Source organism: Onychostoma macrolepis, chromosome 19, assembly GCF_012432095.1.
Source record: "Onychostoma macrolepis isolate SWU-2019 chromosome 19, ASM1243209v1, whole genome shotgun sequence".
Lineage (NCBI taxonomy): Eukaryota > Metazoa > Chordata > Actinopteri > Cypriniformes > Cyprinidae > Onychostoma > Onychostoma macrolepis.
Genome location: NC_081173.1, coordinates 22270887 through 22383581, shown reverse-complemented (window position 1 = coordinate 22383581; position 112695 = coordinate 22270887). Strand labels below are relative to the sequence as shown.

General features: G+C 37.2%; 9 protein-coding genes and 1 long non-coding RNA gene across 20 annotated transcripts; 6 read left to right on the top strand and 4 right to left on the bottom strand.

Moving 5' to 3' along the window:
- The first annotated feature begins 30028 nt into the window (after positions 1–30028).
- On the top strand, positions 30029–37856 carry lipea (lipase, hormone-sensitive a). The gene is made up of 11 exons (XM_058754572.1): positions 30029–30253; positions 31676–31928; positions 32632–32916; positions 33075–33165; positions 33344–33489; positions 34104–34289; positions 34438–34590; positions 34699–34843; positions 35685–35912; positions 36037–36407; positions 36483–37856. Exons 2-11 carry the CDS (start codon positions 31686–31688, stop codon positions 36714–36716), a joined length of 2082 nt encoding a protein of 693 aa, XP_058610555.1. The 5' UTR covers positions 30029–30253; positions 31676–31685; the 3' UTR covers positions 36717–37856.
- A 578-nt stretch (positions 37857–38434) lies between these two features.
- LOC131526393 (probable ATP-dependent RNA helicase ddx6) lies at positions 38435–46802 on the top strand. Of its 3 annotated transcripts, none has more exons than XM_058754679.1 (14): positions 38435–38559; positions 39423–40267; positions 40410–40473; positions 40709–40813; positions 41736–41865; positions 41959–42102; positions 42199–42293; positions 42476–42598; positions 42693–42821; positions 43604–43720; positions 43852–43915; positions 44053–44154; positions 44283–44511; positions 44678–46802. In XM_058754679.1, exons 2-13 carry the CDS (start codon positions 40083–40085, stop codon positions 44489–44491), a joined length of 1467 nt encoding a protein of 488 aa, XP_058610662.1. In that variant the 5' UTR covers positions 38435–38559; positions 39423–40082; the 3' UTR covers positions 44492–44511; positions 44678–46802. The 3 variants fall into 3 exon arrangements, with proteins under 3 accessions (XP_058610662.1, XP_058610663.1, XP_058610661.1); XM_058754680.1 differs by having other exon boundaries at positions 38452–38609; positions 44683–46802; XM_058754678.1 differs by having other exon boundaries at positions 38452–38609.
- Positions 46803–46951: 149 nt separating this feature from the next.
- Positions 46952–55972, top strand: tomm40l (translocase of outer mitochondrial membrane 40 homolog, like). Its single transcript, XM_058754684.1, has 10 exons — positions 46952–47641; positions 48042–48247; positions 49086–49153; positions 49249–49341; positions 49471–49572; positions 49665–49770; positions 49895–50017; positions 52027–52103; positions 52198–52300; positions 54429–55972. Exons 2-10 carry the CDS (start codon positions 48043–48045, stop codon positions 54566–54568), a joined length of 1017 nt encoding a protein of 338 aa, XP_058610667.1. The 5' UTR covers positions 46952–47641; position 48042; the 3' UTR covers positions 54569–55972.
- A 146-nt stretch (positions 55973–56118) lies between these two features.
- Positions 56119–62906, top strand: LOC131525148 (myosin-2 heavy chain-like). Its single transcript, XM_058752518.1, has 7 exons — positions 56119–57762; positions 57874–58024; positions 58116–58676; positions 60647–60777; positions 60962–61112; positions 61258–61545; positions 62415–62906. Exons 1-7 carry the CDS (start codon positions 57723–57725, stop codon positions 62740–62742), a joined length of 1650 nt encoding a protein of 549 aa, XP_058608501.1. The 5' UTR covers positions 56119–57722; the 3' UTR covers positions 62743–62906.
- A 684-nt stretch (positions 62907–63590) lies between these two features.
- si:ch73-347e22.4 (uncharacterized) lies at positions 63591–74939 on the top strand. Its single transcript, XM_058754676.1, has 5 exons — positions 63591–63822; positions 64985–65113; positions 65320–65634; positions 65710–66012; positions 66124–74939. The coding sequence occupies exons 2-5, from the start codon at positions 65030–65032 to the stop codon at positions 74320–74322; spliced, it is 8901 nt and encodes a 2966-aa protein (XP_058610659.1). The 5' UTR covers positions 63591–63822; positions 64985–65029; the 3' UTR covers positions 74323–74939.
- A 147-nt stretch (positions 74940–75086) lies between these two features.
- psmd4a (proteasome 26S subunit ubiquitin receptor, non-ATPase 4a) lies at positions 75087–78783 on the bottom strand. 3 transcript variants are annotated; one of them, XM_058754681.1, is made up of 10 exons: positions 78626–78783; positions 77880–78020; positions 77671–77785; positions 77404–77490; positions 77200–77268; positions 76888–77103; positions 76493–76601; positions 75934–76065; positions 75789–75841; positions 75087–75548 (listed from the first exon to the last, which is right to left on the bottom strand). In XM_058754681.1, exons 1-10 carry the CDS (start codon positions 78649–78651, stop codon positions 75378–75380), a joined length of 1119 nt encoding a protein of 372 aa, XP_058610664.1. In that variant the 5' UTR covers positions 78652–78783; the 3' UTR covers positions 75087–75377. The 3 variants fall into 3 exon arrangements, with proteins under 3 accessions (XP_058610664.1, XP_058610666.1, XP_058610665.1); XM_058754683.1 differs by lacking the exon at positions 78626–78783 and adding an exon at positions 78496–78620; XM_058754682.1 differs by lacking the exon at positions 78626–78783 and adding an exon at positions 78132–78457.
- Positions 78784–80633: 1850 nt separating this feature from the next.
- pip5k1aa (phosphatidylinositol-4-phosphate 5-kinase, type I, alpha, a) lies at positions 80634–91551 on the bottom strand. Its single transcript, XM_058754169.1, has 16 exons — positions 91207–91551; positions 90827–90930; positions 88765–88799; positions 87348–87437; positions 86725–86855; positions 86512–86629; positions 86063–86215; positions 85652–85951; positions 85152–85348; positions 84531–84614; positions 84418–84466; positions 84220–84304; positions 83942–84136; positions 82426–82558; positions 82161–82254; positions 80634–81638 (listed from the first exon to the last, which is right to left on the bottom strand). The coding sequence occupies exons 2-16, from the start codon at positions 90867–90869 to the stop codon at positions 81636–81638; spliced, it is 1710 nt and encodes a 569-aa protein (XP_058610152.1). The 5' UTR covers positions 90870–90930; positions 91207–91551; the 3' UTR covers positions 80634–81635.
- A 2186-nt stretch (positions 91552–93737) lies between these two features.
- ecm1a (extracellular matrix protein 1a) lies at positions 93738–95074 on the bottom strand. Its single transcript, XM_058754385.1, has 3 exons — positions 94896–95074; positions 94322–94581; positions 93738–94229 (listed from the first exon to the last, which is right to left on the bottom strand). The coding sequence occupies exons 1-3, from the start codon at positions 94951–94953 to the stop codon at positions 94026–94028; spliced, it is 522 nt and encodes a 173-aa protein (XP_058610368.1). The 5' UTR covers positions 94954–95074; the 3' UTR covers positions 93738–94025.
- An 8988-nt stretch (positions 95075–104062) lies between these two features.
- On the top strand, positions 104063–107076 carry si:ch73-347e22.8 (uncharacterized). 7 transcript variants are annotated; one of them, XM_058753900.1, is made up of 7 exons: positions 104066–104604; positions 104727–105079; positions 105250–105334; positions 105434–105744; positions 106123–106177; positions 106307–106439; positions 106584–107076. In XM_058753900.1, the coding sequence occupies exons 4-7, from the start codon at positions 105439–105441 to the stop codon at positions 106627–106629; spliced, it is 540 nt and encodes a 179-aa protein (XP_058609883.1). In that variant the 5' UTR covers positions 104066–104604; positions 104727–105079; positions 105250–105334; positions 105434–105438; the 3' UTR covers positions 106630–107076. The 7 variants fall into 7 exon arrangements, 5 of the variants coding, with proteins under 5 accessions (XP_058609883.1, XP_058609884.1, XP_058609880.1 ...); XR_009267312.1 differs by lacking the exon at positions 104066–104604 and having other exon boundaries at positions 104611–105079; positions 105434–105531; positions 105617–105744; XR_009267311.1 differs by lacking the exons at positions 104727–105079; positions 105250–105334 and having other exon boundaries at positions 104063–104604; positions 105434–105531; positions 105617–105744.
- A 1118-nt stretch (positions 107077–108194) lies between these two features.
- On the bottom strand, positions 108195–110022 carry LOC131526203 (uncharacterized). The gene is made up of 3 exons (XR_009267403.1): positions 109566–110022; positions 108591–108760; positions 108195–108481 (listed from the first exon to the last, which is right to left on the bottom strand). It is a non-coding gene; the product is annotated as an uncharacterized LOC131526203 (long non-coding RNA).
- Between the last annotated feature and the right edge of the window lie 2673 nt (positions 110023–112695).

Below are 112695 nucleotides of genomic sequence, written 5' to 3'. Positions count from 1 at the left end.
AAAACTGGGTAAAAAAAGATCGACTGAATTGAAACTTTTTCAATATAACTAAATATAAAAATGTGCGGAGGGTTAAGCTTTGCTGTTATTGGCACCCATGGTAACGGCAATAAGCTGTATTCCTTTAAAGTAGCCTACTTTTGGTACCAGAAAATCTGTCATGTCTGGCGCTGTAAGCATGGCTTGCAGCGCTTAAGTTAAATACTGAGTGTGAAATAATAAAATAATATGTTAAAACATGTGCTCTTATCATTCTGTGGACACAATCCCGTGAACTTCTCCCCAATTGGCAGCTGTTTATGCACATGTGCGCTCATCTGTTTTCAATGCAGCCATAACCTCGCATCGCTTCGAATTCATGTCAACTTCCCACTCCGTAAACTATGACAGGTCCTTAACTGCAAAAAGACGGTCACTGCAACACTCTAAAGTGCTGAAATGCTGCCATGCCAAATCATGCACCTGCTTGCTTTTCTGTTTAATTTAAGTGTTTTTGTGAACGTATATATGCTTTAATAACATAATAATTGTAACATTTTACAATAAGGTTCTATTAGTTAATGTTAGTTAATGTAGCTATTAAAGTGTTGAATTATTGGATTATTGTTGTGAATTATTGTAAAGTGTTACCCAAATAATGGATTTTGAGCGTTTACTTGTAACCAACCGCACCCCAACCATATGATACGTAGGCTATATCTTATCACGTCCGACGGTTGTTCTATTCGACCAAGTCATAATAGTCATAGTCCAAACAAAGGGCATTAAAGTGTGCGAGACGTGAATTTCATTAATTTATAGAGGTATAGTATGTCACAGTTCTCTTGTAAGTTTCGTCTGTGTGAAGACGCTGCGCATCGCAATCCATGAATGAATGTTCCAAAGTGAAATAAACTTCAACGGATTTCTCCTGCTCAGGGAGTAGAGAGCAATGAACTGTACACTGTGTAGGGAGCATGTCAATCGAAACACAGTTCATGCACGTAGCTCTCTTCTAACGAGCTGGTTATCTGATTCAGGTGTGTTACCTAAGCAAAACATGCAAAATATGCAGAGCGGGCATAAAATACTGTACTGACGATGAACATAGAACAGTTTCATCAAAATGTTGAATTCAATATATTCAATTTAAAGGACAAGTTCACTTCCAGAATGAATATTTCCTGATAATCTACTCACCCCCATGTAATCCAATGTTCATGTGTTTCTTTACTCAGTCAAAAAGAAATTAAAAGTTTTGAGGGAAACATTCAGCATTCCAGGACTTCAGTGGGAGTCAACTGGAATGTTTTCCTCATAAACCTTAATTTCTTTTCGACAAAAAAAAAGAAAGACGTCAACATCTTGGATGATATGGGGGTGAATAAATTCTCAGCAAATTTTAATTCTGGAATTGAACTAGTCCTTTAAAACTGAAGAAATACAAAACCGATATATCTACAAGATTGTCAAGATTGATTCTAAAGCAATTTTATTATTCAGATGTAAATTTACGTTATCAATGAATTCTTTATAAACATTTCTTCAGAGCCCCGAGGAGGAATTGAATAACTAAAAATTGCATCTCTTATCAGTTCGGCTTACTCTCATGATAAGGACATAATTTTACCTTTGAGATGGGTGGAGAAAGAAACAATTTGTGCTGTTTGCTGATAGCTTTGTACCGTTTGCTGATAGCTTTGTACCGTTTGCTGATAGCTTTGTATCTTGTATTTTCTACATAAATCTGGAATGACATGAAGAAACAGACTAAATCCAGAGGAACTGTGTCTCCAAGATGCTTCAAGAAAACTACCTGCAAAGCTCCCAGAAAAACTCTGCTCAAGTGCACAGAGGACAAAAGCTGCTTTAAACACAAAGGATGCTCACACCAAAGGTTGATTTTAATTTAGTTAACACAAGTTAATTGATAAAGAAAATCTATTCATCACATTATTTTTGACAGCATCCTCATTTTACAGAATTTTTACACAAGTGCCTAAAACTTTTAGCTTTGCAGGTAGGTTTCTTGAAGCATCTTGGAGACGTTGCATCAGTTCTTCTAGATTTAGATGATGAGATCAGATCTCTGTGTGGAGCACTGACTGTTTTCAGACTCCTTGTGCAAACAAAAATCTCACTGGATTATCACAATTAATGGCAAAATGAATGCTTGGAAATGTAAACTTATGTTTCCTACTGACACACTACAGCAAACGATAGAAATAACTGACTTAAAACCATTTTTTAACTGGTGAAAATACTAGTGTTCTAGTAATTTTGGGCACCACTGTATTAGTGTAATAATAAGTAAAACCAAAACATACAACAAAAGGCCCATGTCTCTGCACCAGAAGCGAGACACAGCAGATAAAGAGCAGTCCTCCTCCAAATTGCCAGTAATCAGCTGGATCAGCTGGGGGTAAAAAAAAAGAAAAAAAGAAAAGAAAAAAGATTATGTCAGAAGACACCTGTTTTGTCTGGTATTAAAACTAATTTAAAACATGGAAGAAAAATACTGTGAACATTCCTTTAAAAATAAATTAATGTTAGACATGAATACTCACTTCCTCTGAAGATCATGTGGTAGAAGATTTTCATTCCCAAAACTTCTGGATCATGAGGGGGAAGCATACACACACAAATGATTATTAATTTGTTTAATAAAACACTATCTACTTACTGACAGAGACATGGGCTTGCAAAAAATCCCCAGCTCCATACAAAATCTTCACAGCTGATCCAAAATCCTGGTTTACATACAGTATTCTTCTCCAAGGAGTCCAAGGATCATTCTTGCAGGTCCTCTCTGTCAAATGAGTTTACATGACAGTGTTCTCAGATTAATTATTTCAAAGTTCTGTCACTTTTTATGAGTTTGATCTTAAAACTAGCTGACAGTATGGGTGGGCGGTAGCAAAGTAGCAAATTACAAACAATAGGACTAATGCAATAGAACAAAGATAAGTTAAATATTTTGTGGGGGTTTTTTTTTAGTATTTTGTTATTTGATTAAAATTATGACTGACTGCAGGTAACGTTAGGCTCAATTATACTGCTGTCACTTTAAGAACAAAAAAGATCCAGTATACTGACACGTCACCTGGTTTCAAACTAAATGTTCATCTTGACACCAGACATTAGCGAGTCTGTGTTTAGGTCAAGTGAATTTTGAGATGACTGTCTGTATTTGACCATTAAAGTGAGGCGTGGCTTTCTGTGTCTATCTTCACTCATTTCATAACCATGCATGTCCTGCTCTTTATTCCTTTCATGCACGCTTCTTTATCAAAGTGTCAATAACTTTAAGTAGTACTGTGCTATGTTCAATGTTCAATGTTCACTTTATTTATAAAGCACATGTTAATACAACAAATGCTGACCACAGTGCTGTAGGCCCTACATGAAACAATATCATAACAGCACACAAACTCAAATAAAACCAAATTTAGTGAGGCAACTGGTAAAACCCAATGTCACCACTAACTCATGTATGCTCAAACGCCACAGTAAAATAATACGTTTTTAAAAGTTGTTTAAACTCTCCAAGAGTGGAGCACTGCCGGATATAAAGTGGTAGACCATTCCAAAGCCTAGGAGCAGAGGCCGCAAAGGAGCGGTCTCCTCTCATCTTCCGGTACGTCTGCAGAACCTCTAGAGACTCAATTGGCTGTTTCTCAATTCCAAGAACGCAAAGAACGGACTTGCGTTCTCGTGGAGACCAGCCTTGCAGGCTTCCTTGGAAGAACGAACTCGGAAGGACACGAGAACACAGAACGCATCCTTGTGAGAATTGAGATGTACTGCGTTCTTGCTTAACTGACCGCATAGTCACAGCATAAGTAGCGGCCAATGAACAATAAATATAACTTAACATTACAAACAAATGTCATAACTTATTAAAACATTTCATACTATTATAGATATATAATCACTCCACAAGCAGTTAAGCAAGTTCGCGCCACTTTTTCCATCGGTGGATGACTTAGATGCACACATGTCAGGTATTTGGATTTATTTGTTATTAGAAATTGTCAAATGTTTTTTATTATTGTTATTTTTTTCGACGGTCAAATGTGCGTTTAGCTAGCGACCTCTCGTGCTTCTGGATAACGTATTTTCCGTAGAGAGGTCAGCAGGACAGCAACCGCGTTTGATAGTTAACGTTAGTGCTTCACAAATAACTTTTATTTCTCCTCATACACTTTGCTGAGTTTGTCCCTCACTTTCTGGAGAGAACATTTTTGTTTTTCTTTGTTTGATATGTTGAAAATGACATGACATCTGGTGAAACGCTGCAGCTAGGCAGGATTCTCATTAATGAGTTTGACAATGCGTTACCACTTGCTTTGCTATCTGTCGCCTCTCTTTCATTAAACAACAGAATGTATTGATATTTTGTTAAATGCCGTTAAATAATCACGGTAACGTTTAAAATTTGATTGACTTCGACATAACGTCTAACGTAACGTCTCCAGCTCAAAAAGGATGTGTTAATTTGACTTTTTTGAATTTGATTTTAACATGGTTTGTGTCATTTTGTGTACGTAATTGACACAAATTGTGTAACTATAACACATTGGTGTGTAGAAAATTAGCAGGAATAACACAAGGTTGAGTTAAAAGTAACACAAAATGTGTTGTCCTTAACACAGAGGTGTGTTAAGAAACAACACGGGATGTGTTGTTTTCAGTGTCCTTTTAAGACTAGGTTCACACTGCAGGCTAAAGTGGGCCAAATCCGACTTTTTGCCCAAATGTGACCCATATCTGATTTTCTTATGACAGTCTGAACACCACAAATTTTTTCAAATCAGGCCCAGGCCACTTTCATATGTGGTCCTAAATCGGATACATATCTGATGTTTTGCAATGCGACTTCTGTCTGAACGGCCATGTCCCATTTCATGCAATTTTTACGTCATTGAAATGCGACAGACATCACAATTCTGCGCTGGAGGAAATCATGCGCTCCTTCTTCTTAATATTCTTCTTCTTATCACTTCGTTATTTAGGCTCCGATTGCACATTCAAAATTGCTAAACGCGCTAACACGAGCAGCATCCATTTTTATTTCTGCAAACACAGTGCGCTGCGTCTGACGTCACGTCTTCTTCTGCACATGCGGGTCACTTCAGGGCCGTATGCGGTTCACACATGAGACTGATGGCAGTCGCATTTAAATGACAATGTGAACAACAGCGCAAAAAAATAGGATTTCAGCAAAAAAATCCGATTTGAGCATTAAGACCTGCAGTGTGAACTAAGCCTAAGAGAAGTGCCGATCCCAGGGATGCAGGGTCTCGAGCACCCACGGAAAAACACGAGATAGTCTCCGTTCATTTTAACCAATAAGAAATGGATTGTAGCTTTTACGACTTTATTCTCGTTTTATAGTTCATTTGAGGCAGTTTTGGCGTTATTTTAATGGCAGATTTCGAGAGTGCATTATTGTGATACAAGACAAACCGATTCTGAATTCGGAACCGCGTACTAGCACACTACTTTTACGATTTTTACCATAACATATGGCAGAAATCGTAGAAGTAGTATGAGATACCAAATTCAGCAAGACATTGGAAATGGACGACCGATATGTCAGAGATCAAAAGATTGCTTTAGGTTTATCTCGGAAGTTTATCTAGCTTATGCTAGCTTGATGTTTTCGTAAATAAATATTGTTCATTCTAACACTGTTTGTTAACTACTCTTTTATGTTATGAATGTGAACACTATGCTTAATCAGTATATGTATATACTGTATATAAAACAGACTGGTGTTTTTGTTTGCCTTTTTGCAGCTTCAAATGGAGGGCACTCCAAAAACACTAGTGGCTGTACTAATTGATGAAAAGGAGATATGCAAAAAAACTGCAGCATCTCAAGAGTGCAGTAGAAATAATTGATGCTTCCAAATATCTCTTCCCCTGTGCTGCAGAGTACCAACGAATTTTGAAATTTAATGCGGATTTTAATGAATTTATTGACACCGACCTAACTGAGAAAGTGGAAACCTTGGACAAGTTTCAAGTTTTGTTTAAGTCGATTAAGACAAGTGGATCACAGGCATTGGTAATTTCCCTTTTAATATGACTAATAATAAATGACCTGTGTGTCATGCATACAGATTCCAGTATTATTGTACTTTCCTTAAGCATTAAATATTAGGCAAGGCAAGGCAAGTTTATTTATATAGCACATTTCATACACAGTGGTAATTCAAAGTGCTTTACATAAAAGGAAGTGAAATAGTCATTAAAAATAATCATAATAACAAGAAATTAAAAATAATAATAATCACAACAATAAAAACAAAGTGATTTAAAAATTGATTTAAAAAGAATTTAAAACATTTAAGAATAGAAAGTGATTATATATAGTGTAATCAGTTTGGACGTAGCACAGTGCTCATTCAACAAATGCACAGCTAAACAGATGAGTTTTGAGTCTGGATTTAAAAGTGGCTAATGTTTTAGCACATCTGATCTCTTCTGGAAGCTGGTTCCATAATTCTGCGGGCGGCATAATAGTTAAAAGCAGACTCCCCTTGTTTTGTGTGAACCCTTGGTAATTCTAACTGACTCGATCCTAATGATCTGAGTGGTCTGTTAGGTTTATATTCAGTGAGCATATCTCCAATGTATTTAGGTCCTAGGCCATTTAGAGATTTAAAAACAAGTAAAAGTACTTTAAAATCAATCTTAAATGTAACTGGAAGCCAGTGTAAGGACCTGAGGACTGGTGTAATATGCTCAAATTTTCTGGTTCTAGTCAGAATCCTGGCAGCAGCGTTCTGGATGAGCTGCAGCTGTCTAATGGTCTTCTTTGGAAGGCCGATGAGGAGACCATTACAATAATCCACCCTGCTGGTGATAAAGGCATGAACAATTTCTCCAAGTCTTGACTGGAAACAAAATATCTAATTCTTGCAATGTTTTTGAGATGATAGTATGCTGATTTAGTTACTGCTTTGACATGACTACTAAAACTAAGGTCTGTCTCCAGAAACACCCCAAGATTTTTGACTAGGTTTTTAGTTGATTGACCCCTAGAGTCAAGGTATGCATTCACCTTGAGAACTTCATCTTTGTTTCCAAATGCAATGACTTCAGTTTTCTCCTTGTTTAACTGAAGAAAGTTCTGGCACATCCAACAGTTTATTTCATCAATGCATTGGCAGAGGAAGTCAATGGGGCTGTAGTCATTTGGAGATAAGGCTAGGTAAATCTGGGTATCATCAGCATAGCTGTGATAGGCAATTTGGTTCTTTCTCATTATTTGACTTAGTGGGAGCATATACAGGCTAAACAAGAGTGGTGCAAGAATTGAGCCTTGTGGGACTCCGCATGTCATGGACTTCCACTTAGACTTATGCTCTCCTATACTCACATAATAACCTCTCCCTTCTAAGTATGACCTGAACCATTTGAGTACCATCCCAGAAAGCCCGACCCAGTTTTCCAGTCTCTCTAGAAGTATGTTATGATCAACTGTGTCAAACGCAGCACTAAGATCTAGTAGTACCAGAACTGATATTTTGCCTGAATCAGAATTGAAGCGAATATCATTTATTATCTTAATAAGCACGGTCTCTGTGCTATGATGTGCTCGGAAACCAGATTGAAAATTGTCCAGGTATCCATTTGAGTTTAAGTAGTTGTTCAGCTGATTAAAAACTACCTTTTCAATAATCTTGCCTATGAAAGGAAGATTTGATATTGGTCTATAGTTGTTCAACATGGTGTTATCAAGATTGCGCTTTTTCAGAAGGGGCTTAACAACTGCAGTTTTCAGGAAGTTTGGAAAAGTCCCAGAAAGAAGTGAAGCGTTCACCACTTCTAAGAGATCTGCTTCTAAACAGTTAAGCACACTTTTGAAAAAAGATGTGGAAAGTGTGTCAAGATAGCATGTTGACGATGTAAGGTGCTGTACTATTTCTTTCAAAACTTTGCTATCAATTGCTTCAAAACAGACATAGTCACTTCTTTTTGAAATTGCGGTCGAATCTGTGTGACCTCTGCAAAAGTAGATATGCCAATCTCCTTTCTGATATTATTGATCTTCTCAGAAAAGAAGGAAGCAAACTCATTGCATTTACTGTCAGAGAGCATTTCACTGGGAATCTGACTTGGGGGGTTTGTCAGTCTCTCCACAGTAGCAAAAAAAGTGCAAGAGTTGTTTAAGTTACTGTTTATAAGGTTTGAGAAGAAGGTCTGTATAGCTGTGGCTAGTTCCACATTGAAAGCATGAAGGCTGTCTTCATAGATGCTATAGTGAATTTCAAGTTTTGTCTTCCGCCACATCCGCTCAGCTTTTCTGCATTGTCTTTTCATACTCTGAACTGCTGTTGATTTTCTCCATGGTGATTTTTGTCTGCCATTCTTCTTGCAGACCCTTGTCGGAGCAATATCATCAATAACATTCTTAACTTTTGAGTTAAAAGAATCCAGGAGAAGATCAACAGAGTCTGCAGAAATGCTTGGTGTTAAAGATATACAGTGGGTACGGAAAGTATTCAGACCCCCTTAATTTTTTCACTCTTTGTTATATTGCAGCCATTTGCTAAAATCATTTAAGTTCATTTTTTTTCCTCATTAATGTACACACAGCACCCCATACTGACAGAAAAACACAGAATTGTTGACATTTTTGCAGATTTATTAAAAAAGAAAAACTGAAATATCACATGGTCCTAAGTATTCAGACCTTTTGCTGTGACACTCATATGTTTAACTCAGGTGCTGTCCATTTCCTCTGATCATCCTTGAGATGATTCTACACCTTCATTTGAGTCCAGCTGTGTTTGATTATACTGATTGGACTTGATTAGGAAAGCCACACACCTGTCTATATAAGACCTTACAGCTCACAGTGCATGTCAGAGCAAATGAGAATCATGAAGTCAAAGGAACTGCCTGAAGAGCTCAGAGACAGAATTGTGGCAAGGCACAGATCTGGCCAAGGCTACAAAAAAATTTCTGCTGCACTTAAGGTTCCTAAGAGCACAGTGGCCTCCATAATCCTTAAATGGAAGATGTTTGGGACGACCAGAACCCTTCCTAGAGCTGGCCGTCTGGCTAAACTGAGCTATCGGGCGAGAAGAGCTTTGGTGAGAGAGGTAAAGAACCCAAAGATCACTGTGGCTGAGCTCCAGAGATGCAGTCGGGAGATGGGAGAAAGTTGTAGAAAGTCAACCATCACTGCAGCCCTTCACCAGTCTGGGCTTTATGGCAGAGTGGCCCGACGGAAGCCTCTCCTCAGTGCAAGACACATGAAAACCTGCATGGAGTTTGCTAAAAAACACCTGAATAAGATTCTCTGGTCTGATGAGACCAAGATAGAATGTTTTGGCCTTAATTCTAAGCGGTATGTGTGGAGACAACCAGGCACTGCTCATCACCTGTCCAATACAGTCCCAACAGTGAAGCATGGTGGTGGCAGCATCATGCTGTGGGGGTGATTTTCAGCTGCAGGGACAGGACGACTGGTTGCAATCGAGGGAAAGATGAATGCGGCCAAGTACAGGGATATCCTGGACGAAAACCTTCTCGAGAGTGCTCAGGACCTCAGACTGGGCCGAAGGTTTACCTTCCAACAAGACAATGACCCTAAGCACACAGCTAAAATAACGAAGGAGTGGCTTCACAACAACTCCGTGACTGACTTAAACCCAATTGAGCATCTCTGGAGAGACCTAAAAATGGCTGTCCACCCCATGTTTACCATCCAACCTGACAGAACTGGAGAGGATCTGCAAGGAGGAATGGCAGAGGATCCCCAAATCCAGGTGTGAAAAACTTATTGCATCTTTCCCAAAAAGACTCCTGGCTGTATTAGATCAAAAGGGTGTTTCTACTAAATACTGAGCAAAGGGTCTGAATACTTAGGACCATGTGATTTCTATTTTTCTTTTTTAATAAATCTGCAAAAATGTCAACAATTCTGTGTTTTTCTGTCAATATGGGGTGCTGTGTGTACATTAATGAGGAAAAAAATGAACTTAAATGATTTTAGCAAATGGCTGCAATATAACAGTGAAATTTAAGGGGATCTGAATACTTTCCGTACCCACTGTAGCCTTCATAAATAACGCACTAGTGTTCTCGTTAATGCATCTCTTTCTGACAGAGACAGATCTAGATTCAGTGGTAACGGAGATCAATATATCAAAGAAAATACAGAAGTGATCAGATAGTGCTACATCCTTAATAACAATGGATGAAATGTTTAGACCTTTACTGATGAGTAAATCTAGAGTGTCCACGATTGTGTGTGGGTCCATGCACACGCTGGGTCAGATCAAAAGTGTTTAAAACCGTTATAATTTCTTTTGCAGTTTTGATTTCTGCATTATCTATGTGAATATTAAAATCCCCTGCAATAGTAAAACCGTTAAACTCTGAGGAAATCATTGATAACAGTTCTGTGAACTCTTCAACAAAGGCTGGAGAGTATTTTGGAGGCCTGTAAATAATGATAAACAGAATGCGTGGAGCACCTTTCAGCACAATACCTAGGTATTCAAAGGACAAATACTGACCAAATGACACTTGCTTGCATTGATAAACATCTTTAAATAGAGCAGCTACACCTCCACCTCTCCTAACAGTCCTGCAGACACTTGTAAAGTTAGGAGGGGCTGTTTCATTGAGGACTGTTGCACTGCAACTGTCTTCTAGCCATGTTTCATCTAGAAACATAAAATCCAGGTTGTTTGTGGTTATAAAATATTGATCAGAAATGATTTATTTTTTTAGTGAGCAAATGTTTAAAAATGCTAACTTGATGGAATTACATTTGGTCTCTACAGCAATCTCAGATTGACGCATTATAGGCCGCAGATTAGATGGGTCAGCCGTATGGCTTGAGAAGGCCTTAGACTGTCTATCACGTGATAAAACAGAAATATAGAAGCTACAGGCACACTGAGTTCCCGCTTGTTCTGTGAACATTTGTGAGTGTTGCTGCTAATATAGCGGGGACCCGACACATATCACTGAGAGCTGTTATCAGTTGTTTTTGGTTCACCTACAGCCGATGGAGGAGGGTTTGGTCCCTGGCGTTGTGGCAGCGGTCGGAGAGCTCTCACAGGAGGAGGGAGAGAGAGCTGGGCCTGCTGTCTTTGGTGGTTGTGGGGCCCGCCGTTTTTTAGTTGATATCTGGGGGCTTGCAGCGAACGAGTGGGAGAGTTTGGTCCCAGCATACACCAGTTCCTCCATTTTCTGTGAGAAGCTTAGAAGTGGAGATTTTGGAGAGAGGGATAGTGTGTCTGGCGAGCAGGGCTCTGGCTCTGGTGTTTCCGGTGGCTGTGATATGTTGTCCTGGCTTCCCTGGCTGTTTTCCAGATAGTTGTCCTTGGGTGCTGAGTCTTGGAGCTGTTGTAGTACGTCACAGTCTGTCTGTGAAGAGCTCGTTGGGCAGGGCTCAGCCGGGATAGTTTCCATGAGGAAAGTTTGTTTTGGCTGCGTGGTGTTATCAGTGTCCTTGTGGGATGTGTCAACCACAAGATGACTCTGAGGCTGACATGAAGTCCTGTGGTCACTCATATTCTGTCCAGGTGTGTGTGTACCATTGAGGCTGAGTGGATTGGCACACACCACTGAAGGATGACGGAGGGAGAAATAGATATTGTCCTTTAGGACTCTTGCACCAAGTTTGTTTGGGTGGAAGCTGTCCAGTTTAGACAGTTGTCTATGGCCCCAGAAAATTTTGTCGATGAAGTTGACTCCTTTTGTACTGCAGGTTCTTTATAGCCATGTATTCAGCCCTAGCAGCCGTGAAAACATGTTAGTTCCCCTTGCTGGGAGTGGTCCACTGATGAAAGACTGAACTTCAAGTCTTTGAAGTGTTGAAAAATTTTTTTCATGTTAATCAGGTTCATTTTGATCAAGAAAAATGCACTGTGGCTTTAATTCAGCGTGAGCGGCGCAGCAAAAATAGACTCGGCGCCGAAACGATCGCGGCACTGCTGCTCACGCGACGCTCCTGCTTGACGTTCACACTACAAGCGACATGCAGCGACAAAGCGACGCGATTCCATTCATATCAATGGAGAGCTGGCGCTTTCCGGCGACACGAGCGATAGCGACCGTTGGCGACCGGATGGGGCGTGTCCAGCGACGCGACAAAGTTCAGAATCCTTCAACTTTATGCAAATGAAGAGCGACTTTCGGGAGCGACAGCCAATAGCAAAGAAGACGGTAGCGCTCATGTAATCATTCTCCTTTCAGCTCCAGCAATGACGGAAAAGATGGAGAAGTTGATTCTTGCCGTTAGCAATTGTCCTGTTTTATACGACATGTCCCTGCCTACATACAGGGACATAAATTTAAAAAATCAGGCATGGAAAGGGGTGTCTGAGATCGTGGGGATTCCAAGTAGGTTTTTAATCAACTAATAGGATGTAAAATTAGATTACCTTTTTTAAAAAACAAAAATAAAATGTGTTAAATGTATGACAACAGACAAAATCATAAATGATCAGATGGCAAATAAACATACCATATTAAAAATAATATTAACTGTATTAAAATTAATTGTAACCTGCTTCTATTGTCTTTATTTGTAAAGTCGCTTTGGATAAAAACGTCTGCTAAATGACTATATATGTATACATTGTGTGTGTATGTGAATAATTTTTTAACCCTTTTTTTTTTTTTAGTTGAATGCAAAAAAAAATGGAAAAACCTCTGTGATATATATATATATATATATATATATATTAAATTAAATTAAATAAAGAAAATGTGGTTCAGCTGCTGATCCAATAAAACCTTGGAGGTACAGTGCCATCATGGGCTTCCTCAACCCCTTTATGGAGTACAAAAGCATGAGTGGAAACATGTCCCAAGGGGTTGGGGAGCCCACTGTGGTAACTGAACTCCAAAGCCAGGTAGTGCCAGTCAGACAACCAGCAGATCAGGAAGAGCCAGCCAGCCAGCCACAGTCACCAGTCAGCCAGATCCCACAAGCAGCCAGCCGAATGCAACCAGCAGCCAGCCGAGTGAAACCAGCAGCCAGCTAGATCCAGGCAGACAGGGAAATTAAGACAGGAGGAAGAAAAGTCTCCCCAGGGCATCTCAAAAATGTACCGTGGGGGTGGGACTTTAACTTTTTTTGAGAAGCATCTTCTCTCTGCTCTAAATAGGGCAGAGGCATCACCATTTCATCCCCCATCTCATCCCCCATCAGCATCTGATGATCCAGATGAACTTTTCCTCCTGAGGAATTTGGATTTGAGCCTGTTGCCACAAATTAAAAATCTTAATTCGAGAAGGAGGGAAAAGGTTAAATTTGAAATACACAGAATCATCTTTGAGGCGCAGTGCAGCCAGGACCAGGAGCAGAGTATGGTACAGCTGACACAGCCATGAGGGATTCCATTGTAGTCCTGTACCCTGCAGCTAGAGTTATATTATGTGTTTAGTGTTCATATTGTTGGTGTTTTTTGTTGTTTATGAGAGCGATGTACAGCTGACATGGTCTAACTTTCTATGTTTAGTATTCATATTGTTTCATATTGTTGGTGTTTTTTGTTGTTCATGAGAGCGAGGTACAGCTGCTCTACTCCTGCTCCCGGTATGAATGCACTTGTTAACATGCACGCCAAAAAAGATATGCGCTGCTCACGTGCCGCTCGCACTTGCGGTGTGAAACGGGTGTAAGTGTGGTATGTTAATTGGTTAACAGGATACAAATCAATTGAAAATTTAGTGACTTTTTTTTTTTAATTTTAATTACCAGTTACAATAACACCAAAAGTACATCCACTCTGCTAGTTTGCTCGTCACACATCATGGGTTCTTGTAAAAGTTACAATTGTTATCCTTCCCCTCTCATCCAGGAACATTTCTATGACCCAGTCTCCCACAGTGGATTTATTGAGATGAGACTTAGAAATCTACGGAGGAAACTTCATGATGATCAGCGTTGCTACCAGCGCAAACATAGTCGAATCAGTGATAACTCTGGAGTGTCTATCACTTTGGAAATGACTGCTGAAGGGAGGTCCTCTTAGTAGTGGACGACTGTGATCAAAAGAATGAAACCATCTCCAGAAAACCGCAATACCATCAGATTGGGCATGGAGAAAACATACAATAATCGCAGGTTATGGATCGCAAACAAGTCCCCAACAGTGAAAGAGATCTATGAACAATATCCTCAATTTGTAGACATGCCATACTTGGTAAGGACTTCTTGTGTTTTGTATGGCTTTTCCTTCTAGCTAGGTATTGTGATGAGCGTTCCGACATATCATCAGCGTTGCCCTGGAGACGAACACAGATCACCTGCACCTGCTCATCACGTCGGGATCGGCCACACCTGAAGCTCGTCAGCCCACGCCCAGATAAGCCGTGTGAGGCTGCGAGAGACAGAGTTCGCTCAGGCCGAGGACTAATGTGCTATCTTTTTCTTCCTCCCAGAACCGACCCACCCACCGACCGACCGACCCACCGACCGACGAGAGCCGCACGACGTACACATCGCACCGGGAGAGAACGCACCGAGAGCACCATTCCACGCCAGCCTGCCACCTCTCACTTTACACTGCCACAGTTTGTGAATAAATCCACCCTCCGGGGTCTTTATTTGAGCACTCCTTGTCGCGTGATTCTTCCGCCCCGTCACAGTATGAATAGACTTGTCAGCAAAGGGACATGGCTGGTAGATATTAACAGTTAAAGTCCACATGAATTCAAAATGTTGTTGTTGTTTTTTTGTTAGTACACATTGCTAGTCTTGTGGTGAAAATTCATTATGCAATTTATATATATATAAGTTTGTCTTTGTGATCTTTAGTCATAATCTGGATTTTTTTTGCTTTTCCTCTGAAATGCTGTTCCTACTCTTATGTTATCCTTTAAACATCCTTTAACCACTCCCCTCAAACCATCAGTCTGCTGCAACTAGAGATTAAGGTGCAGTAAAATCATGCCCCACCACTTATTTTTCTTCATTCAGTTTAATTCAAATCATAATACTGAAGTATAGTTTTTTTGTTTGTTTGTTTTACTGTTATTTATAACCTGGAATGGCCCACAATGCCTCTTTGAAGTTAAGATTGCATAAACTTTACTCAAAGACTCGATAATTTGTTAACATACCGAGGAAATACAGTAGTGTTGTAATTGTGTATTCTATCCTGTGTTGGAAAAATGTTTCCTGGGAAGGCTGACCTCTTTCTCCGAAAATGGGAAGGAAATATTGTTTCAAAGTTGCAAAAGATGTCCACAGGGAAAGATCCTCTGGTCATGCCGACTGATAACGAGAGTGAAGGTAGGCTAATTTGCTCGTTCTGTCAAAATGTTGTTTTTCTTTCAGTGAACACCATTAGTTTTAGTAGTTCTCTGAAGGCAAGGTTGGAATTTAAAGTCAGCCATTATACCAGTCATTTAAAAATGCCATTTTGTGTTTTTCTGTCATACTACAGATTCATGTCACAGAGCTCTTCAAATTCTTACTACATTGCTGCCCCCCACTGCGTCAGGAAGGAGCAAAGGGTGGGCCAAATGCAGTACAAAGCCGGCCCTTGCTCATCTCTTGGACATTAAACCAGTAAGCAACTTGATTGCCCTTATATGTTAGCTTTATTTTTTGTTTGTTAGTTTTCTGTGCAAGCACTTCATGATGTTACTTAATTACATGACTCTCTGATTTGCATTAAACTATACTGTTTTCATTTTGTTTTCTTTTAGGGATGCATGATTTTAGATTTTTGCAGATATTTTTCAGCTCATTTTGGCCAAGTGTCTTAAGGTTATTTGTGTATTTTCATTTCATTACAAATAAGCCAACAGCACTAGCCTGACTACGTCAGACTTTGTACTTCCGCTCAATTTCATTTCGCTTCTGTACACAGTCTGATATAGCAGACCATCTCTCAGTTTATCTCCGGCTCCGCAGCAGCCAGGCCAATCAACGAACAGAGGGCGGGCTGAGAGCCGTGACGTAGACGCTAAGCGCCGAATTTAAGATTGTAGTTTAGGTTAGGGAAATCTAAAACGACAGCGGACATGGAGACACGGGATGCTATTCGCTCTGTTGTGGAGAATATTCCCGGCATTTGCCAACTGAAGCCCGAACAAGAAGAGTGTTTGGTTCACGTTTTGAATGGAGATGATGTTGTGGCCCTACTCCCGACAGGTTTTGGGAAAAGTTTTATTTATCTTGCACACAAAGTATTCTCATAGCTTTGTGAAATTACAGTTGAACCTCTGATGTCACATGGACTATTTTACTGATGTTCTTGCTACGTTTCTGTGCCTAGGAACATTTCAGTTGTGTTGCTGTCTATGGAGGATCAGAGAGCTCTCGGATTTCATCCAAAAATATCTTAATTTGTGTTCCAAAGATGAACGAAGGTCTTACGGGTTTGGAACGACATGAGGGCGAGTAATTAATGACAGAATTTTCATTTTTGGGTGAACTATCCCTTTAAGAGAACCTCCAGTCACTTGAACTGTGTTGATTATGGATTTTATAAAATGTACTTTTATTTTTACAGGCTGGAACCAGCATCTCCAGCCTCCTGGATAATTCCCTGACAATGGTGGAAACCATCAACCCCACATTGTCTGTTTAGGAGCGCCCAGTTCTACAGTGCAATACATCATTGTGGCCGAGAATGACAAAGTCACCATTGCACTTGAGCACAACAGTCTGACGTGTGCCATCGACAAATTTTTCAAAATGTATTGGGTTTGCAATGTAGCATATCCTGTCCAGCTCACATCTGTCTTCAATTTCTTTGAAAATGTGTAGGACGTTCCTTTCTCTGGTGGGAAGAGATCTAAAGTTGTGGAGCTTATTTCAAAGCTTCAAGCACTTTCCTAAATTGTACCACCATGTACATATGTCCGAAGTGCAAAAAATAAACTTCAAAAGACATCCGGAAACTTATAAGTCGTCTTAGGCATGTCCATGCACTTTCTGATGGACAGGATTATACAATTGTTCGTAGTCAAAACAACTGTCAACGAACATACCATAACTTCAATTCTTATGCTAAACATCTCAATAGAGAGCATGCTCCAGCTGCAAACCCAGTACATTTAGAACAAGACCCTGACACCAGCATGAGTGAGGACTTCTCAGCTGCATCTTGCTCTGCTGCTGTTGATATTCTAGAGACTAATTTTGATGGCTCTAGTAATTGTGGCACTTCTGACTACCTAGGCAGGAGCATTTGTTGCAAAAATGTACTCTTCTTCAAATTGTACCCTGACTGATGTGCAAAGAAGCATCACATGCACAAAAGAACTACTCTGCAAAATCCTGGACTGTTTGCAAGAGAGAACCACATTTCTGCTTAATCGTTACTCTATACCCAATGATGAATTGCAGACTTTGATGGAAGATTTTGAAAGAGGACGAAATATGTTTGAGGAAGTTGATACTCCCTACAAAATGACCAAATATTTATCAAACCAACAGAAATTTTCCTTGGAAACAGAGGTGACACTGCAAGAAAGCAAGGTAAATTAACTCAAGTATTAATAGCAGATACATGTCAATACATATCTATTATTGATACTCTAAAGTTTCTTTTTGACAATGAACAAATGCAAAAGCTCTGTGGATTCAACCGAAAGTGATGATAAATTGCGTGACTACTGTGATGGCTCACATTTTAAAAATCACAAGTTGTACAGCAGATTTCTTCAAGCTTTACAAATTCGACTTTATTTTGATGATTTTGAAACAACTAATCCTTTAGGCTCTAAAACCAAAGTTCACAAAATGGGAGCAGTTTATTTTTGTTTGAGGAATTTACCTGCTAGATTTAACTCGTCTCTTGAAAACATCCACCTATGTTTGCTTTTTAATTAAATTGACAAAAGTTTATGGTTTCAACAAAATATTTGAGCCATTGTTGGATGATAATAAATTTCTTGAAACCAGAGGGATAGAAGTTCAGATAAATGGCCAAAGTACAGTGTTATTCGGCACAATATGCTTATTCACTGCTGATAATCTGGCCTGTCATTCACTTGGAGGATATTTTGAGTTTCGCAGCCAACAAATTCTGTCATTTCTGTCTGATTGACAAACATGAGATGCAGTGTATATTTGATGACGATTGTTTGGAGTTGCGCAATGAAGTAAATTACAATGAACATGTCATGCTTAAAAATCCTGGTTTAACAGGCATAAAAGCAGACTCTTGCCTAAACTCTCCAGAGTACTTTCATATTACTGATAATGTCTGCGTTGACATTATGCATGACATTTCAGAGATCAAATTAATGCTGCAACGTTTCATCTATGAACAAAAACTTTTCACTTTAGACCAGTTGAATGACCGAATGATTAGCTTTGACTATGGTGTGGCAAATGAGAAAAACAAGCCTGGTACCATTCATAATTTAAGAACATCAGAGAACCCCATGAAGCAAAATGCCAGTCAAATGTGGTGTCTCATCCTTTTTTTGCATTTCCTGATTGGAAATTTTATAAGTGAAGGTGATAGTCACTGGAAATTGTTTCTTCTCCTTAGATAAATTTGTAGCATAATTTTTGCACCAGTTGTTACCAAAGGATTAGCTGTATTTTTAAAGCAGCTAGTTATTGATCACCATAACTTGTTTAAGACTCTATATCCAAACAAATCACTAATACCAAAGCATCATTTTATGACTCATTACTGGCGATTGATGATAAAATTTGGCCCACTGTCTAAATTTTGGTGCATGAGATTTGAGGGAAAGCATGGTCCTCTAAAAAGACAAGCGCAAGTTGTATGTAATTTGTAAATATAAGTAAGACATTAGCCTACAAGAGTCAGGTTCAGACTATGTTTCATTGGAAATTGGGCAGTCCATTAACAGAAAAAATTACTGTCCCAAATGTTTTTCCAGTCATGGTTGGATCTTTGGAAAAAAGTGTTCTGTTTGTTGAAAGCATGAAAGACTTTGGCTATGAACTTGACACATGTAGCACTGTTCATGTTTCTCACTCTGTTAGTGTGTTCAGTCTGACATTTCAAACTGGTTGTGTACTTGCTTTAAACTGTGACTTAAAGGTCCCATGACATGCTGCTTTTTGGATGCTTTTATATAGGCCTAAGTGGTCCCTAGTACTGTATCTGAAGTCTCTTTCCCGAAATTCAGCCTTAGTGCAGAATTTCAGCCACTACGAGCCAGTCCCCCAATGAGCTTTCCTTAGGACGTGCCATTCTGTGTCTGTAGCTTTAAATGCTAATGAGGAGGAGAGAGGCGGGGCAAGGTGGAGGGTGGGTGTGTGGCCTTAACCAGTTTTTCAAAATCGAAACAGTGCGGGTGTTTTTATATCACTGTATTTCTGAAGGAAACCAACTGTTTTCAGAAAATTTGGGATGTCATTTTCATTTCATTTTGCATGCAATGTCTGATAAAGCAGCGTTTGTGAGCGGAGCTCTGCTTTGTTTACAGCGTTACCGTGGAAACCGCTATCTCCTCGCTCTAAAAGCGCCTCCCGCTGGCAGAGAATGAATTTGCATATAAGCCGCCGCAAATAGAATCCAAGTCTGTGGGAAACACTGTACACATACTTCAGTGTTCATTTGTACATCCAAACACTGAGCAACTATCATGCTTCGCTCATTTGCAAGCCATGATGTCTCTCGAGAAAAAAAATATTGCACTCGCCTCGCACGGTAGTAGCTCATTTTCTCATGGGCGGGCAAAGCAGAGAAAGGGCAGGTAACCTTTCCCCGTATGACGACATAAAGGGAAGATTCCAGATTGGGCCATCTGAGCTTTCATTTTCTCAAAGGCGAAGCAGGATACCCAGGGTTCGGTTTACACCTATCGCCATTTCTAGCCACTGGGGGACCATAGTCAGGCTAGGGGAACTCATATTAATGTTAAAAAACCTCATAAAGTGAAATTTTCATGCCATGGGACCTTTAAGAGAAGAGCGTCTCTTTGGTGAAGTTTTACACACAGTTCCACAATGTGAAAAAGGAATGGTTTTAGTTTTTCTTAGAGTTTTATCACAAATGTATTTTCACCCACACTTACAGGTGCATCTCAATAAATTAGAATGTCGTGCAAAAGTTCATTTCAGTAATTCAACTCAAATTGTGAAACTCGTGTATTAAATACATTCAATGCACACAGACTGAAGTAGTTTAAGTCTTTGGTTCTTTTAATTGTGATGATTTTGGCTCACATTTAACAAAAACCCACTAATTCACTATCTCAATAAATTATAATATGGTGACATGCAAATCAGCTGATCAAATCAAAACACCTGCAAAGGTTTCCTGAGCCTTCAAAATGGTCTCTCAGTTTGGTTCACTAGGCTACACAATCATGGGGAAGACTGCTGATCTGACAGTTGTCCAGAAGACAATCATCGACACCCTTCACAAGAAGGGTAAGCCACAAACATTCATTGCCAAAGAAGCTGGCTGTTCACAGAGTGCTGTATCCAAGCATGTTAACAGAAAGTTGAGTGAAAGGAAAAAGTGTGGAAGAAAAAGATGCACAACCAACCGAGAGAACCACAGCCTTATGAGGATTGTCAAGCAAAATCGATTCAAGAATTTGGGTGAACTTCACAAGGAATGGACTGAGGCTGGGGTCAAGGCATCAAGAGCCACCACACACAGACGTGTCAAGGAATTTGACTACAGTTGTCGTATTCCTCTTGTTAAGCCACTCCTGATCCACAAACAACGTCAGACTACAGCGTCTTACCTGGGCTAAGGAGAAGAAGAACTGGACTGTTGCCCAGTGGTCCAAAGTCCTCTTTTCAGATGAGATCAAGTTTTGTATTTCATTTGGAAACCAAGGTCCTAGAGTCTGGAGGAAGGGTGGAGAAGCTCATAGCACAAGTTGCTTGAAGTCCAGTTTTTTGAAAACCAACGTCACTGCACCTGTTTACCAAGAAATTTTGGAGCACTTCATGCTTCCTTCTGCTGAGCAGCTTTTTAAAGATGCTGATTTCATTTTCCAGCAGGATTTGGCAGGAGTGTGCTTGACTGGCCAGCAAACTCACCAGACCTGAACCCCATTGAGAATGTATGGGGTATTGTTAAGAGGAAAATGAGAAACGAGACCAAAAAATGCAGATGAGCTGAAAAATGCAGATCACCTCCATGCCACGCTGAATTGAGACAGTAATTAAAGCAAAAGGAGTATTGAGTACATATACAGTAAATGAACATACTTTCCAGAAGGCCAACAATTCACTAAAAATGTTTTTTCTATTGGTCTAATGAAGTATTCTAATTTGTTCAGATAGTGAATTGGTGGGTTTTTGTTAAATGTGAGCCAAAATCATGGCAATTAAAAGAACCAAAGACTTAAACTACTTCAGTCTGTGTGCACTGAATTTATTTAATACACGAGTTTCACAATTTGAGTTGAATTACTGAAATAAATGAACTTTTCCACGACATTCTAATTTATTGAGATGCACCTGTACATGCTTATGCAGTCCAAAGAACAAATGAATACAAAGTGATTAATTTGAGCAATGCTGCTGATGTAAAACCACTTCACATGATTTCTTACAAAGAAAACCTTTTTGTAAATCCAAGATATAAAATTGTTTAAAAATGTCTTTATGAAATTCAAATGACATGTGAATATTGACTTTGTGAAAATGTAGCAGTCAAGTTTTAATAAACTTATATATTTAAAAAAATAGATTTTGTATTGCATTCATTTTAACTGGTCATAAATAGCACATCTTTGACACAAATTGTGTGATTTGTGACACATTAGTGTGTTAAATATTTTAACACACTCCCTGTGTTAAGAAGAATAACACATTGACTGAGTTAAAAGTAACACAAAATGTGTTGTCCTTAACTAGACACACAGGTGTGTTAAGATATAACACAGGTTGTGTTTTTAACACATCCGTTTTGAGAATTTCAGTGCACACTATCACACACTATACCTAAGCTATGAGGATATATATTGTGCTTCATATCATCGGCACAACATGGTCATATATCGCTCAGCCATTGCTAACAGTATTGGCTCATACTAACAAAACACAGTAACGTTAACTGGTTGGACCTTGAGATATGATATGTAATCGCAATTAACGTCTCGCGTCAGTACGCTGTATCTTGATATAACTATAAAACATTAGGCTATATATTAATAAAAGGTACTTGCCTTTTGCAGTTTGCATGTCTGTTATGCATGGCTGCACACTAGACGATTTTCAAATCTTAAACGATTAAAAAATCCGTGGGAGACCACAGACATAAAGACAGTTCAACCGATTTTTTGCCTTATAATCCTCTGAACGAACACACTAGATTTTTAGACCAGACCACACATTTGTAGAATTGTAGGAACGATTTCACAGTGACACGAGATCTCACTGACACTGGCGAGATCAAACGTGACTAGAGAAGAAAAACAAATAGAGGACAATCAACGTTGTCAGCTGGCTCTCCTGGCGCGCGTTCTGTTTCACAGTGAAAAACAAAGTATAGAAAAGAATATGGGTGATATTCTCTTCTTTCATGTCATGTTTGTGGCTGCCAAGTTTCAGCTATAGAAGCATGCAACATCGCTTGCTTGGTCAGTGTTTCGGGGTGGAAAGCAGATAGTGTTATGACCTGCGCTTTAAATGGAGTTGAAAGCACTTTAGGCACATAACCTTTTCTAGGCTTCAAGGTGAGCCTGCAATCATCTGGCCTGAATTCAATACACGAGTCGTCAATTGAAAGCGCCTGTAGGTCTCCAATTCGTTTAACAGAGGCCAGCGCGAGCAGGAGCACCGTCTTGAGAGAGACCGCTCGTAAGCTCGCTGATTGTATGGGCTCGAACGGGGGTCCTGTGAGAGCGTCAAGCACAAGCGCCAAGTCCCAAGTGGGTAGAGTAGAAGGGCGAGGAGGGTTCAGCCTTCTTGCTCCTTTTAAAAATCGTATGATCAGGTCATTTCTGCCGATCGGGCGATTTTCGATGTGTGCGTGAAAGGCTGTTATAGCAGCCACATACACTTTCAATGTGGATGGCATACGACCACTATCAAATCGCTCTTGAAGGAAGACAAGGATTATTGGTATTGGGCAGCTGATTGGGCCTTCGCTTCGCGATACACACCAACTTGATCTAGCACCACAAGGTTTCCCATATTGCGGCCGATCGCTCGAGCCGTCACCTTCGTCGCTCTGAGGGCCAGATCCGTGGCGCGTCAGAGCTCTTTGAACACTTCAGGGTCCGGCCCATCCTCATCCAGAGACTTGAGTAGCTTGGCTTGATACACCTGGAGTATCGCCATCACGTGCAGTGCTGAAGCTGCCTGGCCCGACGCGGAGAAAGCCTTGCCGGCGAGGTTTGCAGTGGCGCGGCAAGGTTTAGAGGGGAGAGACGCGTTGTTTCTCACTCTCCAGTTCGCCGCGGCTGAAGGACAGAAATGGGCAGCGACGGCTTCTTCCACAGGGGGAAGTTTGACATACCCCACTTGGTCAGCTCCGTCCACAGAAGAAAGGAGGGAGGATCCTGGATTATGCACCCGACTGGTGAGAGGTGCGTTCCACGACTTCTTTATCTCGCCGTGCACCCCGGGGAAAAAGGGGCCGGGTGTCCACGGGGCGTCTTTTCGGCCGTGATCCGAGGTACCACTGGAGGTACAACTCATCCAGACGGCTTCTGACCGGCTCGGCAGGAGGCGCCCACTCCAAACCGAGCTTATCCACTGCCTTGGACAGGACGCTTAGGAGCTCAATATCACTGTGATGGAGGTCCCCCGCATCGCTGCCATGGGGCGCAGTGTAATCCAGCGGGCTGTTAGACCACTCCTCTCTCGCAGACGCTGCCACCGAAATGGCATCATCCTCCTCTTCAGTGCCCTCCATGGCCCCGAAAGACACCACATCCTGAGCGTCAGGGGAGGGGCGGAGATCAGCAGTCATGAAGCGCCAAAACACTCTCCACCGACTGCAGAAGCATGATGGGAAACGACTGACTGACGACACAGCTTAATGCTCATTGGTTCAGACAACCGTGATGCTGCGTTCTCTTTTTTATTTTTTTAATCTGATTGCATGCTATTATGTATTTAAATTGTGCATGAATATTCCCAAACACTATGACAATGCGATCTCTGTGTGAGATATGTGATTGTCATATTTTCTATAAAAATCTAAAATACATGTTTGAATTAAAATAAAAATGGAGGATAAATACGCCTTTCGTATGGAATTAAATAGCAAGCACTTTGAGTGTCTTGTTCATCATATTTATATTCATATAAAAGCAACAGAACTGAAATTATATCATGTTTATCAGCAGCACAGCACATGAGTGAGAATAACGCGATATCTGCCTTTGATCTCATAGGTATCTGCTTGACTTCGAGAGGGCAGAGCTGTCCGTCTTGACTGCGCTTATTTCACTCCTCCCCTCACTGCAGCCGCCTACTCTCCTCTACATTTCAGGTGAGGCGAGACTCATCTCAAACAAGCCTATTGTCCTTGTGGGATGTGTCAACCACATGATGACTCTGAAGCTGATATGAAGTCCTGTGGTCACTCATACTCTGTCCAGGTGTGTGTGTGCCATTCAGGCCGAGTGGATTGGCACACACCACTGAAGGATGACGGAGGGAGAAATAGACATTGTCCTTTAGCAACTAATATTTTATTGAATAAAATATTAGTTAATTATCAAAGAAAGAAAAAAATAATAATAATAGCCATAATATGGACTTTTGTAAATGCTGTGATGCTCAGATACTGTGATTTCCATCTCATATTGCTAATTTCACCATTAACTCTTCACCTGAACAGTTTGTTTTTGTATGGTATCATTGTATTCCTTGACCATCAAAACATAGGGGTAGACATCACCTTTTCTGTGTTATCATGTTTGGTTCAGGAGATATGACACCAAATATATAATTTGGTTATGGCGGAAAGTAAAATGGTCGCCATGGCAACCTCAAGATGTTTTTGCCATGGCTCCATTTCTGAAAATGTTTAGGGCCGCAAACTACACAAGTGTGTGCTTTTATGAAAAAGTGAACATTGTTTTCACATATCACCTGGACTATGGCATGTTGAAGGAAATTACCCCGTGGTTGGCATTTGGCTGAGGTTGCCCCGCTGCAGGTAAGGGAGTCAGTCAGGATGTGCCCTTTTATTTAATAATTTGTTTGTGTTGTAGTGGTGTCTTTTTGTTGTATTAATTTATAGTCAGAGTGTTGAGCGCAATCGATTCAGCGCAACGGGGATGGGGTTCACCTAACATTACGGACGCGTTCTGTCCCTCAGTCGAACCCATCGTCTCCCAGATAGATTGAATGAGCTCTCAGCTTCCCAGCACATTGTTTGTTGGCCTGACTGATTGGATTTCAGAATTTACTTATATGGTATGTGTTTTTAAATTTATTATAGTTGATATTCTGATTTTTAATATTATTTTGTATTTGCTGAGAGTTTGTCTGATCTGTAAACTGTAAATTCATTGCAGACAGATTAGTGGCATCGCTAAATGTGATTTAGCTTCCCTGTTGTCGGTGCTTTGTGGGAACTATCATCTGGAGACGCTGTTGCTTTGTTTTGGTTAAATTTGTTTTGTAATTTTATTTTTGTTGTGGTTGTTGAAGCCTGTGACTGTGTCTGTTCAAGTGTATAACCTGATTTCTGCTTGTTACAGGAGCTGAGTGCCTAAAGCAGGGGCGGATTCCTGGTGTTGGTGTTTCTTTCACCAACTGGTTGGAGTGGTCGTGTGTGTGTCACAGGTATAAGTGAAGGGTGTTTTGCTGTGTAGGCCGATTGTGCCCTTATGCCCTGCTGCCAAGCCTCGGTTCCTGTATTGATCCTTGGATGTCCTTGATGAAGCAGGTCGTCCATCGTTGTATTTTGTGAAGTGTGGAATTGAGTCTGTTATATGTGAACTGTTGTGCTCAGCGATTACTCTTCTTCCCTCCGTTTTGTAACAAACCCCTTTTTTTATTGAAATAAAAACTATTTTTTGTATATCTACGTCTCCTGCCAATTTATCGTGAGCTGACCTACGTTGCCTAAAAAGAAATGATATTCATTATAGGCCCTGTGCTAAACCCAGGGTGGCGTGGTCGTGCTAAATCTCTAATCCCTCAGCGTTCTGCCACATTTAGAAGCACCAGTTGTGCAGCTATGGCATTTTCTGTATTTGGCCCTTCAGTGTTACACAGCCTGTTATCCTCTGTCCACCATAACACTGCCATAATTGCATGCAAGTTACAAAATTTGTCTACATACTTTTATTTAATAGCATAGATATTGCAAACTATTGACTATTGTAGGATTTTATAGCATTTGTGATATGAGACAAGTAAACTGAAAATATTGAACTCCTCACCATAGAAAGTGACAGTCTGTTTTTTAGTTATTCAAAAGTAAAGACAATATATAGGTTGGCCCAAAGAGCGATGTTCCATCATGAAGATTGTAATCCTTCCCACATAGCAAGCGATCTTGGCCCAAATGTGGCCTCAAGCTGGCACTGCTGGCCACCTGTCGGCAATGGCATGTACCCTTTCAGCCAGAGCTGGGCCATGTGTGGCAATGATGGCACAGTGTAGATCACGGCAAATAATATGAGGGCCGATTGTTAGTGGGAGGAGTTTGGCCCAGATCAGTCCAGTGATCATGTGGCCCAGATCAGGCTTGTGACCTGACAGCATTATGTGACCCATGATAAACAAGATAAATAAAATATTGCAATAAAAATATTACAGAAATTTTAATGAAGTGTAGAATTGTTTAAATTTAATCTTTAGTCTTTAGTGTCGAATGATCCTTCAGAAATCATTTTAATATGCTTTCAGGATACTTATAAATATGCTGATTATCAAATCATTTTCTTTCAGGATACTTATAAACTTACCCCTAACCTAACCCAAGTTTCTTTTTTAAATTTATTTATTTTTTTAATGTTACAAATGGTTTTACTGTTTTTAATTTGTATATAGATATTTTCATTTATTTTTAAAATAGATATTTTTAAGAACGAGATACTGTTCAGATAATTTTGCTGGAAAAGGCAAAATGCTGATTATGAAAATGTCTGTTTTTATTTTTATTTTTTGTGCATTTTTTAAAAACAGAATAAGAAGGAGATGGAGGAGAAGAAAAGTCACAAAAACTTGATTGGTTCTGGTTTGAAAGTGCATGAACACAAGCAAGATTTCAGATAGGAAGGCAAGGTTTTTAGTGAATAACATCTTAGTGCTTTGTAGATCAGTGAAAGGATGTCTGTAAGAAGGTGAGGAGGCTTTTGTAATGTTTCAAGTGTAAACATTATATAAAACTGAGGCTACTAGCTAATAAATGGTTACCCCTTGTTTGGGATTTGCTTGTGCCAAATCAACATGATTTTCCTGCTCTAGAGTCATTAGTCACATGGTGTTTTGGCTTGTTTGGTGACTGGCTCAAAAAAAAAAAGAAAAAGCCTGAAATCGTCCTCATTCATCCCACAGACGCTAGGAAACAAACTGTAGATACATGGAATAACCACCTCACTTTGCAACAGTCAATACCTTTCAAGCAATACTAAACATTGGTAAACCGCAGGCCTTTCTGACTCGCATCGCAGAACATCAGTGCATTGCCTCATATAATCTAAATGAGAAGTTACTGACAAGCCTGGGCAACTTGAAGAGAACCTGTTTAAGTTAAACAGTTGTGTTAAAAACAAATCAAAGGCTTTCATTTTAAACAATGAATAAATTCCAAAAATAGAAACTGTATAGAGGTCCTAAAAAATAGGCACTTTAAAAGCTGTCCCTTAAAGATAAGACCGATAAGAGTTCATAAATCCCCAGGAGAAAGGCTTATGAGAAATAATAAATGATAAGAAATGAATAAATATAAAGTGCAAATAGTTATAAAGATACAATCCTAAAAAAAAAAATACTTTATACACCAATAAAGGAACAAAAGCTGTCCCTGGGGCAGTACCTTTTCAAAAGCTACACGTTTGTTCCTAAAGGGTCCGTTTTTGGTACCTTAAAGGTATATTAATACTTAAAGTGTACATATTTGAACCTAATAGGTACAAAAGTGTACCTTTTGAAAAGGTACTGCCCCAGTGACAGCTTTTGTTCCTTTATTTCTGAGAGTGTAGATGCATGTATTATATAATAATAGTAAGAAAAAGGTAATTTTAGTAAATACATTTCTTATTTTATACACAATATATATTTTGCACAGCAAGAAGGACCTATGAAAATGTCAGCCACTGACTGATTATTTATGTTATTTTTTCAGTTTGTATTTGATTGCTTTTTTATTCCAATTCTGCTTTATTCCAGCTATTTTAAAACAGGACCGCATAAAAACACTTCATTTGAAGTTAGTTTTTGGACAACATTGCACTGCTAATTTAGGTAGCATGCCCTCTTTTGCAGTGTGGGTGATGCCAGGCCAGAGCGTGCTAAATACAAAAACTGCAGTTGTCATCTGTAACGTGAGAACCAAAGAAACAACAAGAGCCTGAGCTGGTGACAGCTGGTGAACAGCACTATAGGTGTAAAGAGTGTAACATCAAGGCATCACACAAAGCTGAACAAGCTTTAAAGTCAGAGATTCTATTCACTTCTTTCAGGAAGTTATAAGCAAATATGACTAATCAAAAACAATTTATTTTGAGTTTGTTCTGTCTCTGCTCTAAAGGTATAGTTCACCCAAATATTTGCTGCCCTCAGCCTAGCCAAGATATAGATGAGTTTGTTTCTTCATCGGAACATCATATTTGGAGAAATTAAGCATTACATCACTTGCTCACCAATGGATTCTCTGCAGTGAATGGGTGCCGTCAGAATGAGTCCAAAAAGCTGATAAAAACAACACAATAATCTTACTGCTAAATTTCTCCAATTCTGTTCTGATGAAGAAACAAATATACAGCTTGGATGGCCTGAGAAGGGTGAGTAAGTTTTTAAAAGAACTATTTTAACTGAAAGTATAACTGCAAGGTAAGGTCACAGACCTTTCTGTCTGTTAAAGAAGCTGTTAAAAAAGTGAAGAATTACAGCCCTTAAAGTCATTAAGGACTGTAAGTTGTGAAAGTATTATAGGAAGCCCTAAAAATAGACTAACTGGAAGCTGCTTCTTTAAAGATAAGAAAGATAAGATAAAACGTATTGATCCCCATGGAAAGTCTTAACAGCAAAATACACAGGGACCTCTAACGTTTGGTATGTGATATTTCAAACAGCAGTCAAAAATGCATGTGACCACATTGCATTTGTAATGAAAATACATTTATTAGTAATGAAAATTTGCAATTTATAATAATAAAAATAAAAGACAGACATAAATACATGTTCATTTTAAACTCCAATCAACCACTGTCATTTTCTGTGACTCAGATAACTTCTCAAGTATTTGTCTGCAAGTTGATTCTTTCACAGCACACAGGCTATGCTCACTTAAAATGAGTTTAGGATCTCTGTCAGTATATCCAGAGCTGAGCCAGTTTCCTCTTTGACCAGCAGAGGGTATCATCAGGTGATAATGAGGCAAATTCACCATGCTGGACAAAAATCAAATGTCTTGGTAATGACTGCCACTCTGTGTTCACTGTGACCATTTCACTGTGAAAGAACGGAAGAAAGAAATTTAAAGTTGTTGTTATTATTATTTATTTATTCATATTTTATAAATTGTTTATAATTCTTAATTTATTTAACATGCTGTATTAGTGAACCATAAGTGAACCTACATAGGAAATATGTAAATACAGATGATATAACAATAAAAAATAGGCTATTGTTTTTTACAACAAATATTGCAATTAATAAGCGGTACACATTTATAACATTTTAAAAAATAATAGTAAGTAGGCTACCACTTCTGAAAAAATGCCAGCTGATATTTATTTTTTAAAAATCCCCTTGTGCTGAAAGCATTAACTTTCAGTTTATGTCATGTTCATTCAGTTTATCAATTTAAATATTTATGTTGTTGTATATTAAAGCATTATGTAGCCTATTTATAAGGTCTAGTATTTTTAGATATTACTGGATTTCTTTATACGACCCCATCTATACTAGGCTACTGACTTAAAACTAGTACACTACATAGTAGGCGTTGATTGCAGTGGAAGGTCGCTAGGACTCTGCACTGAACTCGTGTACCCATGATGCTGCGGGTGTCGAAACTTTGACAGGCACGGAAGAGGACACAAGCAAGTTAAAGCGAAAACACAAGACATCCTCTACCGCGCTGTGTTTAGATATGAAAATGCCCGAGTGTCGATAGTTTTGCCGTGACATTATGCGGTGCTGCTGTCAGCGAACGCTCGCGGTTCAGGCGCAACTTGAGTGACAGGTAAGCGCCGGTTAACAAAACGCAACCTTTCAGTCTGCATGGGTAAAACTTTTCTGTGGGCTAACTAGCGTCTTGGCCGTTGTCTCCTAAATTTGTGAGTGGTGGGCCACCATTCCCAAACGTTTCATGATATCTGTTTCATCCCATTGAAAGTTAATGAGCAACCTATCGCACCCTGGAGCTATTTGGCAAGCGCTGTGTCGCGCAAATTGGGTTGCCAGATCCTTTTATATTGCATGCTGTTTTAGGCTACTGTTCTTGGCTACTACAATAACGAGGCTGCTAGCCTCTATACTGTTAAACACAGCTGATGAATATTTTTATATTCTTTTTATATTTGTGTGAAACCACCTTCGTAGCTAGGTTTTCTCTTAAAATGTCTTTTACGTTACCTGTAAAACCCTTCAATATGAAAATGTAAAATATAAGAAAAATAAAAAACCGTTCATGTTTTATTAATTATTTAATATTCTATTTCATATTAGATTTACTATATTTTATTTTTTCCCGATCAATATTTTATAACTCATGTTTTGCACATCACACATCTGTTCATCAAAGCAGTCATGTTGTTTTTCTGGTGTTGCCATCTACTAATAAGGCATACATAATATTTTTTTTATCAAGTTTGATTGTTGTCTTTCAGCACACAATCTAATCATGAAAAACAGTGAAAGTGAATTGGAGTCTCAGCACATTTAAGTGTTTGTTGAGTAAATTGCTGAATAGGGATCAGTTCAACTGTAACAGTTGCTGCAGCGTGTGAGTGAATAATTCATTTCTAAGCTATGATCCGTAGCCGGGTTTGAATTTGGTTTCCTTTACAAATTATGCATTTCCTGGAGCAAAGAGTTTAAATTTATATATTACCAGTCACAACTAATTAGTCTACTGTATCTAATCATGAAGCAAGTCTTTTATTTGTCTACTGAGATCCAGTGTCATGACTAACACGGTCCATTTGCACTGCATTTTCTCCTCATGGTCTGGAACTCCTCTTCCAGTAATTATAGCAGAGGATAATCAAATCCTTTTAAAAGATTTTTCTTGAAATCTGTGTCACACATCATACCACTAAATATAATTATAGAATTTGGTTCCTTCCAGCACATGTTCTCAGAAAGTAGATGGTTTTATGCATTCTTTTGGACTTTGATGACGCAAGGGTTAGATGCTGCAGGAATGTACCGTGATCCTACATTCAGTCTTTGTGTCCTTTGACACAGGCTGGTATCTGTCAGTCTCTGCTCTCTCTAGAATACAATAGTTTATATTCATGACATTGTTTGGCCATTGCCAGACTGGGTTTTGTTTTGTTTGTGTTTTGGTTCTTTGTGCTTTGTTACCTTCAGAGTGATGTTGTATATCTTTGAAGGTTTTTTGGGGGTTTCACCTTTTTATTGTTGATATCTCTGTCCTCAGTTTGTCAGACATGGATCATAAGGATGTATTTGCAGCATTGCAGATGGTATGTTCGGATGTCATCTTGGCTCTTAATGGATCCCGCAGCAATTCTTCAAATGCCGACGCCACTGATCGTCTGTTGGGGGTCATGAGGCAGATTCAGGAACATGGTCGTGCTGTTGAACCCTTGATCACTGGCTTTACTGCTATCTATCACCATTTTGATTTGGATGCACAGACTCCCGGCAACGGATATCGGACCTTAGTCAAGGTAACTACTGGTTCATTAAAAAAAATAGTTGAATGCATAAAAAAGGGTATTTTTATAGGTTGAATAACTTTTGTTTTATATTTGCAAATAAGATGCAAATAAAGGCATGTCATGAAAAACCTTTTCAGCTGTGAATATATATGATCTTCACTGTAATCTAGTGGTTTAGTGGTATATACTGTATATATATATATATATATATATATAGCCTTTTTTTTTTTTTTTTTCGGATCAGAACAGAATGCACATGAACACATGAGGCGGGATTTATCGCTTGAACCAGTAATAGTCGAACATAACCAGTCATATCCAATAATATCCCAGTGGAGGCATTGCCACCTCTCACGTGATATTCCCCCATTCATTCTTAATTACCCCCCACCAAACTCAATGCATGCTATGTAGGGGGTCTGTTAAAACTCAGTGGGCTCGGGAGGCAATTGAGACACGGCCTCCTGCTGTAACTTTACTTGCTGGTGTCGCAGTTGAACAATGTTTCTTTAGAATTTTTTTTCTCATCCAATATTTTGAGGAGGAAAATATTGCCTCCCTTGCCTCCTCAGAGGAAACGGCTCTATATGTACAGTATAAATAAACAGTGTATTTTTATAAATAATTGTACAAATATTCAGAGAAAATTATTTAATTTTATTTAGCCTAATATCCACAATAACAGTCCATTGATGTTTTCTGTTTTCCATAGGTGGTCTATTCCTGCATCACTCACATCCTTCAGAAGGCCTGTTATATCGCATCGAACTGCAGTGGAGCATTTTTTAGGATGGACCATAATATGGCGGAAATGGAAGCATACTGTAGTGCCCTTTGCCAGCTGCGGGCATTGCTTTATCTGGCACAGATATTACTCAATGACAATGCCCGTGGTCAGCTCTATTCACAGGAGGAAGGGGGTTTAAGTGAGCGGTTTGTGCAAGAGTACATCTCCATGCACAAAGCTTGTTTTTATGGTCGCTGCTTGGGCTTCCAGGTGAGAATATTAAAGAGCATAAAGAGTTTTTTCTTTAACAGTACTAGGAACCTCCCATGAATAAAAGTGTTTATCGTTTCACTGGTGCATGCCGTTTATGACGTATGCAAATTGGTTCCAGAAACACAAAGTCTCTATTTATTTGTTTCTGCTCCAAGTTTTCCCCCTCTCTCAGGCCTTTTCTACAGACAGTGGTCATCAGTATGGTGTCCTTTGGTGAAAACTACAAGAAACAGCAGACTGGTTTAGGTAAGTGCATATACTCAGATAGGGTACATCATAATATTAGATGATTCATTCATGATTCATTCTTTGATGTGTTTGTGTCTGTTATTCCCATAAAACACTGCTGTTGGTGGGGAAATTAGTCTCTTACAATTCTCACACAATTTACATATCCCTTTCACCAATGAACTTTGATTTACAGGCATTGCTGCTCTTTCTTTCTTCACATCGGGCAAATACGTGGTAGATCCTGAGTTGAGGGGGACAGAGTTTGAGCGCATCACTCAAAATCTAGATATGCAGTTTTGGAAAACCTTTTGGAATCTTACTGAGACTGAGCTATTGTCAGTAAGTACAAGTATGTTGTGTGCATCTATGAGAACAGATAAAACAGCATCAGTACCTTTAAACTGTAGGTTTGCAATGATATTTACAGTACTGTTCAAAAGTTTATGGACAGTAAGATTGTTTAAAAAGCTTTGACCGAGGCTGCATTTATTTGAACAAGTTAAAGGTATTGTGAAATATTATAACAGTTTTAAATAACTGTTTTCTATTCAAATATATTTAAAATGTCATTTATTCCTGTGATGCAAAGCTAAAGTTTCAGCATCATTACTCCAGTCTTCAGTGTCACATGATCCTTCAGAAATCATTCTATTATGCCGATTTGCTGCTCAAGAAACAAATCTTATTATTAGCACTGTTAAAAACAGTTGTGCAGCTTAATACTTTTGTGGATACTTTGATGAATAGAAAGTTCAAATAACAGCCTTTATTTGAAATAGTCTTTTGTAACATAAATATTTTACTGTCATTTTTGATCAATGAGTTGCATTCTTTCTGAATAAATATACTAATTTCTTTTAAAAAATCTGACTGACCCCAAACTTTTGAATGGTAAGTTTCCATAAGACAGAAGAGTTTCAATTATCTTTTTTCTCTTCTGTGTTTTTCTAAAGAGTTTGACAAGGATTGCTTCCACTGTGGTGCAGTTGAATGTAATATTAACCATACCAGCTGTAAGTCTGAGTTTGCCACTGGCCTCTGACCCCAGTCTCTCAGTCTCTGTGAATCCTCCAGTTGCACACTGGGGCCCTGGGCCAGTCAAAGTGCGCTTGATCTCACACACACTCCGAAAAGGACAGGTTCGTGTTTTTCATGAAAAAGAAAGAATTAATTCCATATTTTTAAGTCAAACAGTTAGACTTTGAATGATGTTGAATGACTTTGAATGATTTTCTTTCAAACAGTCAATTCTGCCAATTGTCTTCCATTTTCAAACTTTTCCTACAGGACAGTGCAGAACTGTTGACCCTTTCTCGTCCCGAGGGGCCTCAGCTCTCTCTGCCAGGGGGTTTCAGTCGTCAGACAGCTCCTCTTTCTCCATGCCTGCTCATACACTTCCACGGTGGAGGCTTTGTTGCACAAACTTCAAAATCACATGAGGTATGGCTGTGGCCGTTTTACCTCCCTATATATGGTTTCTCACCTAAATGATTTCTTTGTAAGGATTTTTTTGCTGAGGCCCTTTGTGTCTTTTTCTCTTTATTGTAGAATTACTTGAAGAGCTGGTCAAAGGATCTGAATGTGCCTATTCTCTCTGTGGATTACTCTTTGGCTCCAGAGGCCCCGTTCCCCCGGGCTCTAGAAGAGTGTTTCTACGCCTACTGTTGGGCCTTAAAGAATTGCCACTTGCTGGGTTTGTAAAGCACACTCCTCTCCAAATGGAATAACTAGTATGCAGACACTAATTGTTTAATGGGGATATGATGTAATTTTAATATTTACATGCGCTAGTCAATGATTTTATTGCTGGCTAAATAAAAAATGTCATACGCTGCAACAAATTAAATTGCAAATACAAATATTCTAGATATCAAGAAGTGTTTTTTGAGCAGCAAATTAGCATATTAATGATTTCTGAAGGATGATGTGACACTGAAGACTGGAGTAATGACTAAAAACTACATTATAAAATGAATAGAAATAGAAAACAGTTATTTAAAATTGTAATTATATTATACAATATTACTGTACAGTGCTGTACAGTATAATACTGTACAATTGCAATAAAATGCAGCCTTTATGAGACTTCTTTTAAAAACATTAAAAAATCTGACCCCAAACTTTTTAACAGTAGTGTATTATAATTCTAAAATAATTTGTAAACTTAATTTAGAGGAAGTATAACGTCAAACTACAAAACTTCCCAAAAGTATTTGGTCAAATTCCCATAATCTGATGGCTGAATCAGTTTAATTTTTAAATGTAATGACATTGAAATTTTAAATATTAAGGTTACAAAAATTCAATGGGAGAAAATTACTTTCTAGTGAAATAAATGTTGATGTGAAGAAGTACAACTTTTATTTAACCTCCGTAGAACCATATAGCCAGTCACAAATCCTATGAAAAGGGAAAGAATCATTTGAACTTTTTTTTTACCTTTAGGTGTGTGAGCATAATAATAGGTGTGGACATGACAAGCAATCCATGCAACCATGCCTCAGGACTCTCTAAATGTTGATCTTGCTTCACAGGCTCGACTGCAGAACGTGTTTGTTTGGTGGGAGACAGTGCAGGCGGTAACTTGTGCATAACCGTTTCTATGAGGGCAATGTCTCACGGTGTACGTGTTCCTGATGGGATTGTGGCAGCCTACCCAGCAACTCTGCTAACAACAGACGCTTCACCATCCAGACTGCTCACTTTAATCGACCCTCTGCTGCCTTTGAGTGTGCTCTACAAGTGTATTGATGCCTATGCTGGTGAGCTTTTGAGTCAAGTCATGTTACATACAGCACTTATACAGTACAGATTTTTTCAAAACAGCTTTATCTACCGCACCTTTATGATTGTACTGTTTCTTGGTCACTCTCTCTATCTCTCTAGGTTCGAGTTGTCAGTCAGTGCAGCCAGCTCAGCAGATAGACACCTTGGCTGCTTTGGGACAGGACACAGTAAAATTGTTGTCTAACTTCGCCCAAGGAGCGACAAATTGGTTTCAGACTTTATTAGAACCAAAATCAGCAGCAGCAGCATCCTCTTCAACCATACCATCAAACGGTCCTTCACCTTCCAAGTCACATTCTGTAGAGAAACCACAGGAAGTCCAAGACTACCCAGAAAACTTTGAGCCACTCCGGTCTAGGAGTCTGGTGGATATATACACACCTTGCACACCAATAATGAAGAACCCATTTGTTTCTCCTCTACTTGCTCCGGACAGTCTTCTCAAGGGGCTTCCACCAGTATATATAGTGGTAAGACATGATGAAAATGCATTTCCTGGAACAATGTTGAAACTATTATTTTAACGCTTTGATTGTTCTTCTCAGGCCTCTGCTTTGGATGCCCTGTTAGATGATTCAGTGATGTTTGCCAAAAAGCTTAGGAATATGAACCAGCCTGTGACACTCACTGTGGTTGAAGACCTTCCTCATGGCTTCCTGAGCCTATTTCAGCTCTCCAAAGAAACCCAGGAAGCATCTGATATATGTGTGAAACGAATCAGAGAAGTCTTCCAGCTGGAGGAACTACCTGCTGATCAGAGGCAGCCAGGGCTCAGTTAGACAGTTTAGGCTTGGGAAGTCCTGATGGACCACCAAGATCCAAGAAGTTCCAGGGATCTAAATAACAATAAAGTGAAACTAGTTTTGACAGGTTCGAAACCAGAATTTATTCTTATTTATTCAGAGAGTCAATCCACCAGCTTAACTCATGGAAGTGATTGTATATATCCAGCTTACAGTACTAAAGTTACAGGCTTAATGTGCAGTTTTTTCATCAGAGTGACTCATTTTTAGGTATTCACAATAACTATTCACTGTTGTGTTCTGAGCAAACTGAATGTCTCAGCATCCACCAAAATTCCACCATTGTGCCTGTGATGCAATAAGATGAATCCTAGTTGCTTTTGCACTGCAAACTAAATTTTTTTTAAAGCAACTGCACTGTGGATTTTGAGTCACCATTTCTGACCTCTTATTTTTATCTGAAATGAAAATGGTTTGAATGTTTAAACAGAAGGGTGTTAAACGCACAGCTTTAGTTTTTCTCTCTTGTTTAATTTAAAAATGTAACCTTTTTAAATTTAGTAAATCTCTCTTTGTATCTCATCATTGGTTATTGAAGCAGCATAAAGTTTATTCTACAGTTGTGGGCCTGTTTTGCGCATGCACTCTGTGTGTTATTAAAAAAAAAAACTAAAATTGTCCCACATAAAGTGGCATTTAGTCCAGTTCGGCCCATGAACTGAAATTACACCCCTGCTTGTATTACAATGTCAGCTATAGCATTATTTGAAAATGTATAATTAATTTGACAAGGATATTTGTGTTATGCACCAGACAAAACTTTGAGGCCCTTGAGCATGCGATTGTAAGCTTTACAGCATTGTGTCTTTTCATAGAGTACTGTTGTCTACACTTGTTGTCTATAACCTTTATATTAATAGGTTACCTCACCATTTCATGAAGAAAAACTGGCCAGATGCACCAGAAATTGTCACTGTGACTTGTTACCAGTTCACATTATTAAGCAGTAAACTAAGCGGCTGAAGGGTGCTCATAACTATAACCAAATTAGATTCAGACCTGTACTTTTTTCTTATAACCCTAAAGATGTTTGTTCTATACTGTACATTTCTGAGAGGATTTTGATGAACTGAATGTCAAATGCAATAAATAAATAATCCACTATTTTTAAAGCAAGTTTGTTTGCAGTGCTGTTTTACATTTTGGTCTTTATTTTGCCACAAGAAAAATATGGTAACTTGATAAGTACTAGTCACTTATTTATAAGAAGAATTTCAAGTAACAGAAAGAGTCTGAAATCATTAACTGTTAATTTTATAATATTTTTGTATTATTTCAATATATTATTTTTACGTTTCCCTTACGAAAGTTAACCATGGTTTTAGGCTACTACAAATTAAACCAAAAAAAAAAAAAACATGGTAACTACAAATTAACCATGGTTTTGCTGCATTAACCATAGTTTAACCATGGTATTTGTATTAAAACTGTGGTTATACAAATGGTAATCAATAGCCTATGCCAAAAAAAAAAAAAAACATGGTTACTACACTTTTACTACAATAAAACCATGGTTAATTTTCGTAAGGTTATTATGACTAAGGCTGCCTAAAATACACTATGGATACCACAGTAATTAAGGGAATAAAGGCACCCATTCAAAGAAAGAAATGCAGTAAATAAACCTGTTTTTTGCAGTCTATGAAATAAACGCATGTTTGATAGTCCTGTGGTAATAAGAGCCTCCGTACGGTTGATGGCAGCACCTCATATGAACCTCACTGAGTGCCGTTCAATTCATGTCGACCGTGTTGACAAGAAATACAACAAAGAGACGAGCTGCTTGTAGCGACATGATACATACCACGTTGATAACCAAGTAATTTTTTCTCACACATATGGAAACATAGGATACTGACATAAGTAAAGGTAAATGTTTGGTTTTAACGGTCGGATATTATGCAGTAATGTTATACGTTTAGCCTAGCTTAGCACAATTCGCCTGCTAACTAAACTGTTTAATGTCGAACTGTTTGGGATTATGTTTTGCCTGCCTAAAGTAACTTAACTAACAAGTGAAACGATGTTTATATTATTTATGAACTGGTAACGATTATTAGTCTCAATGTTTGTAAGTCTGAAATGCTTGTGTTTAAAAAGTTCAAGTCAGACTTTTATTTCATGTAACGTTAGAGTTGTGAAGGGACTGACTGTCGGTGTTTGTATTTGCTCGTTTACAGTTTATAAAATAAAACATTTGGTTAGAACTAAAATTTGATTTGTAAACAAGCGAAAGTAAATATGGATGCAGTTAACTCTATTTACCACCTGTCAGAAAGTAAGGCTTTATTTATTTCTTTTCTTTTCTTTTTATTTTACAGCGATAAAGTTGTAGTGTCAATGACACTCGCAGTAAAAGTGCCATGGTATTTCAATGTTATTACTTTAAGGACCTTAAAGTACAACATAAATACAATGGATTTTTAATATGGGAAACATTCAGTATCATGACAACAATGTGCTTTTTCTGACAGGGGGATATTTAAATAAGCAATGACCCATTATCACATCAGCATTAGACAGTTATAAAATAAATTATGACAATAACCAAAGGCATACCAATATAACATAGATGATATAGTTACTACTGTAAAATGGTAATACATTTATACTGGATATATTTCATGTAATTTTCAGTTTGTATAGTGAATTATCTTTGATTTTCACATTGTTCCTCTGCAGGTGGCACAGCTGTGGGCGCAACTGAATGTCAGCACAGAGAAAAGGACAAACACCTAACTTATTATTTAAAGGACTGACTTGTATTCAGCCCCGTTGGACATTTAAACTGAAGTGTTCTTTTGTCTATTAATGTGCTGGAGTGAATCCTTCCTACCAGACAAATGTATAAATTAAATGAATGATCTCTGTGATCAGGACATTTGAGAGTTAAACTGCATTTGATGAAGAAAAAGTGAGAACTGGCAGCCAGAATACTACAAAGCTCTGTTTGCATACTGGAAATATTACAGAAGCATAGACTCAAAAAGAAAGTTCTGGTCTAGGTCTTTCTGTAGTTCACGTTGCCTTAGCAGACTAGTTCTTTATTACACCCGTCCAGGTATAATTTTCTATACTGTGTGCAGGTTTGCAATATTTATACACATAAATATATATTTCTCTTCTTTTAGAAGAGACCTTGTAATATATCTTGTGTGGCAGCATTGCTCTTGTTTATAGAGCCTAAGCTGTATGTAGAATTTGTAAATATCACGTAAGATTCTTTAGTGACACTTTTTATTGAGACCTTGTGGACACTGTGAATGGTTTACTAGGTCTTATTAGACCTTAGGAGGGCATTTAAAAAAGTGAAGAAGAAGTGAAAAAGCTTAAGAAACTTAAATGGCAACAAAGATGGAGAACACTGGCCCAGCTGTTATGGGATTGAACACACACAACAGACAGCTTATAGGACAGCCTAAAGCCCCCACTCAATTAGGACCCCAAACTGTGAGTGCTCAGCCTGGAAAGGAGCCCATGGGGACCCAGAAACCAGCCAATGCATCTCAGGAAGGACCTGGTATCAGGTGAGTTGTCTTTACTCTCACTTTAATATTACGGTCGTTTTAATAAGTCCTTACTGAATAAAAATATTAATTTCTTTCTTAAAAATATTACTGACCCCAAACATTTGAACAGTAGTATATATATTAATATATTGACACACAGGTTTGGTGATGACTGGAAAAAAAGCCTACAGCTCCCTGATAAGGACAATAGAGTCAAAACTTCTGTAAGTCTTTCAGTGAAATGTTTTAAACCTTCACTTTTTTTAAAATAGCACAAACTGCATCCCCAACTAATGTAATGTCATTATAAGGATGTCATGATTTTTCACCATAACACAATGTAGAATTCATATATAAACATGCATCTGATTAATATTTTATGGTTGTTTTTCATTTTGTAAAGTATAAGTACAGATCTCCTTATGATCCATCAATTTCATACTCTTTCTTTATCACAAGGATGTGACTGCAACCAAAGGGAATGAGTTTGAGGACTACTGTCTAAAAAGAGAGCTGCTGATGGGAATTTTTGAGATGGGCTGGGAAAAGCCCTCCCCCATTCAGGTAATAGATGCAAGAAATTCAAAACATAGACAAGTTACAAGTCTTTCTGAGCAACATGGGTATCCTCAGTGTTTATGCTTAAAGGAATAGTTCACCCAAAAATGAACATTTGAAGAAAATGTACTCGCCCTCAGACCATCAAAGATTTAGATGAGTTTATTTCTTCATCAGAACAGATTTGGAGAAATTTAGCATTACATCACCTGCTCACCAATGGATCCTCTGCAGTGAATGGGTGCCATCAGAATAAGAGTTCAAACAGCTGATTAAAAACATAACAGTAATCCACATGACTCCAGTCAATCAGTTAATGTGTTGTGAAGTGAAAAGCTGAATGTTTGTAATAAACTGTCCCTTCAAGATGTTTTTAACTTCAAACTGTTGCTTCCTATAGTGGCATAAAAGCCACATTATAGTAATAGAGCCGTATTGTTGCTACAGTGGTGGAAAAGTCATCTTGTATGAATCAGTAGAGAAATATGCACAAATCAAGCACCTGATACAAGCGCAAACAGTCCAAAATGGTTCTAAACAAATATGTCAGTGGAGTTTGATGCGAGAGGACAACGGGATGAATTTTTTTGTATTGTGTACTCGTATTTTGGCCAGAAGCGACAATTTAAAGTTAAAATGCCTCAATGAAATTTGTTACTTGCAAACATGCAGCTTTTCTCCTCACAAGATGTTAATTAATGAACTGGAGTCATGTGGATTATTTGTGGATTATTGTGATGTGATTTAATCTCATTTTGATGGCACCCATTCACTGCATATGATGTAATGCTAAATTTCCCCAAATCTGTTCTGATGAAGTTAACAAATTCATCTTTATCTCGGATGACCTGAGGATGAGTACATTTTCAGCAAATTTTTGTTTTTGGGTAAACTATTCCTTAGATTTTATTTTTTATTTTAATTTTAGGAGGAGAGTATTCCTATTGCCCTTTCTGGCCGCGATATACTGGCTCGTGCCAAAAACGGGACCGGAAAGAGTGGTGCATACCTGATCCCCCTTCTGGAGAGAATTGACATAAAAAAGGATCATATCCAAGGTATCTCTCTCCCAAAACAGTTTACACAAGATGTACCTCTTATGCCCCACCCCTTTTTTTTTTGCTGTACTATCTTTCTGTGTTTACCTGCAGCCATTGTGATAGTTCCCACTCGTGAACTGGCTCTGCAGGTCAGTCAGATCAGTATTCAGATCAGCAAGCACCTGGGTGTCAAGGTCATGGCAACCACAGGTGGGACCAACCTACGAGATGATATCATGCGCCTGGATGAGGAGGGTAATGTTCAGTGATCACCTACTCATAAAGAGATTACAGTGTGATCATCTTCTGCAGTAAAAGCATGTTGTTCAAAACGTTTTTTATTTTTTGCAGTTCATGTTGTTATAGCAACACCTGGCAGAATTTTGGACTTGATAAAAAAGGGCATAGCCAAAGTGGATAAAGTTCAAATGATGGTTATGGATGAAGTGAGTATTGCACATGCTAACTGTTCATACCTGTCAGAATATGAATACAATTATAATTAATAAAATGATTATACCCTGTTGCACTCTGTCACAACTGAACATCTTGACAGAGTTATTTAGGTGTTTATATGTTATCAATACCACTGTTTTAAGTTTAAACTTCATTGCTTGTTTTAATATAGGCTGATAAGCTGCTCTCTCAGGACTTCGTGGTTATTATTGAGGAGATCATTGGTTTCCTTTCAAAGAACAGACAGATTCTGCTTTATTCAGCCACATTCCCCATCAGCGTACAGAAGTTTATGGTTAGATTTTGAACACATTTATGCTTTCATTGTGCTCATCTGTCTCTTTCTACATCTGCAGATTTGACATTTATAACACTTTGTATCTCTTCAGGCAAAGCACCTGCAGAAGCCCTATGAGATTAATCTGATGGAGGAACTGACCCTAAAAGGCATTACGCAGTACTATGCTTATGTCACAGAAAGACAGAAAGTCCACTGCCTTAACACACTGTTCTCCAGGGTAAAGAGTCAATTTCTGTTTAGGACATTTAAAAAAAAGTTATATTTAGGGCAGGTAAAATTTCGTGTCACAACAATGATGAATTCCTCAGGCTAGCCAAGACCTAGATGAGTTTGTTTCTTCATCAGAAAAGATTTGTAGAAATTTAGCATTACATTTAGCACTTTCTCACCAAATTGATCCTCTGCAGTGAATGAGAGTTTAAACAGCTGATAAACGCATCAAAATAATCCAGTAATAATTAAGCGATATGACTCCAGTCCATTTATTAATGTCTTGAGAAGTGAAAAGCTGTATGTTTGTAAAAAAAAAAAAAACCTTCATTCAGCTGTTTTCAGTCTTGTAAATTAAGTTATATACAACATATCTCATATCTCTCCTAAGTTTGGGGGGGGGTTTTTTCGCTGGAGGATGCAAAGTTATAAATAGAGGACTTCAGCCAAAATCTTTTCACTTCACAAGACATCACAATAATCCACGCGACTCCAGTCCATCAATTAATGATGTTTTTATCAGCTGTTTGGACTCTCATTCTGACGGCACCCATTCACTGCAGAGGATCCATTGGTAAACAAGTGATGTAATATTAAATTTCTCAAAATCTGTTCAAGTGAAAGAAATTATCTGCATCTTGGATGGACTGAGGGAGAGTCAATTTTCAGCAAATTTTCATTTTTGGGTGAACTAGTCCTTTTATGCATTAGATTCGGCTCTTTTGTGAATTATAAAAAATGGCATTGTTTCTACAGTTGACATGACCCAAGCACTTTTTCTCTCCACAGCTGCAGATAAATCAGTCCATCATCTTTTGTAACTCTACTCAGCGAGTGGAGCTTTTGGCCAAGAAGATCACACAGCTGGGCTACTCCTGCTTCTACATTCATGCAAAGATGATGCAGGTACTGTATGTATTTTGCTGTTGTCAGTTGCAGTGCAGTTAAAATCTGTTCAGTATGATTTACTAATTTCAGTCAAATATTTGAAACTTGTGACTGCAAACATGTTGTGCGTCATTTCATTCATATGGCAGGAATACAGAAACCGTGTTTTCCACGACTTCAGAAACGGGCTTTGCAGGAACCTTGTTTGCACAGGTGAGTGTAGTACATAATATGGTATCTTACCTCTTTTTTTTGTGTAATTGCATAATAACCTCAACTGTAAAAAAAAAAAAAAATGTATGTTTTTGTCAAGGTGTTTCTAACTAAGTGAGTTTATGCTCTTGAAACAGATTTATTCACTAGAGGCATCGATATCCAGGCAGTAAATGTGGTCATCAACTTTGACTTTCCCAGGAATGCGGAAACATACCTGCATCGCATCGGACGCTCAGGTGAAGTTAACAAACAACACGGATGTGGTGGATTACATTATTTAGACTTTACACTTTTATATTAAATAGTTTACACTTTTATAATATGTATAATGTATCATTATATGGTCCCTGTGTTTAATTTGTAGGCAGGTTTGGACATTTGGGTTTGGCAATCAATCTCATTACCGCTGAGGACCGCTTTAACCTGAAGACCATTGAGGACCAGCTGATGACGGACATAAAGCCCATTCCCGGCAGCATTGATAAGAGCTTGTATGTGGCAGAGTTTCACTCTTTGAACCCTGACTGTGAGGCAGAGGCGCCTCAGCCCGGCGAAGGCTCTGAAGCCCATTAGGAAGCACCATTAGAGAGCAGGTAAAGGCATACAGTTGGCAGACTTTATGGACTTATGTCATGTAATGGGGAAAATTCATTTAACGTTTGTTTATTGATCTGAGAATACCTAATATTGCAATGTCTGTTAATATTTCCATGTTGATTCAGTGATAATTGGACTGACTTTTCCATTTGCTTTTTCTAGGGCAGTTGGAGAAACTGAACCAGACTTTTGCATCTGCTTTTGCACAAACCAGTAACCTTTTCTGCTCATAACTTTCCTCATCTTGTCCACCTCCACAGTATTTTTTGTTTTTAGTCGCTGTCAGTATTTTGCTCTCTTTTTTGCATTCATTGTTCATTTTTGGGGTGGTTATACCCTCTTTATAAATGACCATACACATTCCAGTTGAGACATGCAAGAATAAAAACAAAACATTCAGAGAAAAGTTCCTGTTTGATAGAAAACAATAAACAAAGTTAATGGTGAAACTAGAGTGAAAATGAAGCATACTTGTATCATTAGTTGAGAATTTACACACAAACCCTAGAACAAAACCTGTTGAACCCAAGTGCCTTAATATATATCGTCTCTGTCTTAGATTAATATGTCATTGCTATGTTAAAGTATTCCCAAAGACTAAACACAGGATTTTGAATCCACAGCATATTGGTGCTACTGGATTCTGTGAAAGAATCATTGGTATGGATTTATTGATGAGAAGCATTTCAAATTCTCTTCATATTCAGTCTGAGGCAGCTAGAGAAACCAGCATCCATGGAAATATTGCAGAGCTCAGGATTCAGGTGTCAACATGAACCATTGCACTAAACTACCTGAGAAAAAAAATCTGCATTAATATTGGTGCTTTTTGTAGTTTCATTAGTAGTCACAGATAAATGTAAATTTGGAATTCATAAAGAAATTTACATGTAAATTATGGTTTCAAACAGAGACTAAATTTGTGAAATTTTTTTATATATAATTCTGAAACTATATTATATTAGACATTGCTAACTTAAACAGGCATGCCAAAACTGGCATAATGTGAAAGATGTCAGACTACTACGTGAAAGCTGATACAAAAATTCACCACAACGCAGTCATTATACATTAGCAGATCCTCACATTTATATGTACAACTATGTTAAATGATTTGTCAAAAGAATCTGTTTGGTTTCTTTTTTTTCTTCTTCATTTAAAGGTTGGTGAGAAGGCTTTTTTTTTTTTTTCAAAATAGCATCTTGCAGTTCTTTTGAAATTAATGAATGTATAAAGTTGGTAATGAATGGATTTATTAGATTATTTCCAGATGTGTGTGTGTGTAACTTTGGCAGAAAGGAGGCAAAATTTTCTTTTTATTCCCTTTTGGTTGTTTGCAAGAGGCTTTTCATAACCTCATCTTGCATTTATGAGATATTTTGATTAAGAGAGTATTTTCATACAGCAGAATTGTAGCATCTTCTCAGTGGCAGCTGTGTTTTTTTTTTTTGTTTTTTTTTTCTCCAAAAGATGTTCTATTGTGGATTTTTTTTTTATGCTATGCAGGGATATGTGGCATGTAGCTCAAAGCTTTAGCGTAGAAACCTCCATTTGCATGTTTATTTAGCTATTAAAACAGCGCAGTTCAGGCCAATATGCACTGAGCAGTTAAATTAGGAAACCTTGAGCCAGATTGCAAATTTCTGCTGGTGATGCTGTGCTACTCAAAAGGTTTTTGTTTAGGTCTATTAGCATATTTCAAAATCATATTGTAGTGGACAAAATTTAATTCTTTATCCATTCTGTCATGCAGTGATGAGCTGTGAATTTTTCCTTATGTTTTATATGGTTTATCACAGCTAATGGAAGTGAGGAGCAGATGTTATGGGGACAATTGTTTAATGTACATTTTGTATAGGATTTCTGGAGAGAGAAAAATTTTGATGCGTGATATCGTTTCTAATTGATGCAAGAATGGTTTAATGCTCGTGAGCGATTTTTGTTATGTCTCTATTGTTTATTTGAATAGCTCGAGGTTATAGTATGTATTATAGCTTGAAATAGAATGAATGTGCCATCTGTCCCAAACTTTATTACATTCATATGAGAGATAACGGTACAGTTTTTCTTTATGTGAATGTGGAAAAGTATCTGTATCAGGGGATGTATTTTTTTGAAATTTTCCAAAGGAAACACTTTAACATTTAAATTGGTAAACTGTTTCTTATTGAATTGACTGTAGTAAATAATTTTTGTGAATCTACTTTTCTTTTTTTCTTTTTCTGACTTGTTCAATTTGAACACAAATTTGTCACTCGAATGTGTCCATAAATCTTATTAAATTGTGTCCTATATTGTTGTTATTATCATTAATAATATTTATTATATACCTAATTCCTATTTCATTGTTATAAATATTATTTACTAATTGGAAACATTTGCTGTTTATTAGAGGAGAGTTTTAAAATGACTAGTTGTTACAGTACTTAGTCCGGGGTTTTCAATATTTATTTCATTAAGGATCCATTGCATAAATCGAATGACTAAACTCTAGTTCTGTTTGTTTTTTTAATTCTATGTACATCTTACAGTTCAGGTTATGGGAACCCATGCGACCTCCAAAACCCATTCGTTGACCTTCACGCAAATGCCCTTTTACTTTGTGTTCGCTCTCTCAAACCCGCTTCATTTTTACGTAGTGATTGTCAGGTTAACAGACCAATAGCCATTTAGCTTTGGTTTTCTCGAGCTGAAAGTAGGAGGGCTACCGGGCGGAGGCGTAAAGGTAGTCTGACTCGTTTCCACGAATCGGTTCTTTTGAACAGTGAATAAACTCACTGAGGAATTATTTTACGTCGTGACGTAATTGCGTCATCGCTGCGCAGAAACTTTTTTTCTATCACATTTTATGATGAGGGTGTTTTAGTTTTAAGTTTGTTGAAGACATAATGCAACTTAACGGCAAAATATATGCATATAATTGACACGAGAACCGCTCGGACTGTTCGTTACATGAACCATTCTGTCCGACTCGTAAACGAGTAATGACACTGGGGTTTTGTGAAGCGATTCAACAGACTCGTTGAGAAGATCCGACTCTGACAGAATGAATCATTCACAAAACGAACATCGTTAGAAGAACACGTGGTTTTGTAATCTGGAGAACCGTCCTCTGTGAAGCTCAACGTGAGTTGTCATTGAGTTTATTTTCTAAAAAAATCTACAGCACCCTTTAGGGGTTCTCAGCTAGAAATATTGCTACTTGTTAAATCTAAACGGCGTTTATATTTCCAGTGTCTGTAGTGTCTCACGAATAGCAAAAATCATGTGGCTTTTAGCTTTCAAGCTAATTTGTGAGAGGATTATGCGTTGAATTTTAACCTGAATGCTTAACGAAACAACTGCAGCTTCTAATCGTACAAATCCAATTGTTAAGTAATTTCCTTTATGCAAAAGACCTTCAGGGACTTACTGCCTAAACATGACATGCATGCTTATCGTATCGTTATCGTTCACAAATGAAAACTACTGATTTTAGAGCCAACCACTACTGATTACATTACATTATTTCTCTGTCCTGTTTAAGAATGGGCAGTGTGTTGGCTGCCAGTGCCCCCAGCCCTCCTGCACCTGGGCCAGGTGGACCAGGTTTGGTGTCAGTCCCACCAGGATTCACGATGCCCTCCGTGTCCCCCGTCTCTGTGCCTGGCAGCTCTTCATCTGGGCACCAGGAGACTGAGCCTCCCCTTTCAAACCCCGGTGGCTTTGAAGAGTGCCACCGCAAATGCAAAGGTATGAAAATAATTCTTTTTTTAAGAGATTATGATATTGAAGTCATTACAAAACTATTAACAAAGTTTTAATTTAAATGTTATGTTATCATATATATATAAATATTTGAATTTTGAGATTTTGTTTTCAAGAAATTAATACTGATTAATACTATTATTATAATATAATAATAAGGATGAACAACATTGATCAAAAGTGACTGTAAAGACATAATGTTACAAAAGATTTGTATTTGTACTCCTGAAAAATCCTTAAATGTATCACAGTTTCTACACTGATAATAAGAAATGTTTCTTGAGCACCTAATCATCATATTAGAATAATTTCTGAAGGATCGTGCGACACTGATGTTTGGAGTAATGGCTGCTGAAAATTAAGCTTTGCCTTCACGGGAATAAACTACTTTTTAAATTGTAAATTGTTTTTATTGTATTTTAGACCATTTAAATGCAGCCTTGGTGAGAAAAAGATTTGTAAAAGTTCTTACAGACCACAAAACTTTTGAACAGTAAAGTATTTTTGGACAGCATTTTTTAAAATTCCTCATTTTTATGATAACATTTACATTTACAGGTGATTCATACTAAAATTGTGTTCAGCAGATTAATATAAAGCAGTTATATAAAAAAAATTTTCAACTACATTCCATTTTAATCTTTCTTATATTTAAATTTGAATTTTATATCCTGCTTCCTCAGTTAAAATTCAATTCAAATTCAGGAATTTCTTTGGAACTTAAAGGCCATTCCCAATTCAGCTGTATCTTGTATGACTTTACTTTGAATTTTCATAATTACAAATTCAAATGTTTTTACACTAATGTCTGTTTGTCCCTCAGAGGTGTTTCCTATGCAGATGGAGGGTGTTAGACTAACAGTGAACAAGGGCTTGAGCAACCACTTCCAGGTCAGTCCAGTGTGTCCACTGGTGGATTTTCTTGGGCCATGTTGTTAAAGGAAGTATTCTTGATCATCAACATCATCTCTTGTTTTATTTCATAGGTCAACCACACGGTGTTGTTAAGCACTCTAGGAGATTCCAGTTACAGGTTTGGAGCTACTTATGTGGGGACCAAACAAACAGGACCAGCAGAGGTACACAAATTTAGCTTGCAATATAAATAAATATAAATATATTTTCCAGAACAAAGGCTGTTTAATTTGAAAAAAGGGATTTGTGCCGTTTATCCAAATATTTATAGTTTACCTAAATATTTTTATCAGGCCTTTCCTGTCATGGTTGGTGACATGGACAACACGGGGAGCCTAAATGCACAGATTATTCATCAGATCACAGACAGAGTGCGCTCGAAATTTGTATTCCAGGTGTGTATTTGTGAAAAGAGCCTATATATGGTGATTTTATGATTAGTTATGCTGTAATATTAATGCATTACTGGACATACAATCTCAATCAGACTCAGCAGCAGAAGTTTGTGAACTGGCAAGGAGATGCTGAATTCAAAGGAGAAGATTTCACTGCTGCTGTGACCTTTGGCAACCCAGATGTCTTGGTTGGGTCAGGTAATTGTCTTCGGTTTCATCCATGTTTATTTGTGCCTCAATTTGAGGTTTAACTCATCTTGTTAACTCATCCAACGTGTTTCCTCTCTGTTTCTCTCTCCTCCTGTCCCTCCATCTCTCTCAGGAATAGTTGTAGCTCATTATCTCCAGTCTGTGACTCCATCGCTGGCATTAGGGGGTGAGCTGATGTACCACCGACGGCCCGGAGAGGAGGTAACAGTCATGTCTCTGGCAGGTCGATATACAGGTAAGCACAGAAAGAAACAATAGTAGATAGGTATGTGATTTATCACATTTTCATCATAGTGATGAATTACATTACAAAGTTGAAAAGGTACTCAAGTGTATCCTCCTAGGCTACATCCACATTAATCTGAATAAACGCATCTCTTTTTTTTTCTATGCTTTGGCCTTTTGTCCAGTGAAAACAGCTTTTTGAAGTCACTCTCCAAAGTGGATACATTTGAAAATGAAATGCATATTGTATCCATATATACAGGTGCTGGTCATATAATTAGAATATCATCAAAAATTTGATTTATTTCACTAATTCCATTCAAAAAGTGAAACTTGTATATTATATTCATTACACACAGACTGATATATTTCAAATGTTTATTTCTTTTAATTTTGATGATTAGAGCTTACAGCTCATGAAAGTCAAAAATCAGTATCTCAAAATATTAGAATATTACTTAAGACCAATACAAAGAAAGGATTTTTTGAAATCTTGGCCAACTGAAAAGTATGAAAATGAAAAGTATGAGCGTGTACAGCACTCAATACTTAGCTGGGGCTCCTTTTGCCTGAATTACTGCAGCAATGTGGCGTGGCATGGAGTCGATCAGTCTGTGGCACTGCTCAGGTGTTATGAAAACCACAGGTTGCTCTGATAGTGGCCTTCAGCTCATCTGCATTGTTGGGTCTGGTGTCTCTCATCTTCCTCTTGACAATACCCCATAGATTCTCTATGGGGTTCAGGTCAGGCGAGTTTGCTGGCCAATCAAGCACAGTAACACTATGGTCATTGAACCAGCTTTTGGTACCTTTGGCAGTGTGGGAAGGTGCCAAGTCCTGCTGGAAAATGAAATCAGCATCTCCATAAAGCTTGTCAACAGAAGGAAGCATGAAGTGCTCTAAAATTTCCTGGTAGATGGCTGCGTTGACTGTGGACTTCAGAAAACACAGTGGACCAACACCAGCAGATGACATGGCAGCCCAAATCATCACAGACTGTGGAAACTTCACACTGGACTTCAAGCAACATGGATTCTGTGCCTCTCCACTCTTCCTTCAGACTCTGGGACCTTGATTTCCAAATGAAATGTAAAATTTACTTTCATCTGAAAAGAGGACTTTGGACCACTGAGCAACAGTCCAGTTCTTTTTCTCCACAGCCCAGGTAAGATGCTTCTGACGTTGTCTCTGGTTCAGAAGTGGCTTGGTAGCCCTTTTCCTGAAGATGTCTGAGCGTGGTGACTCTTGATGCACTGACTCCAGCTTCAGTTCTCTCCTTGTGAAGCTCTCACAAGTGTTTGAATCGGCTTTGCTTGACTGTATTCTCAAGCTTGCGGTCATCACTGTTGCTTGTGCACCTTTTACTACCCAAATTCTTCCTTCCAGTCAACTTTGCATTTAATATGCTTTGATACAGCACTCTGTAAACAGCCACACCTTTCAGTAATGACCTTCTGTGACTTACCCTCTTTGTGGAGGGTGTCAATGTTCATCTTCTGGCTCATTGCCAAGTCAGCAGTCTTCCCCATTATTGTGGTTTCAAAGAACAAGAGATACCCAGAATTTATACTGTAGGGATGGTCATTTATTCAAACTCAAATGTAAATATTCTAATATTTTGAGATACTGATTTTTGACTTTCATGAGCTGTAAGCTCTAATCATCAAAATTAAAAGAAATAAACATTTGAAATATATCAGTCTGTGTGTAATGAATGAATATAATATACAAGTTTCACTTTTTGAATGGAATTAGTGAAATAAATCAACTTTTTGATTATATTCTAATTATATGACCAGCACCTGTATCTATGTACTTATCCACATATTGATTTCAAAAATATGGAGATTAATACAGATGTAGCCTTAATAAAATGTAATACAATATGCAATAAAAATGTGCAAAGTAAACAGATATTTTAAACAGATGATTAAAGTGCAATATTTATTTGAAAACAAATATTCAGTCTGTAAGTTTTATTACGGCATTTTAAAAATCTGAATGGGCATTTGCAAACAGGCAGCAACTTCATCGCCACACTGACACTAGGAGGAGCTGGAGCTCATGGGTCGTATTACCACAAAGCCAATGATCAGGTAAATGTTCATCAGCAGAGCGAGTCATGTCTGTATTTGTTAATTTCATGTTGTTTTATTGCTTTATAATGACATTTTTGTTGTTTGGTATTAGTTGCAGGTCGGTGTGGAGTTTGAAGCAAGCACCCGTACGCAGGACACTAGTGTATCATTTGGATACCAACTGGATGTCCCCAAAGCTGATCTGGTCTTTAAAGGTTGGTAAATATGCATGCATTTGTACATACAGACAGCATTCATCAACATCTCATCATTTTGTAGGGTTATGACGAATTCAGCAATTGCACATGTGCTCCTAAGTTTAAAAAATTAAAATAAAAATGCAAGAGTGCATAAAGAACTTAATAAAAATGGCTCAGTATAAATGTATTAAGTAATTACTTTTACCTTAAACAAAGGGATATTAGGAGGAATTTACAAGCAAATTGATTTAATTTATTTGAATACTAAGAGTACACTGGGTTTTTAAATATTTCTGCTTCAAACTGTATTTAATAATTATGGAATAATGTGTTTTTTAAACATTGAATTAAATGCCAGATACAGTTTATGTAACCAAAAAAAAAACAAAGGAAAAGAATAAGAATAAGGTAACACTTTACAATAAGGTTCATTAGTTAACTACATTAGTTAACATGAACTAATAATAAACTGCACTTATACAGCGTTTATTAATCTTTGTTAATGTTAATTTCAACATTTACTAATACATTATTAAAATCTTGTTAACATTAGTTAATGCACTGTGAACTAACATGAACTAACAATGAACATCTGTATTTTTATTAACTAACGTTAGCGAAGATTAGTAAATACAGTAACAAATGTATTGCTCATGGTTAGTTCATGTTAGTTAATACATTAACTAATGTTTAACTAATGAACCTTATTGTAAAGTGTTACCAAGAATAATAACCAGAAAAGAATGTTCTGCATAATGCAGGACTTTTAAGAACCCTGCAGTGCTCAAATAGTTATTTAATTAATTATATCAAAGCCTTTTTGAAGTTTAATAATTGCATTAATCCTTGTCACAGTTCCTGTTCTCTTGTTAAACTCATAAAATGATAATTACAACTTTTGTTATATCATCTAAAATATTTTTAAAAATGTATAGCCTTTTTATTCACACACATACTCTTAAATACATTTTTTACATTTTTACATTTTAACATTATTTTTAGTCACATGTGTAATTGTGTCATCATTTTTTGAGCAGCATTCCAGTTCAGTCTTATTTAAAACATTTGTGTCATTCCAAAGAGTATTGCCTGATATTCCAATGAAAATCCACCCCAGATACCTTACTTTTTACAAAATCTTTATCCTGTCTTTGCAGTCTGCATGAGATAGGGTTCCTACAGGGTTTGGAAAAGTATGGAATTTGGATTAAATACTTTCCAGGTCTGGAAATGTATGGAAAAATATTTGTGTTTCCAGACTTTGCAAAAATAAAAAAAATACAGACTTTTATGTGCGCACAAGAAACCATTAAATTTAACATATAGGACAATGCACACTGAGCCACCTGTTGTGCCATCAGCCCATTTCGCGGTGTGGTTTCTTGGCCGCCACAGACTATGCATTAAAGAGACCTAAGGCCTTGAAATATGGCATACTGCCCCAATAAAAGCCAAATCTTGAACACTTTTTTTTTTTTTACAGTAACAGTCTTTTTTTATAGACCTTTGAACTTTTCATGAAATTTTATGCCTTCAGTCCATTTCGTGTCATGGTTTCTCCACCACCACAGAGGATGTGTTAAATTGGACATTAGGCCTTGATATTAGTGGTACTAACGTAAGAAAAGCAAGATTTTGAGCAGGTAGATCTCTGTTAATTCATGTGCATTCATGCTATCGTTGTATTCATAGTAAGATGGTAGTGATACACAAAGGAGACAGGTTATATAAAACTAGAAATTGTAATGCATAAGCATGCAAAACATTCCCATGCACATGTGAATAGTTTCTCGATGGCACAAAAAAGTTTCTTGTGTACATGTAAAAGTCTGTATTTTTTTTATTGATTTATTATCTTTTATTTTAGGCATTCTGTATGTTGTCACTTAGAGAAAATCAATGGAAAAAAAAAACCCCTGAGAAAATAAAAAATATTTACAGATGACTGTATTATATACCAAATATAAAGCTGAAAATAATGCTCTATGAACCATTTATGTTAACTATGTTCTGAATCTACCAAGAGGTTTGGAAATTTGAGTCTGGAAATGTATGGAATTTTGAAATGGAAAATGTGTAGGAACCCTGATGAGATTTCTTTGGTTAAAATGTATGGGATATAAATTTTTCACTCTCTCTGTAGGTTCTATAGACAGTAACTGGGTGGTTGGAGCCACGCTTGAAAAAAAGCTGCTGCCTCTGCCTCTGTCACTGGCCCTCTGCGCTTTCCTTAATCACAGAAAAAGCAAGTTCCAGTGTGGGTTTGGCATCACCATTGGTTAATCCTACCATCTTTCTTGGTTAATGCTGCAGTTTACACACCAGTGCTGTGGCTGGTGAAACAGTAAAGATTGGACACACTTGCATATTTATCCACAACTGTACAAAATCAGTCAGTAAACATGAAGCAAAATAAAGTAATATTTGTTGTTAGTTCCATGTATTAGACCAACCTTTGCAGTGATAATTCCAATATCCAAAAAAGTACATTTAAAAACATCACTACTGCTCGATGCATTATAAGAGAAACCAAGAACAAATACAAACATACAATTTGCCTTTCATTTTCTTGTTTACGTTCATTTTTTTTAAATATAAATTATTTCCTTGTTTATTTTTTGTTTTGTGTTGCATAGTTTATTTTCCCTATGCAATGAGCAGGGATTTTTTTTCACAATGATTTTAATCAAGTTGCTGGATCTCTGTACTCGTATAGGTACCTATATAAATAAAATATATGCATTGCAAGTATTGTGAAACATGGATAAATTCTTAAAACATATATCTGTCCATCAAACTGAGATGCATGTAAATGAATGTATTTTTGTTGGTGTAAAATTTTTCATTTGGAGGTAGAATTGTTTTTCTAATGAATTTGTCTGATACACTGTTGCATAACTGAGAAACATAAACAAAAAAAGCCTAAAAAAGGAGATTAAAGGGTGGATATTTTATTACCAAATCCTAAATTTATGACATTTGCCACAGTTATAGTTTTTTTTCCCCCACCACATACAGTGCCTTCATAAACACTTTATAAATATGTATATTGTGTATTGCCTAATAATGTCTCCACACCAAGTATAGTGTGTGTATGATTAAGTATAAAACTTATAAATGACTAAGTAAGGGATAATCAACGGCTAGCTGTGCATTAAACGATTTGAATGCACGACGTGGAGGCGAAGAACCGCCGGACGCGCAGCGAAGTGCATTCAAATCGTTTAATGCACAGCTAGCCGTTGATTATCCCGTTTATGCCATGGTCATTTCCCAGCATTCACATATTAAAGATGTTAATAATATATGCGCTGCAATATTTGACCGGAACGATAAAAATGACGGTTATTTTCGTCTGTATTACTATTCAACTGTAACTGTATGTTACTATGGCTACCAATGTTTATAGGAAGTGCATTAATATAGAACGTGATTAAACTGACCTGGAACTACCTGCAGTTCAACGAATTTAATCAACACCTACCAGCCAATCAGAATCGAGTATTCAGACAGACCATGGCATAATAATAGATAATATTGTGTCTGTAGCTGATATGATTGCTTACGTTAACAGTAATTTTATTTTATTTGTTTACCAAGCACATTGACTCTGTCCGGTTTTTAATTTTTTTTTTAGGTGAATACATGCCAGAACATAATATAGTAAAATAAAAAATACAAAACACATTAGTTGTCCCATGTCCCTTGCTTCCTTTTTCTTAGTGATTGCATGTTCAGCAGATATCAGACTCTTTTTAAATGCAGATAAGTGTTGTGATGAAGAGGGCAATGTCCAAAACGATCCTCTTTAATACCTGACTCATCAATCATCATTAAAACAACCTTACGTTAATACGTGCAGACCAACATGCAAAGACAGATGTACCTCTGCACTTGAATGATTGTGAGATAGTACTGCTAGTTTATACTTTTTGTCCATATGAAATGTTATTTCATTGGGACTATAGCAATGCTCAATTTTCTTTTACCGAACCATACTTTTATTGAAGAATATTAAAATGTAATAATATTACCATTTAGTATGCATAACATGAAAACTACAAAGATTTCCCTTTGAGTTCTACCTTAAATTAATTTCATTATTATCAAAAATAATGTGACTGTTTTAGAACAGATGATTTGAACAATAGTGATGTTAAATGCACTGCATTGGATTGCAGTCATAATAAGATATGTTCACTGGAATGGAACTGAATCAATATGACAGAAGCTCAGGGGTCAGTTCTCTATGTTCTCCTTGACCTGATTGATAAGCGCAGATGCAAACGGTCTTGATGGCGGTTTTGTGTAACTGGATGAATGCCTAGACAAGATGGTGACAGGTTTACAATACTGCTTAAAGTAACCTTTTACCTCACTGACGTACCACTGATTTCTTCAAGACTGTGTATCAAACCAATAAACATCAAGTCTGCAGATCCCGTATTAACCTTATGCTGTGTTCTCATTAATCATTTACTTAATTAGTCTTTCCTTAATTGCTTAAGGAAAAAAATCTAACTGTAAATACTCAGTTACAAATCTTCAGTAGTTGATTGTGTACTTCATTTTGAAAAGTATATATGATAACTCAGCATGCACAGGGAAACCTCCTATTGCTAAATGTGGCTTGTGAGAATGTTACCTTGAATTCATGCCTAAAACATTATGTAAAGTAAACAGAATTATGGTGTAGATGTAGAATATATGGGCTAAAAACATTGCATTATTTTATATCAGGGATTTTTTTATTCGCTTAATACTCTGGATTAATTTTTTTAAGTTAAACCAATTATAATTTTACAGATTTTTGTAAAAATGCATTTCAATTTAAAATATTTAACAGTAAAATTGTCCTTCCATTAAAATAGCCATGGGAGCTGGCATGGTGTTAAAAAAACACTTTTTCAATAATGAAGACAATTTTCCTCAAAACTACGTTCCAAAACAAAACTTCAAACTAAACCAAAACTAATAATACAGGAATTGTTTAAAATTTGATAGTATTATTTTTCCTGTTTTCCCTTTTCCTTCGTTTGGAGGTTTTTAAGTTTTGTAGGACATTAATGTTAGACTTACTTGTTATACAGTACTTATATCTGACTCTGTATGAATAATTGTGAGTCACAGGTCTGAGTTCAGTTCAGTTCGGTTGATTTCATGATGTGGAATAAGTGACATGGCATGTACAGCTGACAGCAGGGCACTACCTTCTGGACTTAACTGCCTTTATCAGAGCTCAGCAACCCATTTAAATACAGTGCTGATAGCTTCTCAACACTTACAGAAGAGGACAAGAGAAAGGTAAGGAACTGGACAAAACACAAATGAATGCATACTTATGTTCTTTTCAGTTAAATGCAAGCCAGTCAAAAATATTTATAGTGGTCTTGCCTGACAATTTTCTTTTTTTTTCTTGTAGAGTCTGCGCATAATCATGAAGGTCCTTGCAGTGTTTGTTATTGCAGTTTTCTCTGGTAAGTGTTTGTTTTAGTGTTTTAATCAAAATTGGAGGCACTCTCAAAACTGGTCAGAAAATGGTATGTTTTAAATCAGTTAATATATTTGAATTATGATGAATCCTTTAGGTTGTCATGCCAGTATGTTGTGGCAGGACCAGCCAGCACCCAGTATGGATCTGGTGAAAAACGCATTCTGGAATTACGTGTCTCAGGCAACCCTCACAGCTGAGGACACCCTGCAGATGATCCGAAACTCAGAACTGGGTCAAGAAATCAAGTAAGCATACAAGATGATGAACTGATAAACCGGCTATAAAACGAATCGTAAAACTTTGAAAATACAAACATCTATCTCCACTTCTCCTCAGTGACAGGATCTCTCAAAGTGCAGATGCCATCAACAAATACACCCTGGCCGTTCAAAGTCAAGTAACTCCTCTGACTCAAGACCTGATGGCCAAAATTTCCCAAGAGGCAGATCAGCTGAAACGGCGCCTGGAACAGGAAATGACATCTGTGCAGTCCCAGCTCAAGCCTTACATTGAGGAGATCAGAGGTGATATTGAGGAGCAGGTTGAGCGGCTGAAGAAGGATGTGGCTCCGTATGCAGAGGCCCTGAACTCTGAGGCCCTGAGATCTACTCTGGTCCAGAGGGCCGAGGAGCTGAAGGCCAAACTGGAGAGAAGTTTGATGGAGATGGGTCCTCAAACCGAGGAGCTGAAGCAGAAACTGGAACAGCACTTTTTGGAGTTTCAGATGAGCATGTCACCATTAGCCCAAACCTTTCAGAGTCAGCTGGCCCAGAGAAGTCAGGAGCTTCAGAAGAATCTGGCTCCCTATTCAGAGGAGCTCAGCAAACTGGATCCATACGCCCAGGACCTGAAGGCCCAGTTAACAGCACTCTGGGAGTCCTTTGCCAAGAACAAGCAGTCTTGAGAGACTTTTGGGAAATGCAAAAGGACACTTCTTTTACCATTGGGGGTTTCACTTAATATATTTCTTTGTTGCTCATGTATTGTTTTTCAAAAAAAAAAAAAGTAAATAAAATAGCACAAACACTAATTCATAATGCTGTGGTCACTCCAATTGTGTAACGCTATGTCTAATATACTACACTATGTATAATACATTTGTAATGCTGTGGTCCATATGCAAGATTTTAATTGCAGAAATATGTGTGAGGCTTTTAAACTTTTATTTAATTCTGGCAACCCAAATATGATTACTTAAATCTGAAATAAACATTAGGCATCTTACACTTAAGAATCACACACTACCAGTGTCATTCAAGTCATTCTGAGCAAACCAAAATCACACAGAAACATGAGCCTTTTTGCTAGGACATGATAAATAAAAACAAGTGAGTCTGTGGCCATCACTCACTATGCAAATTTCTGTGAACTCTGTCGACTGCCCAAAATCTGCAGACTGGCTCTGACTTTCAGCAACTATAGCATCTACTTGTCCAGAGTGCAAATATCTGTATAAAAATCATGTATTCCAGTCTTTAGAGCCACAAAGGTAGCGGACTAGGGGTGATACTTGGATAAGCACCCAAAAAAAAAAGTGAATTGCTTTATCTTTATTTGTTAGTCAGAAAACAAAAACAAGGGTTCAAATCCTGTTCATTTTGACAACACCCTGTCACCAAGCACCCAACCATTTTACTTCACACTTCAGTTTTAAGGTCATGTGGCCTTTGAACCCTATGAGGAATGTTTTACCTACTTTTTTGTAACATTTCAATTAAGATAAATAGCCTGGATAAAAGTGCGTTGACCCACTGAATATATAGGGCTTGACATCAGTTATTGATTGTCTGTGATCAAAAACCTACTGAAACATTAAAAGAGCAAATACAGTTGTGAAAATGTATAATGTATCCATTTCTCATGGTTGCAACTTTACATGTTAAATAATAAGCATAACATCTTAGGTAATAATAACAATATGAAACTAAATGTGATAACACTGATGCATTGTCAATTATGCATTTGATATATATATTTATATTTCAACTGAGGCCTATTAAACAGATGTTTTTTACAAAATAACCTATTATTTAATCTATTTATTATGGACATGAGCCAAAATGAGTTTATCACAGTCCTCTTGCACAAAGTCTTCATGCAAGAAATGCTCAAGATAATAGACTGATTCTGATTTGCTGACATGATATCTTACCCTGTTTTATTTTAAAACACAATGACATTTTCCCATAATTGATTGGTAACTGACTAACTGTAAAACAGACGTACTGTAGAAAATAAAATCATCTATAAAAAGAAGCCAACAATACATAGGCACAGGAAAACATGGCTACATGAGTCAAGTGTTCTTAGCTTGCTGAGCTTGTAGTTACAGCTCCATTTTAAGTATTACAATGCTCCTTCCAAATGGGTGAATGTGAAGTACAGTGATAAAATCGCAACTAGACGAGAGATAAATGATAAGCTTTGATCCTTGAATCATGCAAGCCAAGATGTTTCTTAGTAGCAAATGTCTTGTTGCATAACAATGAAATATTATTGTCTTTTTTTTTACATTAACATCAATGTCCCACTTTTTATGACTTGATCCATCTCTTTTCTGCTGTTTTATGATTATTTTGGTATTAACAATTCAATTGTGTTCAATAAAAACACATTGATGTTCAAATATGTGACTTTGTTCTGTGCTTTCACTGAGATACCTCCCGCTAGAACACCTAACCCAATGAGCCACATTTATCTTTAATAAACCAATTTTTAAATTATAACACATCTTGTCCTTTTGGAACCTTAATCATGCAACGTGGAATAGAAGACTGCGATAAACAAGTATCTGAAGAGAAGAACTTTGGACACAAGCTGCCAATTCACCTGTTCATAGTCACATTATGGCTATCAACATGACTGTGATCCAAGTCATATAAATACCAGCTGCTTCCAAACTCCCATTACAGAACACATTGGAAAATCTGTCTGGTATACTGTCCAAAAGCAATCATGAAGTTTGTGGCTGTAATCCTCGCTCTCGCTGTTATTTCAGGTAAGAGATCACCAACAAACACAAATCTTCACAAATTCAAAATGTGAATAGAACTTGGATTACTTCGGCAGATCATTTGAACGGATTATGTGATGGTTTTCTTTGAAAGCTTGATGGTACAGATGAGGTGCCTACAACAACGGACTACATTAAAGAATATTTGTGCTCCGTTCTGACTTTGCAGGCTGCCAGGGGCGCTTCCTGTTGCAGGATGAGCCAAAAAGCCGCTGGGAAGAGGCAGTGGATCAGTTCTGGAACCGTGTGTCCGAGCTGACCTCTAAGGCTGAGGAGATGAGGGACAACATCAAGGCCACCGAGCTCGGCAGAGAATTAGAGTGAGTAAATGCTACAAAACATTGTAGCAGAGCAAATATTTGAGAATTTGAATCTGTAAAGATGCAGAAAAGGCAAGACTCAGTGGAAATTGAAGTCCAGAGTCAAGAAAGCTGATGTATGATATTGAAATCCATTGCTTTGCAGCACACTGATCAGTGACAGCATGATGGAGCTGCAAATGTACAAAGATGACTTGCACTCCAAACTGGGCCCTTATGCACAGGAGACTGCCAAAAGATTCAATGAAGATGTTCAGCTGCTGGCCAATAAGCTCCGCACACATATGGAGGACGCTAAGGATCGTGCCAATGAATACACACAGGAGCTCCAAACCATTGTGGAACAGAACGCTGATGAGGTCAAGAACAAGGTCAACAGCTACGCCAAGAAACTAAGGAAACGTTTTAACAAGGACATCCAAGAGATCAACAAGTGAGTAACATAATTGATCTCAATTACATGACCTTTTGCATATCTTTTGCTCCACCTCAATAAAAGGTACACTACCGTTTGTTTTAAAGACATTTCAAACGTGACAGTACAGACATTTATAATGTTACAAAAGATTTCTATTTCAAATACATGCTGTTCTTTTGAACTTTCTATTCATCAAAGAATCACAGTTTCCACAACAATATTAAACAGCTATAATAATAAATGTTGTTGAGCAGCAAATCAGTATTTTAGAATGATTTCTGAAGATATATGTGACACTGACAATATGAATAATGTTTGCTGAAATTTAAGCAAATTTTGTCATGACAGGAATAAATTACATTTTAAAATGTATTAAAATAGAAAACAGTTATTTTGAACTGTAATAATATTTTATAATGTTCCTCATTTACAGTATTTTTGATCAAATAAATGCAGCCTTGGTGAACATAAGAGATTTCTTTCAAAACCATTAAAAATATAACCAGCCCCATGTTTTTGAATGGTAGTGTACTGGGCAAACTTCATAACTTAGTGTTCTTGTATATATCACTGTTTAATATTCCTTATTGACACTGACAGTTTAGGATGTACATTAAATAAATAAAAAGTTTCACATTTTGATTTTGATATTTCCATTACCATAGAAGGGGAAATAGATATGATAATCAAAAGATAATTAATAAAATAGATATGCACTTTCACAATTTTTAGATCAAATAAAATAATTTGTTTATACATTCTATATAATTTTTTATAAAATTTGCAAATATATATTTTTGTAAATATAGTTACAAGTAAACAACTAATCAATGAAAATCTCCATTTTTAACTATTTCTGTGATTGTTTCTTCTCTGGTCTAAAGGAAAATGGCAACATACTTTGAGGAGGTTCGCTCTCGTGCTACTCAGGGTATGGAGGATGTGAAAGATCGTCTCGAGCCTTACTTCACCTCAGTACATCAGCGTGCTGAAGAGAAGCTGACAACTCTGGCAGATCTGCTGAGAAGCCAGGGAGAAGGAATAAAAGAGAAACTGGAATCACAAATGGAGGACCTCAAGGAGAAAGTTGAGAAGAGCACAGAGAATATGCGTAACACAATTCAGGAAAAGGCAGAGGAGATAAAAAATTGGTTTGAGCCCTATGTGTCTCAGGCCCAGAAGCAACTAGAGACAGTCATGGAGGGCTTGTAATACCAGTGTATAAGAATGAGGTCTCATAGGAAAATTAACGGATTAACTTTTTCACTAAATGTTGCTTGCAGAAATGAAGGTATTGGAAATGTCAAAGTAATGAGTGAAATATACCATTAGTACTACATGGATGTAACTACAGAAGTAAGCTATGTAAAATAAAGCTCAATAAAACCAGCATGCACCAATGAGTATAAGTATCCTGGTTAAATGAACTCTCTGTGTATAACGTGTATATGGGTCACTGATATCACTTATTTTTGTCTGAATCTCTTATTAAAAAATACATAAGAAATTACATGATAAACATGTATTCATTTCTGAATTTAAGTTATCCTATCTTAAAGTTAAAAATGTATAGGTCTTGTAAATGTCTGTATAGGCTACTGTCTGGATATGAAAAGAAAAAGGGGAAAAATTAAAATGATTTGACTTTTTTGGAAAATAAATAAATAAAACAGGCCTATATTAGTCAGCTCTTTTATAATTAAACTTAAAAATAAACGTTTTTTTTTTTTGGTTTTGTTTAATTATTTTTATACAAATTAACATTTTACTAGTAACGTTTTTCAAACCAGCATAATAGAACATTCCTTTTAAAATCTAAATTCTAACTATTTAACATTTAGAACGTTTTTGAACTAGATTTTAAAACGATTCCTCTTTTTATTTTATCATTATTAATTTATCACTATTACAAATAATTATCATTATTTGTCATTGACCCATATAATATATTACGATATATTTTTGTGGGTGTTTCCAATTCTATAACAATATTTAACTTTTATGCACTCACAGTACAACACACAGTAATAACATCCCGAGAAGTGTCCCACACGGTCCCACACCACACAGACCTCTCGGTCTTCCGGTCTACTACGGATGTTGTGTTTGGATATACCAGGACCCCACAACAGACCACCACGAGGAGCATAAGCAGATGTATTAAATAGGAAAATAATTACACGACACGGATATTCATAAAGCAGCAACGCTCTGAGATAAATGGACATACTCGTAAAAACCAATAACAAATGACCGTGCGCGAGCCAGGGATTAAGCGCGCCGACCACATCGGTGAGTGCACGAGCCCACTGTTTTCTCACAGTGGCTTGAAGTAAATTTTTTACATTTTCAAAACTGGCCTACGCGAACTGCTTTATACTGTTCATCGAGCAGATGACTACTGGGGCTTTCACTTAACATTAAAGTCGTGTTTCATGTAAATTTATATAAATGCAGTAATGTTTAGTTATTGTAGCGAATTAGCACAAAGCTAAGGTTCAGGCGCGACCAACAAACAAACTCCGTCAATCAAAACCTTCGAATTACTATTTGAATACTATTTGTGCATTAGTAGTAAACGCTTTTGAGGAATATTTAACGGTCGACTGCACAAGAAGCTCGGACTGAATCCTTCCCCCCTCCTTGGTTTGCAAATTATTTAGTAGCGTTCATAAACACTCCCCCTCCCCCTGTGCTTTTAAAATGTACATGAAAAAAATCATTATTATAATGATAATTTCTGTCACTATCAAAATAATCGCCAAGGGATTAGTCTGAGTTGTTTGTCTCAGTGTTTGTTCATCTTGAATCTATAAATTTAAGTAAGGATAGGGAAACATAAAACCAAAACAAGTAACTATGAGTGTATACAAGTTGTAGCCTATTTACAAGAAAATATACATTTACAAGTATTTATTTACAAGAATGTATATTTACACGAATCATAATTGCATTAGCCTAATCAAGAATTAATCAAGAACTAATTTATCAGTTTGCACACTGTAGAAATTTTTTTCAAATTTTATTGAAACTTGTAAAACTGAGTAGAAATGAATATTAAATGGATGAATACAAAGATGTGACAAAGATTTTGCATACAGTTATTTCCTTACTCTATGCCATAGAGGTATGACAGATATGTTTGGGTAGTTTCAGACTTGAGAATGTTGCCATACAAGACAGAGAAGGTGCAGGTATGGAGATTTAAAATAAATAATTTAAAAGAGAGCGTTATATCTTATGCGGCCATCAAAATCGTCATCAGGTCTTGATCATGCAGTCTTCTATTTTCTGACACAAATATGTAGCTAAAATAAATTAGAATTAGATTTTTTGTTTGTTTTTTTAAATATTAAAAATTCATTTTGGTAGTAAACATTTTTGATCTATAAGAAATGTTCAAATCTTGAGTTTAAACTTAGAACTAAATCTAAACAATTTTACCCCCTCACAGGCATTTCATAATAGCATTTTGTTTCCAATAAACTATTTGGGTACCATGGATGACGAGTTACCACCATGGAATAAACATGGAAGCCATAACAGCAGGGTTCCCTATAATACAGCAGGGGAGCGTCAGGAGGTAGGTTACAGTCATTTTATTAAATCTTTATACATTATGATAAAGTAATGACTGAGGAGAATTATTGTGAAAGAGCAGAAGAGTTCTCTCACGGTGCCTGGCTCCAAACAAAGCCAAAGGTAGGTAACATATCAATTGTAAGGTTGAAGAGCAACAATATTAGGTTGCATCCAGTTCCTCACTTCTAAACTCAAATATCTCTTTAGGAGCATGACGTGATGGGAGACAGCTTTCCTGCTGGAGAACCAATGACACCGCTGTCATCTTGTATGAGTGGTGCATTTAAGGCTTTGCTACCAGATTACCATGGAACTTCTTCGGCAATGTTAACAAACTCTGATAAATATTCCTATTCTCCTGATGATCATTGTCTCATTAAACCTGGCACTGCAGTGGAAGAAAAGATAGCAGTGGAGAGAAGGGAAGAAAGTGATTTTTTGACAGACACTTTGGGTGAAGCATTACCTAGTGCCACACATATGCTTCCTCTCAGGTGTGCCCAATATGTGACACATGAAAAGGTATGTAACCTCTACACTGCATAACCAAAATAACTGTTATTTCTCCATTGCCACTTAATATCTGTCTTTTCACAGAACCGAGAAGCAGACCAGGGAAATGGTAATTGGACATCAGTGATCAAAGATGCTTTAGAGATGAGTAATGGAATGGAAATGGAACAGACTTTATCCATGGATGAACGTGGCCCCCTAATGGACTATAATCCTATATATAAAGAACCTGAAACTGAGACAAATTTTAGATTGAAGGACCACTATCAGATTGCAGGATCCAAACTAAACGAGAACATGGATGAGCAAGGAGTAAAAGAAGAATCGGATTCCTTTATTTCAATGTTATCAGATGACATAAGTAAAAATAAAGATGTTCTGGAAATGGTAGGTGCTGATATAAAAAATCTTTTGAATGTATATTTTATAAAACAATGTAAAATAAGCCCTCAAAGAACAAATTATTAATTTATTGTCATATATTTCATCTGTTCTCAGGGGAAACATGTGGAGCCTAGCATATTAGATGTTGGATCATCTCTAGGAAAAGAGGAACTTGGAATTACTGGAATCAGAGAACACGAGCCAGGGTTATTACAAGGATTTAACAGGAGTTCATACACTCCTTTTTCTTCATCAGAAAGTCTTATGAAAAGCGAACAGTTTCCAGGTATTCCTTTGGACAACCAGTCTGTTGATCACACCCTCCAGGGAACAACACAACAATGTGGGCTGTCGCGCAAAGATGTCAGTCCAAGAGAAACTGCCAGCACAAAAACTGGCTTCAAACAGGCAGAAGTAAACAATGAAACTGTTCCTGAAAGTTCTACTGTATATGGTCTTCATCATCTCGATCTTCAAAAGGGCTGTCACCAAGCAGAGGTTACAGATGGAAAAACTTCAGTTAATTCTCAGGATTATTCCTCACAGCATGATGTGCAAGATGAGAGAGTAAAGACAAGCAATCCGCATGTCTCTGAGACTACAGTAATAAAACAAAGTGCTGCATATCTGCCCAACAGTCAATACTTTGGAAGTAAGCTAGAAAAGCATGTTTTTGATCTTGTACCCACTCCAGCCTCAGTGGGCAGTCAAAACACAGCTGTAGTTGAACGTGAAAACTTAAAACTGCGGATCCCAACAGAAGAAAGGATCTTTGAGAACAGTCTACCTGTGCCAGGAAAAATTGAAACTAATGATTTTCAAGAGACGTCTATTAACACAAAAACTGATCTCAGTCTAAAGGTAGAAACAAAATTTGCCCCTGAAATTCAGAACTCTTCTTCAGTATCAGAGACAGTTCCAGATCTACCTGTTGTGTCCAACAGAATTCACACTGATTATAAATGCAAAGATTCTTATTTTGAACCAGTCGAAAGTGACAAATTAAATGAGCTTTGTTTTCAAGAGAGCAATTCAAAAAATGTGACACTGACCCTTACCTCAACTTCTGTGTTTACTCAAAGAACTACAGATGAATGTGATATTCATGTCCAAGATAAACAAACCCCAATAAGTCTAAGTACGGTTCTTCTGCCTTTTAACGAGAATGTAAAAAACTCTGAAAGAAGTGAAAATGTACTTCTCAACATTACTTCAGAAAGCAGTGTTCCTCCTTCTACTGAGAATGTTCAGGAAGCTCCACCATCTCCCACATCAAGGATGGACTGCTCCTCTCAGCATAACCTACAGAAAGCATTGCAAAGGCATAAGAAAGCAAGAAAAAGAAAAATATCTGAGCTTGAAGCATTAAAAGGACCTATATACAAATCTAATAAAAGAGATGACTGTTATATGTATGGATCAGAAATATTAGACAGTGCTGTCAAACTAGACACGACAGGATGTGAGAAAGCTAATCAAAACGTTTTCTTGGCCGATCATGACAGCACTGCACCAAAAGAGAAGGACTTAATTACAAATGGTGATGTAAACCCACCCGAACCTAGGAAAAAATGTCGGACGTCACAACTTGAGCTACTGGCAGATACAGCAGAGACCTCACAAAAGCCAGATCACAGCTGCTCTGAAGCCTCACAGGAAGAAGTACCATCAAATGCTAGGATCAACAGGAAGGCTGTTTCTAGAAAGAAACTGAAGAAAAAAACAAAGTTACGTTTAAAGGCAAAAAACTCTGCTACACTTGGCAATCAGTGTTCGTCTCAAAGCACCGTCTTGTCCCCAGAAAAGGACTGTACATCACATTTTCAGGTCAGTGACACAACTCCAATGAAAGGAGTCAGTAATCCAGCAGTAATGGAACATGCCATCTCTAGTCTTGAGTCCATTCCAGAAAAATTACAAAAGTCCAGAAAAAAGACTACAAAGCAAACACTACAAAGCAAAGATGATCCACATAAAAATGTTCCCACAACATTTTCAGAAGTTGAGGCAGACGTGGACATCAAAGGGCATCAGAAGGTGAAAAGATTTCCTTTAAAGGCTTCTAAAGGAAAAAATAAGAATGCAACTAGTCTGCTGAAGAGACAGTGTTCACAAGACTCTGAGGGTCAAACAGATTCTGTTTCAACCTCAGTGACTGAATCTTTAAAGATTCTAAGCCCTCAGAATAACCCAAAAAAATCAAAGCAGAAGAAAAGAGCACAAATCAACAAATCAGCAAAAACACCCAATGTGTGCCCACAAGAGGATATGGAAAAAACAATGACTCCCAAAACAAAAACTGTGAAAGCAAAAAGTCCCCTAAAAAAGGCAATTAGAACAGATGACAATGAAACTACTCTTTTGGACACACAGCCTTCCACAGCCACTGCTGAGCAACCAGATTCTGTTTCAAATGTAGGAAATGTATTTGAGTCTCCTGTTATTATCAGCACACCAAGAAAGTCACCGAAAAAGAAATTATCACAGATTAAATGTGAAGCAATACATGCACCTGCAGTTGACCAAACAGCTCAACAAAGTGTTTTGAATGCACTCTCAGAATCTGATGTCAGCATTGTGCAAACAACTACAAAAAGATTCAGAACAAGAAAAAAACTTGACAGAAAAGTTTCTCATAACACAGTCGGTGAGAACTGTGAACCCGCTCATATGACTCTTTCTTCAGTTGATTCTGTGTATGCTACAGAAACTGACTATTCAGGTGTCAGCCAACAGAACACAGAAAAGACATCAAGTAAGAGGAGAAAGACAGACATCAAGTTTATAGAAGCACAATCATCCACTATTAGCCAACAGGACGACGTCACTTTACCACCCTCAAAAGATTTTTCATCTATTGTGGTTTCAAATCCAGAAAAGATTGTGAAAGCCAAAGGATTTTCTAGAAAGAAAACAAATGACAACCACTTAAATGGTAATTTGGTTGAAGAAACATCTTTATTAGGAACTGTGACACAAGAAGGTTCTATTTTACATACAAAGATTGACTCTTCAAGCACTTGTAGACTAAGCAGCACACTGAAAAAGCCAAGAAAAAAGACTGTAACCAAAATCAAAAATGAGGCAGCAGAAATACTGAGTGTAAACCAACAAGAAGATCTGGCTGCAGTACCCTCAAAATCTGGTGCAAACATAGTAGCCTCCAGTTCACAAATGACTTTCAAAGAAAAAAGAATTGTGGAAAAGGAAATTAGGCAGGAAATTAAGGATGACCATTCAGTTGCTCTTTTCAAAATGCAGGCGTCTACACCCACTCTGAAGCAAACAGAATGTTTTACAACTTCAGTTCACAGCACAGCAAAAAAATCAAAGAAAATGTCTGACATTAAACGTGAAGCAGTACATACACCCGCAGCTGACCAAACAATGCAACAAGAAATCCATCCATTTGATTCTGCATCAGCCACAGAAATGGATAATTCAGATGTTCTCAAACAAAAGAAGACAAAAGTGAAGATGAAAAAACAGCCTAAAAAGGCCACTAAATGCAAAACACACATTACCCAAGCAGTCAGTGATATTAGAGAACAGTCTACTGTGCGGCAAAAAAATTCAGTTTCAAACAGAAAGACAAATTCAAGGTCAGAAGACACAAAGAAATATAAGAAAAAGAGAACTTCGGCACTGAAAGTCAGAAATGATCAACCAGAGGACGTGGTTCTGCCTCCACCAGTATCTCAGAGTAAGGATGCAACACAAGACCCGTGCATAAAGACAGACAATATGAATGAAACAGCTGAAAGTCATGTTGAAAACCAGGTTTCCTTCACTACTGAAGATGTTGCCAGCCCTCAGAGCTCACTGAAGAAGGCAAAGAAAACACAAAAGAAACAATTGCTAGAGCAAAAAGAAGAGAATGAACAAAGCAATATCCTAGAACTGGCTCACAGAGAGGACAAAATGTCAGATTTACCATCTGTTGTGAGAGGGGTAGCCTCTGAGAATTTTGAAACAGACAGCCGTGACCAGCATTTAAAGGTTGCCAAGAAGAAATCAAAAAAACCCATGGAAATTGCAGAAGCACATGGATTTACTAGTGTTTCTTTGTCTCAAGAGAAAAGTACTGGATCAGATGAGGCAGGTGTCATGGTCACTTTTACACAGGTTGCAGATTTATGTAAACTGTCTGATAGTCAGACCGTAGGATCACAGCAGCCTGAAAAAGATGATGCTGTGGTTGATCAGAAAGACCTCAAGGCCACAAAACCCCCTAAGAAAAGGGGTAGAAAACCTGGACGAAAGAAGAGGAAGATGGCTTGCCTGTTGACTCAAACCATTAAAAAAGAGGAACATAAAGATATATGTTATGACAACAGAATTGCCTCTGATTTTCAAAACAACACACAAATTCAAATGTCTGAAATTTCACAGAGGATAACAGATATTCCAGAAGAACCAGTACTGAGATCAAGAAAATCAACTAGGACACAAAAAATAAACTCAGGTCCAGTTGTTGAGAATTTGTTAACACAGGGCAAGAGCACAGTCTCTTTAGACATCGCTGGGTGTCACACAACACTTGGAGAGACTCTTTCAAGTTCCACGCAAACTGCTGATTGTGAAGACAAATACACTGTTGAGAAAAAGCCACCAAGACGAGGAAGACCCCCTTCAAAAAAAAGCAAGAAACAGAAATTATCTGTAGCACATTTAGAAGAAAACAGCTCTCCATCTGTCCAGATCTCAGATCTCTCTCCATGTCAAGACAGCACAGAAAATACTGTCAAAGCAGCTGCAAGTCCAATAAAGCAAAAAGATATGGATAAAAATGATCCCTCGGAATCCCTTCAGAGTGCTAATGATCTCTTGTTACACAGCATCCCTACATCTGGGCTTAAAAAAGGGAAGAACCTTAAAAGACCAATAAGCGACCCAAAGTTAACAAGCTTGAGAGTATCCAGCAGAACATCTGTAACATCAGTCAAAGGTTTTCAAAAAGCAGACATAACCTCCCTCTCACAAAACTCCACAAATGTGTTTAATGAGGAAGGGAAAACATCCTTGCCTATGTCTGAGACAGTGAAGAAACAGAAACTCTGTGAAAAAACTGCTATACAAGATGGCAGTGTGTTGGCAGATATAAAGGTAGAGAATAAGGCAACAATTAAAGTACTGAGAGGAAGAAAACGTGGTCGGAAGAGACGAAAAATTAAAGATGGACAGCTTCAAAGATTAAAAACACAAGATTGTTGTGAACCAGCCAAAGGTTTACTGACAAAGTTTAGTATGACCAGTAAATGTGCCACCGAGGACCAAAATAATATAGTCACACCAGAGAAAAATGATATTGAGAAAACCAAGTCAGACAATGTTGAAACGATCCCACCAATAACTGCAGGGACCTGCAAGATAACACCAAAAACAAACATCCTATGCAGTTCTCCCAGTGACCTGTCCTCCAATTTAATGAAAGAAGTCGAGTGCAAAGTGGAAGAACACAGTGATGAGCCGAACAGAAAAGATTCATTTGAGGTTTCTGTGCAATCCTATACTGATAATACAGGAGTCTCAAGAGGAATTTGTAATTTAATTTCTAGTAATGTGGTCAAGGAGGAGTCAGAACATATTTCTCTGGATACAAAAATCAAGCCCAGCATTGAGCTGAAATGTACTCCGGAAGCAGATGGACTAAGCATGGAAACATCAGGGAAAAAAGTACTTAACCCACCAGAGCCAGAAAATGCACTCCAGCCTTCTACAGAATGGAAGGAGGATAGTTTCACACAGGATAGTGAAGACTGTGTTGCAATGCCAAACAAAGTGACTAATAACAGGACAATAAGATCCAAGCCTAAAGAAATAGTGAAGAAACCTCTCACCTGCAAATACTGTGGAGTTTCCTTTCGGCACATTACAGCATATACCATTCATCAACGTCTTCATACAGGGGACAAACCCTACAAATGCAAGATCTGTGGAAAAACCTTTTCTCAACTGTCTAAACTAAAGTCCCACCATAACGTACATAAACAGGATACCTCTTTTCCTTGTCCTTGCTGTAGCCAAAGGTTTTTACAGAAAGATGATTTGCTATGTCATTTTAAAGTTCACCTGCAGGAATCAAAAGCAAACAGTGAACCACAGAAGCACATAAAGAGCAAGAGAAATACTTCATCAAATGTGTCTTCGGAGACCCCAAACAATTATGGGTGCCTTATTCGCAAGAAAAACTTTGTAAAAAGCGTCAAATTGCAGGATCACATGCAAGTGCATGAAGTGGAGAAGCCCTTGACTTGTAAAGACTGTGGGAAGACATTTTATAAACAGTCAAGCCTCATAGCTCATGAAAAAACCCACTGGCCTGTTAAACCATATGCTTGCTCAATTTGTGGAAAAGGCTTTAACCAACTAAAAGCCCTAAAAAAGCATTCTCAAGACCATGCTGGTGAGACACCTTTCTCCTGCTTTCACTGCGGTCATGGATTCAGTGCCCTGTCTGCACTTAGGATGCACCAAGCATCCAAAACATGCATCGCAAGGAGAAATGATGAGGCGAGCAGTAACATTGAGGGCTTCATTGTAAGTCAAGGAGTTGATGGTCAAGTGAACACGCCAGTATTCTTCAAGTGTCAAATATGTAAGCAGCTTTTCAGGAAATGGTGCCAATACACTCTTCACCTTCAAACACACACCAGCTCTCCCCCATATATTTGTTTTTCTTGTGGACAGTGTTATGAGAAGGATTCAGAGATGAATGTGCACTGTGAGGTTTGTTGCCAGTCAAGTGGGGAGGAGAAGATTTGTGGTGCATCACTCGCCGAAATCTTGCAAAGTGTTACCCAAATCTACCCTCTTAAGTGTACCTCATCTCAGAGTCTACCAAGTACAGGATTTCAGCCGAATTCCCAAACACCAACCAGCTCAGAACAGCTCCCGCAGCTGCCTCGATTGATGGATGTGGAACCTACACAAACAAGAGATACAGATCTTTCAAAACTTCCTAAAACATATTCTGCTCATTCACCCATCAAGCTCCCAAATGCCCAATCACCCGCTCGTTCTGATGTTAACTGTACTTCCCCAAGTAGCTCTCTCGAATGCATTGAAATCACTCAAAGTATTTGGAAATTTAAATGTTCACGTTGTGGTCAGCCATTCGAGAGGTACAGGGATTTGAGTGCTCATCTGCAAACGCATGCTCCTGGTTTCAGATATACTTGTGCACATTGTGGACAATTCTTTGAAAGGTGGAGTAAACTATGGCTACATCAGCAGCGTCATCGCCTAAAAAGCCGTTGTTACTCCTGTACACAGTGCAATCTGCAGTTTCGTTTCTTTAGCTCTTTTAGAGAGCATATGATTGACCATGCTGGGCAGAGACCATATGCTTGTCCGCTCTGTCCCAAAACCTTCATTCAGGAGGCAAGCTTACATGCTCACCAATGTGAGTCTCATAAACTTTGTAAAAGTCTGAAATGTGATGTCTGTTCTAAGACTTTCAGTAGTTTAACAAACCTAATCAAGCACAGTTATCTGCACAATGGTTCTACCTCTCACATTTGTCTCCTTTGCAATCTATCATTCACAAATACAAGAGTCTTAAAGGAACACTTGAAAACGCACACCACACACCATGGACCAGCCCTCCCTGATATTCCATCAAAGCCACTTGATTTTCCTCACAAATGCAAAAGGTGTAAAGCGAGCTTTTCAACTGGAGATTTGCTCTACGCTCATCAGATACGCCATTCCCGAGATGCAAAGGCTCACATCCGTCCAGCAGTATTACCTACCTCAAAATTGTCCGATTCTTGTTGTAATGACACACCATCTACCCCACCTTCCACTCACAGGAATCATATATCAAACCTCAAACTTGATGGCATACCCAATGATGAAAGCCTGTATGTTTATTCCCACCCCGACAAGCTCTATGTGTCCCCTAGTCACAGAATACAGCTTCCTGTCATTAATTTGGACCCTGACGAACCAGAGGAGGTCTCAGACTCTCAGAATCCTGGTCCCGAACTTCCAAACAGTGAAATCACTTCTCAATCTGACAGCACACACCTACCTCAGGCCATTTCAGATCAGGAAACCACCAACCTAAATTCAAGTGAAAGCATAAAGATGATAGGAAATGGTCAACATAATTACAGCCTCAACTGTCAGAGAAGCCCTACATTTGTGGAGACAAGTGTTGACATGGAAGTAGAACAACCTACTCAAGAAGAAGAGTCAGAGGAGAGTTTTGAATGTGCAGACTGTACTGAAAAACTAACCAGCGTTTTGGGCCTTTATGAACATTACATACTTCATGCAATGGGAGATGCATATGTACAAGTACACTGATCATTGATAATGTTAGAAGGTAGACATTTTCCCACAGATATTATGCTTTAAATGAATGTTTTGACAAATGTGTTGATGACACTGTTATCTGTTTAACTATTCCAATGTTTCAGCAAATATTGGCAGAAATACAGGCTGCAACTTGTGTTTTTTACATCTTGAACAGTGTGAAAAATTAGCATTACGACTCTTCATTCTAACATGCTTTTTCAACCCTCAGGTTCATTCAGTTTAAAAGTTGTTGCCCACTAGTCACATTTAGATACTGTATTACTGGGGTCATGTCACTATGCCTTATATCAGTTATCTCTGTACTGCCATTTATCATCTCCTTTTGTGCCTTCGGTGACAGTTTTGGTTCTGTAAGAGATCTGTAAATAGATATACATAGTCCTGTATAACTCCACAACCTCCTAGTCCTTCCTCTGTAAAAATTTCATGGTCACATTTTCAACACCTTTTAAAATTCAATTTTGTAATATTGAGAGGTGGTTTAATGTAGATTAACCTTGCGCATTCATATATGAATGTCTGGCTGGGACACAAATATACTGTTTATTGTAAAAATGTGTAGATCTTGAGAACATTAGAATATTTCTGGAAAATAATGGCTTTGAAAAGATCCAAAAGAGTCTATGCTTTTAAGTGTATTCATTTTTTAATAAAACACACTACTTGTCATGTGTAATTTTTATTTATATTATCGATAATGCTACTGAAAAACCAAGGTAAAATGTGTTTCTAAGCAAAATAACAAACTGTGACCAGATTTCATGTTTTAATGGCAATAGAAAAAGCAGAAACCATTCAGATTACATGTTTTTATCAAATATTCAATCAATTGTGCACAGAGCAGAAGGGGGAAAGATTAGCAAGCTATGTGTGAATTTTTGAGGTACCACACAACATTGCAGTAATTTGGTAGTGAATGTCTTAGCAACTCCATATCTAAAACTGCTTTTATAAGCTCTTCTGATAGCCACTTCTTGAATGAACTCATTTCACATGCCAAATGGCTTGTACATCAATCACAATCAGTCACAGAACACTTGAATTTATTTCTTCTTCTCATCATCTTTTTTCCCCTCTTGTTTGTTACCACTCTGAGAGGCTAGGGAGCCCATGGCATTACGGATGGCCTCATTGTTGGGATCAACACCAGGTAGATTCTCCAGGACACTCTGGAGGAATTCTGGGTCCTGCATTACATCATAATCATCCTCTTCCTGTAGAATCAGTTAAAAAGTGCAAGAGAAAAGACATCAGCAGGGAATATAAGGGAACAGTGTACTGTCACGAGGAAAAGACATGGGTACCATATATATATATATATATATATATATATATATATATATATATAAAATGAACAAACACTGCTCAGAAATTTGACACTATAAAATACAAGAAAATTTGATTTCTCAGTATTCTAAAGACTGATGAGGCCAGCAGACAATATTTTTAATTACCTTAGATTCCACAGTGTCCATTGGAGCTCCCGTATCCATTGATTCTCCGAATTCTGACATAAAAGGGATAATGGTCAATATTACATACTATGTCAAGCACAGAGCATAATCTAAGAATAAGAAGGTACAAGGAGGAGGCACAAACCTCCACCTGCCAAAGACATCTGCATAGCATAGGCTATCTGCTCTTCTTCCGTCATGCTGCTGAAGTCTGGCAGTGCTGCCACACCGCTCTCAGGCTTAGAGGCAGACATCTTCAGAAGAGCTTCTTCTGATTCTGAAGGGGAGAACAAAAGTGGCACAGAAAATCAGGACTTGGTCTTGCAACAGGAATCAACATAATGGTAAATAAAGTATGACGGTGAAGATCTGTTTAATAATAAGAAACAAACATCAATGCAATTTCATTACAGTCATGAACAGGCCACACAAATAAATCAATACATGAAAAGGTTATTCAGAATTAGGACCACGTATAAGTCACCGTGAAAGGCTATAAAAATGTGATAGATGCTTAATGCTGTCAGATTGTGTAGTACTAGCATCTACCAGCAGGGACTAACAGGGTCATACTAACCAGCAAGACCTTATATGCAATCCTTAAAATTTTGGTAAATTTTGAAACCTGCAGTCTACCCAGTACTAGCCCAGAGCCACTATGCTTATCATCCTTAACTATTTCAAACAATTATGCACATCCTTACCGTCAGCGGTTGAGGTGGGAATGCCAGCCTCAGCTGCTGATTGGGCGGATGCCCTTCTAGCCTCCTCTTCCTGCCTCTGCCTTTGTTCCTCCATAGATACACGCAGAGCCTGTGTATCAAGAGCAACTTAAATAAATATATACCCTTTCAATTTCATTATAATAGATCAAGTGAGATTGAATTAAAATTAAAAAAAATTCTGACTTAAATTTGTGACAAATTAAAATTTCACACATTTTGAAGGAATCAACCTATAAATGCTTTACTCATGATAATTCTGCATATTTAACATATGTATCAGTAGTTTCACGTTTAAATAAACAATACATTTCACCTGTTAACGTTATGGACTCGTTCCTCAGTGCAGTTATACAAAAGAAGAATTTGTATCTTACCAGGGCCAGTTCTGGGTCCGCACTGGGGTCCACTCCAAACTCAAAGTCACTTGCACCCAGGCCCATCATGGTACCACCCTCACCAGCTAAGATGGGAGAAGACAGAAGGGCATCAGCCAGGCTGGGCCCAGGGGGCACTGTGACCAGATGAGAACCTGTGCCCTCCTTTCCATTCAGAGTGTTCACAAATGCAGTCAGTTTCTCTGTGTTCATTTCCTGAACAGATTGATTAAAAGAGAGAAAGTGAAAAATCAAAGCAAGAAAATCGGAAAGATTTTAAAGTGGTCAAAAGAAAGGTTTCATGCCAGTTACCTCTTCTCCAAAATTTATCACATCTACATTGACCTTTTCTTTTTTCAACCGCTTTGCCAACTTTACCAGCTGGAAAGGATTTGGTGAAAACAAAAAAAAATTGTAAAGTCTTGTATTGCAAAAAATATCACAATTGACTAACAATGAAAGATGAAAAGCATTTGCCATTCATGAACAATAAAAAGCAACAACAAATAAACTTACATCTTTTTCATTGTCCTCTACTGGGCTGCCCACAAAAGCAACAATCCTCATCTTGTGGTTCTTGCCTTGTCTATGCTTTAGTGCCAACTAGATGCAGACACACACAAGTGTAAATGTTAACAGATTAAAATACTACTTTCACTTTTTTTATTTATTTTTTTAAGGAAATTCCCCAAAGCATGTTACGAACTTCTTTCCACAAAGGAACACAAAAGGAACTCAATCTTTGAGTGAACTATCCCTTTAGCCATCAATGAATGTACTTACATGTGCCACGCGTATGCTAGTGCAGAAGGAGATTGTTCCCAGCGGCTGAATCGCATGGAGCTTTGAGAGAATGCGGCCGGTGTCTGCTGTTAAAGTGGTGAGGACCTCACAATTACTGCACCAAACCAAAAGATGTGTTATTACATGCAAACAACACCATTGTCTGACAAATCATACATGTATGAAGTAAAATACAACGACATACATACTTTGCCATTGTGATTAGACCCACATTGTTCTCTGGGTTACAACGGGTCTTTGAGTGGCAGACAATGTTGACAGCATCCTGCTGTGCCTGTAATCTGGTGGGCAGGAAATCTCCATTCCTCATGTATTCACTGTTGTCCACACTGTTAAGGCATGAAGACAATCAGCATTTTTCCATACAGCGTATTCAAGTGCAAGAGCATAAACTGAATGCTGACATTTGCAACAAAAAATTAAAAATAAAACACTAGCACCTGGTGGTTCTAGTTTTCTTTACATAACAGCCAAAGTAAACTGGATCCCAGTAGTGGAAAACTGCTTAAGATAAATGTCCGTTAATCAAAACCAAGTGAGCTGCCAATCTTGACATCTTTTGAGGGCGTTATACAAACAACTCTGCTCACTAGTGTCTGAGACACAGCCCATATCGTTTCATGACAGCTCTAGAAGACTAAATAAGACGCTATTAGACTGAGATCACTAATAAGTGACGATTGTTTATGGGTCATAAATCTGTTTTTGTGTTAGTGGTCCGTTATTTTATTGCAAAGCTACGAGCTGAATAATGACTCAGGAAAATGTCATTCTAATCAGAAACCGACTATTGAATTCTCTTACTTGTTCTCGTTTAAGGGCTCAAAAGTGTAACAGAACAAAAAAAACCTATGTATTTACAGTAATTCTGAGGAGTATTGACTATGTAAAAAGCGGAAATATATCTAAAACAACGCGTTTGTTTATTTCTTACCAGACCATAGTACTTTCGAGCACCATCTTGGAAATCCTTTAGTCCATTTCCCAAAGTCACGGCGACGCTGATTGGCTTACAAATGTAGGACACTGACGCGATTTGTAACAGCAAAGCTGATTGGCTGACAGTTCCGCCGCTACTTCTGTTACAGGCCTCGGACGCGGTGTAGAGATGTATTTGTCGCGCCCACATGTGGTGGGAGTTAGTGTTGCTGAGGACGTTGTTAAATTGAAGGGATAGTTCACGCCAAACTTTAAAATTGCCAAAATTTCTTTACCCCCATTTTGTTCCAAACTTTACGCGAAACACAACTGGATATTTTAGGTAAAAAAAAAAGAAAAAGAAAAAAATTCCCACTCACTATTCACATTTATCGTTATTCTACACACAAATAAATGTGAATATTTCTTTTGACTAACATCTCATTTGTTTTTCACAGAAAAATTGACATCATACAGGTTTGAAACAATTTTAAGTTCAGATGTAAACAAAACACTTTGCCTTTAACAGGCTTTAAGATAGTATCTGTTGGTAAAGAATAACACAGGAAGTTTACTTTTTGGCAGCGGCTATTTGCACTTTGCAATTAGTGTGTAACGTTAAATAGCATATTTTCTTAGCGATAGATTCTATTTAGACTAAGTGCAAATAGCAAGGTTTCTATTTACACAAAGTAAAAATAGCAGTATTTTTAGCAACATGCTATTAGCAAAATGCTAGTGGAAATAGAATATAGTAAATATATTCTATTGACACTGTGTTCAAATAGGATTTTCTGCTATTTATACTAATTGCAAATAGCGGAGGCGATTATCTGCACCTCAGATATAATAATAATAATAATAATCAGTAGTATAATAAAACACTATGCAGTTATAATGTATTGAGTGTAAATTGTAATTTTCATTAAAATGATTAAATGCCATTTTATTAGGACAAGCCTTCCCTACCCTACCCGATACTTTATTTTCAACTTTTCGATTATTTCCTTCATTTTTATTGAAAATATATGCTTTTGGTTCGGCAAAAGGGGGATTCGAACTGGGGTTGGTCTGAGCCACTGGAGCTGTTGTTTTAGACGATCGTCTTTTGTAGTGTTGATTAGTCCAATCACACGTTGGTGGGCGGAGCAAGGCGGTCTATTTGCACTTAGCGTAAATAGACACTCTGTTACTTTTTTCAGTGTTGTTTATTTCATTCATTTGCATACAGCACGAAATGTTGCTTAATTTTCTACTCCAAGTCATAATATCCTCTGAAAGAGAGCAGTAATACATGAATATGTCATTGCAAGAGTGAGGAATATTTTCATTTAAAGCTATTAAAGACTATTCTCAGTTTGCTAAGACAATAAGAATGAAGGCAGCATTTTCCTAACAAACAGCAATTGCACAAGAATCCCAGATCGTGATTGTACATTTAAAAATTAAAAAAAAAAAAAAAAAAAAAAGCATTCAGCTTCCCAAACAAATTTACACAGCCATGGAGTATCAGACACCTTAGAAGTAGAGCTAAAGAAATAAATTATATGCAAACATCCAAATAAATATGACTTTGTACAGGAATGTTTCTTTTGTTTATAAAAATTGTCACAGAAAAAGAATTCAGCAATGCTCCCTTACTTAACTTACTTAAAAAATATTTGCATCATTACCAATGTCTCTGCATTCAGACTTGCTGATTAGCATGAAGTTATTAAAAAAAAATAATGAAAAATGTTTTGGTTTACGATTTAGTTTAATTTGATTTCATCTCTCTTCACAAACCCAAAGTTCCTATTCTACCCAGTTTATGTAAACATAAAAAGATACTGAAGACAGTACAGATGCTATGTTTTACAGTAGTTAGTCTACCAGGTATGAAGTATTATTGTGCCCTTAAAAAAAAAAAAACGTTTTAAATTCAATGCTAAACAAAGAAAAAACAAAAAATTAATCCCGCATGCCGAAATACTGAATTTGGTCTTTAATATGTGGTATCATTTTACCCTGTTTGCTTTTGTTTCTCTCTCTCTCGCAAACAATGTAAAGCAAATAAAACTAGGAAAAACATTTTCTTGGCAAGCTCCAAATATTTTTTTAAAAATTAGTATATGATAATAGTCACATCAACTGACTGATTTTTTTTTCTCCACACTTGAGATGACCATGCAATTGTGCACAGTTAACTCACAGTCATCATGCATGGTAAAAGGCTTCCTGTTCATGACAAGGCAAAATAACTCTTGTGATTAAGGCACATTTAAATATCCAATACAATATCACAGTACTGCAATCGAACCGATTCATAAAACCAAGTCGAATACATTTTACAGATTTGAAAAGTGTCTTCTTATGTGATTGTTCAGGCAACCTGATCTGGCTCGACTATTCCTACATTTTTTTGTTTTTGTTTTGATAATCTTGCCATATTCCTAAAATGGCTTAAAAATAGGCAATAAAAATTCACAATCAACCAGATTTCCTTTCATCCCTTAGCAAAGTAAATAACATGACCCCTGTAGATTCGTCTCCTTGGCAAACTAAGAGAAAAAAGATGCATGGTCAAATGAAGTCCACTAGAAAACGCTCACAGAGGTACTCAAAAGACCTGTTTGCTCTCCAAGAGCAGGTCACATGAAGTTCATCACTTGACTTCTGCTGTGAACATTATCAGACTCTGGAAGTTCCTGCAAATATGGCACTGTTTGAGAACAGTAATATCACACTGTTGAGGTATAACAGTGGCATCTTCTTTTGGTTCCATTTCATAGCAGCAGTATTGGATGCTGTGCTGTCGACATCCAAAGAAATATATATATAAAAAAGGGGGAGAATATCTTTATCTTTACAGTTTTATGAACATGTGCACTACTCTCTTTTGTTCTCCAGATTCTCTGGTTTCCACTTCCATAGGTGTTTACAGCAAGTCCATCTTACTTATGTTTTTCTTTCTTTTCTGATGTCCTTAAAAGAGAGTAAATCATTGTCCTTGAGGGCTTTGTTTTGTCCTGTTTATCCAAAGTCTTTCACTGCAACAGCAAGAGAAAGAATAAATTAAACTTCTGCAGAATAGAGTAGAATGAGTAAGACGAGTAATCCAGCAATGCATGCTTTGTAAAAGGCAGCTCTCATTTCCTGTTATCGGCACACAAGAGCTATTAAATGACACCGATCACATTGCAATCAAGGATTTGTGAATGTGCGTGCACTGAGGACAAAGAGAACCTTTCATTTCACATTTCGTATTTGTTGGCATGATAGAGCAGCATTGCCCAAATGGTCTCAGATTTTATAATAGATATCAAGTGGTGACCAAAGTCTTAAAATCAAACATTAAGTTGTATTAATATTACCATGCATAGCCTGTACAATATGCAAAATTATTAATATGACAAGTTTCATGTCAAATCATAACTGTTCGCAAGTGCAACCAACTGTTTGAGAACCACTGCTGCAGGACATTCAAAACACTCCTAAAATATCAAGTGTGACTGTGTTTAGTCTACACTAAAACAGACTGCGGCCCAGAACAGAATGTCTTATTGGCTTACTTCTGACGTGCTTGTCTGAGGAACAATCTCGCTGAGTGAAATGGGTTCCAAATCCAAGCTTTCCCCTGATGACTGGGCAGCTATACTGCTACGACTGGGAATGAAATTAATTTGAATCAATAGAAATGTCAGTAAATGTTTATTATGTGTGAAAAGACAGAGTGCATCAGCATGTCATAGAATCAATACATAGTATTATTAGTAGTAGCTGACTTTTTTTTTTTTTTTTTAAACAAATTCAACCAAATCTTGTTAGACCACATACCTCAGAGCTGGAGTGTTTGAGGGCTGAAAGCTTACAGGAGAGGTTGCTGACAGGGTCGTATCAGCTGAGCTACTTGTGATCTCATCTTCATTCAGTTGCTGTGGGAGAAGGTCAGGACGAGCAGTCTGCACACCTAAGGAAAGACGAGAGAAAAAGAGTAAGCGCTCCCTAGTCAATAATGATTTGAAATGAGCAATGACAGGAAAGACTGAACTACAAAACTGCTTTTCACTACTAGCTGATGACTCCATTTAGGCTTCTAAAATGTCAGATGATCCAAATGCATAAACCTCAGAGAGAACTGAAGGCCTTATTGAGTCCTGAATTATGAGAACAATGCTGACATTGTCCATGTATGTGGTGTAGGGGGCAGATGTTTACAGCTATCATTTGCTCTGCTATCAGCACACAAGACCATCTGACTATTAAACTACACAAAGTTCTCATGTAATATCTGCTAGCGTCGAAATCAAACAAAGCATAGCATGAACAACGCTTTCCATACGCTCAAGAACAAGTTGAGCAACACTGGCCTAAGAGTTGAGACCCTCAAGTAGCTTGAATGCAAAAAGTAAACTCTGCATAGAGGAAATGGTCATTAGCAATCATGAAAATAACACAATTAGAGATGCACAACATATCAGTTTCATATTATTTAGGCCAATATTTAATATGTTCTTCTAATATCAGTAGCCATTCAAATTTGCAATGAAATGGAAAGGACGTTTTCTTCCGTATTATGATGTATATCTGAGTGTAACAGACTGCAAGAAAACAAGGTAGGGACTTTTTTTTTTTTTCTATTAATAGGTTGTTGACTGGATTTTGGGATATAGCCGTTGCATTCAAAAGGGAAAGCAGGTGGATGTGAGCTTGCAGGGGTGGAGTGTAAGTGGATTATTTCTGATATTTCATTTAAAAAATTACAAAGTCAAAAAAAAAAAAACTTATGCATACATAGATTAATTGTTTGCAAAAAAAGATCACCAACATGCATTTAAAAAACAGATTTCTTTTTTTTAATTTTCATGCTGACTTTAATTTTGCATGCTTGTTTCCTCTATTTGTACATGTAGATTACCTTTCGCCTTTTTAAATTAACTTTAAATACTAAATTTAAAAACATTGTTAAATGTAATCTTAAAATAAGTCAACATTTTTCATATTGTACAATATAATGTTGTGATGTCAAAATTCACTTGAATCATTTGATCCATTTATCAGTGTTTCAGTTTTTAATGTTTAATTTTTAATCTATTCAGAAACAGTTTAGAATTTTAGTATTTACACCAACACTGAACCAATGAGGAAATTCAAAGAAGATTTCCTTCAGAAATCTCAACCAGTTTAGAAACATGGCCAATTATTTACATTTAAGGCATTTAGAAGATATTCTTATCACGAGAGAATGATATTGAAAGGCACAAGTATTTAAAGGCTCATTTGACTGCTATCTTGGTAGGCTATCCTGCTTATCCTTCCTGTTTCCCTCCTATCTCTCAATGTCTTCTCATACCGCTGTCTCCTTGAGTGTCTGGGCTGAGGGACACAGCTCCATGGCTGCACAGCTGCGCTGTAGTCTGTTGTGGCTGTGTTTGTTCTGCTGCTACAGGAAGGGACTGTTGTTGTAATAGTCCAGATACTGAAATGTTTGACTTCTTCCCACCAGACACGGTTCCTCCTCGACTTTTCTTTGAGGGAGACGTTTTCACTAAAAGAAGAATACAATTTTTTGAATGCATTAGGCCTTTATTGCATCCGTTGCAGATGTTTAAATGTGACGATCAAACTTACAAGTAGGTTTTTTGAAGACCATATTGCACATAAACTTCTGGAAACGATCTGCATAGAAACTCGGCCGGTGCACAGATACAGTGTCCTGCAGAGGAAATATTAAATAGCGGAGAGAGAAAAAATAAAAAAAATAAATGCACAAAATATGTTTGTATAGTTAGTCTTCATGCAATGTTTGATATAAAGTACAAGACATACCCCATCATGCAGCAGAGCTTTCCATGAGTGCTCCAACTTCTTCACAAGCCTAAACATACACAGTTATTAGCAAATTATAGAAATTTATGCAAAGATATGGAAATACAGTTTACCTGTAAGACTGGAGGATGTCAATGATGCCGATGAAAACCAGCAATTTTTCTCCTTTTGAATTAAATGCTGGAATTCCTCCCATGCTGCAAATAAAGAACAAATATCACACATTAACAAATGTGCAGGCACAAGTAATAATTTCACAGTAATAATATTAACAGTAAAATTGCAGCTCTAAACCAAGGATGTGTTGCATTGATTGACTAGTCACCTAATAGCCAATTAACCTATTAGCAGGGATATCAAAATCTCAAGATATGATATTATTGTGATATGAAGTCCACAATACGATATTTAAAAAGAAAAAAAAATTTACAATTTTGTACATTTTAAAGTTAAATTATTCTAAATGCACTTTGAGAGTTCGAAATTAGAGAAAACTTAAGTCAGTTTAAAAAGTCAGTGAACTGACTTTTTAACATTTTGACAGACGATTTTAACATTTAAAACACACAAAGGTAAACAAAAACACTTACCAACCCCAAACTTTTGACTGATATTGTAAAACTCTCTAAAACAGGCTCTATAGCCATACACATTTAGACAGTCTTGTGCTATTTCTGAGTGTCATACCAAGTGCTTTGCAGATTCAAGATGCCAGCCAAAGGTGGATCACTAACCTTTCATAGGGCTGTGGTGAAGTCTTGCCCTTGGATTCCCCTTGAATAGACTCAATGGCAGTACAGTAAAGGGGCTTCTGCCCTTGTGCCTTTTTCTGGGTATCGGGCACTGCAGTAGATGCCTCTTCACCAGCCCGGTCCAAGTTGTGGATACCCATCAACAGACTGTAGTCCATGATTTTAAAACTTTGTAGTACCTACATATACAGGAATAGAGAGGCACATGCAGCAGATGCAAACTATTTTTTTTTTTTAAAGAATGGATTAAGCTACCATGAATGTGCACAATGCATTTATTACATGTAAATTTACAACCAAGCATCTCAAGTACAGAAATTATAGCTGGATCTAGGCACAGAGTAACCTTAAACCCATACTACTTTGACAATTCAAAATTTGTAAACAAAATTCAAGGACAATGTTGCGCCATCCTTGCTTATGTTTCTTTCCTCTTACGATATGTCAGCTTCTGCCTATAACACACAGACAAACACTCTTACCCGACAGTCTCTCTGAATAGTCCTGCATAGGGCATTGTAGTGGTCACTCTCCAGCAATATGCCCTCAGGCATGTCCTGCATGAAGTCTAGGTCTTTGTACGTAGGCAAATCCTTGGCCCTCTCTTTCGGTGAAGAACGTCGCTTATATGTCGAGCCCTTCATGTCGAATTTAAGGTGCATGGGTACAGCGCGTGGCAGCAGGTTGTTCATCACTACAATTCGGATGTTCTTCCCCTCGGCCTGAACGCAGTAGAGGCCGTAGAACTTAGGAAGCAGCGTACGCATGTTCTGGTTCAGGTTCTAGAAGATGAAAAGTCAATTATGTGGTGGAAACTAATGCGCTTAATGTTATGATAAAATGAACAAGAAATGTTCAGATTTTTAAAAAAATATATAGAAATACACACTTACCATGAAGTAACCTGGCAGGAGTGTTTGCAAGAATTCCGCCTCTTTGTGTTGTACCGTCTTAATTATAAACTCATCATCACTAGACACGTAGAAGAGAGACCCGCTCGCTCCAGGATTAGACAGCTCAATAAGGGGTTCATTACAAAGAGAGTACTGCAGAAAACACACACATGCACAGCAGTTAACATATGACTGGAGGCTTGCAGGTGTCCATTTAACTAAATGTAGTGTCACTGAGAAGCGCTTTTGGCTTTTCTAGATATTATTTTGATTCAGAATGCAGTGATAATTAATCACTCACAAGTTTAACTCTACACGACAGCAAGTTCTAGCTTATTAAATATAACCAGACCAGTTACAAAAATGAATATTTATAATTTCCCTAAAAAATTCCAATGACAATTCCATACCAAAAAAAAAAAAAAAAGTTGGTGAACAAACAAGATTACCAGGTAGTCATCAGGTCGGATCCCAAACATCTCTCTGAAGTAGCGGAATGCAATGGGAGCATACGTTTTGAACTTGAAGTCACCATGGTGATGACCTGGAGTTGAGTTGCTGCCTTGACTATGAGGGAGACAAAAACAAGCACATTTATGTACACAGTGTGACTAGTACTAATGAAAGGTTCTTCAAGGTTACTTTTATGCAGACACACATACCTGGGAAAGAAGATGCTTTCTACCACTTCAAAGTCCTGCATGAGCACGTCTCTCTCCGGCTTCTGGCTCAAGCTTCCCACACTGTGTGTGATGCCCAGCTGAATGGCACCTTTCAGAGCAGATGATGTGGTCTGAAGAGTTCCAATGGATAGCACACGATGAACAGAATAAGAATGTGTTAGTTAGTGTGCATTCAATACAGAAAATTACAAGACAGTTCTTCTGGAACTACTCCAGGTTCATTTTAAAACTACATATAATCACCGATACATTCATCTTGTTTGAAGGCCTACAAAAGACACATGTGATTTAATAAAACTGAAAGGGAGTAGCAATAACAAGGCCTGCTGGTCTTATCTGTACGTACCTGCCCATGTCATTTATTAGGCTTTATCTTCTTCATGGTGCCAAATAAAGAACAGTGAAGACAATAATAATCTATGTGTTACAGGAAGATCTGACAGATTCAGGAATGTGCGTCATGACACCAAGATTGGAAGTTGAACTGCCGATATGTTCGATCTGGTCCCATCTCTTACAAACTTCTATTTTTAAATATTTACAGTGTATATGTAGCTGTACTCAAAATGAGGTTATAAAATCTGGATATCCACAGCTCGTACCTTTTTATATGTGGTTTCCCCAGTGGGGTCAATTCCTCTGTGTCCCATGGTCTTTTTGTTCGTCTGGGATGCACCAGAGATGCTGAGAAGCTGAAAGATATATGATTGCTCAGTAAACACATCAGACAAGAAGACAAAAACAGAATATTTCAGTTATTAATCAGTCATTTTGGATGTTAAAATCAATTTGAACAAATTATACAACGATGCGATTCTATAAAACAATTCAGCATCACTAATTTCACTAGGGGATTTTTCTGTACATGGCTGATAGACAACTATATTATATTCTTAGTATTTTAAAAATGTATTTAAAGGAGGGGGGTCCAATGTTGTTTCATGCATGTTGAGCTATTTACACTGTTAAAGAGTTAGATTCTCATGCTAAACATGGCCAAAGTTTAAAAAAATGATTTGGCCGTATAAGAGTATTTCTGTGCCAAATACACACTTCAGGGTTTCTTACAAGTTTCGGAAAGTTTTTTTTCGATCGTGGTTCGTCATTACGTGATGAAGGGTGGAAGTCCTTATATGGGCATTTCTCCTGAAGAATGTCTCTGAAGAAGTGTGTTTTTGGTTGTAAGGGAAAGATAACCTTGTTCGGCTTCCCTAAGAACCCAGCGTTAAGTAAACAGTGGGTCCATTTTGTTTTTCCGGGGCAGCAACATTTTTGCAAGTGTGTTTGTTGACGAACGTTTTATAAACAAGGCCCAGTTCGACGTTGGATTTGCACATCATTAGATACTGAAAGATGGAGCGGTCCCAGCTATAAAAGTGAAACGGCATCAAATGACTGTGTTCGGTTGGCAATCGGCACACAAGTACTCGTCATTCTTTAGCTCCGCCCACAGCACACCTCCAGGAGCTCGGCTTTTTTCAGAGAGAATAGTAAAGCTGTATCTTTCTTTTATAAATATGATAAAACTAAAGACTCTTTGGAAATATGAAGGATGCAGTACTACTCTATAGGTACTCAAGATTAACATGAAATTGGGAGAAACGGTGTGTGTTATGCCCCCTTTAAAATTGTGATTTATTCAAGTTCCAAATAAATTTAAAAAAGAAAACGCTGTTTATTCTCAGTGCAACAACAAAAAACAAAATTAATCTCAAGAATGAAGTAACATAAGTAGCGCAGAAGTTATGCAGAATATATTGTGAACACTTTAATGCATGTAAATTAAAACCCACATCAAGAGTTGTGCTGATTCATGAGAAATAAATAGAAAAAAATGAAGAGGGCAGAGAGTCCAAAAAAATCACATTGTAGACAAAATTTAGATGTCTGCTAGCCCTGATTAGGAAAACAGTTACAGTATGGAGCCATAAATAAATTGGCCAATAACCACAGAAAGTAGATGAGACAAAAAAGTGAATGTGAAACTATAATTAAAGCAATAGAGAAGCGTATAATTACCTCTGAGGAAGCCATCTTTCGATTTCCAGGAATACCTATGGAGTAAAAAAACAAACAAACAAAAAAAACGTTTCACCCCAATTTTATAATGCAAATTAATAGTGGAAAAAGTCATTAGGCATTATATGGTGCCCTCTGATTGATTTATGATATGTAGCTAGCTGTATTACAATTAAGTAAAAGATTCTTGACACTCAAATTTCAAGAACGCACAGTGCATACTTCAAGTATGTGAAGCATTAGAGCAGGGATCCTCAAATCTGGTTTGAGCTAAACTCTGCAGTGTATTGGCCCTCCAGGGTAAGATTTGAGGAACCCTGCATTAGAGTGTACTTCTTAGACATGTCCTATTGGTTTGATTAGAAATTCAGTCTAGCTTCTGTGTTGTTTCTTAATTTTGTGAATTACAAGCTAATGATATCCATGAATCCTGCTGTTTTAAGATTACAACACTTTAAAGAAATAGTAAACCCAAAACTGAAAATGTGCCTCAAATTTACTCACCCTCAGGCCATCCATGATACAGATAAGCTTGCTTCTTAACGAAAACAGCTTTGGAAAATCTCAGCATTACATCACTTGCTCACCAGTATCCAAGAGTATACAAAAAAACTGACAAAAACATCACATCACAATAATCCACATCACTCCAATCCATCAGTTAATGTATTTGCATAATATAATAAAACTTCCTTTAGTGAAAAGGTCCTCTCACAAATCCAAGTTAAAAATGTCTTCATAGATTTGTTTATTACAAGCAGGCAGCTTTTCACTTCACAAGACATTACTTGATGGACAGGAGTCATGTTGTGGTGTGATGTGATTTGTCAGCGGTTTTAACTCTCATTCTCACGGCACCCATTCACTAGAGAGAATCCGTTGGTGATGATGTAATGCTAAATTTCCCCAGAACTGTTCTGCTGAAGAACCAAACTCATCTACTACTTAGCTTGAGGGTGTTTTTTGTTTTTTTTGCTTTTGTGTGAAAAACTACACTACAAATAAAATGCAAAAGAAATGCAAAAGAAAGCTGTTCAAACGGAGTTGAGATGTGTCGTTAACCACAACTATGAGTGTAAGCATGCAGCATGCACAGACACCTGGGTGGGTTTCAATTCCTTTGATCTTCCAAGAAAACACTGTAACCCAATCACACCAGCTGAGTGCATGGTGGCACTATGCTCAAAATAAGAAAGACGAGCACAACCCAGGCAGTCACAAGACAGTCTACAACACTGATATTCAAATTGAGTTCATATGCAAACACGGGCACACATGTGCTTACACACATGCATGTACCTCACCGCTGGATTAACCTCCAAAATAAAGACATCTGAAGAGTGACAACAGTAATTATAAAAAAAAACAAAAAAAACATAGGAAACTTTCTTTACTATCACTAATACATGGAAGACCATTTTTGCCATGAAATCAAAAAATAAAAAGGTAACTGTCACTCTCTCACTATTGTGAAATTCTTTATTTCACAATTACTGCTTTTCTTCTTTCAAGAATATCTTTCAATTGTTATCTTATGTCTCTGCGAGTCTGTTGAATTAAATTGTGGGATAAAAAGTCTCTATTACCCTTTTTTGTCCCATGGCAGAAACGGGCTCCCATACTAATGAAATAATAATTAAAGTGAGCACCATTTTCATATCTTATTTTGTTAGAGAGCAAACATCACTTGTCTGAGCCTTATAATACACATTTATATTTTATTTGTGCCACTAAAAGCTCTGGGAACTACTGAATATCTGCAAAATTCATTCATATTTAGATGTAATGACAAGAAAATCATCATGTGTGCTAAACTGAAGGACGCAAAAAGAAAAATGTTAGTTATTGAACTACGTCCTGCCAGCACACATCAAAATCGACACCAGGTAATAATAATAACAACAATAAATAGCTCTGTGCGCTCACTCCTTCAACATGGGCTCAACAAATCTAGTTATTCATTTCTTACTTTACAAAAAGACTGATTTGCATGAGAATCATACTTTGAAGCCAGAGCACAATAATGTGTCTTAAACACGAAGAGGAAATAAAATGCTCTTACTGGAGCTCGCTCCATCCGTGGAAACGACAGCCGGCGTAGCCATTTTCTGGCGGAAGTTTCATATGGTCCTGCTTGTTTTCACTCGTGGTTTATGCCCCACAGCCCTGGAAGATGAACATGTTCAAATAAAGTCTGTTATAAGAAACTAACTGATGGAAGATTACAAAAGTTACTTAACTTAATATGGTAATATTCTACCCTGAAAAGTACTGAAGGAGCGTTATATTAAGTTAGTTCCACACTAACGTTACCTGTCGTACTTTTACTTTCTCGTTTAAAAAAATCACTAAACATAGAATAATGTTTGCTAGCTTGCTTACATGCTAGTGATTTAACGGCTAGAGATCCTCAATAACAACAGGTAAAAGCGCTTAACTTACCTCAACTTATTTACTTCGTTTTTACTCGAGGATCAAAAACAGGGCCGTTAAACTTTTGTTTACGTTCAGAACTGCTCGCTGCTTCGTGCGACTCTTTGAGGTACTCGAAATTCTTGTTTTTATTACTTTACCGGGTCCATCCGAAGTAAATAACCAGCTGAAACGCACGGAAGCGTCCTCGTTCCTCGAACCTAACAAACAGGCGGAAGTGACGTTGTTGCGCCGCACTGTCCTGCTGGGCGCGGTGGCCGCTGAACTTAGACAAACTGGCTTTCTACACTACAGGGGGCGCTAGAGTGATACACACTAGTCCATGTGGGCATTTAACCCTTAAACAGACAACGTGCAACAATAGGTGCGTTCGACTTGAAGCGACGCTGCGCAGAATGATCAGTGTATGACATCAAAGTACCGCGAGAGCGAAACGAGAGCAGATTGCTCCTTATGCTATCCAATCGCTCTCGCGGTACTTTGATGTCATACACTGATCATTCTGCGCAGCGCCGCTTCAAGTCGAACGCACCTATAGTCTCTTGCTGAAGGCGCGTGGATCATTATCATAACAGGTTGTTGGGAGTATGGCTTAGTATGGCCACATGATTTGGTTCAAATTTTCTGTGCTCATTTTGTCAGTTGATCTAAAGCTAACAGGTGTGCTCAACTTGAAGCTGTGCTGTGCACACTGGGTCGAAGTATGTCAGACTCAACAAAGTATTATCGCTCGCGGTACTTTGATGTCATACACCGATTGGTCTGCTCAGCGCTGCATTAAAGGGATAATTCACCCAAAAACGAAAATGATGTCATTAATTACTCACTCATGTCCTTACAAACCTGTAAGACCTTCGTTCATCTTCAGAACACAAATTAAGATATTTTTGATGCGTTCCGAGAGCTCTCTGACCCTCCCATAGGCAGCAAGGATCCTAACATGATCAAGGCTCAGAAAAGTAGCAAGGACATCGTTAAAATAATCCATGTGACACCAGTGGTTCACGAAGCTACGAGAATACTTTTTGTGCGTGAAAAAAACAAAAGTAACGACTTTATTCAACAATTCTTCTCCTCCGCATCACCTTATAGTGCCATCACATATGTAAACAACATATGCTGTTCTGTGTCAGCAAGTTGTTTACATTGTTTATGCTTTGATTTGAACGTAAACAACGTATTCACGTACATACGTTGTTTACGTATGTGATACTCTCCAAAATGGCACTATAAGGTGATGCGGAGGAGAAGAATTGTTGAATAAAGTCGTTACTTTTGTTTTTTTTCACGCACAAAAAGTATTCTTGTAGCTTCTTAAAATTATGGTTGAACCACTGATGTCACATGGATTTTTTTTTTTTTTTACGATCTCCTTGCTGCGTTTCTGAGCTTTGATCGTGATTCAGGATTACATAGAAATTATATGTTGCTACATAAATTAAATTATATGATTGTTTAGGGATGGAGCTAAACCGTGCAGGACAGTGGAGCTCGAGGGGTGGAATTCCCCACCCTTGAGAATGAAAAACGAGACAGTTCAGAAATGTAAAAATACAAGAAATGTCTGTGCCTCAATTTGAGGACACTTAGACATATCATACATGCAGCATATTTTGAATATTACATATTTGTTTGCATCAAATAAATCACAGAATTATTGATGGCTGTTTGTTATACCCTAATAGGGCAATGTATCTTTGGAGATGCAACTCATGAAATCCAAAATATATCAAATATTTCAAAAATTCCTTTGAATATGTTTCATTTAAGTCCAGATGATATAAAAAGTGACATGAAATGATTTTTTGCTGATCATTTTCCACTCTTGCCTGTTTTAGGGTTAAATCACTGTTCTCTGGGCTCAATAAACATATTTGTTCATTCATACACTTAAACTTTATAAGATAAATTAAAACGATAAATTATGAGGGACCTGAAATGCACGGCCACTTTTTTTTTATTTCGTACAGTGACAGCAGCTATGATTAAAGACACTAATGGTCAATAAATAATGATATCTATGACTAATTATGCACAAACCGCACAAATATTGAAATAGCCAATCAGATTTTAGAGCCAGAACTATAACAGTAACTTATCGTTGGTACTCTATTGAATGAGGAATCATTTAAAAGTGCCTCATGAGCTGCTAATGATAGTAAATAATCCTAAACAATGGCATCCAACATAAAGCAATCTTGTATAACTACCTTGCTTAAAATACACAGCAGTATTGAACAATATTTTATGGAAGGGATATCTAAGGACAACAATTATTTTCTGGTAAAGGAACATTACTATATTACCATGATCATGCCAGTGTCTGTATAACCCTACAATTATTGTTGTACGTCACTGATTTATGTGTCCAGATGCTGAAACTCTTTTCTAACCTAATAAAAGAACATTTCTCAAAAATGGTTTTACTTTTGAAGGCGGTAACAGACCCTATCTGATTCCTATGATTCTTTCACTACATCACCAATAAATAAATAACCCTACGAACCAGACAGAAGGGCAGTTGTATTTAAGATCTGTGATTTATTCATGATATTTTTCCACAAATACATGCAAATAAATGTCAAAAAATCCTTTGAGTCCTTTTGCCACTTTCAAATCAGAGCACTTTGTTTTGAACTTCAACTGTGATGAGTATTATAAAATAATACATGTGAAAATAAAAGTATTGATACGCAGCTCTTCTAGAAGAATGAGAATGATTAAATTACATGAAAAGCATGCTATATTCTGACTCTTGTGATTCACAATTGATTAACTGACAGGTTGTGTGCTGCTGAATGAAATAAAAATATATGGCAGTAAGACCTTTAACAGGTGTTGGGGTCCCAGGTGAAAATAGTGTCAGGTGTTATTAGGGGAGCAGTGTACCCACACAGGGGTTGGTAGGAAGGGTTAGGAGCCTGTCTTTCAAAGCAGTTCCACCTTTCTTCTCCATTCTTCTCACAGCACTCATTGACCAAAGTCATAGTGGAATATTCCTCAGTACAGAAATAGGACAAGGCAGTTTCCCACTGCAAACGCAAAGAAAAAAAGGCATCATTATATTTCTGGTTATCAGTGCTGTAGTAAAATGACGTCTGTTTGGCTCATGTTATGAACTCACCGCCTGTTTCGCACAGCAAAGGATCTGTCCATTTCCAAGGGCCAAACCTCCATAGCAGCACTGATTCAACCACGACTCTAGTCTGTTTACTGCATTTCCAGCGCGATGAGCGTAAGCATAACTGGATGAAGGGAAACAGAAGGCAGGATATCTGGGACGACCATTTCCGTAAAGACAGACTGCATTGAGATTGTTAGCTGAAGGTCTGGCTGGAGGGAAGGATGATTCCATCAGTACGTTAGGATCAACGATCTGTCCCCCTTAATGGAATAAAGACAAGACATAAATACATGTTATTGAAAAATCATTTTTTTTAAATGTATTACTACAGGAAGTTTCAGAGAATGCAGCATCAACATATCTTTTTTATGCCTTTTATTAGGACAGGACAGTAGAGAGATGACAGGAAAGCATTGGGAGGAGAAAGGGGCCAGCCTCAACAAATCTGAATGCAATGTGCAGGTACCACAATGGACATTGTTAGAGAAATATATCTATTTAAGTTTACATTTATTCTTTTAGAAGATGCTCCAAAATTAGAAGACAAAAAAGTGTTGTAAAATAAAGCACATACCTGCCAATGAAATTAGATGAAGTATCAAAGTAGTTACAAGTGAGCTTTTCCAAACCATGACTTTTTATTTTTTATTTATTTATTTATTTTTTTTAAGTTAAAGAAAAGGTCCTTCTTTCCTGTTTGCGAATTTGCACTCTTTTCTTCAGTCTTGATGGGGAGCTTTAAAATACTGCAAGGCCGTGTCTGGATTTAAAGGGTTGGAAGGGGAACGAGAGGCGGGTCAAAGCTGGTGGGTCAGGCAGAGCTTGAAGAAAGGAGATAAGGGCCTAATGTTATCTGCCTTTATTTTATATAAACTCCCGCATGATACTAATTCAAACATCAAAACAGTGAATAGTCAAAACAGGAATGTTCTTCAACCCTATTCTAAAACATTGAGCTTATTCACACATTTTTATCTAATTAAAATGGCTTGCTCAAGTGAATGAGAGAAATACTCCCATGGCTTCTTGCAAACCAATCAGTTCTGCTGATAATAATGTGATGCATCATGCTTGAGGAACTGCAGTTAGAAAAACATAAAATATGTTGATGTATCCCACTGGTGGCAGCTAAACAAAGCAAGACAAATACCAATTTCAGCTTGGAGTAGTGAGAAATTCTTTGAAGTGTATACGGGATCAAAACTCTCTCCAGGACTTATCAACTGCTTACCAGTTTGTGAAATTTGGTTATTTCCCATTAATGAAATTGTGAACAAATGAACTACTGCTATGAAAGAAATTGCAAAAACCATTTATTTAGTTGTTTTATTTATTTTCTGTTAAGTTTCAGATATTTGGGTATATTTGTCATGGTGGACTAAATTTGCTATAGTTTAACAATTTATACCTGCTACTATTAGTTATTAAATTGTTACGTCCAATGTTAAAGCTACTCATGATTTGCTGTTGGGAACGGTGTCCCCCCCGCCTTCTTTTTCTCTTTTTTCTTTTTCTTTTAGCTGGGCGAAGCGCGTACCTGATTGGTTTGTTCATCTGTCAATCATCAAGACGATGATCTCGCAAATAAGGGTACGCCATGTGATTATAAAAGTGCACCTGTGGTGGAAGCAGGAGCTCCCATGTACACTAGAGCTCACTGCATTGACCGTTTCTTGTGAAGCTTGCGTGCTTATGTTTGCCATGTACTTCTGATTTTTGACTCTGTTTATGGCTAAGAAAGTCTGTGTTCTTTGATAACTTAGTGAATGATGGCTCATTCAATCTTCTTTCTCTTTGTACCTTTTACCGTTTTTGTTACCTAGTGGTAAAATCTGCCATGAGATGGGGAAGAGGGAAAGAACAGGTGATATTTCAATTGAGTTTTCAATTGCGTACACTAGTTTAGAGACCAGTGTCACCCTCTGTGTCATTTTAGTTTATAAAGAGTAGTTTATTTAGGGTATCTTTGACGTGGAATATCTTTCTTTTTTTTCAATTTGGGGTTTTCTTGTGAACATCGATGGTTGAGTTAGATTTGAAGGTTTCTTTTTTTTAGTGAGACTGGTTGTGTTTTTGTTTCTTTCGTTGATGTGGCATGGTCTAGTACTTTTCTCTTTTCCCTATTCTTCTGTGAACCAAATTCTTTTTGCTTGGTTCAGAATTGTATATAAGTTGTACCTTTATGTAAATAATTATTTTGGGCTAATCTTTTGCCCTGTTTACTTTATTGTAATAAACAGACACTTTACCAGATTCAGGACTGGTAAGCGTGAGCTTGAGCGTGATTGCTGTCCAGTATGCTCAGTGTTTTGATGTTGCAGCACTTACTTTTCCCAAGACGTAAAAGGGTTTGTAACAAAAATTCATTTAAAATAAATTTGTAAAAAATTCTCTCAAATTTTACTTTAATCAAGATATTTCATGATATGGTTACTCATTTGGGAACAGGCAATTTCGAATGAAAAAGGAACACAATTTAAACCGGTCTGTGCCAATCCCATAGACTTTTAGGGGTCAAAATAGAACTTTAACAAAATATAAAAGTAAATAAATAAATTGTAATTAAATTGTACAATTACAATTTTAGCTCTAGACAGTTATGGATATTATTTTATTAATACAGTTGTCTGGTTGATTTTATTGTCTCAATTATTCAGAAATAACACAAAAGAAAATTGAGCAGTTTTACTATGATAAAACCATGGTTAATGTTTGTAAGGGTTCAGGGTTGTGATGTCCACATGTTTTGAAGATAGAGGCTGTAGCATTTCTATCTTAAAAAAGGTAGCCAAAAATTAAAAGGTAGCCTAAATGTTTGGCCAATATTAAAGGACTTGGTCGTTCTGTAAGTGTACTACCAGGCATTTGGCTCCCTTTACAGGCATTTGCAACAATATGTAATGTAAATTTTGTATTTTGCAGACCTGTTTTACCAGTGTTTTTCAATGAAACCATATAATTATTAATTAACCAATCATTATTGCCTCATTGTTTTTATATAATACATTTTAAGTCATTTTAAAGGCTGTTGTTGGCTTAGGTTTGTTTTTATAACTGCAAAAATATTATCTTAACACTTCTTTGTAAACTATCCCTGCTAAAAAAAAACAAACAAAACAAAACAACAGAAGCCCAATAGAAACCATCACAGAAATTCCAATGGTTTCCATTAAAATACCATTATAAACCATTAGCTTTTTCCAGTAAAACCATTACAAAATTCCTTTTTGTTGTGTGTTTTGGGCATTTTTCCAATAGGATTTAACATCCCACCAATAGAATTCATCACATACCAGTAGACACCATTATAGATTCCATTAAAACCAATACAATTCCATTATAACGATTAAAACCATTACATGTTCTGTTGTGTTTTGGGCAGGGTTCTATTGTTTTTTCAGCAGGGATTATTTGAAGTAACAAAACCGTGGTTAATTTGTTGTTACCATCCATGGGTACAAGAACCATGATTTTTGGTTTTATTCGTAGTAAAACCATGACTAGTTTTCGTAAGGGAACATGGAAAGTCAGAGAGAATATTATATGCCTTGGTGGTTAAATTATTACCGACATTAAAACTAAAGTGATGCACGGGCTTCATCTTTTTTTCTTTTCTCGGCGCCGGATTGCTGCTGTCTTTTCACGGGCATAGCTGTCCACCAATTATGATCATTTGCTTTCAGCCTCAAACATGAGGTGCGAGCGGTCGCGGGCGCATCGGGAATCCTGCGTCAGGTGTGATTAGGTACTGCCTACTGCGTCTGCGTTTACCGTAAAACTCATTTTTTATAATTATATATATATGTTCATGTTTAGATTTTTTAATTTATGTATATGTATGTTAATTTTAATACTAATATGGAACTAATGTGTTTTTCTGTTTTTTTTTTTTTTTTTTTTTGAGCAACTGGGATGGTGCCCCCCAGGGAATTGATGCCCTACGCAAAATGCCTACTCTGCGGGAGCGGCGGTACTGTAGCGAAGAGTTTGGTTCCAAAACGCGATTAACGCCTTTTTTTTTTTTTTAAATTATTGAGTTCGGCCAAAATCAGTATTGTATCTGGTCGGTATTGAAAAATCAATTTTTAATTTTACGCAAAATGCGATATCCCTTCTCTGCAGAATGCGATACATCCGCTCAGCCAATCGCAGCGCACCATTCCACGCATTGCAGACAGTAATGGCGGCGCTTTAAATACACCCGGCAGCCTAGTTTTCCTCATCTTCTTTGTACTTTGTGATCAACAAACACACACACATACACACACACACACACACACACACACACAAAACGATTAATCGCATTCGATTGTCATGCTCATCTCGTCAGTAAAGCCGGTTCGGTAATCAGCAGTAAATCTCCGAAATTTCTGTGGTCTAATGTGATATTGTTGATATTGTTGTTCATGTTCTTGTTCATGATGAAATTTTCTTTCATTGATGTAATTAATTTATAGCATTAACAAGATGGCCCGTTGAATTCATTTTGGGTGCGATGATTTTTTAGTCCAGTGCCTGTAGCCTATTGACCAAGTTCAGAGGCTGTCATATGTGGAACTTACTTTGTTGTGTATTTTCAACAGTTTCATTATGAAAAATAACTTTTATATAGATTCAATGGATTTATTGCATTTGGGGGAAAAAAACAAACAAAAAAAACGTGCCGTGGATTTATGGGGGGGAGATCAAGTTTTTATAATAAATCTTTGAAAATCAAAATCTGGATTTGAATTTTTAATGTTATTATAAACTAAAGATGGTATGTGAAGGTGTAAAACAGAAAATAGTGGTTTTCATCTTGCCACTTTCTTAAGAAAACACATTTTTACTCAAATTAATCAAAATGGATTTACAGTGTTTTGGAATCAAACTCTTCATCATATAATTTATATTATATATAAATATATTTAACATAAACATAACGATTAATCGTTGCCCAGCACTACTTTTTTCATGTTTTTGTTGGTGATTGTCTTAGTAGGTTACATCTTATAGATGTACACATAATATCATCAGATATCACTTCATCAACATAATTATCATTACTATTAAGGTTTTTCAACAAGTTAAAATAACTCCACACAACGAACTGTATGTTCAAGTGTGTGCAAAGTGTTGAGTTCCTTTGAAGATGGTATGTGGTTGCCCTAGTGAGTGCTGGATCAAAAACATTGTTGATACACTCACCACAGAAATGAATCATATCAGCTGTAAGAAACTCTTTTTTGTAGGAAACCCAAATAGAAGCATGAACAAACAAAATCCATTAACAGATCAGTGTGATCTTCAGTGATACTAAAACACAGTGCTTGCATATCCATGATTCTCTGAATAAAAATGCTGGATACTGGGAAAATACACTGAATAAAAAAAGCTTGTTTACATAATTCATGGTCTGCTTGTGCGTCAAAGAAATACATATCTTCCTATTAACCTACACTGAAAAAACTGTTAATATAGATAAACTCTGTTGGCTAAATAATTGAAAGGGATAGTTCACCCAAAATGAAAATTCTGTCATTAATTACTCACCCTCATGTTGTTCCAACCCCATAAGACCTTCGTTCATCTTCGGAACACAAATTAAGATATTTTTGATGAAATCCAAGAGCTTTCTGATCCTCTATAGACAGCAAGGGTACCACTACGATCAAGGCACAGAAACGGTGTAAGGACATCATTAAAATAGTCCATGTGACATTAGTGGTTCAACCGTAATGTTATGAAGCCACGAGAATAATTTTTGTTTGCAAGGAAAACAAAAATAACGGCTTTATTCAACAAATCTTCTCCTCCATGTCACCCTAGCACCTTTTTGGGGAGTACCAAAATGCAAAAGTGCTTTCCTCTGAATGTAAACAAGGTGCAGCACATGTGCAGGAAAAGCATGTGCATGAGTAATTAATCTCAGAATTTTCATTTTCGGGTGAACTATCCCTTTAAATTAAAGAGTAATAGTTAAGTGACAACTACTGGAACCTGAAGAAACAGTAATTGATTACACACTATTTTAAATGTTTTGGTTCAACATTCTCACCTCAGAAATTGCCTTTAACGTGCACCAGAAATTGATTTGAAATATCATTCTTATATTAATAAAGTTGAAAAACTGCAGAAACATGCATGTCTTTTTTAATTCAGCTTCAATATATATAGTATATAGTGCACTAGGAATGGCAGAATCTGGGGTCAGTTGCATAAACAAATAGTCACTATGTTAAGGCTGTGTTTTAAGAACTAGTTTGACTTATTAGCAGTTAGTCAATTAGATAACAGGTAGATAGGTAATCAGTTTTACTTTTCTCACTCAAATTGGGCCATTCTACCTTTTTGTGGCTGGATTTAAAAAGTTATGAAAAAGTTATTTTGAAGAAAACAAATTAGATGACTAATTTTTAAGACTAGTCGTTTATGCAACTGGCCCCTGGTACTTTTGTTAGAGCTTAACCTTTTATTTTTACTGATTCTTTTGACCCTATTTTATTTCGGAAAAATTGAGAAAATCTTAAAATGATTTCTTTGGGAAACTACAGTGCAGCAAAAAGAGGATGTGTTGAGCAAACTGATAATGGTTTTGCATGTACAATGGACATGACAGTGGCCTTCAAGCTGGCTAGTGGGATTGTGCCCTCTAGTGGTGAAATATTGTGTTGGTAACTTTTAGGTTAGGTTGCAAGCAGACAATGAGCTTTGACATTGAAATTTGTAATCCATGGATCATAATAACCATCATTGTATTTCCGTGTTGCACAGCTTGGTTTAATACGGATATGCTATAACATTAACAGTGTCTGCCATCTACTCAATAATTGTTCAGTTGCAGGGGTAAAGCACTGTCATCATTCAACCGAAATTAGAAACAGCTGTCTTTTAATGAATAGTTTACCCAAAACACCCATTATTTACTGCCTTATAAATTCTCATACTGTTGGTCATTTGTTGTTGGTCACACTGTTGGTGCAGAGAGGATTTTCTATTTCCTTACATTGCTAAAAAAAAAAATTTAGATAGAAATTATACATTTCTTGCATTGCTTTATTAGTGCTAAATATTGGATTTAATCTTTTTATGAACTTATTTTTCCCAAATTAGCACAGGTTTTGTATTTCTCTTGGGAACTGATTAATATCTCATTGGATATTAAACAATTAGATATCACATCATTGCATATAGACATAGCCAATAGAAATTTTACAATGCCACAGGAAAGTTCATTCTCATACTGATCACACTTATCTGCAGGAATGCAGCATAAAATCCCTTAGTAAAGGTGTTTTGATTGCAGGTTATTAAGTCACTAAACAGCAAAACAAGGTGTGGTGCAGATCAACACCGTAGGCCTACATACCTGACAGTTTGAGTCAGGAAGAACGAGTTAAGGCCACAAGCCCTGGCGATAAAGAATGTGGTGTGTTTCATATTACAAAAGGACAAAAGCCTGTTTTTCGATCCAACTGCAAAGCATTCGCGTAGGAACCAGTACTGAGGGACAGCATGTCACAATGGCCCTCAGCAATGCAAAAATGTCTTGTGTTAGGAATTTAGGGTTATCACGTCGTGACAGGTTGCAAACGATAGGCTATTCTATATCTCTGTGGATACAGTTGAATTAACCGAGCTAACTAAAGTGCATGTCATTTCTGAGCCTCTAGCGTCACAGAAAAGAATTGCAAAAATAAAACATTTCCTTCAAACCATCTTTCCGGATACTCCGCCTGTCAACAACCTGTTATACAGGTGCTGGTCATATAATTAGAATATCATCAAAAAGTTGATTTATTTCACTAATTCCATTCAAAAAGTGAAACTTGTATATTATATTCATTCATTACACACAGACTGATATATTTCAAATGTTTATTTCTTTTAATTTTGATGATTAGAGCTTACAGCTCATGAAAGTCAAAAATCAGTATCTCAAAATATTAGAATATTACTTAAGACCAATACAAAGAAAGGATTTTTAGAAATCTTGGCCAACTGAAAAGTAAGAAAATGAAAAGTATGAACATGTACAGCACTCAATAGTTGGGGCTCCTTTTGCCTGAATTACTGCAGCAATGTGGCGTGGCATGGAGTCGATCAGTCTGTGGCACTGCTCAGGTGTTATGAGAGCCCAGGTTGCTCTGATAGTGGCCTTCAGCTCATCTGCATTGTTGGGTCTGGTGTCTCTCATCTTCCTCTTGACAATACCCCATAGATTCTCTGTGGGGCTCAGGTCAGGCGAGTTTGCTGGCCAATCAAGCACAGTAACACTATGGTCATTGAACCAGCTTTTGGTACCTTTGGCAGTGTGGGCAGGTGCCAGGTCCTGCTGGAAAATGAAATCAGCATCTCCATAAAGCTTGTCAGCAGAAGGAAGCATGAAGTGCTCTAAAATTTCCTGGTAGATGGCTGCATTGACTGTGGACATCAGAAAGCACAGTGGACCAACACCAGCAGATGACATGGCAGGCCAAATCATCACTGACTGTGGAAACTTCACACTGGACTTCAAGCAACATGGATTCTGTGCCTCTCCACTCTTCCTTCAGACTCTGGGACCTTGATTTCCAAATGAAATGTAAAATTTACTTTCATCTGAAAAGAGGACTTTGGACCACTGAGCAACAGTCCAGTTCTTTTTCTCCACAGCCCAGGTAAGATGCTTCTGACGTTGTCTCTGGTTCAGAAGTGGCTTGGTAGCCCTTTTCCTGAAGACGTCTGAGCGTGGTGACTCTTGATGCACTGACTCCAGCTTCAGTTCTCTCCTTGTGAAGCTCTCCCAAGTGTTTGAATCGGCTTTGCTTGACTGTATTCTCAAGCTTTTCCTACCCAAATTCTTCCTTCCAGTCAACTTTGCATTTAATATGCTTTGATACAGCACTCTGTAAACAGCCACACCTTTCAGTAATGACCTTCTGTGACTTACCCTCTTTGTGGAGGGTGTCAATGTTCGTCTTCTGGATCATTGCCAAGTCAGCAGTCTTCCCCATTATTGTGGTTTCAAAGAACAAGAGATACCCAGAATTTATACTGTAGGGATGGTCATTTATTCAAACTCAAATGTAAATATTCTAATATTTTGAGATACTGATTTTTGACTTTCATGAGCTGTAAGCTCTAATCATCAAAATTAAAAGAAATTTGAAATATATCAGTCTGTGTGTAATGAATGAATATAATATACAAGTTTCACTTTTTGAATGGAATTAGTGAAATAAATCAACTTTTTGATGATATTCTAATTATATGACCAGCACCTGTAGAAGGGACAGATGAGCCAAGCCACAGCTCGCGCCATTGGGCGAGTCATATTCGTGGTGTAGGTGTAGGAGTCGATCAAAGATTTAGAAAGCTATCACCAACAGAAAATTTGTGTATTTTAATTGCTTTGTCTGTTTTCAGAATGACATTTTTGAATGTGGAATGCAATTATTTAATTATATAAATAAGACGAAGTGAAAACAATATCAATAAACAAATAGAGGAATTTATTATCTCCGATTGTTTTCTTTATTGGTTTCCTCAATGCGCTACTATCAAGTTTTAAACCTCCACAGACATGTGGATCGACTGTCTATACGTGAATGGAGTGAGCTGTGGTCTGTGACTTGTAGAAGAGGCAAACCTGAGCTACAATTTCCTTGAAAGTCTTGCAAGCATGTTCATTGAGCTTGCCAGCTGCTGTTGAAGGAACTACGGAAGACCAGTAGGAGGCATAAGGTGTTATATAGCAGCCCGCGTGCGTGTTCATTCTCACTTGTGTAGCCTACACATACACAGCCACTTATTTTTTACCATGCAAATAGCTGCAAGTCTCATTAATGTTTGAAGACGGTTAGGGTTTTCACAGCCAGCTTACAGGCTACAGCGATTCAAAAGACTTCAAGAATACGATAAGGCTGAGAATAAACTCTTCTAACGAGCAAAATCCAATCAGATTTGAACAACGTAAAAATTAAGATAATCATGTAGGCACACAGCAAAAAAAAAAAAAAAAAAAAGTGAAAGAAAAAAAGCAGATATATTATGGTCAAATGTCTTTCTTCGTGGTGGTGATAATTAAACAAGATTTTTAAATCCGCCACTTATCATAGGCTACTATATGAGCGGGAAAAAAAAAAAAAAACGAAATGAAACTTCTTGCTTAACTGGTCAGACTGGTCATCTAGCTGTGAATGACTGAGAAGGAAAAGTAGCCTGCCGTACTAGTTGGATGTAAGAGAAAAAAGTTCGTCAAGAGGGAAAATTTTGTTTTACTCTTGTTCTTTTGTGCTTATTCTGTGATATTCCTGGCAGAGGTGAGTTTAATTATTGTAGCTACTCATCTGAATGGCATATTCATGCTTTGGTACGTGCAGTGTTAAAAAATTGTAACAAGCCTTTGCTATTTTGCTATATTTGTCAACGATGGCGTGCACAGACCTCATTTGGGCAAAGGTGAAATCTTTGAGGTCCGGGAGTCTCTCTGAGGTGAAATCGCGTCCGGATCGGAAGGGCACTTCAGTACGACCGAAAGCACACTTTACTATTAGCGATTAAAGACAAGTGCACGCCACTGTTCGTCAAATAATTATCAGACGAGTTCATTGTAAGACAAAATATTAAACTACAAGTTAAAAATCGAGACGGCGGGATGTTTTGCATTTCAACGTTGTGACCTAGCCTACTTAGAGAGCTTGAAGAGGCTGGAAGACTAGACTTGTCTAAACCATTTAAGGCCAGCAAAGACGCTTAGGCAGTTTTTTCAACAAGAATGTAAAAGAAATATCTAAGGTATGGAAAGAGCCTGTGACTAAGACCATTTATAATAATAATCAAATATTTTTATTCAGTAGGCCTATATCTTTAAAATGTGTCAGTATGGTTGTAAATTATTAATATTATTATTTTTAAATGTGCCATTACGGCAAATTAATTTTCTGTTTGTATTTTCCTTTTTTTAGGAAACACTTATTTTCATCATATACAAGCATGTAGCCTACTTCACTTCGGCTGAAAAAAATAGCCTAATATAAAAACCTTACTGACGTGAGAAAAACATTGATAGGAAATTTGAGAATAAAACCCATTAATTAGCATTTATAAGCTGATTTTAATTTTATTTTTTTATTTTTTTTGGACATACAGACACAATGGAGAGGAAGACATGCTCATCCCTGATCCTGTGTTTGTTAATATTTGTGATCATGGGCTTGGTGGGATATATACACTTTAAAAAGGAATTGGTGAGCAAACTAACAAATTATGTAGAGTTCTCAGAGGCAGAGGTGAGAGAAAAAAATCTGGATATAAATGATTACGGTTTAACAGCTGAACACGCACAGAAGGAATTTGACAATGTAGACAAGGAGGTCAAGGAACTTCAGGATGAGGTTGGGAAGTTGAACTCTGCTAAGGAGGAAAAGGACAAAGAAGTTAAAGCATGCAAGGATTCAGTGGTGAGAGAAAAAATTAGCAAAATTGTACATGATATATGACAGTATGATAGAGTGTTGTGAAGTATTTTCATATTGTTTGATATGGGCTGTGCAAAGAAATGGAATTCAAATTTAAAGCAGGTTTAACAAGACCTGCTGAACTGGCAGTGACCGCACGAGTATAACCAACATTACTGTGAGCCAATTCAAAAGAATAGGCCTAGCCAAGTCATAGATTGCAAACAGTCTTGTATATGTATATATGTATGTATTTATTTGGTTGTGTTGTTTTGGTAGGCTATCTGCTTTAGCTAATGCTCAACAAACGTATCATGCTAAGTGCTGCAGTTTAGCTCTGTTTTCATGTCTTAAAATCTGCCTCTGTATTGTGTTTCAAAGGCGGTGTTGAGTAATGACGTTGCAGCCGTGGAGAAGGAGAAGAGTGACATTGAGGGTATGTTTAACATTTTAAACTTAAGTATACTTTGGGCTTAGGTTGCAAAAAAAATACCCATAAAAGGAGGCAAACTTAGACCAACAAAGAAAAGAGATGCTTATAGATAATCTCTCTTGATCTTTTGAGGTAATTTTGGCGGTGAAAAGACAAAATGGAGTGAAGAAGTGAATGGTCTTAAACAGAAGCTCCAGAACCAAAGTCCAGTCTGTGCCTTTGTGAATACCACTGCAGAAGTCCTCAAGGAGGAATCTACTATAAGGTGAGTTTTTGAAGAATTTCTTACTACTTCCTACAGATATGAATGCATTCACGATATGAATACTAATCACTAAGATAAGTAAATTCATCTTGATCTTAGAGTTTGAATTCATCATAAAATCTGTCATTTCTTTCTTTATTACAGGGATCTTTGCCCTCAAATTCAAATTGCAGTTCAAGTTAAAGTGTGAAAGAATAACAGCAATCTGAATTCAAGACGGAGTTTTATAGCAGGAAGTCTAAACTAAAAAGATTTCTTGGATGAAATAGATGACCTAATTGAAAAAGTATTTTCTCAAGGGAAAGTCTTGTCTTTTAGACTGGTTAGACAGCTTTAAAATTATGGATTTCTATTGAACCATCTGCATCTCTCCAGTAGCCCTTCTTATGTAACCTTAAAATTGTTTTATAAAGTTACTGATTCCCTATTATAAATTGGTTGTTATATTGTTGGTAAACTGTAAACTGCTTTGGTTAAAAGCATCTGCTAAATGAGTATGTTAATGTATGGACAATCTCCACAGAAAACTGAAGACTACTTTTTTTGGGGTCAGTTTTATTGTGGGTCTTAAAAACATTGGATTTACATATAAAATGAAAGCATGTAAACATTTTGATTAAACATGATTGCTTCAGTATCAATTTTGTGAGTTAGTATCTTCATAATTGCAATTGCTTTGGGATAAAAAAAAAAAAAATGCTCAATGGATGCCATGATAGTCTACAACAGGGGTGCCCAACCCTGTTCCTGGAGATCTACCTTCCTGCAGAGTTCAGCTCCAACCCTGATCAAACACAACTGAACCAACTAATTAGGATCTGAAGGAGCGCTTGATAATTACAGACAGGTGTGTTTGATCAGGGTTGGAACTGAACTCTGCAGGAAGGTAGATCTCCAGGAACAGGGTTGGGCACCCTGGTCTACAACATATTGTACTATGGTATTACTAAAAGATTTAAAAAAAAAAGATCTGTTTCTTAAGAATTCTACTTCTGCACTTATTACTTATTGCCTATCCAAAATCCTATTCCTTGTCTGTGTAAAGTATAACATTATAAATGATTTATATAATGGAAAACATCTCCGTATAAAAACAACAAAAATACTTCTAAACATTCTCTTTAGTTTGATTCTGATGCACTATGAACTCAAAACACATGGAGAAAAATCTAAAGAGTTACAACCTGGTAACCAAATATTTTTGTTTCATGCCAAAGGGTGTTGCAGAAAGTCTTTTAATATAACTTTAATAAGAGAAGTCTGCCACCTAATAAGACATTAGAGGCTAATAACTTGCATTAATAGGCCTATTAACACCCATGACCAAAATAACAAAAAATACAATTCCATATAAACTATTTTACACAAAACGTTTTGATTATGTTGATTTTTGCGTTTCTATCGCTCTCAGACAGCTCAAACTCTCTCATTCTAACCGCCTGTTCTTTGCTGCCATCTAATGGGCAAGAACTAGAAAAGCCAGTGAATTTTCATTGTGATGTGACAAACTACACCTGAAAATCAACAAACAGAACAATAATGCGATGTTTTCCTTTGAATTATTTTCTTAATCTCTGTCAGGAGGTTTTCTTTCTTTTGATGTTCATTCCAGCTTTAGTAGGGCTTCTGGAGTAGGGCTTTATTTGGAAGGTCTTATATTTACTCTTCCAACTTTCAACTTTAGCTATTAAAACAGACATTTTAGAACATTTGTCAGCTTTAATGTTCGGCTTTTCTGCATATGGTTATAAAATTCTTAATCTTGACTATATTAATTTATACATCAAATAACACCACCACCATCAACAAAATCAATAATAATTACTATTATTATTATTATGAAAATTAAACAATCACTAATAAGTACTTGGAAATTACCTCCACAATTCACAATGTTGAAAAGAGGAATATGAATTACTGTCGGTTTATTTTGGCCTTTAAACACATAAAAGTCCTTTGGAGCAGATTTCTCCTCTTCTGACATTTCAGGGAAGTCGATGTGTAGTTCTTTGCATGTATATGTTGGTTTTTTTTATCAGTGACTGTAAATTAAAACAGTATATTAGAGTATGTATGCATGGAAAGAGGGGATATTATTAGTAATTATGCACTATGCAGATTAATAAGAAAAACAATATGTAGTTGTTTTACCTTGAATGGGTCATCCTCACCGAAATCGAGCGAGACAATGAGGTCAATGTGACTCTTTCCTCAGCAATGGTAAAAAAGGTGAGTTGTTGGCGATCCCAGCATCAACATATCGCCTCTTTTCCACTTTACAGATTAAGGAAACCTCCTCCGCTGGGGATGATGGTAAAATCCTAATGAAATAAGTACAACATAAGAAATTTGTAGGCAATACAAATCTCCAAGAGATGAAACTACCACTCTAATCCTTAAATGTACTAGTACTGTAAGTCAGTGGCCATTTAGTAATGCCAATACTGCAAATGTCACTCAACTCAATGTGCACTCAAATTTTAAATTATATTTTGCTCGCCTGCCATGTTGTAAAGAAAGTTATATGTTGTCCCCCAGATCCACAGAGTAAGTAACTTCAAGCATTTAACAATGACAGTCCATATCCCATTGCCTAAATTAAGAGAAAGATTTCCGTGAGTTACAAAATGTAACAGGTCCGTTTCTTGTTATCTTCAGCATACAAAACAACTTATCAATATCAATTACAGAAACAAATACATTACAAATAAAGTGAGTTTTGCATTAAATACTAGGCTCATAAAAAAGAAAACTTGCATGTCTGACTCCAGCATGAGTGCAGGTTGCATATATATAGTGTGCATTCTTTAACAGTCATAATGGTGATTAATTTCCTGTATTCTTCTTCGTTCAGATTTTCTGAAACGCAACATAAGATCATGCACTGAATTTCTAGCACACATCATCTACGGTCTTCACTATGTTACAGAACGTGTGGAATTACATCCTTTAAAGCAGCCTGTTATTCACTAATGCTCAGCCATGGAAACCAGAGTAATGGATGTTGGCAAGATTTTAAATTGTGTGTCTTCAAACCAATAAAGCATTTTCTCACTTTCAAAGCCACGGCACTAAATGTTTTTGCTCCTGTGCTTAGCTTAGACATTTCAGTAATGTGATGTGTACCTTTCAGCAAGCAGTTCAGAATTTTAATTTGGGATGAAGGATCCTCCTCTCTTAAGACCAGAAGATTCACTTCCACAAGAGCCAAAAGCACTTTGCCAGCCTTGTCCACATGTTGAGCGCTGAGGGAGTGAACATCTGTTTGTTTTCTGTCTGAAGATGCATGGTCACCCAAGTCTGACTCATCACAAATTAACTCAGGTTTAATGCATCTTTACATTTTCAAACAATACAACATAGTTAAACATTAAATTAACATTTAAACAAGCCAATTTACTATAGTGGACATTTTTATATTTTCTGCTTGTTTGTGCAGAAATCACTGCCACAATGCTAGTGTGTTGCTATATGACTGTGATAATGGTACTTACTTATTGGACCAAGTAAATCATGCAGATCATGCAGCCTCTTACACACCACTTTAATAGTTGTTCAAGTCTTTAACTATAGTATGTTTCCATCAACAATTGCTTATGTGTATCTAGGATATTTCATTTAATTTTCATTTCATTAAAAAAAAGAAATGCTGAATGGATTAATTGCAAGATCCACATATAATCTACATGACAGTGTTTGTTATTAAACGTAATAGTTCCTCCAGTAGTTTTTCTACTGAAGACTCAAGACCACTACCACACAGACCTGCAGAAAGAAAAAATAAATAAATAAACAAATGAATTCCTTGCAGGAACAGCATGTCCATCTCGGGCTGGTCTTTTATTTTAACTCCTTGGTCAAACTGACTTCTGAAACTGGAAGTATCTACAAGGCCCCAGTGATGGAGTGATCTCCACAAACGTATCTATGACAGAACACTGTAAGTCTCAGACAGAGAAAACACACACAGCTCACAAACACACTGACATTACCTGCTTTTAGGCCATGAACATTGCTTTGCATATCAATCACAGTGTAGATGGGATAAGGATATTGTGTGCTCTGTTTGTTCCTCAGATCAGAGAAAGTTTGCTCATCTATCTGTAGTAGACACACTTAAAATCAGTTCAAATATAGTGTATATATGTGTTTTTGGTCAGAAAGTTTAAAATAATATATACTTTTATTCAACATGGACTCCTTACATTGATCAAAAGTAACAGTAAAAACTTTTAAATAGTTACAAGTTCTGATACTAACTATTTCAAATAAATGCTATTCTTTTGAACTTTATACTAATCAAATAATCCTAAAAAAAGTATCAGTTTCCACAAAAATTTTAAGGAGAACATCCATTTTCAGCATTTCTGTTACAAATAGTAAGAAATGTTTCTTGAGCAGCAAATCAGCATATTAGAATGATTTCTGAAGAATCACGCGACACTGAAAACTGGAGAAATGGCTGCTAAAAATTCAGCTGTGCCATCTCAGAAATGAATTACATTTTAAAATATATTAATCTGCATCAAATGTAAATGAAAATCCACAGAACAATACAATGTCAATACAGCGCTCCGCTTATGCTAATATTTGACATGCTAACATACATTTTCATGTCTAAAGCCCTTTTTGCTGGTGTGGGAAAATACTAAATGTGACATTTCTCACTGTAACGCTGTAGATAAGCAATCAAGGACAGAAAGGACTGTTCACTAAAGGTTTCAAAATAACTCCAAATACAATTCAAATGTGAATTATCGCGCATTATAACACTGCATTATGGAAAAGTAGCAAAAAATTTCAATGCTATCTAAATTATATGCAGTAATTACCGTTCACTTTGATTTCCTTCAGACATCTGTAAAAATGACATTTTTATATGTTATGAATATTCAGAAATATTTCATTTCGATTTGTTCTGAACTGAACAAATTGATTTTTCATTTAAACCTTACCTTTGCTGTCAGCAGTGGAAGTCTGCAAACCAAACTAAACCTTATTGAGAACAATGTGGAAACAAGGAAATATAAGACGTGGACCAAGCAGACTGCTTGAAACAACAATTCGGTTTTCAAGTCTGTTAGTACAACAGATATGTATCCAAAGTACAGTTTTTTGATACTGTGCAACAGAACAGATTTAAAATTTACAACAGATTTTTAAAATAACGATGTAGTTTTGTGTAATATTTTGGATGGTAGTGTACTTTATTAAATTATTCCAAGTTACCGTATGTAAAACATTCATCACCCTTTTTAGTTTCTGTTGAAGAACAAATACATTTCATTTTCACACTTGTCTAAAACTGTTATATGTTATGCTTATAATTTGCAGAAAGACTTTTTATAGCAAGAGAGGTTAGTATGAATGTGTGTGTGTGCTACAATACTGTGCAGCAGGTGTGTTTGCATTAGCAGTGCTGTTAAGACAGACAATAAAAGACAATTGAACAAACGCAATCTTGTTTCCCAAACATCTCTTTGCACTCGGTTATCTGAAGCTCCTGAGCTAATGAGTTTCTCCACATCTCACTGCCACAACAATACACATCCAGAAAGATTTCCATATTCACAAATGAATGACAAAAAAATACATTCAGTCAGACACACAGAGGTTGCAAGAGCGATCAATGACGTCAAATACTCTGCAGGCACGTTTGCATGTGTGTGCATGTGTATGGAACACACAGCAGCATGTTATCTGTGTGCATGCAGCCAATACCGTGTGTACAGATGCTCTTTAACACACACATGCACACTCAGACAGTGACGTCAACCCTGATGATTAAACACAATCCGGTGAGTGACCTCTCCGATATCAAGTCCAATATCATCAGCATCTAAGAGTTATAATGTGACCTCTGACCTCAGAAAAGGCAATGCATAAGGTAAGTATAAACCAGAAACAGACACATTTGTTACAATTATGTAACCACTGAAAAAAAACATTTCTAAAAGACATTTAACCAGTGCAATCTTGAAACAAGTCTTACATAGTACAAATATGTGTGGCTAAAGCCAAGTTTTTTTTTTTTTTTGCCAATTATAAATATAATATAATATAATAAGACTTACATCAGTACAAATATGCAATGTTGGCAACTGTGGTTGTAAAATATATAATATGTTGCTAATGTCAATTTATTAAACATTTTTTGGCAATTACAGTTGTATATTAATATAATATAATATAATATAATATAATATAATATAATATAATATAATATAATATAATATAATATAATATAATATAATAT

What these genes read in the sequence shown, in the direction of transcription:
- lipea (XM_058754572.1), top strand. Translation starts at nt 31,686, where the DNA reads ATGGATCATAAGGATGTATTTGCAGCATTGCAGATGGTATGTTCGGAT. An exon ending in ACACACTCCGAAAAGGACAG is followed by an intron (nt 34,290 to 34,437) that starts GTTCGTGTTTTT and finishes CTTTTCCTACAG; the next exon opens with GACAGTGCAGAACTGTTGAC. An exon ending in AAACTTCAAAATCACATGAG is followed by an intron (nt 34,591 to 34,698) that starts GTATGGCTGTGG and finishes TCTTTATTGTAG; the next exon opens with AATTACTTGAAGAGCTGGTC.
- LOC131526393 (XM_058754679.1), top strand. Translation starts at nt 40,083, where the DNA reads ATGGCAACAAAGATGGAGAACACTGGCCCAGCTGTTATGGGATTGAAC. An exon ending in TTCATGCAAAGATGATGCAG is followed by an intron (nt 43,721 to 43,851) that starts GTACTGTATGTA and finishes TTCATATGGCAG; the next exon opens with GAATACAGAAACCGTGTTTT. An exon ending in CAGGAACCTTGTTTGCACAG is followed by an intron (nt 43,916 to 44,052) that starts GTGAGTGTAGTA and finishes CTCTTGAAACAG; the next exon opens with ATTTATTCACTAGAGGCATC.
- tomm40l (XM_058754684.1), top strand. Translation starts at nt 48,043, where the DNA reads ATGGGCAGTGTGTTGGCTGCCAGTGCCCCCAGCCCTCCTGCACCTGGG. An exon ending in ACCACAAAGCCAATGATCAG is followed by an intron (nt 52,104 to 52,197) that starts GTAAATGTTCAT and finishes GTTTGGTATTAG; the next exon opens with TTGCAGGTCGGTGTGGAGTT. An exon ending in AGCTGATCTGGTCTTTAAAG is followed by an intron (nt 52,301 to 54,428) that starts GTTGGTAAATAT and finishes CTCTCTCTGTAG; the next exon opens with GTTCTATAGACAGTAACTGG.
- LOC131525148 (XM_058752518.1), top strand. Translation starts at nt 57,723, where the DNA reads ATGAAGGTCCTTGCAGTGTTTGTTATTGCAGTTTTCTCTG. An exon ending in GAGCTCGGCAGAGAATTAGA is followed by an intron (nt 61,113 to 61,257) that starts GTGAGTAAATGC and finishes ATTGCTTTGCAG; the next exon opens with CACACTGATCAGTGACAGCA. An exon ending in GACATCCAAGAGATCAACAA is followed by an intron (nt 61,546 to 62,414) that starts GTGAGTAACATA and finishes TCTGGTCTAAAG; the next exon opens with GAAAATGGCAACATACTTTG.
- si:ch73-347e22.4 (XM_058754676.1), top strand. Translation starts at nt 65,030, where the DNA reads ATGGATGACGAGTTACCACCATGGAATAAACATGGAAGCCATAACAGC. An exon ending in CAGCAGGGGAGCGTCAGGAG is followed by an intron (nt 65,114 to 65,319) that starts GTAGGTTACAGT and finishes ATATCTCTTTAG; the next exon opens with GAGCATGACGTGATGGGAGA. An exon ending in AATATGTGACACATGAAAAG is followed by an intron (nt 65,635 to 65,709) that starts GTATGTAACCTC and finishes GTCTTTTCACAG; the next exon opens with AACCGAGAAGCAGACCAGGG.
- psmd4a (XM_058754681.1), bottom strand. Translation starts at nt 78,651, where the DNA reads ATGGTGCTCGAAAGTACTATGGTCTG. An exon ending in CGGACCCAGAACTGGCCCTG is followed by an intron (nt 76,602 to 76,887) that starts GTAAGATACAAA and finishes CTTGATACACAG; the next exon opens with GCTCTGCGTGTATCTATGGA. An exon ending in GATGTCTTTGGCAGGTGGAG is followed by an intron (nt 75,842 to 75,933) that starts GTTTGTGCCTCC and finishes CTTTTATGTCAG; the next exon opens with AATTCGGAGAATCAATGGAT.
- pip5k1aa (XM_058754169.1), bottom strand. Translation starts at nt 90,869, where the DNA reads ATGGCTACGCCGGCTGTCGTTTCCACGGATGGAGCGAGCTCCA. An exon ending in TCCGACCTGATGACTACCTG is followed by an intron (nt 86,216 to 86,511) that starts GTAATCTTGTTT and finishes TGTTTTCTGCAG; the next exon opens with TACTCTCTTTGTAATGAACC. An exon ending in AAGCTCTGCTGCATGATGGG is followed by an intron (nt 84,305 to 84,417) that starts GTATGTCTTGTA and finishes TTTCCTCTGCAG; the next exon opens with GACACTGTATCTGTGCACCG.
- ecm1a (XM_058754385.1), bottom strand. Translation starts at nt 94,953, where the DNA reads ATGGTTTGGAAAAGCTCACTTGTAACTACTTTGATACTTCATCTAATT. An exon ending in TCATCTAATTTCATTGGCAG is followed by an intron (nt 94,582 to 94,895) that starts GTATGTGCTTTA and finishes TATTCCATTAAG; the next exon opens with GGGGACAGATCGTTGATCCT. An exon ending in TTTGCTGTGCGAAACAGGCG is followed by an intron (nt 94,230 to 94,321) that starts GTGAGTTCATAA and finishes TTGCGTTTGCAG; the next exon opens with TGGGAAACTGCCTTGTCCTA.
- si:ch73-347e22.8 (XM_058753897.1), top strand. Translation starts at nt 105,439, where the DNA reads ATGGAGAGGAAGACATGCTCATCCCTGATCCTGTGTTTGTTAATATTT. An exon ending in AAGCATGCAAGGATTCAGTG is followed by an intron (nt 105,745 to 106,122) that starts GTGAGAGAAAAA and finishes TGTGTTTCAAAG; the next exon opens with GCGGTGTTGAGTAATGACGT. An exon ending in GGAGAAGAGTGACATTGAGG is followed by an intron (nt 106,178 to 106,306) that starts GTATGTTTAACA and finishes TGATCTTTTGAG; the next exon opens with GTAATTTTGGCGGTGAAAAG.